This window comes from Diaphorina citri, unplaced genomic scaffold, assembly GCF_000475195.1.
Source record: "Diaphorina citri unplaced genomic scaffold, Diaci psyllid genome assembly version 1.1 scaffold669, whole genome shotgun sequence".
Lineage (NCBI taxonomy): Eukaryota > Metazoa > Arthropoda > Insecta > Hemiptera > Psyllidae > Diaphorina > Diaphorina citri.
Window position 1 is genome coordinate 2,682 of NW_007378102.1, and position 101,296 is coordinate 103,977.

The 101,296-nt window shown below is 36.7% G+C and overlaps 1 protein-coding gene across 1 annotated transcript; it reads left to right on the forward strand.

Annotated features, from left to right (window-relative positions):
• The first annotated feature begins 20,973 nt into the window (after nt 1–20,973).
• On the forward strand, nt 20,974–95,822 carry LOC113468183. The gene is made up of 2 exons (XM_026824930.1): nt 20,974–22,621; nt 95,317–95,822. Exons 1-2 carry the CDS (start codon nt 22,364–22,366, stop codon nt 95,428–95,430), a joined length of 372 nt encoding a protein of 123 aa, XP_026680731.1. The 5' UTR covers nt 20,974–22,363; the 3' UTR covers nt 95,431–95,822.
• Nucleotides 95,823–101,296: the final 5,474 nt, after the last annotated feature.

Here is a 101,296-nt window from a genome sequence, read left to right on the forward strand (position 1 = left end):
TCCAAAGTAAGTATATCTACCTAGATTTCACCGTTGCTACTTGTATCTTGTATGATTGAATTCAATGCTATGGTCAATTATGTAGATTGTCCAATTAAGTATATCGTTAGAACGAGAAATAGAAAAGGATATTAATGAAGGAATTTGAGAAGCTAAGGTGCGTACACACTAATGATGTTTTCAGGTTCTATCCTTCTAGTACACTCACACTTATGTTCACCTACTAAGTATTTAACGTTTATGATTTTCTTTGAAATACCATAACTACCCCTATGTTCATGTGTTGAAAAATAGTCAAGGTAAAATTATCTTTTACAAGTTACCTAAGCCCCGAGTTACAAATTAATAATGTAATGATGTTGCTAGTAGTGTGCATGAGCCTGACCTCATTTACACATCGCATCAGGTAGTCTATGGTAATTAAGAAGGATTCCACTTCGGAAAATTCTAATTGGGTCCTCCGAACGATTTAATTATAATTAATTACTCGTTCCAAGTTCTAAAGAAGGGATAATTGAGAGGGTACTCCCTAGACAGACATTGTAGCAGTGGTATCTAGATCTACACATTTTGTAATGTGGAGTTGAAGAGAATCATCAAATCCTAATATAAAGGCAAAGACTTGTTGAGATAGCCACAACCGACAACCCTCTGTCGGATGTCTGTAGAGAATGCTGAATGTAAAATTGTGTGTAATCTTAATAAATAAAATTAGAGAACCTTATTAATTTTCAATGGAAACGTAGAAAAAGATATAACATTTTTTGAAAATAAACAGCGAGAAGTTATACTATGAAAATAACGCGAAATTAGACTAAATTGTTGCATATTGCATACACAGAAACATGTACATGTATGTCTGTCTGTTACGGCGCTGTTACTCTGATGGACCTTTTGTTGTCCTCTTTTCACGAAAAAACGGCTCGACCGATTTTGATGAAATTTTTTGTGGTTGTTGAGAAGAGTACTGAGGGTGACATAGGCTATTTAAATTTGTCATATTCCATCCCGATTCAAAATGGCAGCACCTCAAAGTTATGACTCTTATGCCACGCTGATCCCGTACAAAGGACGGGTCAACCACTAGTTACTACATATTATTGTGGTCAAATTCTCAAACAATGTTGAGTTTAAAACTCCATGCCTCGTCTGGAATTGAACCCAAACCTTCCTGTTCACCAGGCGAGCGTCTTAACCACTACGCCACCGAGATTTGCGACGCGACGTAGACATAATAAATAATGTTCTTCCTCATACTATTTAGGTTTTTAGGTAGTACGACCTACTATCTAAATAATTCATACCTAGCTACAGTCATTCTTATAATAGGTAGGTACCTAATCTTTCAACACAAAAACTTTCCAGATATACCTATGTATGTATTATGTACCTACCTAAATATTTTTCTATTTTTAAATATATCTACCTCTATGTACATATAATGGTTAGGTAATTATTCCAACCATTTCACAAAACAAAGTTGTCTCAGATTCTTCTTCTTACTCCTCTTCTCTTCTTTCATCCTCTCTTGTTAGCCTAGTTGGTTTGGAGAGTAGCAGGTCTGTAAGCACCAGATCGCGGGTTCAGTTCTGCCCGGGCAGATTTTATTCTAAACAGATAATGTTCGAAAGACCATTTCTACTCGGTTTTTCGCTTTCGGGACGATAATATCGTAGGTACCTAATTCTCTATGAAAACTCTTTGAAAAAAGTAAAAATCCTCCCATCCCTCTCCATCCCGCGACAACTAGGGTTGAAGGATTTGATGTTGTATACCTATGTTGCACATTGTATAGTTAATAAACTAACAGGCGTTCATACAATTCTTGTGAAGTAAACTTAGTGAACTTCCAAGAAGGTAACCGGGTATATAGATATTACGAGAACGGTCCTTATCTGTTTAGGATAAAATCCGCCCCGGTCGGGAATCGAACACACGACCTAGCGCTTACAAAAATTTTATCTCACAACTAGGGACATAGGTACCTACTAATAGTTAACTTACCGTGTGGCGGATATCTACTAGTAACTTACCTCGGTGGCGGAGGTTCATCATTGACTTCTGCATCAGCATTCTGAGACATCCGAGTAGATTCCTGAGTGGGGGGCAGTTTAGCGTCTGGATTTCCCCTGAGGAACAAAATGGAAAATAGAAACAAAGCACATCAATCATCAGATTGTCACAAACAGAAGTTCGGTCCCTGACGTAGTGCGGAATGGCATAACGAATAGTAAGAGTATAACGAATAGTAGAAGATATATCTTCTTATCTTCTTGATAAATAAAATCAAAGAACCTTTTCGATTTTCAATAGAAACGTGGAAAAAGATATAACATTTTTTGAAAATAAGAAACAGCGAGAAGTTATACTATGAAAATAACGTGAAATTCGACTAAATTGTTGCATATTGCATACACAGAAACATGTACATGTATGTCTGTCTGTTACGGCGCTGTTACTCTGATGGACCTTTTGTTGTCCTCTTTTCACGAAAAAAACGGCTTGACCGATTTTGATGAAATTTTTTGTTGTTGTTGTTGAGAAGAGTACTGAGGGTGACATATTTAAATTTGTCATATTCCATCCCGATTGAAAATGGCAGCACCTCAAAGTTATGACTCTTATGCCCCGCTGATCCCGTACAAAGGACGGGTCAACCACTAGTACATTGTCTATGGGTACTAATCTATTGTCTTGGAATCTCGGGAAATGTGAAAAGGAGACGGGCTTACTTACACAATAGTTGAGGGGACTTGAAAATTTTACCTAGGATTATGATGACTGGTAATAGTCATTGTGATGACATGGTAGTAATAATAATGTAATGATGATAACATCCCTTTCAAACACGATACCTAGGATTATGATGACTGGTAATAGTCATTGTGATGACATGGTAGTAATAATAATGTAATGATGATAACATCCCTTTCAAACACGGTTCATCTTTACAAGATACTTCAGTTTACTCAAAGCCTATTATTATCTTCCTTATGTCTAGAAAATTATATTGAAGTGTTGTTGAACATTTTAGCGGGTAACTCAAAGCCACAGGTCAAGCGCTACAAAGCTGCAAATCTTTTGAGGTGAGAAAATTCTCAATCTAATAGCTACACCTGAAGACTTGAGTGAGGATATGTTACTATGTATGTCTGGTCCAAGTGATTCAGGTCTCTGTTCAATAGATGTTGCCATGTAAAATAATAGCTCACTGTACGAGTAAACACTGTCGTCTCTGATTTTGACACTCTTGATTTCCTCTTTTGATAATCCATCATTATCTTTGATTCCATCACAAAATAAAAACTCACAACAGACGTTCGTCTTCGAAGTTATTTTGAATTGGGAATGAAATTCTCATGCTGATCCCGGTTACATATTCGGGTAATGATAATGATGTACGGCAGGCATCATGATTACCAAGAATGTTGTCTTGTCGGCGCAGCGGGTTAATGTACTTTGGCTGTGGATATGACTATGGCTTGACCTCCGAGGAGCTCTAATAGCATTGAAGAAGTTGTGATGGTGAATGGCAACTGTTGTGTATTATGTCTGATGCTTACGGAATGTATAATGGCATTGTGAGTTATTCAATCTCAATCTTAATTATCATATCACTCATTTCAATATCACTTGTCCGTGCATACCACCTGATAAATCCTATAAAGATCCGATGGTGAATAATGTGCTAATCATTTGAAAATGAAACAATAAGCTGTCTGTGCGCAACGATCTGACAACGGGTATCAAGGAAACCTTTTGAAGCGAAGTATAAAATACCACGGGTAATAAATGGGAGATTGGGAGAATAAAAGGTATTATGGTATTGGAGGAAAAAACGAGAGGTAATTTCACCTATGCTCCTGTCCTATAATAGCAGTAATAGCTATTGGAAATATTGAAGAATGAAAATTTAATATTTTCCTGCAAGGGGTATTCAAAGTGTAGTAATACAAAAGCTACATGCTGTTAGAAAATATTCCGTAGTTGTGTCAGGTCGGTCCTTCATCTTGACCTAATGGATGGAGCTTACTTCACTCCTGTCCTATAATAGCAGTAATAGCTATTGGAAATATTGAAGAATGAAAATTTAATGTTTTCCTGCAAGGGGTATTCAAAGTGTAGTAATACAAATTACAAAAGCTACATGCTGTTAGAAAATATTCCGTAGTTGTGTCAGGTCGGTCCTTCATCTTGACCTAATGGATGGAGCTTACTTCTTGAGGGACTGACAGACAGACACCGAAGCGAATACAATAGCCCGTCCACTATACCTTTTTTAGCCCGTCCTTCCTTTATTATTACGATAGTAATAAAAAGGTATAGTGGACGGGCTATTGTATTCGCTTCGGTGTCGTCGGTCTGTCTGTCTGTCCCCATAGAAGGACTTATCCAAACCTGGTCGACCTATATATCAAATTAAAGGTCTTTTTACCACTGTTCTCATTAATAGTTTTCTTATAATATGTAATCTTATACTTGCCTTATCCTACTTCTCTCTCTACTTAGAATATAATAAAAGTTCTGATATTGTTTTCATGAGATTACATACATGTGTTTGGTAGTGAGCTCAAGCTTGGTCACATGTTACGATTCAACTTGGCTCTTGAAGTTGCTATTACATAATTTATTTATTTGATACATCAAACGGGTTCTTGCCCTTTACTAACTATGTTACAATAATTCCCTATCTAGTACTAACTATGTTACAATAATTCCCTATCTAGACCTAGCAAACTTATACCTATCAACAAAAAAAAAACCTCAACAATACACGTACTTGCACAACCAACCCGTCAACTAACAAATCAGTTGAGCATGCCGATGCATCGCCAAGGAAGCAAAAAAAAACCTCAACAATACACGTACTTGCACAACCAACCCGTCAACTAACAAATCAGTTGAGCATGCCGATGCATCGCCAAGGAAGGAAGGAATCATAGGCGGTTGGAAAAAAAGATCTTAATTTGTTGAGAAGTTGTAAAGAATAAGTCAAGGTGTTCCCTGAGCATATTAGCAGAACGCTGATAATACAAAAGCTACATGCTGTTAGAAAATATTCCGTAGTTGTGTCAGGTCGGTCCTTCATCTTGACCTAATGGATGGAGCTTACTTCTTGGTATTATTTAAGAATTGAGCTTACTTCTAGTTTTCACCCCGAATAATATGGATTAGGTTGCTTCCCTTGATCCTGTAAATCCGTCAAGTTCCATTATCATTTATTGTTCCAATTCCAACATGAGTAATGGTATGACTGTCTGAATGATGATTGGTGTTTGGATGTGTATCCAGTGTACAATAGCATCTTCATCTTCGTCTATTGGAATTCTGTTGCCATTGCGCCTTGGAGGTTTCCTATAATTTGTTTTATTGTTACATCTATGCGAGCTAAGGCAACATCATATTATTCACGAGAAAGAGAAAAAAAGATAAGTGGACTCTGACTTTACACCGAGACGTGTTCAATCAAATGGAAATTTCAGCATCATCACCAATAAATAGTATTATTATTATCATTGTATTATGCTACTTTCATCATCTCCTTCTTTTTATACTCTCGTCTTCTTCGTTAACTTTTTCTTCATCTTGGATTTGGAATTGCAATACTCCTCATTAGAAATGGATCCCGTTATTTACTCTTCCATGATCAACACCCAAGTTCCTCACTATCTACTTCATTTGGTTATTTAGTATTTATTATGTATGTATTGTATTATTTATTAGTGTGATATGTTGTGATTGACTTCCATTTAATATGTATTGATTATTGTAAAATTGGTGAGAATTGTTATGTGTTATTATGTAATATTATTATTATTTAATTATTATCATTATTATCATTATTACATTTATTGATTAGGATAATACAAAAAAAAAAAAAAAAAAAAAAAAAAAAAAAATATTATTGTTGTAGGTAGGTATGTATGTACATTGGCATTTCATATTCCTCTGCTATGTAAATGGACAGTGTATGTTCATGATTGCATTTCGTCGGTCGTTTCAACTTGTGGTTTCTTGTTGCTGGATGCAGTTTTGTTTTCTTCTCGTCGTGATTTGTTGCTGATGGCAAAGTTCATCGCTATTGCTGGTTTGACTTTAGATATCGGGGGAGTTTCATATCTGAGGTTTTGATATTGATTGGTATAATAACTTCCTCATGATCAATATTCTCCTATTCCATGTTATGTCAGGTGAGAAAGGTGTATCGGTTCCAATCCAATCACTCTGGGATCTTGCATAAGACGTCATCATGATATTGATGTTGGTACTTTCCATGTCCACGCGTATCACCTTTTCTTTTTATTAGTCGGATTATGATGATTGTTAGTTGATTTTTAGATTGTTTCTCGAATTATCACTTTTAGACTGGCCCTTAGCTATAGAGGTGGGAAAAAAATCTTGGAAAAGTCTTGAATATCACTCGATTTCTAGTTCCATTCCACGCGTATCACCTTTTCTTTTTATTAGTCGGATTATGATGATTGTTAGTTGATTTTTAGATTGTTTCTCGAATTATCACTTTAGTTTGTTTCTAAAATATTTGTATTTTCATTGAAACCATGCCTCAAGCACTGTCGTGATGACACTAGCAGGTCTTCTTGTTGTCAGCACTGCATAAGTGACAATTGACAATAACGCGTTTCTGAGTTATGGATTTCACTGGAAAGGTGAAAACAAGCGGCATCTGATGGTGAAGTCAAAAGTTTGTTTCTAAAATATTTGTATTTTCATTGAAACCATGCCTCAAGCACTGTCGTGATGACACTAGCAGGTCTTCTTGTTGTCAGCATCCATAGGAAAGGGGAGAAAAAGAAGGAGGATATTTGTTTGTGGAGCTTTCAAGGTTTTTTTTTTATTCAAAAGTATATGGAGCAGCTTTTCATGGAGTGGTCATTGCACTCGAATTATAGGAGAGTTAGGTGGTAGAGAACGCATCCATAGGAAAGGGGAGAAAAAGAAGGAGGATATTTGTTTGTGGAGCTTTCAAGGTTTTTTTTTATTCAAAAGTATATGGAGCAGCTTTTCATGGAGTGGTCATTGCACTCGAATTATAGGAGAGTTAGGTGGTAGAGAACGCCCCCAGCGCGGCATTAACCTCGCCTAGTGGTTAATTTCCACTCAAAAGTCCATGATTATTATTGTCAGCCAAATAAACAGAGTACTTCCTGAACAATATGTATTTGTATAAAATGTGGTTAAAACAGTGACAAAAGTCACAGCAGCAACAACTCTGATAATAGTTCGGAATGCAGGGGATAAATTCTACCGCATTGAGCTAGCGGCAACATTGTATTTACAACTTCATCCGGTGCTTTCCATGACCATTGACCACATAACATATCGCTCATTTGCGAAAAGAGGGGCATAAGTGACAATTGACAATAACGCGTTTCTGAGTTATGGATTTCACTGGAAAGGTGAAAACAAGCGGCATCTGATGGTGAAGTCAAAAATTAGAAATTCTCAACCAAAAAAAAAAAAATAATAATAATAATAAATAAAAAACCAAAATTGCGCTATTTGCAAAACGGTCATTTTTGTATTTCAATAAAGATCCATCATCAGTTAATACGGTAAAACGCAAGTTAGGCACGGTTTTGTTTTTACAAAAACGTATTAATAATAATAATAAATAAAAAACCAAAATTGCGCTATTTGCAAAATGGTCATTTTTGTATTTCAATAAAGATCCATCATCAGTTAATACGGTAAAACGCAAGTTAGGCACGGTTTTGTTTTTACAAAAACGTATTATCTGTCTTTGGATCGTTGTGGTTGCAAAAATAAGAAATCAAACATTACGGTTTCTTAGTGCTAAAAATCTGGTGTGAACATCACACGACTTTCCTCATGCTATTGAATGATGCTTATTTTGGGTGTTCTTGTTCTTATAGCGAAACTTTTACAATATCTCTAACCGTTTAGTCGGTATAGCTGAAAACCTATTGAATGATGCTTATTTTGGGTGTTCTTGTTCTTATAGCGAAACTTTTACAATATCTCTAACCGTTTAGTCGGTATAGCTGAAAACCGCCAAAAAACGGTCAAAATACCGCCAACCACAGCACCTATCTCAACCAAACGTTTTGATTTGCATCCTTGTCACATTTGTGAACTACATACATAATTTCAAGTCTCTAGCTCATACCGTTCCCGATATATTGGTAAATTACACCGAAAACCGCCAAAAAGCGGTAAAATGCGGCCAACCGTTGCACCGATCTTAACCAAAAGTTTCGTGTCGCATCCTTGTCACGTTTGACATCTACAGACCAAATTTCAAGTCTCTAGCTCTTACCGTTCTCGAGATATTTTGTTTACAGACAGACACACACACGGATCAATGGCTGAATTCGGATTTCGGCTCTAGGGACCTCAAATCGTGTTTTGGCACTAAAAACTGACCATCGAAATTGTGACCCGATCACATTACTTTCCTTCCTATAGGGATATTTTGATAGGTCAAACTTTCTTGACTTGGCGGCCGCGCTCCTTAATTGTCAATAACGCGTCATCAGCAGATAATCTTGCTAAAGCTAAACGGACCAGATTTTGCTGCAAAAGAGCGTTATTTGAAACCCTTCCGTGGATTTTCTAAATTTCAAGGACCTTTAACGCGTCCTAAAAAAAATATAAAAAAAGTAAAAGAAAATTACCCATTTTCTGAACAAAAAAATCAGCATTTTCCGTCAAAGTAATCCATAATCATTCCAATTTAGACAAAAAAACAGAAAAATCGCTCTCCTGAAAAGTTGGAATTTTGCAGATATAGCGCTCTCTTTTCGCAAATGAGCGTATGTACATTGTACAATAACTCCCCCCTTGACTTTCCAAACTTTTCTTGCAGTTGACCACAATCACATTCACATCGTAATGTACTCCAACAATAAGAAAAGAATGAAGAAAATTTTCTCAACATCTCCCAGGTATGTATGTGTGTATGTTATAGTAGGTATTTGCTGCATTCCGTTGCTGCGAAAGCAATAGATGTATGAAGTTCCCAGGCAAGATAGATTTTCAAAAGACGTTCACCAGTATGAAGAGATTGAAGAGTCGCAATTTTCATGTTCCCAAGTATAGAGTTATAGGAACATGAGATGAGCTGTTCTCCTTGTCGCATAGACATAGACTGTGTCAACAATAATGGCGCGTAATTAGGACTTTATGAATATTCATACATATTTTATATTTCATGTTCATGCAGATGAGGAGGCCCGGCCATGACTGATGTAATACCTAGGGCCCGGGACTATAGGTTCGTGTTAACCTAGGAGACTGTTTGGATAAAGTTTATCTTGGGCCCGGGACTAAAGGTTTGTATTAAACTAGCAGCATACTAATACTAGGAGACTGTTTATGCTAGGAGACTGTTTGGATAAAGTTTATCTTGGGCCCGGGACTAAAGGTTTGTATTAAACTAGCAGCATACTAATACTAGGAGACTGTTCGGACATGGTACTTAAACATGAACCTGAAAACCCACCCGGGAGTCCTGGGGTTGCCAAGAAGGTAATGAACATCACTGAGAGTCCATAGGTACGAAAAATTGGTCTCATAAAACATAGAACACACGAATTTATTTTATTTTTATCAATCATCATAACAAGGGGGCAATTTTTGTGCAACGGGCTCAACTTCTTCTTTGGGGTTTCAAGCACTTCTTGAATTATAGCAAGAGGCTGAGAGCAACCTGCAGATTTAGGCCGGTCACACATCTCGGCACACACCATGGTTGAGTGTATCCACATTCAAATGGCTCATCTAATGATTAATACGGTCCATCACAATCTCCAGACTAGACTGAGAAAAATGAATGATGATGGAGAAGAAACATGACAAAAATGCGATTCACCATAGAGAATAGATAGGTATAGATGAAACAGAAGATGCGACCGACATGACGACTTCGACACAAAGAGATTCCATAGACAAAGAAGAAGCCGCTTAGCTTAAAAAAAAAAGCATCAAACCTGCCGAGGAAAGGACTGAAAAAATTGAGAGCAGAGAAAAAGAAAAAAAAACGATATAAGAGAGGGAGATGAATGCTTACAAGTACCTATCGCTAGATTAAAAGAAAAAAATAAAGAAATACTTGATGCTCCACAAAGAGATTCCATAGACAAAGAAGAAGCCGCTTAGCTTAAAAAAAAAGCATCAAACCTGCCGAGGAAACGACTGAAAAAATTGAGAGCAGAGAAAAAGAAAAAAAACGATATAAGAGAGGGAGATGAATGCTTACAAGTACCTATCGCTAGATTAAAAGAAAAAAATAAAGAAATACTTGATGCTCCCAGCACTCTTACCTGAAATCAAAAATAAAAACAAATCTTATATTATAAGAACGAGATCCATTCACTCATTCACATTTCACATTTCATAGTTCACACACTGATCGCTCTATCTCTAGAACCACAACACCTAGAAAGCTGAAATTTGGTAGGAATATTCCTTTTATGGTCTAGGTGTGCAATAAGAAAGGATTTTGCGAAAATCTAAACCGATCCTGAGATATGATCAATTTTTGATCGCTGAAATCTCCATAAGAAATACACAGAGTGCAGAGACTGCGGGATAGAAAACTTTTCCTCGCTCGCCTAATATTTGAGTTTCGTTTATGTTTTTAGTTTGATAACTACAAGTTCGGCCATGCCTTTTCCACAAGTTTGGCCATGCCTCGGGATGAACTAGCGGGATTCCGGAGCGAAGCGACGGAATTCAGCTATGTTGGAATAAGAACTGAGCACTTGATTAAAAGAAAATGACCAAGAAGACGAAAAGTAAGGAACAGGGAGAGAAGTAAGAGAGGCAGAGAGTTAAAACAGAAGCGTTGAAGTTTTTATCAGAGAACTTTCAGACTTAGACACGTACTAATAAAGATAGAAAAAGTTAAACAGAAAGTTGATCAGGAGTAAGTTTAATGTTGAAGAAAAAACAACCCGAGAATGTGACTATAAGGAATAGAAGAGAAGAGGGAAAAGGAAGAGTTGATCAGGAGTAAGTTTAATGTTGAAGAAAAAACAACCCGAGAATGTGACTATAAGGAATAGAAGAGAAGAGGGAAAAGGAAGAGAAAGATAAAGGGAATGAGGATGAGCAGAAGTAAGAGGAAAACGGGGAAGTGAGATAAAAAAATAGAAAGGAAGATTAGAAAAATGCACATATAGTGAAGAGAAGACTGAAAAAGAGAAGTCGAGAAGTGGATAAAGAGAAGACATAGAAAGGAAGATTAGAAAAATGCACATATAGTGAAGAGAAGACTGAAAAAGAGAAGTCGAGAAGTGGATAAAGAGAAGACAGATTAAACACAACATCACAAATCTGCCATACCTATATCATTCCCCTATCCTCTTAACCCTCTTTCCTCTCAGACCTATAGGTAAGTGTCACTATGCGTCACATATGTATAAAGTTTAACACACTGACAGATCCTTCCACCTCCTCCTACATACTCCCATCTACTGCTTTACTATTACTATAGCTCAACCTTCACAAACGAGAGAAGCAAGAATCCAAGTTTGGAAGTTCATCCCTGTTTGACAAGGAAACCACATTTTTCGTGGGAAAACTTTTGCAAGGAAAAAATAGAAAAGCTAATACACGATATATGACAGCGTGGCAGGTGAAAAGAAAACTATAAGAACAAGCTGGGCCCGTCCCTCCGGGAATTTTTTAGCTCGTAGTTTATTCGATCGTGATTAAAGAAAATCAGTACCTATGTACCTATCTCTGTGTATTTCTTATGGTGATTTTAGCGATCTCTGATAAAAACTTCAACGCTTCTGTTTTAACTCTCTGCCTCTCTTACTTCTCTCCCTGTTCCTTACTTTTCGTCTTCTTGGTCATTTTCTTTTAATCAAGTGCTCAGTTCTTATTCCAACATAGCTGAATTCCGTCGCTTCGCTCCGGAATCCCGCTAGTTCATCCCGATTCCCGAGGCATGGCCAAACTTGTGGAAAAGGCATGGCCGAACTTGTAGTTATCAAACTAAAAACATAAACGAAACTCAAATATTAGGCGAGCGAGGAAAAGTTTTCTCTCCCGCAGTCTCTGCACTCTGTGTATTTCTTATGGAGATTTCAGCGATCAAAAATTGATCATATCTCAGGATCGGTGTAGATTTTCGCAAAATCCTTTCTTATTGCACACCCAGACCATAAAAGGAATATTCCTACCAAATTTAAGCTTTCTAGGTGTTGTACACCACCACCACCACCCTCATACCGTAACACACTTATCAGAAATGTTACCGGACGAAATTTTCGGTATGTACTGACGACTCTAGTTTAGAGAAAATCGAAAACTCACACCACCCAGTACAGCAAATATCAATAAACAATAATCAAACACTCATTGATCCGGATAGTAATAATATCATAGTATCGACCCATCATAAAAATAATAAACAACCTCTTCAATCCCAAGTCATAAATAATCAATATATTAGGAATACACAGAAATCACCTAAAATAAACAAGTCAATTAGAATATTCTATCAGAATACAAATGGATTAAAAAGTAAAACCATTACGTTCTATTTGAATACCCTTAATGAAGATTATGACATCATAGCTATAACTGAGTCATGGCTGTCAGATGACGTCACAAATAATGAGCTGTTCGACAAAAGATATGATGTTTTCAGACAGGATAGGGATTTCAAAGCAACAAATAAAAAACGAGGTGGTGGCTTAATATTTGCAATTAAAAAATCATTCCAAGCCGCCCCACTCACTCACCTGAATAAACGTACCAATACAACAGAAACCCTGTGGGTTAAATGTAAAATATATGGACAGGACCTAACATTTTGTCATTGCGGCATATCTGAGACATGAACATGATGTAAGAGTGTTATACTTGATGAAGAGGAGAAGATTGTGAGGTTGTCAGTTGATGGCACGAGGACTATAGGGTCTCTTGACAGACGCATCATTGCGGCATATCTGAGACATGGAGTATTTCATTTATCCTGTGCCTCTTGTTCAGTTTTCACACAGTGTCATTCACATTTCCCAGAGAACTCCTCAGCGTACATGCTAGCTACTCTGTGACTGAGTGTGAGTTCGTTGAACCGACATCAACATGATGATTGTTTCTGGTAATGGTTATAACTCCTCTGTCTCTGGTTAAGTGGAAATTTTATATTAAGCAGCTAAGTAGGTACATAATCTTGCAATATTGCTCTAGATTTCTTTATTTTGTTTGATTTCATTTATTTCGATGGCATTTGCTTGAAAAAATTTTATATGCAGCTAAGTAGGTACATAATCTTGCAATATTGCTCTAGATTTCTTTATTTTGTTTGATTTCATTTATTTCGATGGCATTTGCTTTAACGAATTCTCCTTGTATATCATAATTTCATCTTGATGCCACTGAACGTTGATATAAGTCAGTTACCAAAAAATTCCATGTCTTGAACTTTAACGAATTCTCCTTGTATATCATAATTTCATCTTGATGCCACTGAACGTTGATATAAGTCAGTTACCAAAAAATTCCATGTCTTAGAGAGAGGAGGTTTGTGTGTTTTTCTAGTGAATAGAAAGAGCTCTCGCCTCTTCTTTTAAAGTTCCAAGGAAAAGTGGTAAGGTTTAATTGATTTCTTCAGTGCCTTTATGGGAAGCTGAAGTGATGAAATGTTAACCAATAGACCAATACTATAAAGTATGAGGTTTGTGTGTTTTTCTAGTGAATAGAAAGAGCTCTCGCCTCTTCTTTTAAAGTTCCAAGGAAAAGTGGTAAAGAAGGATTTGTCCCCCTGTCCTATGTTCTCCATTGAATCTAGAGAGAGGCTTTTTCTCTCCACACAGTGGATAGTTTGTTTACTTTGGCATCTTGTTGTTATGAAAGACGAGCCTTAGCCTTAGACTGCTGCTGGTTTACGGTTTCCTTCTATAACGAGCTTTTCGCCTTTGTCCTTTTCCTTCTCTTATCAGCTTCCGTACTCTCCTTACCAACTTCCGCTCTCTACATTATTTTTTTCTCTCCCTCTCCTCCCCCTCCCCCCTCCCCAGTTATTTCAAAGAAGATAGTGGTGCGCTCTCTTTGTCTTTATCTTTTCAACTCCTCCCTCTGCTCTTCTCTTTTTTCCCACCATTTTGTCCAAAGCAGAACAGCAGAACAGGGGACAAGAAAGCACTTGTGTATGCTTACATTACTACTAAACCCTATGCTATGTAGGAAGAAGTGCGGTTAATGTTTTCACAATTGAAAAGATGAAACCAAGGCAGAGAAGGAGGAAACAAAGAGAAGATGGGGAGGTAAACATAAGAGGAATAGGAGAGACGTAAATGTAAAGAAAAAATGAAAATCCCCTCCAATATCTCGTTGATGATTTTTTCCTCTTGAGAGGCACTCACTATAGTGCAAGTGCTGTACAGTCAGGCTGAAATATTTTCCTCTCTCGAAAGAATCTGAGCAGAGGGGAACGAGAAAACCTGTTGTGGGATATTTGATGAAAACTTGAATTATTAATCCTTTCATCAGGTCTCTCTTCCTCTCCTTTCCATCTGGCTTTTATCTTCGTTTATCTTTCCCTATGCTTTCAGTTTTCTCTATTTCACGAGAACTTAGTAGAGAACAGAAACAAGCTTTACAACAGTGCATCGGTTAACGGTTTACATAGAATTCTTCTTTCGAGTCTTTCCGTTTCATAAAATCATTTTCCTTTCTGTCTTTTTTCATAATTCCTTCTTCCTTAACTACCTACGAATATAAGCACATAGGCTTATATTTTAGTTGGAAAGTTGTTTGATTGAACTTTTCAATCTTCTCCCATATGCTGGTAACGAGGACTGTGAGATGTATTGTATTCCATTTGATTGTCGGAAAATACTTTAGGCTTTTGTTATTATGAGAATAGTTTGAGAAACTTTCTAATGAATTTTTCCTCTGAACTTTTTTCCTCTCAGAAATGTAGATTTTAAAGCGTCGAGTCGTCAGCAGATAGCTCTGTTTGCTTTTTAGTAATATTGTAGTAGATCGCTTTGTAACTCGGTACTCTGCTGCTGTATCATGGACAAATTCGACTTCTCTACTCTACTTGAAATCAACTTCGAATTTACACTCGTTTTATAATAAAATCTTCCATTATTCTGGATTTTCAATTTCCCTTGGTTAAATTTTAATAACTAGTTGTAAAATGATGCTTGGTGAAATTACTCGTGATGATGATATTATTTTATTACCCTGCCTGTATAATATTAATAAGAAATCTAATTATAATCAGTCAGGGCGTATTACCCTGTGTGTTGTGTTAGCAATATTAAGAAGAGAGTTCTGAGACCGGTATAGTTATTAAGTTATTGATATAATTGAATTTTTGGACCTACAACATAATATCGGAACTTTATTCCAGCTCTATGCTTTTGCCTGTTGTTTTATAAGTACACTTGTACAGAATAGTCTCTTGTCTACTGATGTAACCTCATTAAAGGGACATTTCAAAGCAAAATAGAAAATTACCCATGATTCCTCAAGGCTCCACAAATCGCAATTGTCAGGAAGATGAAATAGAGGGATTCTTCATACAGAATATTGCCAGGTTAACAACCCTTCTCAAATAACTGAGTGCACTCATTATAGCACAGCACACGCCTTGTATCTTGTATATCAGTATGAATTAAACATTGCTTGGTTTTTAATTAGAAAATCAGTCCTGAATGACTGAATGTATTGTGATTGCTGCCTCCTGAAGAAGAAGAGCTAATTGTGGGATGCTTTTGTTTTATTACTTGTTTAATTATCATTTGCTTTTAATTGCTTCACGTATCCGAGTATTGACGGTAATGATGTTGTCGTACGTTACTATTAAGTATTTAGACGTGGAAACTACCTAGGTACCTACTCGTATATGTTTTGTTATTGAGATGCCATGTTCAAAACATTTTGTTTTCATAATCTTTAGCAAAGATATGCAAGTGCGTTTACATGAAGTTTGTAAGTAAGATTAAGAACGGATTTTTCAAAACTCGCAGTGGTGCCCAAATTAGGGACGAAAACGAATAAAAGTATAATATGGTGCCAATAAGAACGGATTTTTCAAAACTCGCAGTGGTGCCCAAATTAGGGACGAAAACGAATAAAAGTATAATATGGTGCCAAAATAGTATTGTCAGGTAAAACGGTACAGTACGGTACGTTACGGTCAGGTAAGGTATTGTACGATACGGTACGATATGGTACGGTCAGGTACAGTCAAGTATGGTTAGATACGGTACGTTACGGTCAGATCCTGTACTGTATGGTACGATACGGTACGTTCAGGTACGGTACGATACGACATAGTCAGGTACGGTCAAGTACGATACGGTACGGTGAGCTACAGTACGATACGGTACGGAACAGTCAGATACGATTAGGTACAGTCAAGTATAGTCAGGTGCGGTATGATACGGTAAGTTACGCTACGGTCACCTACGGCCATGCCTCTTATGCATACGGCCATGCCTCAGCCACGCGCAAGCGGGCGGAGCCTGCTTGGGCTTATTATAAAACCGTTTGACAATCTCAGGTAGGTCCAAAAACTCTTTAGAAAATGGACTGGACTGGACTGGTCAGTGTTAGAAGAGATTGCATCCACTTTAAGCTTGAGCCCTGGAGCTGAAAGTTGAAGCTGTATTTTCTTTTCAATCGAGCATAATGGAACTCGGCCTGACACTTGAAACTCAACATCTTGCTGCTGCTATGTGCTAGCTAGGACATGGGACGAGTTGACCTCAATCAAAATCTTTGAATAGAAGAAGAAAAAAAGATGAGAGAAAACCAAGAGATAGACGTAAATAAATTTTAAAGGGGTTTTGGAGAAGGATTGAAGAGAGAGAGAGAGAGAGGAGGAGGTTTGTGTGTTTTTCTAGTGAATAGAAAGAGCTCTCGCCTCTTCTTTTAAAGTTCCAAGGAAAAGTGGTAAAGAAGGATTTGTCCCCCTGTCCTATGTTCTCCATTGAATCTAGAGAGAGGCTTTTTCTCTCCACACAGTGGATAGTTTGTTTACTTTGGCATCTTGTTGTTATGAAAGACGAGCCTTAGCCTTAGACTGCTGCTGGTTTACGGTTTCCTTCTATAACGAGCTTTTCGCCTTTGTCCTTTTCCTTCTCTTATCAGCTTCCGTACTCTCCTTACCAACTTCCGCTCTCTACATTATTTTTTTCTCTCCCTCTCCTCCCCCTCCCCCCTCCCCAGTTATTTCAAAGAAGATAGTGGTGCGCTCTCTTTGTCTTTATCTTTTCAACTCCTCCCTCTGCTCTTCTCTTTTTTCCCACCATTTTGTCCAAAGCAGAACAGCAGAACAGGGGACAAGAAAGCACTTGTGTATGCTTACATTACTACTAAACCCTATGCTATGTAGGAAGAAGTGCGGTTAATGTTTTCACAATTGAAAAGATGAAACCAAGGCAGAGAAGGAGGAAACAAAGAGAAGATGGGGAGGTAAACATAAGAGGAATAGGAGAGACGTAAATGTAAAGAAAAAATGAAAATCCCCTCCAATATCTCGTTGATGATTTTTTCCTCTTGAGAGGCACTCACTATAGTGCAAGTGCTGTACAGTCAGGCTGAAATATTTTCCTCTCTCGAAAGAATCTGAGCAGAGGGGAACGAGAAAACCTGTTGTGGGATATTTGATGAAAACTTGAATTATTAATCCTTTCATCAGGTCTCTCTTCCTCTCCTTTCCATCTGGCTTTTATCTTCGTTTATCTTTCCCTATGCTTTCAGTTTTCTCTATTTCACGAGAACTTAGTAGAGAACAGAAACAAGCTTTACAACAGTGCATCGGTTAACGGTTTACATAGAATTCTTCTTTCGAGTCTTTCCGTTTCATAAAATCATTTTCCTTTCTGTCTTTTTTCATAATTCCTTCTTCCTTAACTACCTACGAATATAAGCACATAGGCTTATATTTTAGTTGGAAAGTTGTTTGATTGAACTTTTCAATCTTCTCCCATATGCTGGTAACGAGGACTGTGAGATGTATTGTATTCCATTTGATTGTCGGAAAATACTTTAGGCTTTTGTTATTATGAGAATAGTTTGAGAAACTTTCTAATGAATTTTTCCTCTGAACTTTTTTCCTCTCATTGTCGGAAAATACTTTAGGCTTTTGTTATTATGAGAATAGTTTGAGAAACTTTCTAATGAATTTTTCCTCTGAACTTTTTTCCTCTCAGAAATGTAGATTTTAAAGCGTCGAGTCGTCAGCAGATAGCTCTGTTTGCTTTTTAGTAATATTGTAGTAGATCGCTTTGTAACTCGGTACTCTGCTGCTGTATCATGGACAAATTCGACTTCTCTACTCTACTTGAAATCAACTTCGAATTTACACTCGTTTTATAATAAAATCTTCCATTATTCTGGATTTTCAATTTCCCTTGGTTAAATTTTAATAACTAGTTGTAAAATGATGCTTGGTGAAATTACTCGTGATGATGATATTATTTTATTACCCTGCCTGTATAATATTAATAAGAAATCTAATTATAATCAGTCAGGGCGTATTACCCTGTGTGTTGTGTTAGCAATATTAAGAAGAGAGTTCTGAGACCGGTATAGTTATTAAGTTATTGATATAATTGAATTTTTGGACCTACAACATAATATCGGAACTTTATTCCAGCTCTATGCTTTTGCCTGTTGTTTTATAAGTACACTTGTACAGAATAGTCTCTTGTCTACTGATGTAACCTCATTAAAGGGACATTTCAAAGCAAAATAGAAAATTACCCATGATTCCTCAAGGCTCCACAAATCGCAATTGTCAGGAAGATGAAATAGAGGGATTCTTCATACAGAATATTGCCAGGTTAACAACCCTTCTCAAATAACTGAGTGCACTCATTATAGCACAGCACACGCCTTGTATCTTGTATATCAGTATGAATTAAACATTGCTTGGTTTTTAATTAGAAAATCAGTCCTGAATGACTGAATGTATTGTGATTGCTGCCTCCTGAAGAAGAAGAGCTAATTGTGGGATGCTTTTGTTTTATTACTTGTTTAATTATCATTTGCTTTTAATTGCTTCACGTATCCGAGTATTGACGTATGGTTTTTTAACAATGTTGGTTTGTTTGCTAGCAATCTGATGTTGAAGATTTCATTGTTATTGTTGTTCTGTGTGTTCTCTATGTACCTATACCTAATTTGTTTAATGTTCAGTTTATTATTATTCTTGATTTGATTTTTCGATTTTACTTTCATGTAATGATCTCCCTTTATTCCCAATATAATGTTTAAGTCACCCATCCATTTATTGGCCTTTCTCGGCGTAGCTTAACACAGGAGACGCTAAAACCGGTCTTAAATTATCGACTGAAGTGTTATCTAAAACTTTTTCTTTTTGAGTTCATAGGTCGTCGCGACAAATTTCAAGATCAGAGCTCATTTGTGTGAGAAAATGTGAAAAAATCCCCCCAATTGGCTTTATTAATTCGCTCAATTCTGCCCGAATGGAGATTGTAGGACGGATTCCAGATACAGGATGCGAATTCCAAGACACCACGGACTAAAGAACAGAGAGTCAAAAAGGAAGGAGGAAGCAAAGTGGAAGCGGTGCTGTGGTAGCGGTGACCTATAATTTATAATATGTATTGATAGAAAAGAAAATGAAGGAAGCAAACAAAGGTGAAGAAGAGGAGGCGCGGATAAGCTCAAGGAAGACTCTGAAATAAAAGCGAACCTATTCATCAACATTAACATCCACGCCACGGCCTGTATAATGATTTGTAAAAAAACGAAGTGGATAATATTAAACATGTTGCGAAGTAGCAAGAGAAATGAAAAGAAAGGTCTTCTCTTGTCCTCCTATTCATTTCCCTACGGTTTTGTACAATTTTGCTTTGGTTTTAAGGTCCACATTTTGTATCAAATGAACTGTGGTCTGCTTCTTGGCTGGCGTTAACTCTTACATATCCAGACTCTTAGGAAAAGGATTCGATTTTATTCTCCTTATCTTATAATTTGGGGAACAAAAACATGATATCCTTATCCCTTAGACTGGTTTTTTGGATTAAATGAATATTCGAGTAATCAAAATTTGTGTTTCGTTTTAAATACGGGATGTTACTTGTATCAATGTTGGATGGAATTCTGTCTGGCTGTGGACCTGTGAGAATTTCTCATCTGAGGACCCCGGCCGAGAGGATTATGATGTAACTTCACTTTGTCAGAAAGTAAAGCTGTTTATGACATTGTCCAAGGGATTTAAGCGTATATTGTTTGACGAAATACTTTTCAACTCGATTTGAAGTTAGATATCATCGGTACATAGGTATAATATTATACCTGGACTAAAGAAAAATACGAGACTATAATTATTTTATCTCGTTTCTAGAAGCTAGTCAATTGGTTCCTTTCTTATTATTGTGTGGTTAGGTAATGGGCTTTTTTTTCCGTTCTTTAGTCGGCCTTTCTTGGATATAGTGTGTCAATTTTATTTCGTTATCTCTTTAATACAGGCGATGTGATGTGAAGTTGTTTCTTTTTCGGCGCTTCTTAGTTCCCATATTGTTGACTTTTCTGTAACAGATTTGTACTTTTTTTTCGTTTTATCTGTTAAATTAAATTCGAGTCCGACTGATGAGGCTGTAGAGCCTAAATTTACATTAACATACCGTCACGACTTTGTTTGCTCCTGTGAATGTTCAGGAGATCAAGAGCATCAAGTATTTCTTTATTTTTTTCTTTTAATCTAGGGATAGGTACTTGTAAGCATTCATCTCCCTCTCTTATATCGTTTTTTTACTTTCCTTATCCTATAGGAAGGAAAGTAATGTAATCGGGTCAAATTTTTTCTTTTTCTCTGCTCTCAATTTTTTCAGTCGTTTCCTCGGCAGGTTTGATGCTTTTTTTTAAGCTAAGCGGCTTCTTCTTTGTCTATGGAATCTCTTTGTGTCGAAGTCGTCATGTCGGTCGCATCTTCTGTTTCATCTATCGGCTGAACTCGGCTAGCATCGTTTTGTAAATAATGAACTCTTTCTTTTTCGTCAGTCACAGTTATGTTTCGTCTGTTTCGGTCTTTCAGAAATAGTGAAGTATTTGCCGGAGGTCCGGCCGTGATCAATTTTCGCCAACGTCGAAGTTTATGACGATCGGGATTTTTCCTTTGGAAAATTTTCGCCTGAAAACGAGTAATAATTTGTGATGGATACCCAAAACGCTAGTGTGGATTTCGATCTCGACTTTTTGCATTACTTAATGTAAACAAATTAACCGATTTCTAATTAGAGCTTTTTCATCTCGTAAATCTACACATACTGTGCTAACTATACTACACCTTCACCGCACAAAATGAAGATTTAATTGAAATTTTAATGAAAAATACTGTTCAGCTTAAAATTCTAAACTTGGGAAAATTAAATTATTAAAGAAATTAAATTATTAAAGAAATAGTGTCTTGAAAAAAAAAAATTAGTCTTAGAATGTACCTAAGAAATTATTTACATTTGATGTTCATTTTGTATTTAAAAAGAAGTTAACAAATTATCCAAGTTTTATTTTTCTCTAGAGTGAGAAAACTTTTTTCTCCGGAATTTTAAAGATTATCATATTTGAGAAACATAAGGAACATCCATTTGCTTGATGAAGTAACTCACATTATTTATTTAAAACTTTTTATAACAATCATTACGTCCTCTGGATTAAACCTATAACTAAAACGTGTAATGTCATCAACACCGCGAAATACATAGTAATTTGTTTTTGTTATTTAATATTTTAGCTTAGCAAAATAGAAAATATTTCAAAACTTTTTATTCAATTTTAATCTAAAATAAAAAATTATCAATTTATTTCCAACAATAAATCAATGTGAATAATTAAAATTAGTAGTTGTGCCTTTATCTGTGATATAAATAAATTCTACTTTTATTTTTGTTAGAAATATATTTTCAAAAGAAAATAAAGTGAATCGTTGATAACCTAGTTTCCAAAAGCTTTTTCTTTAGTTCAATTGTTATAAAATATTCCAAAGTTTTGTCCTTCAAGTGCAATAATTTCTAAACGAAAAAATTCTAAGTCCTCTAGAATTTCAAATTAATTCCTGTCAAAGATTTTTTGTTAGCTCCGTCTGTTTTGTTAATTATTATTTTTTCTCATTGTGATCCGTGTATATATATATTTTTTTTATGTTTCGGTGTCTTTCTCAAAGAATGTGTGCTTTTTTATATTAGTTTCAAAGTTGACCGTTTTCTGTTGCATTCCAAATCTTTTTCGCAAGCCATTAGCTTTCTGCTTCAACAACCAACTGCTATCTCATCAACAATGCTTGTTACACTGGCCGCCAGAATGTGTGAGCACATTGCTTTTCACCTATAGATAGTTGGAGTTCCACTAGTCAGAGTCAGAGCTAATATCTCCCAGCATCATGGTTGTGCTGGAGTCGGCGTTTGATCACGCGTCCAGCATTGAATCCAGCTCGCTCCCACCAGCGATGCAACTATCGGTGGATACATCATCTGCCATGACGATACCTCACATGTCTTCCACGCCGGGAGCAGCGGATATGAACGCTGCGGTGGCTGCGTGCTCCATGAAGATGCTACCCAAGCGATTCATCAACCTGCACAACTACTTCAATCCGCTGTCTAGCTTGTCGCTCAAGAAACAAATCAAACAAGTCGCGGTAAGTGACCCATACACATTACACAACGTCTTCGACGGCGTATGGACCTTCGACGACGGGGCATTGTCCCATCGTTTCAGTGGTTTTGAATTCCACCCCATTTGAACCAAACTTTCTTGAAAATTCGATCATCCATAAACTAGGCAGTTACTAGCTTAGTAGACAATGTCCATAACACTTCAGTAGGACTTTCGTCATTGTAAAAGTAAAAGCCTTAAGATGAAGATATCAAGATTCCTATCATACACCCGGTACATGTCTATGTCTACATACACAATACATATACACAATGCTATGCTATGAAACAATGCTAATGGATAAGTAATATGTCAACTTGAACATTACACAGACTGCACTCACACACATCTTACAAGCCATGAAAAACGAGCACAGGAGAAGAGAGAGAGACAGAGAGAAATGGCAAAGAGTTGTTATATCTTCCATGGATGAATCAGTGACACTAATCTAAGCAAGCAGAGTAAAAGAGAAGCAACAAACTCATCCTAGCTAATGACTTTCTAGTGCAATAAGCAGCTCAGGAGAGAGAGAGGAGAAGGTACTGTTAGAACACATGACAAAATATCAGCACACATTCACGTAAACAGGGTGTTTCTGAAAGACAAATCCAATTGATTCCTAGGGATCCTACAATGTGAAATAAAGTTCGATTTTTAAAGAATGTTCTACAAGAAATGACACTGTACGGACTGCAGAATTAATCAGAATAATAAGATCACTCGAAAGATAATGGGAGGGGAATGATTCTCATGAAAGATGAGATGAGAGAATGTTGCCTGATTCATACCACCACACCATATGCATATGCACACGCTGTTTACCTACTTGTGATCTTGATTTGAAATTCCTCTTGTTAAAGAATCTGATTTACTTTCATCTTTCATATTTATCTTTAACTTGATAATGATAATCTTTTTTTACATCCTGTCAACAGTCCGACGTGTACCGCAAGTTCACAAGATTCAATTATGCACACGCTGTTTACCTACTTGTGATCTTGATTTGAAATTCCTCTTGTTAAAGAATCTGATTTACTTTCATATTTATCTTTAACTTGATAATGAAAATCTTTTTTTACATCCTGTCAACAGTCCGACGTGTACCGCAAGTTCACAAGATTCAAAACAACTCCATTAGAAAGATACGAAGAAGAGAAACAACATAACAGTAAAAATTCAGATTCGTGCCAATAGCCCGTCTCTCAAGAACAGCTGGTTCTGGGTTCTGGCATGACTGCTACAATCAGAAGATAATGTTATACCGTACCGTAAAACCGCAATACCCGTATGTATATTCTAACCATCATCATCAGTTTGCTACTGGGTCGAGTTTATTTATATGCAAATCCCTTTTTTTCACCATTGTTTTGACTTGACCATAGAAAGCCAGTGAGAGAAATATCGTTTGAATTTACATACAAAATAATTATGTTCAATGGAAGATGAATTTCTTTCGAGGAAGAAAAGAGCTGAAATGTAAGTGACATAATATCGTTTGAATTTACATACAAAATAATTATGTTCAATGGAAGATGAATTTCTTTCGAGGAAGAAAAGAGCTGAAATGTAAGTGACCTGGGCTGAAATGGCATAAGTGACCTGGTGTCTCTCTCTCTCTCTCTCTCTCTCTCTCTCTCTCTCTCTGACCGCGTGCACAGAGAGAGTTCCGTTATATTGAGAGCACGTCTGCACGAACAAGTGATTAGAATGTGTGTTGCTTACGAGTCAAGAGATCTAGCGCTGATTTTAAGATTTGACCACAGATTATAGATTAAGAAACTTGTTAGTGTTAGTTATTAGCGCAGCGGTAGAGAAGATCATTTATCATGAGATCACCTAGGCTTGATTAGGTTAATACATTAGGATATGACATTGAAATGTTTTGAACTTTATTAAAGACAAATCTTCCAAACCACGAGTATAGCATAAGACCACTCTACATTCAAAAAATTCCCACGTTGCCAACAAGCCATTAGGTACCTAGTCTAGAGAATCCTAAACTATCTTCTGATTTCGTTCATTTTGCATCAAAGTTTGCTTAAGAAGTGTTGTTACTCGATATATTTATGTATGTACTTTCAAATAATTTGTTCCAAGACACACATTCGCACAATAGAAAGATTTATAATTGCAGAATGAAGTGAAGTAACGAGGAAATGGTATTAAGAACTGTATTCACCTGTGAGGAACTTTGTTGTAGTTGTAGAAGGTAGAACTGAAATCTCGTACTTCACATCTCATGTTGTGTTGGTATAATTCTATAACGGAAAAACAAGCTTAGCGTGTCCAACTTGTCATGCCTGTATTCATGTTGTAGTTGTAGAAGGTAGAACTCAAATCTCGTACTTCACATCTCATGTTGTGTTGGTATAATTCTATAACGGAAAAACAAGCTTAGCGTGTCCAACTTGTCATGCCTGTATGCTTATGATGATTCAAGTGTAAGAGGGGATTGAACTCTCCGGGCCGAAGTATTCTTACGTGTCTAATGTCTTCGCGATTGTTCCTTTTCCGTGGATTTCTTTCATTTTCCTCCTCTGAATCGTAATCTTAATGGTGAGGTTAATTTAATACAGACCTAATTGAGAAGTCAAGTACCCTGGACCGAGCTGCGTCTGTTTTTTCTGAATCTTCAATAATCCCTACTTTTCATGGATTGATAAATACTTCGGTCCTGGTCAGTTTAGTTGCCTCGGTGGTGTAGTGGTCAAGTCGCTCGCCTGGTAAACAGGAGGGCGTGGGTTCAATCCCAGCCGAGGTATGGAATTTTATCCTATTCAATTCATCCTCTAGACACAACAGTTTGTCATGGTTTGAGTTGAGATCCTCATTGATAGAATTAGAATCTCACTCGGCTGCTTTAGTTTTTTTTTTCATAAAAGTTTCGGTGATGTGCGCTGATGACCACAAAAGTCGAGTTGAATTTAATTAAAAATAAAGCACCTACCTACTCGTGTCTGTAGACTCTCTAGTGTAAATCTGAGATCATGGCAATGTTTAGAACACCATGAGCTTGATTTAATTCACTGCGCTCGATCTCAAGCTAAGTTCTAATTCTAAAAGAGCATGATTGTTTTGAAAGTTACATTCATGGCATGCACTCACATCGAGCTACGAGCTACAAAGAAGTTGTAGCCATAAAATTGCTGCCATCAGTTTGTCCTTAGGTCCAAGTCTACACATTTGCGTTGTATTGCATAGGTAAAATGAGTACGATATCTATTGACTACGTTATTCACATATCGCTGAATGCACTTGAAATGTACGTATGACCTACAAGGTATGCTATGTAGCAATGACATGCTAGGCATAGTTAAAATGGTTCACTTGTCAAAAGATATTGGAGTATGAGCTAAATCGTTACCAACAAAGGTAACTACTGCGTACAAATCGGTAAACGATTTCCATCACGAATATATCACGTCAAGTGTGTTTCTACAATCAGAGAGAACATAAAATTCTATTGAATTTCAAATGGAACAAGAGGGCTCTTTGATACTTGATCTAAACAAATGAACTCTAAAACATCGGTTGTTTGCTAATTTGCTGCTCTTGCTCTGTTGGTATGGATGACTGGGCAATGTGGGGGTGTAAACCTGTAAACCTCCAACCTCTAATGTGAATAGCTATGTAAATATTATAAATACATCAGCCATCGGGTACATGGGATTGGTATGTACAACCCAGGTGACATTGTGAAATAGAGACTTTTAAACCATGTCGGTACATTGTATACTTGGAGGGAAAAAGTCTGGACTGGATAATGCTGTCGTCTGGTCAATAAATCCAGTGGGCCTTTGTGGTTACATATCTTCTCTTTGAGTACTTACTACCCTTGATCATATCGAAATACTGAAATATCCCTGTACTTCCTCAACTGCTTTCACTTTTTTCCGTTCTCTTCAGAAAATGATGTTACATTAAAATGAGGCTCAAAAAACAATTTTGAAAATGTTTCCCCGCATACCCCTTCCCCCAAGGGTTGGTATGTCAGTTTGTGATGAAAAAAATGGGAAGTCGAGAGAACGTAAGATAGGAATTCAAGCTCCTCTCTGAAGGCATGACAGACAGAGAATTCCTTTCATTCTGAAAATAATAAATCACGGAGTAACACGCAGAAGAAGAGGAGATTTCCAAGTGCTTTCTTATTTAAATGTAACAGTAACATTTCCCCTTCCCTTCAAGTTTAACCCTCACTGGAGCGAAGAATTTTCTTTTGAAAACAGAAATAACTCGTACTTCCAACTTGGTTGAAAATCACAAGGTACTCTCAGCTTCAAATGAAATCTTCAAATCCATAAACCTCTTGATAATTCAAGCCATTTTGTCGACAACAAGACTTCTTGTCAAAAAGGTTTCTTCTCTCTCCTTAGCACATGGATATACATAACATACATGGGTAGGTACAATCCTGACTGAGAGGATTTGAAAACGGCGCAAAACACAAGGTTAACGATAAGGATGGAAAACAGGGAGGCAATAAAAAAATGAAATAGCCCTCTCCCCCCTCATCACCCTACCTCACTGCCTGCTAAAAAAAAAACTTCTTCCTGTGCATAAATACGTCCAAAATAGAGAAGCACCATTGAGATAAGAAATGGCCGAGCATTCTACTAGCATTTACATACAACATAATGGATGTCCATTGCCGAGATACCAACACATGTATGTTTATATAGTTTTTTTTAATAAATTATTTTGTATACTCAATTAATAATAATGATTTATTATTTGATCGCCGCCACGGAGAGGTTCAGTTACCTCTCCTTAGTCGCCACGATGGAGGAGTTGCAAATGGGTAAAAATTATAATTAAATGGTCGATTCCTATGTAAAAAGTTGGGAAAAGAAAAATCCAAATCTGAGGTCAAAACTCCGAAAAAATAACTGTAAAAGGTCGAAAATTCAATTTTTATTTTCCGTTCTAGTGAAAGAGTTCAAAGATGTGTGACGTCAGACTTTACGCAGTTGCTTTTTTCGTCCGCTAGGTAGCGCCACTATGCAAGCGCGCTAGCGGAGGAGCAGAAAGAACTGCGCAGAAACGTATGCGCACAAACACATTAATGCGTTGCCTGCGAGGGTCGAGGGAGCTTTGCTCGGGACATTTGATGTCACGTCATCGTGTACGGTATGCCGTGACGTCAAAGTTCACGATTTACCGGTATTTTTAAAATCGATTTATCTCGGGATCTAGAAGTCGTAGAAGAAAAAAAAAATTCCGTTGGTCCTCATTTTTCCTGCTCTATGACTTTGAAACACCACCCAAGTAAACGCAACTGATCTATTGTAGACAACTATGTCTACCTACATTTTAGACAAGGAGTAAAATCTGCAATAGAGAGAGGAATTGTAAATGTTAAAAAATAAATAAAAATTGATTTTAAAAAAAAAAGATACTAAATGCTTGAAATCTGAACGTGATCAAGAAATCAAGCTATAATAGGTATGTAGAGACATCTAGGTAATATTTATTTCGTGTTAATAGTCAGAAGGGATGGGGGTAAATAATAATTTGCATCCATTACAAAGGACGGAGAGAATGTTGGGGGGAATTAAGGCGAGAGAGAAAAGGACAAAACATAATGTACAATTGCAGTGATCCATATTACATAAAACAGTTGAGTGTCGTACAGGTAACTTTCGATCTAGGTAATGTTTATTTCGTGTTAATAGTCAGAAGGGATGGGGTAAATAATAATTTGCATCCATTACAAAGGACGGAGAGAATGTTGGGGGGAATAAAGGCGAGAGAGAAAAGGACAAAACATAATGTACAATTGCAGTGATCCATATTACATAAAACAGTTGAGTGTCGTACAGGTAACTTTCATGGAATCTGTTTGATTCTGCATACACTTGCTACTGGCTAGTCCTCAAGGTTTTATCAAGTGTTGTGGTTAATATTGCTATGCAACTCGAGTCAAGTACATTCTATGCTTATGCTTAGTAATGTAAGCCACATGACTCCAACACAAGTACAGTAGCTGATTACCGATATGTACATTATTGAGTAATGCAGCGTCTGTTTCATGTCTAATAGGAAAATGTGACGTAAGTATGTAAAGATTCCCCGAGGTAAGATATGTTTTTCCCATAGGATAGGTCTAGTAGAGTATTGACTCTCCTTGGGGACTTGAGGAGGTATTAAATTGACGGTAGAGAAGATAGTTGGGGAAAACGGCAGAGTGAGAGAGAAGAAAAGGAGACGGGGAGAGACATTCTCAGTAAAGAAAAGACAAGCGAAAGCTCTCAATAATTAAAACCAAGAAGAATAATAATGTATTTAGAGAATAGGTAGAGAAACTCTCAAGCCTTTTGGTATTCGTTGAAAAAGAAAAGATTCGTTCCCTGAAAATGTGAGAGAATTCCTGAGAAGCATACGAAAGGGAAGCAGCAGAAAAAGAGTAAAAAACAAAACAAGGTGGGGGGGGGTTGTAAAGAAGGAAAAATCCAATTTCATACGACGGCCTAGAGGAGGAGAACTATCGATAGCACTATCGATAACTATCGATAGTTTTGACTATCGAACGCTATCGATAGTTGAGGCTTGACTATCGATAGCGTTTTCGATAGTTTTTTCTGCACATTTTTCGTTTGTTTTGGTCGTTTTAGAAGTGAAAAGTGTAAAAAAAATTGTAAAAAAACATAGATGTATACAAATCTATGAAAAAAAAATATATTTTGTAAAAAAAAAAAAAATAATAATAATAATAATAATAATAATAATAAATAAAATGTTGAAATAAAACCCTGTGACCTAAATTAATACGTGTACAGTTAATAATTTTCTTTAAATTAGGTTAGGTTAGGTCTTTTTGGGGGTTAAGACCTTTAAAAACAAGGAAAATATGTAATAAAAAAAAAATATCGATGGCGCCGACTATCGATAGTTCTTCCTCCTTCTAGTATAAGGGCTTTCAGTAACTCAGATATAATAGAAACGTTCTTTCCAATTCAAAGTATACCCACAAGAAGAACACCCTGTATGTGAAATATTATTTGAGTCAGGTAAGTAGGTATAGACTAAGAATTCTTTATTTCGCCCTGAAATAGCCCTCTCCCCCCTCATCACCCTACCTCACTGCCTGCTAAAAAAAAAACTTCTTCCTGTGCATAAATACGTCCAAAATAGAGAAGCACCATTGAGATAAGAAATGGCCGAGCATTCTACTAGCATTTACATACAACATAATGGATGTCCATTGCCGAGATACCAACACATGTATGTTTATATAGTTTTTTTTAATAAATTATTTTGTATACTCAATTAATAATAATGATTTATTATTTGATCGCCGCCACGGAGAGGTTCAGTTACCTCTCCTTAGTCGCCACGATGGAGGAGTTGCAAATGGGTAAAAATTATAATTAAATGGTCGATTCCTATGTAAAAAGTTGGGAAAAGAAAAATCCAAATCTGAGGTCAAAACTCCGAAAAAATAACTGTAAAAGGTCGAAAATTCAATTTTTATTTTCCGTTCTAGTGAAAGAGTTCAAAGATGTGTGACGTCAGACTTTACGCAGTTGCTTTTTTCGTCCGCTAGGTAGCGCCACTATGCAAGCGCGCTAGCGGAGGAGCAGAAAGAACTGCGCAGAAACGTATGCGCACAAACACATTAATGCGTTGCCTGCGAGGGTCGAGGGAGCTTTGCTCGGGACATTTGATGTCACGTCATCGTGTACGGTATGCCGTGACGTCAAAGTTCACGATTTACCGGTATTTTTAAAATCGATTTATCTCGGGATCTAGAAGTCGTAGAAGTTTTCATAATTGAGAATTAAACAAGACTCACCTACACTCCCAGTAGAACAATAAGCATACCCACTACCCAGTACCCGCATCAGATATTATAATCCCTGGCTTATAATATCATGACGTCGTGGCAAACTTACCTGAAACAACAAAACACACAGGTTATTATTAAACAACACAATGCATATGGAAATGAACAACAAACTTTCACAACTTACAAATTAATTAAATTCTCAACGTAGAAATAATAAAAACATTATTACTCCAGAGTTTATAACATTCAACTATTTCATAAAACTATGGGGATATACCTACAATTCAATCATGAAGTCAGAACATCTGCTTAGATATCTCGTAATAAAATTCAATAACATACACATTCTATCAAGCGGAATGTTTGTTTCTTCGTTGAGAATCTCATTTGATATCATATTATCATTTCTATCAGATTCGTCTATTTTGAAATTTAGCAAATTATTCGATTTGTTATTCCACCAAGGCAAGGTAGCGTTATTGCCTTTCATAGAAGCAAATCAACAAGAAACTCTGATAGTACGATAAATCTCTAACATTCAACATCTAACGCAAGACGGTATCAGGGATGGAACCGAGTATAGATACGTGATTTGAAAAACAAGCTGATAGCTGAATTAGTTGATACCAACCCTGAGTGAATGAGAAAACACGTCCTAAGACACAACATAATACATATTATAGGATTTGTGCTTTTCTTAAAATTTTCATTGCCTTTGTACGACCTACCTACCTACCTTGCTAAACTATATCAGATTAGTCAAAATGGTATTGAAATAGTAATAATGAAGACTGAGACATTAAAAACATAATTATGAACTAATAACTCAATTAACACTGCGGTTCATAATGGCTTTCTCTTAGAAGTTCAGTAATTAACGTGTGAGAAGTCCTGTATCTAATGATTAGAGATAGTAGGTAGCGATAAATCCATTTTCTCGTCAAAAATACAAGCAAGCTTGGGTCCAAGTGTTCCACAGTACCCCTTATCCAAGGCAACGCCGGTGTCATGTCTCTTGGTAGTTCATTTCACGTTTGCATTCACTCAGATTCAATCCTTTCATCATTATCAACGATAAATCCATTTTCTCGTCAAAAATACAAGCAAGCTTGGGTCCAAGTGTTCCACAGTACTCCTTATCCAAGGCAACGCCGGTGTCATGTCTCTTGGTAGTTCATTTCACGTTTGCATTCACTCAGATTCAATCCTTTCATCATTATCAGATGTAATTCAGTTGGATTCATAACAAACATTGCATAAGTAATACACTGGGATGATGAGAGTTCATTGTTCGATTTACACTCTCCCTCCCCAGTCTCCCACAATATTGACACGACTCTCTGGCCTGAGTCAACGTTGTCACAAATCGGAATACCTCCAGTGTAATAGGAAACATAATTCAATATTACTTAAATAAAACTAAACAATTCATTCTAATGTATCTCTGTATGATTTTTAATGCCAGTAACACGAACGGGTGACCAAACAACAAATTATGATATCTTGAAGTAACCGACGTAATTTTTTTTTTTCAGCTGAAAATAGTGCCTAGTATCAGTATCTAGTTGTCTTTCACAGTGTCCGATAATGTAAATGTAAATCCAGCCAATCCAAAGACAAGAAAGATGAAAGGAACAAAAACTGAATCGCACTGTGAACTACAATATTGACAACTTAGCTTACTTTTCTTTCCTTATTTATGACTCCCCATAAAGCGTGGTCAACTTTGTCGAGTAATTAAAACGACGACTAAAAACAAACAGAAATAGCCACAAGAACAAATGTTGAAAAACACACAAACACATTGTACAAAAGTCTATTGATATTGATGGATACTGGTAAAAAGGTCATAAAAAACTAGGGCATCATTTTCACTTTCATTCATTTCACTCTTTCTTCAGCGAAATGTGCTAATTTCCCGCCTCCTATTTTTCCAATAACTAGGGCATCATTTTCACTTTCATTCATTTCACTCTTTCTTCAGCGAAATGTGCTAATTTCCCGCCTCCTATTTTTCCAATACCCATCCGATATAAAATATTTTTGACAGCTTGAAAAAGGAGAACCAATTTTTCCCATGATTTTTACATTATTTTTTATCGGTCGGGTGAAAAACGAATTTTCAAGACGAATTTCGTTGAAAATTATGCAAACCTTATCCAGGACGGGTACATCTTCAAAGGTCTCGCTCTGGAGACAATGGGCCCGTTCCAGGGTTGCCAGATGAAGTTATTAAAAAAGCCCCAATTTGCTCTTAAAAAATCCCCATTTTCAAGAAAAAATCCCCATTTTTTCCATTGTCAATTATATGTTAATTGGGAACCGGCTCTGCGAAAAGACAGGTGACGTGAAGGCGAAATCCTTCCTCTACCAAAGGATTGGTTTGGCCGTCCAGCGCGGGAATGGGGCAAGTGTGGACGGGACCTTCCCAGCTGGAGACAGATTTGACGAGGTGTTTGGCTTGTAATCTTAAATTTTCATCATTCATCATTCATCATTCATCATTCATCATTCATCATTCATCATTCATCATTCATCATTCATCATTTATTTAATTTTTTCAGAGGGGAAAATGGAAAATTTTCGTATCCGGTTCAATCTTGAAAACTTGGGAAGACGCGAAGAATTAATGTAAGCTATAAAGCGTTTTATTATAATCATTATCATTCCTCATTCCTCAATCCTCAATCCTCAATCCTCATTCCTCATTCCTCATTCCTCATTCCTCATTCATCATTCATCATTCATCATTCATCATTCATCATTCATCATTCATCATTCATCATTCATCATTCATCATTATCAACATCATCATCATCATCATCATCATCATCATCAACATCATCATCATCATCATCATCATCATCATCAACATCATCATCATCATCATCATCATCATCATCAACATCATCATCATCATCATCATCATCATCATCAACATCATCATCATCATCATCATCATCATCATCAACATCATCATCATCATCATCATCATCATCATCAACATCATCATCATCATCATCATCATCATCATCAACATCATCATCATCATCATCATCATCATCATCAACATCATCATCATCATCATCATCATCATCATCAACATCATCATCATCATCATCATCATCATCATCAACATCATCATCATCATCATCATCATCATCATCAACATCATCATCATCATCATCATCATCATCATCAACATCATCATCATCATCATCATCATCATCATCAACATCATCATCATCATCATCATCATCATCATCAACATCATCATCATCATCATCATCATCATCATCAACATCATCATCATCATCATCATCATCATCATCAACATCATCATCATCATCATCATCATCATCATCAACATCATCATCATCATCATCATCATCATCATCAACATCATCGAGGAGAAATATGATGAGAAGAAAGAATGAAAGGTGTGGGACAAGTACAACAAGAATAAGAAGAAAACGGAAGAGAAGGAGAGTAATAGAAATAGAGATGAGATGGACGAAGAGGAAGAATGAGATTGAGAAGAGAAAAGAGGGGTAAAATTTAAAACTGAACGTTCGCCGCAATCATGTTGTTCAACTCTTCCAACTCCATTTATATTTATATCCTTCATGTTGTTGTGAACTGGATTCATAAATTCCACGGTGAAATATAAATCAACAAGTTGCTTGCTGGAAGCTCCTTAATAAATAATTATACGCGCGCATTCAACAAGTTCGTCCATTAGAATTCTTAAATTCCAACATCAATATGGGTGAGTGTTTTTTTAGAGGAATAGGCAGTAGGTACCTAAGTACCCTTGCGGTAAAGAGAACTGGATTTTCATGCATAAGCTCTTTTTCTTCATAGAGTAGTGCTCATCAAGACTTCATAGAATGCTTATCATGTGTTCCTTCACTTTTCTAGACTTCATTAGTAGTGTTCGTCGCATGAGATTTGACATACCTAATGTTTGCCGAGTGTGTTACTCTCACATCATTGCAATGAGAATTGCGACGCAAAGCAAGAAGAAGACGAGGAGAAATATGATGAGAAGAAAGAATGAAAGGTGTGGGACAAGTACAACAAAAATAAGAAGAAAACGGAAGAGAAGGAGAGTAATAGAAATAGAGATGAGATGGACGAAGAGGAAGAATGAGATTGAGAAGAGAAAAGAGGGGTAAAATTTAAAACTGAACGTTTATATCAAAGCTTGAGTAAGAACCAAACATATTTGTACTTTTCTCTTCTCTCATGCATTATTTCCCTTCCATACTTTCTCTCGTCTATTTCAGAAGGAAAATTTATTTGTGTTGTTAAAATATTTATTCATTGTTTGTTTGAAATATAAATTCAATATTTTTCCCTTTCTTCTTCATTCTCTTTCATTTCAGAAAGGAAAAACCGTCTGCTATGAGTGGGCAGCTCAGGGAGTTTCTGGTAGTAAATGAGCTGTTCAGCACAAGTAGGTAATACACGTCATGTTTGTAACTTACACACAGCAACTAGAGTTGATACCTGGACCGTAGTGAAAATGAAATGTCTATTGTTCTTATCTTTTCCTTTTATTTTTACATGTTACCAAAATCCTCTGATCTTCCGTACTTTAGCCAACACCTGAGAGCAGCCTAAGACGCGTTTCGTTCTTGTTGGAACTCATCAGTTAGACATAGCTCTCAGGTGCTGGCCAAGAATTTGGAAGTGTTATATACTTCATCGATGGAAATTGTGGAGAAACGAGAACCTGGGTTTCTATGTAAGATTTTATTTTAGTGTTGAGTGTTGTTGTGAGCGTCACAGTACTTTACCTGCTGGTAAGAGGTTCTCGTTAATGACTTGATGTTGATTGACTGTAGAGTAGATGTACCTTTAAGACAAACCGCCGATAACTCTTATTTCAGAGAAAGTGAAAAACCCCCACGACTTCTACATTCAGAGCCGCCATGTTTCTATTATAATGACGGTAATATTTTTCCTTATTTCCCTCTATTATTCATATTTCATATATTTACTGCTATGAATCTTTCTCTCCCTCCGTTTCTCCTATTCATTAAACTCCATGCTTAGCTTTCACATTATTCTCCTTTAGTAGAACAGCAAGGAATACGGTGGTTGTGGTTGAATGCAGTTTGAGTTACTATGTGTTTGGAGTTGACGGAGCCAATGATTTACGTAATTAGCAGATATAAAACTGATAAACAAACCAATCATTGCCCGATCAACTTGATCAGATACCAAAATTCAGTGCGTGCCTATTGCGTAGGACTTGCTTGACCGAGTTGTGGTTGAATGCAGTTTGAGTTACTATGTGTTTGGAGTTGACGGAGCCAATGATTTACGTAGGATTCATTAGCAGATATACAACTGATAAACAAACCAATCATTGCCCGATCAACTTGATCAGATACCAAAATTCAGTGCGTGCCTATTGCGTAGGACTTGCTTGACCGGGTCAAAATCCCGGCAGACTTTACATACTATGCAGATATGTATCTCAACATTACCTGTAGAGGTGTAATCAACTCCTGTTGGACCAAGTAATTTACACATGTACCTAGATACAGCAACCCCTAACTGATATAGCACGAGCATATACATAGTCTGTTCTGCTGGTGGTGGTGGTTTTCTAAAAATTCCAAATACACCACAAACCCGCATTTCCACGCGAGCACACAACAGAGCAGATAATAAAACCTACTCATCACGTCATGGTAGCAATGTAAACAATGTGAAATACCATGAACAAATACTACATAATAATATGCTGCACACATGATTAGAAAATCTAGAGTTAGGTAGACTACACATTACCAACAAATAGATATAAATACAAAATGCAAAAATTTCCATTGCAAAATCAATCAGAGGAGAGACAGCGGCCCCGTTTCCATAAAACAGTAATAGGGAACACATACCTACTCGTAATTTATGTACAAAATGGGATATAACATACCCTAGTTAACCTATCTATACACGACTTGTTCACTTTTCAAAATACACTTCAATCAATGCATAAATAATGAAAATTCTCATTCCACACAACGATAAATATCTGGTTCTATGCCTATACTGCATATAATGCAGGGTACGAGAAACAATATTTTCTCTTCTCAGTCAAATGAATCAAATCAAACCCAATCTATGCTATAAAAACCGTCTTCTCTCCTCTTTCTCAATAAAACTGAAAATTTAATAGCACTGAATCTCAACTGATATCACGTACATACTTGCATCTCTCACTCGATAAACCGATACTGCTCAGCAACACACATTGTAACTTTCACAAGATGAGAAAGATTTACTGTATGTGCAACCTGTGTGCTAATGCTAAGGATATTCCAATGGGAAGCTAGCAACATAACAAACTCAATAGAAACTGACTAGAAGAATAGAAAGCAGCCGAGTGAGATTCTAATTCTATCAATGAGGATCTCAACTCAAACCATGACAAACTGTTGTGTCTAGAGGATGAATTGAATATAGGTACTATGTCTTCACTTGACTTGGACTATTTATAATAGATACATAGGGTTACTATACAAAGATTACAAATTATACAATGGTTGACATGTTTCGCACATCTCCTGATAGTCCTGATGGCATTTTCAGAACAACTCTGTTATGTATTCAAATACACAGAGACAATTCACACTGAATTTTCAAGCAAGGATTCAATGATTTTTTTCGACAGTAATGATGGATTTAGATCTGTCAATAGTGAATATGCTTGCAATAAAGTTGGCGAGATGAGATCGGTGTATTAGTACAAATCAATTTCTCTGAATTACGTTGATTTGGAGAATAGCAATAGTAGAGACTAGACCACTTGGTTTTCATTATACATATCATAAATGAATTATTACTCAATAGAATAGAATAGAATAGAATAGAATATACCTTGTTTATACTACCAGCATAGGACTGAAAAGTCCCTTTACTCAGACTTCATTCGTAGTGTTCGTCGCATGAGATTTGACATACCTAATGTTTGCCGAGTGTGTTACTCTCACATCATTGCAATGAGAATTGCGACGCACTTGTTTGTATAGAGTTGTATAGAGTTTGTATAGAGTTAGTAGTGTTCGTCGCATGAGATTTGACATACCTAATGTTTGCCGAGTGTGTTACTCTCACATCATTGCAATGAGAATTGCGACGCACTTCAAACAGAGGAAACACAATGTCGAAATTTACATAAATGGGTTGCGTACATATTTGCTGAGACAATTTCTTTTGTACTTCGCTCTATCTTGCCTGCTTGTCTCGTTTTATAATCATCATTCCGTTGGAAACACACGGACGCAAGAGGATCACTTTTATCCGTATTTTCAATCATTCTAATTCAAAAAGCTTCTTTCTTCCTTTCTGTAGTCCCTCCAACCTTGTCGATTTATCTCAGTCACACACACATAGCAAGTGACTTTGTTAATTGAAATCTCCAATGTCAATAAACGATTTCATTACAGTAAAGTATAGAATCATAATCACTGGGGAACCTGGAGATCTCTTCATTTGTTTAGATCAAGTATCAAAGAGCCCTCTTGTTCCATTTGAAATTCAATAGAATTTTATGTTCTCTCTGATTGTAGAAACACTTTAATTGACGTGATATATTCGTGATGGAAATCGTTTACCGATTTGTACGCAGTAGTTACCTTTGTTGGTAACGATTTAGCTCATACTCCAATTACAAATCATTATACAGGCCGTGGCGTGGATGTTAATGTTGATGAATAGGTTCGCTTTTATTTCAGAGTCTTCCTTGAGCTTATCCGCGCCTCCTCTTCTTCACCTTTGTTTGCTTCCTTCATTTTCTTTTCTATACGAGTACATACATACATTTCAAGTGCATTCAGCGATATGTGAATAACGTAGTCAATAGATATCGTACTCATTTTACCTATGCAATACAACGCAAATGTGTTTTTACCAACAAATAGATATAAATACAAAATGCACAAATTTCCATTGCAAAATCAATCAGAGGAGAGACAGCGGCCCCGTTTCCATAAAACAGTAATAGGGAACACATACCTACTCGTAATTTGTGGGGTAAACTAATCTACTCGTGTCTATACAGCGAGAGCTGTCAGTATGATCATATGATGTAATTGGAAACAAACTACATAGTGTAAATTTGATATCACTGCTGAGAGGGTTTCCTCAGCTCCTATTCCAGTACTTCCTCAATTCCTCTGATATCTTTTAGCAGTTTCTACAATGTTTCGTACGTATTGATTTCTCATCCAGTAAAAGACATTTAAATGTTAGAAGGGTGTCTTGGATTTTGGTTGTTTGTACTCTGCACCTAGATACTTGAGAGAATTCATTGTCACACTAGCACTATTTCTAAAGTAGTTTCCAATAGATATTGAAGTAAACTGGAGAAATGGATTTCCTCTTCCAAAACTTTTGAATTTTGAAGCTGAGAGTTCCTGTATTGTGCAGTCCGTCTGCTCAATGAATGGTCCTTTGACATTTGACAAGCCTTGTGTCTCTTGTCCTCAGTTTAACACATCGTGAAGTACAACTGAAAGTGATATCAAATTTACACTATGTAGTTTGTTTCCAATTACATCATATGATCATACTGACAGCTCTCGCTGTATAGACACGAGTAGATTGTTCTACGAACAGATTGAATTCTCCGTCGCATCACATTGCACTGGTAGACACGTAGACAGATAGTTCTACGCTAATTAATTCCATACTTCTTGTAGTTCTTCTGTATTAATTAAACAAATCTAGCCATGGGTAATGACTATCACTGACTTGTGCTCTTCCAATGGAATGATTTCTCTCCAAGTGAAGAATGTAACAAATACATATACATAAATAAAACCCACAACAGGAAAAAGAAACAAAAACCAATAAAATTGTGAGAATTCTCCGTCGCATCACATTGCACTGGTAGACACGTAGACAGATAGTTCTACGCTAATTAATTCCATACTTGTAGTTCTTCTGTATTAATTAAACAAATCTAGCCATGGGTAATGACTATCACTGACTTGTGCTCTTCCAATGGAATGATTTCTCTTGAGGAGAAATATGATGAGAAGAAATAATGAAAGGTGTGGGACAAGTACAACAAGAATAAGAAGAAAACGGATGAGAAGGAGAGTAATAGAAATAGAGATGAGATGGACGAAGAGGAAGAATGAGATTGAGAAGAGAAAAGAGGGGTAAAATTTAAAACTGCGTATATTCGCCGCAATCATGTTGTTCAACTCTTCCAACTCCATTTATATTTATATCCTTCATGTTGTTGTGAACTGGATTCATAAATTCCAGAGAAAACCTTTTAGGTATACCCTTTTTTTTAATCAGCAGCATTCGTGTATTTTTTTTTTTTTTCTTTTCACTAGGTTGCTTGGGTTGTTTCATGAACGTTGAGGGTTTCTCTCTTTCTTTCGCAAATACTAATTTATCATTTTCTCCTTTATTTTCTCCTTCTGGTCTTCTTCCCCCTCTCATCCTCTTGGCCATAATTCTTTCATTGTTTATTTCTTTCACCTGTGCACATTTAAATCTTTCCTCCGGTTTTTTGTTTTATTTTCTTCATCCTCTTGGCCATAATTCTTTCATTGTTTATTTCTTTCACCTGTGCACATTTAAATCTTTCCTCCGGTTTTTTGTTTTATTTTCAGCGCTTGTTTTTAGCATCTTTTTTTTATATACTTTGTATTGTTTTTACTCTTTCCTCTCTTAAATTTTAAAATCGTGGGTTTTTTCAGCAAGTTTTTTTCCCCGAAGTTTGGTATAATAAATATTAAAACATACTTAATGAGATGTTAATGTCTGGCTTCGGAACTTTAAACAGAGGTAGGATACCAGCCTGAAATTTCCCTTGCTAAAGGTTGATTTGAGATATTAATCTATCACCCTTCCAACTCTCAACTGTCCTTCTCCTTCAAGAAGTGAATATCTGCCAAATTATTGAACTCAGTATCAGTAGAGTGCATTGACATGGACAAAAATATCAAAGTCTGGTTTTGTGTTTGTGGCATATTCAACTAAACCAAACCAACGTGATAAACAAAATAATTATCGTGTCTGATATTATTTACCAATTTGAAATTTGGAATAGGTACTTAATGTATACCTGTAAAACATTTACCTATCCAACCATTGAAGTGGAGTATCCTCATTACCAAATTACCAAACTTACCTACTATCTCTAATCATTAGATACAGGACTTCTCACACATTAATTACTGAACTTCTAAGAGAAAGCCATTATGAACCGCAGTGTTGAGTTATTTGTTCATAATTATGTTTTTAATGTCTCAGTCTTCATTATTACTATTTCAATACCATTTTGACTAATCTGATATAGTTTAGCAAGGTAGGCCCAACCATTGAAGTGGAGTATCCTCATTACCAAATTTACAATTTACCTACTATCTCTAATCATTAGATACAGGACTTCTCACACGTTAATTACTGAACTTCTAAGAGAAAGCCATTATGAACCGCAGTGTTGAGTTATTAGTTCATAATTATGTTTTTAATGTCTCAGTCTTCATTATTACTATTTCAATACCATTTTGACTAATCTGATATAGTTTAGCAAGGTAGGTAGGTAGGTAGGTAGGTAGGTAGGTAGGTAGTACAAAGGCAATGAAAATTTTAAGAAAAGCACAAATCCTATAATATGTATTATGTTGTGTCTTAGGACGTGTTTTCTCATTCACTCAGGGTTGGTATCAGCTATCAGCTTGTTTTCCAAATCACGTATCTATACTCGGTTCCATCCCTGATACCGTCTTGCGTTAGATGTTGAATGTTCGCACAATTTTCCCTTTCATTCTTCTCCAGTATACAGTACAGAGTTTTTATTATTTCTACGTTGAGAATTTAATTAATTTGTAAGTTGTGAAAGTTTGTTGTTCATTTCCATATGAATTGTGTTGTTTAATAATAACCCGTGTGTTTTGTTGTTTCAGGTAAGTTTGCCACGACGTCATGATATTATAAGCCAGGGATTATAATATCTGATGCGGGTACTGGGTATGCTTATTGTTCTGCTGGGAGTGTAGGTGAGTCTTGTTTAATTCTTATTATGAAAAAACAGTGAGTGAACCAGTATTGCACTGTAATATTGAAGGGATCTTTTCGGAAAGATAAAAATCCGTCCTGTTTATGATTTCAGCTTTTTTACTTTTTTCTTTCGCATCCAATAAGATGTAGGTTAGAAGAAGATGTGTGGGTGGGTAAATGAGGCAGGAGTATAATGAGGGTCGATAGTGCAGGGTCAAACTTTTTTCATTATTCTCTACAATACTCCCATTTCAATAGAATTGATTTGTACTAATACACCGATCTCATCTCGCCAACTTTATTGCAAGCATATTCATTATTGACAGATCTAAATCCATCATTACTGTGAAAAAAATCTTTGAATCCTTGCTTGAAAATTCAGTGTGAATTGTCTCTGTGTATTTGAATACATAACAGAGTTGTTCTGAAAATGCCATCAGGACTATCAGGAGATGTGCGAAACATGTCAACCATTGTATAATTTGTAATCTTTGTATAGTAACCCTATGTATCTATTATAAATAGTCCAAGTCATTTCAATACGTACATAATTTTGTTCTCCTCTTCCTTAATACCTGGCATTCTATGTCCTAGTTTCTTCCGTCCATTTATATTCCTACATCCCTCTCTCCCCAAGTCCCTACTAGCTTTTTCTGTTCTTTCCTCCGGGTGGGTAAATGAGGGTCGATAGTGCAGGGTCAAACTTTTTTCATTATTCTCTACAATACTCCCATTTCAATTACATAATTTTGTTCTCCTCTTCCTTAATACCTGGCATTCTATGTCCTAGTTTCTTCCGTCCATGTATATTCCTACATCCCTCTCTCCCCAAGTCCCTACTAGCTTTTTCTGTTCTTTCCTCCTCCTCCTCCTCCTCCTCCTCCTCCTCCTCCTCCAAGCATGAAGATGGTGTGTAAAGAAGGACTTTCCTCCTCCTCCTCCTCCTCCTCCTCCTCCAAGAATGAAGATGGTGTGTAAAGAAGGAAACTTAAAGTCTACGACATGGGAGGTGCAAGAAAAATAAATATAATAAGAAGATGGAATTAGAGGAAAATCTTTCGGTAAGAAAAGGAATCACAAAAAAAGCTCGAAAAAGAGGAAGAGAGATGGTGTGAGGAAGAGAAGTTGACATTTTAATTTAAATTAGAAAGAAGAAAGAAAAAAGCGTGAGAGAGGTTGTTCTTCCTCTTCCTTCTATAAATCTATGTATAACAACATAGCGCCATCGCCATTTCGTTATCTTCCTTGTGCGAATCTCTCTTGAATACCCCTCCCTTCATCCAATACAAATATATAAAATTTAATTAGATAATTTTGTTCTCCTCTTCCTTAATACCTGACATTCTATGTCCTAGTTTCTTCCGTCCATTTATATTCCTACATCCCTCTCTCCCCAAGTCCCTACTAGCTTTTTCTGTTCTGTCCTCCTCTTCCTCCTCCTCCTCCTCCTCCACCTCCTCCTCCACCTCCACCTCCAAGAATGAAGATGGTGTGTAAAGAAGGAAACTTAAAGTCTACGACATGGGAGGTGCAAGAAAAATAAATAAGAAGATGGAATTAGAGGAAAATCTTTCGGTAAGAAAAGGAATCACAAAAAAAAGCTCGAAAAAGAGGAAGAGAGATGGTGTGAGGAAGAGAGGTTGACATTTTAATTAAAATTAGAAAGAAGAAAGAAAAAAGCGTGAGAGAGGTTGTTCTTCCTCTTCCTTCTATAAATCTATGTTTAACAACATAGCGCCATCGCCATTTCGTTATCTTCCTTGTGCGAATCTCTCTTGAATACCCCTCCCTTCATCCAATACAAATATATAAAATCAGTATTCATGAATTATTCGTGGTGCATTCGCAGTAAGTAATACTGTGTAAAGTGCCACCTTCGCTACTCATTATTACACTGGTAATGTCGATGCCGCTAATAATCGCTGCCCATTTAAAGCACCACAGTTTCGAAGCATAGAACCATAAGGAAAAACGACTCCACGGGGGATTGAACCCTGAACCTCCCGTGTGCAAGCCCACTTGGCTATGGCGCCGGTGATTGTTACTAATCGCTGCCCATTTAAAGCACCACAGTTTCGAAGTATAGAACCATAAGGAAAAACGACTCCACGGGGGATTGAACCCTGAACCTCCCGTGTGCAAGCCCACTTGGCTATGGCGCCGGTGATTGCTAATCGCTGCCCATTTAAAGCACCACAGTTTCGAAGCATAGAATCATAAGGAAAAACGACTCCACGGGGGATTGAACCCTGAACCTCCCGCGTGCAAGCCCACTTGGCTATGGCGCCGGTGATTGCAGGGAAATAAAGAATTCTAGTCTATTCATGTAGGTAATATAACATCTTCTTTTTTTAAATAAATTCACACTTTTTTGTATCTCTGAAAAGCCAAGGCCGTCGTAGAGGAGGAGAACTATCGATAGTCGGCGCCATCGATAGTTTTCGATAGTTTTTTTTATTACATATTTTCCTTGTTTCTAAAGGTCCGTCGTATGAAATTGGATTTTTCCTTCTTTACAACCCCCCCCCACCTTGTTTTGTTTTTTACTCTTTTTCTGCTGCTTCCCTTTCGTATGCTTCTCAGGAATTCTCTCACATTTTCAGGGAACGAATCTTTTCTTTTTCAACGAATACCAAAAGGCTGGAGAGTTTCTCTACCTATTCTCTAAATACATTATTATTCTTCTTGGTTTTAATTGAGAGCTTTCGCTTGTCTTTTCTTTACTAAGAATGTCTCTCCCCGTCTCCTTTTCTTTTCTTCTCTCTCACTCTGCCGTTTTCCCCAACTATCTTCTCTACCGTCAATTTAATACCTCCTCAAGTCCCCAAGGAGAGTCAATACTCTACTAGACCTATCCTATGGGAAAAACATATCTTACCTCGGGGAATCTTTACATACTTACGTCACATTTTCCTATTAGACATGAAACAGACGCTGCATTACTCAATAATGTACATATCGGTAATTAGCTACTGTACTTGTGTTGGAGTCATGTGGCTTACATTACTAAGCATAAGCATAGAATGTACTTGACTCGAGTTGCATAGCAATATTAACCACAACACTTAATAAAACCTTGAGGACTAGCCAGTAGCAAGTGTATGCAGAATCAAACAGATTCCATGAAAGTTACCTGTACGACACTCAACTGTTTTATGTAATATGGATCACTGCAATTGTACATTATGTTTTGTCCTTTTCTCTCTCGCCTTACCGTTTTTTAGCGGTTTTCAGCTATACCGACTAAACGGTTAGAGATATTGTAAAAGTTAATATAGAACATAAAAACAAGCATCATTCAATAGGACACCAGATTTTTTCTCCTATTGTGTCCTGAATATCAATGCAAAATACATATTCCAAATGACGTTTGTTTTCATTTGTTTTATGGGCTTGAGGCAGGCAGTCCCAAGCCCGCTAGAAATGCTAAGTTTCTGCTTTTTTCTATGTAGATTAATCAATAATCATATTGGCAACTGCCCCTTAAGTTCGGTGCTAATAGAGAGTTGATAGTGAACTGTCACTTGATCACGTGTCTCTGGTCAAGCTCGACTTGTTTACATTACAAACACACCAAACGCTACAATCAGAGTCCAGACACCACTGGATAGGTTTTGTTTACATTTTCAACTCTGATTTATTGAGGTCACACCACAGTTAGGACTGGTCAGCCATTGTTGATTCTCTTGATATGAAAGACAATATTGGATGGTGGGATTATTGCTATGGAGTAATTGTTGATTTTATTATGCGCAACTGCGTAAAGTCTGACGTCACACATCTTTGAACTCTTTCACTAGAACGGAAAATAAAAATTGAATTTTCGACCTTTTACAGTTATTTTTTCGGAGTTTTGACCTCAGATTTGGATTTTTTTTCCCAACTTTTTACATAGGAATCGACCATTTAATTATAATTTTTACCCATTTGCAACTCCTCCATCGTGGCGACTAAGGAGAGGTAACTGAACCTCTCCGTGGCGGCGATCAAATAATAAATCATTATTATTAATTGAGTATACAAAATAATTTATTAAAAAAAACTATATAAACATACATGTGTTGGTATCTCGGCAATGGACATCCATTATGTTGTATGTAAATGCTAGTAGAATGCTCGGCCATTTCTTATCTCAATGGTGCTTCTCTATTTTGGACGTATTTATGCACAGGAAGAAGTTTTTTTTTTAGCAGGCAGTGAGGTAGGGTGATGAGGGGGGAGAGGGCTATTTCATTTTTTTATTGCCTCCCTGTTTTCCATCCTTATCGTTAACCTTGTGTTTTGCGCCGTTTTCAAATCTCTGAATATAGTCTTGACTTGGAATATTACATTGATAATGTTACTATGTTTAGTCGGTTCCACTGTCTCTTCACTTTTTCTTGTTTTACTGATCGCTCATTCCGTCATTTGATGATCCTTTTTACCTCATTCTTCTTTTCTTATCTTTCTATCCCTCTGCTTTCTCCACGTTGTATGTACGATTGTACGAGAGAACCAGTTTTTATCCTAACTGTGCATTTTATAACTGGAACAATTTATCATGACCCCAATTATTATTATTTGCTAGCAAGGAAGTTGTACGTACCTATATGTATGTACGATTGTACGAGAGAACCAGTTTTTATCCTAACTGTGCATTTTATAACTGGAACTTTGCTTTCACGATCTGGTGGCAATATTTATCATGACCCCAATTATTATTATTCGCTAGCAAGGAAGTTGTACGTACCTATGTATGTACGATTGTACGAGAGAACCAGTTTTTATCCTAACTGTGCATTTTATAACTGGAACTGGAACTTTGCTTTCACGATCTGGTGGCAAGTATCATGTAGCATGTACCTGCAGTGTATACTACGACATGGCCATAAGGATTGAGTTAGTTCAAGCTACGTATTTTGCTATGTATATGTGCACATTTGAACCTTTGTTCTTTTGTGTATCTGGAATTCCAGACATATTTTTCACTACCAGACGCTCTAAGAGAAGAGTGCATTGAACACGTACGGGTCCAGGGAAAATGTGTCACCATGCAAATATTAAATGAAACTAACGGCCGAGTATACAAGCTCATATTAATAAAGTTTTTGTACACCTCAGAGCATGGTGGCAGGCTGTGATTATTCCAGATAAATCCCGATTCCCTTTGTCTTTATAGGCGTTCCATTAAGAATTCGGGCTTAAAGTTCCACATAATTGAACCGGATATTGAACTTTATTTGATGAGGATATAGTAGTAGAATAGTTCCAATTCCCTTTGTCTTTATAGGCGTTCCATTAAGAATTCGGGCTTCAAGTTCCACATAATTGAACCGGATATTGAACTTTATTTGATGAGGATATAGTAGTAGAATAGTTCCTAGTGTAGAGAGAAAGAATTTCGGAAGGTCATCCACATCTCGAGAGAGATATAGTCCGTGCTAAAGTTGCGTTGGTTTAATTTTGGTTCAATGTACTCTGAGATGATTCTCTGTTTGTGTTTGAATAATGCCACTTCTCCTTGGAGTTCTGCTCTGTGAACTTTATAATCATTTGAATCCCGATGCTATTCATCTTACTTATTATTATAGTGTAGCACATACCACTTAGTATTTTCTTACATTACTACAACTACTATTACTATTACTACTAGTACCGAGAACTCAGTTTCAAGTTTATGTTCATAGCATTATCATCATTATTAATAACAGCAAGTAGTATGAATATCATGAGTTTTATATGCTGAAAGTTCCCGTTACCTGGATCTGGTTTGGAGTTGCTATTCCACTGACCTCACTATAATGATAACTACACCAGCCATACCGCTATACTGATGCCAGCACCAGTACAAGAATCCCCTCTTGAGCCAATATGAAGAGAAGAGTGTAGAAGGTGAGAGAAATTTTTGACCAATAAGATGAGTTGAAAAAATGGATCTGAGAATTTGAAAAAAAAAGTTGATTCTACTTTCAACTTGCTGAGAAGTAATTTTGTGAATTTGGATTCTTGGGAATTTTGAGAATGCATATATAATAATATCTTGGTGTTCTGATGGGCATATCTGTTTGTTTTATTTCGTCGAATATTTCTTTGATGGGGTTTTCGTATCTCTGTAGATATTTTGTGATTATTAGATGCTCGATGTTCGGTTTATCTCTTAACTGTTACCTACATGGAATGCCATGCTGATTTTGTTTAGTGTTCCCGTTATGGCTTGGACTTGTCGAGTGTTTTAGACCCAATTTTCAATTGCATATTTTTTGTTCTTATTTAGAGTTTGTTGGTGTTGCTTTTGTTCTGTTTGATAGTTCAGCACTTCATTTGAATGTGCAAGTTTCTCAGGTAATAGTTTTCATCAGTTCATCTTATATTATAAAATCATATTCTTCATAATGCAATGTCTCGCTTTTACTTTTTTACCTACATGATTTTAGGTATTTATTATTCAATCTGGACTTTGTGAAAGATTTAAATCTACCACAACATTTTTCATTCTCATTTTGTACTATTTATTTCTGTTGAAATTGTGATGTTATCAGTACTTTAATTCTGTGAGATTGTGCTCTGCCATAATTATATTCTTTAATTGTTTTGAGATTAGATTCTTCAGTGAGCTGTGCAATTTTGGAATTGATTTACCGAGTAGTGTTGGTCATGCTAACTTTAAGTCTCATGTTCTGTATCTCTAACTCTCTACTTATACTTGGCATTAAATTACTCACCAGTGTTGTATTGTTTGTAATATGTTTGAGATTGCTTTTGAACTTCCACCTTGGATTCCAGAATACATACCCAAGTAAAAAAGTGTATTCAGGATCATTTATTATTCTTTAATGTCATTGCATATAATGCTAGTGTGTTATAATGTTGAAAACTGTATTAGTACCTACGCGTACTATTGATGGAATTACATGAATGCAAGGTAGTGTAGTGTGGCGATTACAGTCAGGTACAATTATAGTAATCGGACTTTAGGTAGTGTGCGGATAAATTTTTTAGGAACACCCGTTCTAACCGTGAGGTCTACAATCATTTCATGTTAATTAACCTCTGCGTATGCTGGGAGACTACCCCTGTACAGTCTCTTAACATTCTCAGAGATTACCAAAACACTTTTCATATGAGATTCTAGACCCGGGCGTAAGATACGGATTGTCGATCAGTTTCTACATGTGTACATACTGCTGCTATTATGCCCGAGTCATGTGTTGGGCATAACAATAGTGATCCCATGGATTCGATAATGATATCTCTGTATAGCATAGTGTATTGTATGATTCATTGCTATTGTAAGTGTAATAGTGTATTGAATATGTTCCTTAGAGTAGCTTGGAGCGTCATAGCGGAGTTCTAATACATATAGACTAGACGTAGATATTGCGGGAATAGCGAAGGTGATTGTTGATATAGCATACATTCGCAGCATCCTGTGAACAATGATAGGCTAGTATTTCACACACGTGGTAATATGCTGGAAAATTCTCAGGGGACATTGGGAAAGTCATTGAAAAAGAAGGAAAGCATGGAAAGTGACAAGGATATAGGTATAAAGAGTATCTAAAAATGGAACTAGGGGCATCAAAGATCTCTGTTGGGATTTTCTACTGTTGAAAAAGAGTCGGTACTGGGCTGGTATGCTTCAAGATCTGATGATGGCAACATAACTAATGAATTTCCATACATCAAACATTTCAAGCACATAATGTAAGAAAGGAACTTTAGAAAGTGAATACCTACAATATGTGTCAAAGTCGAAGCAGATTTCCTGCTGAATGTATTGTGATTATTATTCTTTGTATGTAGGGTTGTAATCAAATTAATGAGAGTCATCATTTTACATTATTTCATTGAATGCCACCACAGTATATCTTTGTGTGGCTTGAATATAATATGTGTCAAAGTCGAAGCAGATTTCCTGCTGAATGTATTGTGATTATTATTCTTTGTACGTAGGGTTGTAATCAAATTAATGAGAGTCATCATTTTACATTATTTCATTGAATGCCACCACAGTATATCTTTGTGTGGCTTGAATATCATTTGTTTGCATTTGATAATGTGTTTACATATTTCTGATTGAAGTTCTCTGTTTCATCAAAAGAATACTCTCCTTTTTGCGGTGTGGTGGCCAGATCAATGGTAATATTGTATCAAGGTCATCAATAACAAGGATTAGTATGAATGCTGTGATAACCACTAAAAGTATCGAAGAGGCTCTTCGTTCACCACAAACGATGTGATTTGATTGATAATAATGAACTCAATATAAAGTTTGGGGCCACCAGGGTGTGGCTGGAGTTTTAAGAAGGAAGAGCATCCAGAAATTTCTCAAAACTTCCCCAGGTTACCTTCACTCCGTGGCTTGGAGGAAGAAACTCTTTATTTATGTTCATTGGGTGCATGGGATGAGGAAATTAAAATTCAGGCAGCATTTTCATTATTAGAAAATCCAGTTTTTTTTTTTTTCAACTTCTTATCAAAAGGAAAGGTGAAAAAGTTTGTTGTTTTATTTCCTCACTCCGTGTTCTTCGCGTGGCTCTCTTTCAACTTCTTATCAAAAGGAAAGGTGAAAAAGTTTGTTGTTTTATTTCCTCACTCCGTGTTCTTCGCGTGGCTCTATTTCTATTTCTTATCTTTTGCAGATTGTCTGACGGTTGGCTGGATCTTAGTCCGGGAGATTACTAAACTTTTCTCTATTCTGTGTTATAAATGTGACGTGTTTCCAACATCTTCTCTTTTTTATTCCCTCACTCCCTCCGGAAAAAACTTTATCAGTAGAGCTAGGTTTCACTAATCTACCTGTAAGCTATGTACCTACACGCATGTGCATGTAAATTGAAGCACCACTTTGGTCGCTACTCGATTAAAGCTATTATCCACACAAGGCTGAGTGCACTCCGAAGTACAGAATCCGGGACATCCAGAGGGAAAAGAACGTTCAGATCAGAAATATTTTCAAAATGTCCAGAAAGGTCAGAATAAAGTTTTAGAAATGCAAATGTGTCCCGAATTTGGTGCAGTCGAGTGTAGCTTGCAGTCAGAATAGAATATTTACCTTCCCTCCTACCGAAGTACCAGCACTCTAAATGGGGATTTTTTCTACCCCGCCATTTTCATTATTATTATTATTCTTTTTATCCGGGAATTTTGCTGGCTGGCTTCACATCGACTTACCCCCTCTTTCCCTCCCAATGCGTGCCTATGTTTACATTACAAACACACCAAACGCTACAATCAGAGTCCAGACACCACTGGATAGGTTTTGTTTACATTTTCAACTCTGATTTATATTTTCAAATCCTCTCAGTCAGGATTGTACCTACCCATGTATGTTATGTATATCCATGTGCTAAGGAGAGAGAAGAAACCTTTTTGACAGTTTTCAAATCCTCAGTCAGGAGGTTGTACCTACCCATGTATGTTATGTATATCCATGTGCTAAGGAGAGAGAAGAAACCTTTTTGACAAGAAGTCTTGTTGTCGACAAAATGGCTTGAATTATCAAGAGGTTTATGGATTTGAAGATTTCATTTGAAGCTGAGAGTACCTTGTGATTTTCAACCAAGTTGGAAGTACGAGTTATTTCTGTTTTCAAAAGAAAATTCTTCGCTCCAGTGAGGGTTAAACTTGAAGGGAAGGGGAAATGTTACTGTTACATTTAAATAAGAAAGCACTTGGAAATCTCCTCTTCTTCTGCGTGTTACTCCGTGATTTATTATTTTCAGAATGAAAGGAATTCTCTGTCTGTCATGCCTTCAGAGAGGAGCTTGAATTCCTATCTTACGTTCTCTCGACTTCCCATTTTTTTTCATCGCAAACTGACATACCAACCCTTGGGGGAAGGGGTATGCAGGGAAACATTTTCAAAATTGTTTTTTGAGCCTCATTTTAATGTAACATCATTTTCTGAAGAGAACGGAAAAAAGTGAAAGCAGTTGAGCATCACAAACTGACATACCAACCCTTGGGGGAAGGGGTATGCGGGGAAACATTTTCAAAATTGTTTTTTGAGCCTCATTTTAATGTAACATCATTTTCTGAAGAGAACGGAAAAAAGTGAAAGCAGTTGAGGAAGTACAGGGATATTTCAGTATTTCGATATGATCAAGGGTAGTACTCAAAGAGAAGATATTACTTATGTAACCCCAAAGGCCCACTGGATTTATTGACCAGACGACAGCATTATCCAGTCCAAGTATACAATGTACCGACATGGTTTAAAAGTCTCTATTTCACAATGTCACCTGGGTTGTACATACCAATCCCATGTACCCGATGGCTGATGTATTTATAATATTTACATAGAACCAGACGACAGCATTATCCAGTCCAAGTATACAATGTACCGACATGGATTAAAAGTCTCTATTTCACAATGTCACCTGGGTTGTACATACCAATCCCATGTACCCGATGGCTGATGTATTTATAATATTTACATAGCTATTCACATTAGAGGTTGGAGGTTTACACCCCCACATTGCCCAGTCATCCATACCAACAGAGCAAGGGCAGCAAATTAGCAAACAACCGATGTTTTAGAGTTTCCTTTCTCTCCTGTGTCGGAGCTTTTTCAATTAAGTATAAAATTGCCTTGAGTGTAAAACCAGAAAAGCTTTTCTCTTTAAACCACATTACAATTTTTCACTTGACTAAGCAATTTTGAGGGCAAAAGGTTCTCGTTTGCGGGAGGGGGGAGGGACTTGGCAAGATTTTGCTGGAAATTTTTCGTAGGAAAAGGTTAATGCTGTTGTCATCTCCTTGATAATGAGGTAGCAATAAAAAGAACGGCGTTGTCTCTTTTCCATTGCGGGAGGTTCCTTGCTTAAAGTTGAAGTGGACATTGGGGTAAATGGATAGGAGGGATTATCAATAGGGTTATCATGTGAATTTTATCAAGTAGAGAGAGGAAGAGGAAAAGATGCAGAGGGCCAATCTTTTCATGGAACTCTGGGTGAGTAGGTCCTGTATGTTTTTTTTTTTTCAAGAGGTTTGACAGAGGGAACTGTACCTGCTAGGGTCTTATCGCCCCGAAATCGAAGAGAGAAGGAAGACAGGATAGGAGAAACCCAGCCGTTCTGAGAACGAACATTAGCCCATCATGATAAAATCCGCCCCGGGCGGGAATCGAACCCGCGGCCTAGCGCTTACAAGGCAGACGCGCCATCAACCGAGCTAACTGTTGTGTATGATGGTGGTTTCGAACCAGTGTATTTCGGTTTTCCAATATCCAATATTGGCTAGAGTGAATTGATTCAATCTGATAAAATCCGCCCCGGGCGCGAATCGAACCCGCGGCCTAGCGCTTACAACGCGCCACCAACCGAGCTAACTAGGCTGGATAGGTATGTTTGATTCATCAAAATTTCTGAATTTAGAAGGGGGGAAGGGGGGTTGCTGATATCTTTTCCATTCTCGTCTCGCCTGATTGTGGTGTAACAAAATAATGCTGTTGTCTTGTTTTCCCATATTATCTAAACTCCCTTGAACACTCTGGCTGTGGCTATTGATCTTACATTGAATCGGGTTTGTTCATCAGCGGATTTCTGTCAGATTCTCGAATCTAATTACACATTTCACGCTTTCACCGAACCGAATCAACAACAGGAGCAACTAGTCTTTAATAACAATCATGGAGATGATATTCCTCCATTGTTACGCTGCTAGGCTAGATATTACTAATGGAATACTTTTTATATTCTGACGAATCATCATCATTCGCTTTGAATTCAGTGTTTATGTTTTCGGTCTGGTTTCGCTACTCTGAGGATTTCTTCCAAAGTTTTATTGTTTTCTTGTGCTCAATTCCTCCATTGTTACGCTGCTAGGCTAGATATTACTCATGGAATACTTTTTATATTCTGACGAATCATCATTATTCGCTTTGAATTCAGTGTTTATGTTTTCGGTCTGGTTTCGCTACTCTGAGGATTTCTTCCAAAGTTTTATTGTTTTCTTGTGCTCAGTCTTTGTGAAAAATTAAAATTCACAATCCAAGGCTTACAAGTTCGTCGAAGTAGTGTTCATCCAATAGTTATATCTCTTTTTGCGTTATTGAACAAGTAATGATATTTTGGCTACTCTGAGGATTTCTTCCAAAGTTTTATTGTTTTCTTGTGCTCAGTCTTTGTGAAAAATTGAAATTCACAATCCAAGGCTTACAAGTTCGTCGAAGTAGTGTTCATCCAATAGTTATATCTCTTTTTGCGTTATTGAACAAGTAATGATGGTTGAATATGATGACCTGTGCTAAGTTCTCATTTCAATTTCTAATTAGTCACTGTTTAATTCACCTTTACTTTCTCCAAAAATATTCTTCTGCTACCAGATAATAAATTATGTAGTATCTATCATGACATGTCATTCTCCCTGCCAGGTTGTGTTCTCTCTCTTAACGTTCCTGTAAGAGAATGACTGCATTATTCTCGACGTCATTTTATTAATGTATGATCCAGATATTATGTACCTTAAGAGTACTTTTACCTTAAATATCCGTACGTTGCGCTGGCTTACATTACATTCTGTTTTTAATATGAATATCCATGAGAACTTGAGAACAGAACAAGTTTTAGGTTTTAGAACTATTTTTTTTTTTTTAGATTTTTCGTCGTGTAGAGAATACAAGACTAAGCCGTGGCCGTGGCTGTAGACAATGTGAATGATAGTCCGTGCTAAAGTTGCGTTGGTTTAATTTTGGTTCAATGTACTCTGAGATGATTCTCTGTTTATGTTTGAATAATGCCACTTCTCCTTGGAGTTCTGCTCTGTGAACTTTATAATCATTTGAATCCCGATGCTATTCATCTTACTTATTATTAGCTGTTGTGCAATATAATCAATCTCCTGTACGCTGCGTTGGGTTTGATAAAGATTGTAACTAGAGAGTGTATAGTGTGTATGTTGAAAGTTCCCGATATGGATTTATCGTCTCCTAGTATTTTCTTACATTACTACAACTACTATTACTATTACTATTACTACTAGTACCTAGAACTCAGTTTCAAGTTTATGTTCATAGCATTATCATCATTATTAATAACAGCAAGTAGTATGAATATCATGAGTTTTATATGCTGAAAGTTCCCGTTACCTGGATCTGGTTTGGAGTTGCTATTCCACTGACCTCACTATAATGATAACTACACCAGCCATACCGCTATACTGATGCCAGCACCAGTACAAGAATCCCCTCTTGATAGCGTGGATTGAAAAAGAGGTAAGTTGAAATTTTGGGAAAAACTTGTCCGGAACTTCACCGCATGATTAATGAACTTTCAAATCTATAAGTTGAAATTTTGGGAAAAACTTGTCCGGAACTTCACCGCATGATTAATGAACTTTCAAATCTAGGCCAAAAATCAATCGGGCTTTGAGTGTTCCGTGTAGAGGGGGGCAGGTACGATAATAATAATTGATGATTGGAAGACAAAGATGGATCTTTTCAGGAATATGTTCGTCAAATCTCTATGATTTGCTCCAACAGAAATAAAACCAATAAAAACATACCTACCTAATGTATGCTTGGGGAGGTTTGATTGTCTGTGAAGTAGGAAGGAAGGATAGCGTGGATTGAAAAAGAGGCAAGTTGAAATTTTGGGAAAAACTTGTCCGGATTTTCACCGCATGATAAATGAACTTTCAAATCTAGGCCAAAAATCAATCGGGCTTTGAGTGTTCCGTGTAGAGGGGGGCAGGTACGATAATAATAATCCGAACTCAGTATTTTCTTACATTACTACAACTACTATTACTATTACTACTAGTACCGAGAACTCAGTTTCAAGTTTATGTTCATAGCATTATCATCATTATTAATAACAGCAAGTAGTATGAATATCATGAGTTTTATATGCTGAATTATTATTAATGATATTGTGTTTCCTCCCCCCTCCTTCCTAATAGTTCAATCACGCCACACCAGTGTACAAAAGATATAACAAACGATCCTTGGAGGAGGGGTCTGTGTATTGCGTGTTGCGTGCTAGATGATAAGCGTTGGATACAATGCAGGGGCTTTACGCAAGGGGTGAAAATGAATTAATGAGTTTTCTATTGGGGGGGCTCTTCCTCCTTGTCTCTTTTGACACAAAGGTAATTTTTAATTATCTTCCCTGACCCCTTCCTGTCTCCCCTCCTCTTCTTCTCGTCCTTGGCATTATCGACTGCATTATCGGGGAATGTAAAAATCATTAATTTTATCTTTTCCTCTTCGAAACAGGCGTGAAAGACAGAGAGGGATGGAAGGGTGAAGTGTTTCAAATAAATACACACTTGATAGAGTACCTGCGTAATGTGTGGAGGTGTGGACAAGTTAGTGGAGGTGACATGGTGTTGTATATCTAGTTCCTTGCAGGTGACAGTAAAATATTGTATAGAGCTACAGTGCTACACATTATTAATGATATTGTGTTTCCTCCCCCCTCCTTCCAAATAGTTCAATCACGCCACACCAGTGTACAAAAGATATAACAAACGATCCTCCCCTCTTGAGCCAATATGAAGAGAAGAGTGTAGAAGGTGAGAGAAATTTTTGACCAATAAGATGAGTTGAAAAAAAAAAAAAAATGGATCTGAGAATTTGAAAAAAAAGTTGATTCTACTTTTAACTTGCTGAGAAGTAATTTTGTGAATTTGGATTCTTGGGAATTTTGAGAATGCATATATAATAATATCTTGGTGTTCTGATGGGCATATCTGTTTGTTTTATTTCGTCGAATATTTCTTTGATGGGGTTTTCGTATCTCTGTAGATATTTTGTGATTTTTAGATGCTCGATGTTCGGTTTATCTCTTACTGTTACCTACATGGAATGTCATGCAGATTTCGTTTAGTGTTCCCGTTATGGCTTGGACTTGTCGAGTGTTTTAGACCCAATTTTCAATTGCATATTTTTTGTTCTTATTTAGAGTTTGTACCCTCTTTAGCCAATATGAAGAGAAGAGTGTAGAAGGTGAGAGAAATTTTTGACCAATAAGATGAGTTGAAAAAATGGATCTGAGAATTTGAAAAAAAAAGTTGATTCTACTTTCAACTTGCTGAGAAGTAATTTTGTGAATTTGGATTCTTGGGAATTTTGAGAATGCATATTTACTGAACAGAAAAAATATAATAGTATCTTGGTGTTCTGATGGGTATATCTGTTTGTTTTATTTCGTCGAATATTTCTTTGATGGGGTTTTCGTATCTCTGTAGATATTTTGTGATTATTAGATGCTCGATGTTCGGTTTATCTCTTAACTGTTACCTACATGGAATGCCATGCTGATTTTGTTTAGTGTTCCCGTTATGGCTTGGACTTGTCGAGTGTTTTAGACCCAATTTTCAATTGCATATTTTTTGTTCTTATTTAGAGTTTGTTGGTATTGCTTATGTTCTGTTTGATAGTTCAGCACTTCATTTGAATGTGCAAGTTTCTCAGGTAATAGTTTTCATCAGTTCATCTTATATTATAAAATCATATTCTTCATAATGCAATGTCTCGCTTTTACTTTTTTACCTACATGATTTGTTGCTTTTGTTCTGTTTGATAGTTCAGCACTTCATTTGAATGTGCAAGTTTGTTAATAGTTTTCATCAGTTCATCTTATATTATAAAATCATATTCTTCATAATGCAATGTCTCGCTTTTACTTTTTTACCTACATGATTTGTTTTTGTTCATGGGCTTTGGTTTGGTGTTAGAGAAACAGCCTCCCCACTCTTGGTGAAATTCTTCAGAGACCAGAACCTGAAAAGGAACGACCTGAAAGAACTATGTCTAACAGTTTTAAGGGATACTCTCCATATTAACCACAGGCACCTCTATACTTAGGTTCACCAATGTACATCTATCTGTAAATATTGTATTTTATGTTTCCTGACTTGCCCATTGATACATTATAGGTATTTACTAGTGGTTCTATTCACCAATGTACATCTATCTGTAAATATTGTATTTTATGTTTCCTGACTTGCCCATTGATACATTATAGGTATTTACTAGTGGTTCTGTGAACTGTAGACCTCACTCAGATTCCTTTGCCTAAGCTAAGACTTTAACAATAACGTCCTCTCATATCGACAATATGTCAGGAATATTGTGTGACAAGAGAATGAAACTGAGTATAAAGGGAAAGATTTACAGATCAGTCGTCAGACCAGCCATGCTGTACGGCGCGGAAACATGGCCTGTGAAGAAGGTACAAGAAAAGAGGATGGAAGTAGCCGAGATGAGAATGCTGAGGTGGAGTTGTGGAGTGACGCGGATGGATAGGATAAGGAATGAAGTGATAAGGAACAAGATCAAAGTGACAGAGATAACAAACAAGATACAAGAGAGAAGACTTCAGTGGTTTGGTCATATTGAGAGAAGAGACCAAGACTACATAGGAAAGAAAATAAACCTACGTAATATATAATTATGTATTAAAACAGAAATAAAACTATCTACACGTCTTATGTAGGTACCTATAATCTGAAAAAAAGAGGTGACACTATTATAAAACCTGTCAATCACTATAAAAAATAAAATTAAAGAATTTTTGATTTTGAACCTTTTAAACGAAACAAAAAATTTACCTTTAATCCTACGTATGAATGGGTAAAACCTACGTAATACATAATTATGTATTAAAACAGAAATAAAACTATCTACACGTCTTATGTAGGTACCTATATCTGAAAAAAAGAGGTGACATTATTATAAAACCTGTCAATCACTATAAAAAATAAAATTAAAGAATTTTTGATTTTGAACCTTTTAAACGAAACAAAAAATTTACCTTTGGTTCATTTTGAACCTTTGACAGAACAATAGATTGTCAGGGGTTTACCATCTTGACTTCCCACGCATATGAATATGTATTGATATGCGTGGCAACTGTATTGGGGGATCGTAAAGCTTTGAAAGATCGTAACGGGGGCCCCGTTCAACGGCAACTGTATTGGGGGATCCTAAAGCTTTGAAAGATCGTAACGGGGGCCCCGTTCAACTTTGGGCCCCAAATTTCAATCAGCGACGTGCCTTGATTCAAGGAACATATGTACCAAATTTCATCAAAATCAGACCAGGCAATCGCGAGTTATAGCGGAGCATACAGACATTAGTTAGGGTTAATTGTGTATTGTATAGCAAAGGGTCCGCCCGTTCAAGTGTTTAAATAAATAAATAAATAAACATCCAAACCAAATGCAAAACGGTCGAGTTAAAACATAGACCTCACTGTCGTTCGGTCAATAATACCTTCCCTCATTTGATTTTATTCTTCCCCCATTAACATTCTCAATTCCTTACACATCATATATTTTCAATAATATAGCAAAGGGTCCGCCCGTTCAAGTGTTTAAATGAATAAACATCCAAACCAAATGCAAAACGGTCGAGTTAAAACATAGACCTCACTATCGTTCGGTCAATAATACCTTCCCTCATTTGATTTTATTCTTCCCCCATTAACATTCTCAATTCCTTACACATCATATATTTTCAATATCATTTCTTTTAAAATCTTATAATATCTAATCTCCCAATAACTTCCAGTCTGATAGGTATACTGTGTCAATGGACAACTCAAAATATTATTTGAGCAGTTTTAAATATATTACAACTACATGAGCTAGTAATTAGAACTAGGAATTAATTACATCAAGTAATCATTACTTCACAACTCTGTACCTAGGTTGATGTGTTCCATTACTACTAATGGTTCTGTGAACTGTAGACCTCACTCAGATTCCTTTGCCTAAGCTAAGACTTTAACAATAACGTCCTCTCATATCGACAATTGTTGTTATGTAGTATCTATCATGACATGTCATTCTCCCTGCCAGGTTGTGTTCTCACTCTTAACGTTCCTGTAAGAGAATGACTGCATTATTTTCGACGTCATTTTATTAATGTATGATCCAGATATTATGTACCTTAAGAGTACTTTTACCTTAAATATCCGTATGTTGCGCTGGCTTACATTACATTGTGTTTTTAATATGAATATCCATGAGAACAGAACAAGTTTTAGGTTTTAGAACTTTTTTTTTTTTTTTAGATTTTAGATTTTTCGTCGTGTAGAGAATACAAGACTAAGCCGTGGCTGTGGCTGTAGACAATGTGAATTGGTATTCTGTATTATCATTGTTATCAACATTGTTGTTGGTTTTGTTAAAGAATTTTTTCAAGTCAATTCCGACGGACATAGATATTACTGTATGCTTTAGAAGTTTGTTGTTCGTCTGTGTGTTTGTAACAATGTAACATAAGTATTTCTACTTTACTGTTTAGTTCGGCTTTTTATTTTATCCTTACTTTGTGTTTTCGCATCTTCATGTACGTACAACCGGCATGTGTTGTATTATAATAATATTATTTTTCTTTCGTTTGTTTGTTTTGCTAAACCTAACCGGTGATTGCAGGGAAATAAAGAATTCTAGTCTATTCATGTAGGTAATATAACATCTTCTTTTTTTATTTTATCCTTACTTTGTATTTTCGCATCTTCATGTACGTACAACCGGCATGTGTTGTATTATAATAATATTATTTTTCTTTCGTTTGTTTGTTTTGCTAAACCTAATTGTTGCATCAACATACTGTATATCACCTCATTGCTTACAATGTTGTTATTCATTATCTTATCTCGGGTTGTCTTTCTGTTATATTTTGCCAAACATCAGCTGGTTATTGCTTTTAGATAATTATTAGAAAGATGGTTGGTTTTATATCATTTTGTTAATGCGGTTTTGTGGTGTCCTGAATACCAACGGTTCTGAATATTGAGGATATAGAGTCGAGTTTTATGTTAAACACTACAAAGAAGATCGAAATAACTCACCTCACGAGAGTTTCTGTGTGTTTGTAATTGTGCGTACATATACATACCTATAATTTCACAAATCTACCTACATGGTCTGTGTTTGCAGTTCCTATACATAATTATTGTCATGATGCGATTATCTTTATCTCAAATCCCTTAAATATTCCTCTGTTGGGTTACCTCCCCCATTTTTTCTTATCATAAATATGTCAAGTTCTTATCAGCAAAATAGCAACACCAACACAGATCCCAGTTTCCTCTCTACGTTGTCTACTCTTGTATGTATTGAATTCTTAATAAAAATTGGCTTATCAAAACAATGGTAAATTCAGATGTCAACATACTGTATATCACCTCATTGCTTACAATGTTGTCATTCATTATCTTATCTCGGGTTGTCTTTCTGTTATGTTTTGTCAAACATCAGGTGGTTATTGCTTTTACATAGATAATTATTAGAAAGATGGTTGGTTTTATATCATTTTGTTAATGCGGTTTTGTGTGGTGTCCTGAATACCAACGGTTCTGAATATTGAGGATATAGAGTCGAGTTTTATGTTAAACACCACGAAGAAGATCGAAATAACTCACCTCACGAGAGTTTCTGTGTGTTTGTAATTGTGCGTAGGTACATATACATACCTATAATTTCACAAATCTACCTACATGGTCTGTGTTTGCAGTTCCTATATTGTCATGATGCGATTATCTTTATCTCAAGTCCCTTAAATATTCCTCTGTTGGGTTACCTCCCCCATTTTTTCTTATCATATGTCAAGTTCTTATCAGCAAAATAGCAACACCAACACCAACACGGATCATCCCAGTTTCCTCTCTACGTTGTCTACTCTTGTATGTATTGAATTCTTAATAAAAATTGGCTTATCAAAACAATGGTAAATTCAGATTGCAGACCAACGCCAAGGGATTTAAATTTTAGGTTTATGCAGTATGGTTTTATTACTTTCTATTTTGTTGGTATGTACCTATTTTCCAGCAGCATATTCTAGTGTGAGAGACCTTGTATCTATCTGTCGGTACCTCGGTACATTGGTAGATGGAAAGTTTCATCATCAGGAAGACAGGAGAGGGACAGAAAAATTATCAACAAAATGTGTTGTGTCGTGATTTATTCATAATATTTCCCACAAGTTTTTTCTCCTATTGTGTAGATGAAAAGTTTCATCATCAGGAAGACAGGAGAGGGACAGAAAAATTATCAACAAAATGTGTTGTGTCTTGATTTATTCATAATATTTCCCACAAGTTTTTTCTCCTATTGTGTCCTGAATATTAATGCAAAATACATATTCCAAATGACGTTTGTTTTCATTTGTTTTATGGGCTTGAGGCAGTTTGTGTGGTCATATTGAATGTACATGTGTGTATGCTTATCCCGTATTCATGTTGTCCTTCACACTACAACTACACCGGCACCGAAGTGTAATTGAATAATTCAAGAACATGATGCTTGCTGATGGCTCCATCTACTCGTATCATTCATAATATTATGCTTGGGTAGATGACCCAGGTTCATACATAGCTATCTTATTGTTTATGTTCTAACAGAGTTACCTGTGAAGTTTATCCATTTAATCAATAATCATATTGGCAACTGCCCCTTGAGTTCGGTGCTAACAGAGAGTTGATAGTAAACTGTCACTTGATCACGTGTCTCTGGTCAAGCTCGACTTGTTGTTTACATTACAAACACACCAAACTCTACAATCAGAGTCCATACACCACTGGATAGGTTTTGTTTACATTTTCAACTCTGGTTTATTGAGGTCACACCACAGTTAGGATTGGTCAGCCATTGTTGATTCTCTTGATATGAAAGACAATATTGGATGGTGGGATTATTGCTATGGAGTAATTGTTGATTTTATTATGCTATCATGAAGCAGGTGATTCAATCATTTGTTATCAAAAATCATATGCGAATTACTTTTCTTGAAAAACAACTGGCTTCGACAAAACAAAAAACTTGTTAAGATCAACCGAAAGTCCAGAACAGCAAGTTTTCACTGGTACTTTGCCAATGATTGACGCTTTGACTGAGAGTTCGGTACCTATATTCCAAGAAGAAAATGAAGTTTCTGTTCACAATTTCTTCTTCGTGGTGTGTGTATAGCTGTATAGTTGTATACTCGTGTACATATTCTGAAGATAGTCTTGACTTGGAATATTACATTGATAATGTTACTATGTTTAGTCGGTTCCACTGTCTCTTCACTTTTTCTTGCTTTACTGATCGCTCATTCCGTCATTTGATGATCCTTTTTACCTCATTCTTCTTTTCTTATCTTTCTATCCCTCTGCTTTCTCCACGTTATCTCCCTCTTCTCTAATTTTATCTCTTCATCCGTGTTTTCTCACCTGACCTGTATATTTCTGCAAATCGTTTCAATCTTCTCCTCTCCTTATCTTGTTCATCCGCAAGACCACTGGTGGATCTACTAGACATCTTATCTACTAGACCAAGTCTAGGATTGCTAGTGTTGGAATCTGATCAGCTGTTGTGCAATATAATCAATCTCGTGTACGCTGCGTTGGGTTTGATAAAGATTGTAACTAGAGAGTGTATAGTGTGTATGTTGAAAGTTCCCGATATGGATTTATCGTCTCCTTTTTTTTTTTAAATATAATATCTAATCTCCCAATAACTTCCAGTGGACAACTCAAAATATTATTTTAGCAGTTCTAAATAAAGATTTATTTTGTTTCTCTCTTGATTTTTCCCTACTGTATTGGTTTGCAATATTGGTTATCTTGTTCTGTATTCTGTTTGAGGCAAAATTTTAGATAGCTGGGTACAACTTGAACTTCGACCCCTTAAGCCCGAAGATAAAAGGAAATGTTGTAGAAGATTTATTTTGTTTCTCTCTTGATTTTTCCCTACTGTATTGATTTGCAATATTGGTTATCTTGTTTTGTATTCTGTTTGAGGCAAAATTTTAGATAGCTGGGTACAACTTGAACTTCGACCCCTTAAGCCCGAAGATAAAAGGAAATGTTGTAGAGATTTATTTTGTTTCTCTCTTGATTTTTCCCTACTGTATTGATTTGCAATATTGGTTATCTTGTTTTGTATTCTGTTTGAGGCAAAATTTTAGATAGCTGGGTACAACTTGAACTTCGACCCCTTAAGCCCGAAGATAAAAGGAAATGTTGTAGACAGATGTAAGAAAGATCGTGACCCAATCATAAATCATTTCTTCTCTCGACATTGTGTCCTCGTTTTCCTTTCCATCCTCCTCTCTCGGATCTCTTTCCGTTTTGCTTTGAGCTCTTTCGCCTCCTTCATAGTTACACTTACCTTGATCTCGCATCCTTTTTTTGTTTGCTTTTGGGCTTCTTCTCATGTCGCGTCGTATTCCTATCTCTGAGTATTTTTTTTTTCCATTCTATTTATGCCGGGTCAGTATTCTTCTCTGAAATAAATCCCTCAACTGCCTTTCTGAACTTTCCTGTCTTGCTCGTTCCCATTCTATTTATGCCGGGTCAGTATTCTTCTCTGAAATAAATCCCCCAACTGCCTTTCTGAACTTTCCTGTCTTGCTCGTACTACCTAGTTGAGATAATTTTGTCAAAAGCTCTCCCAGAGCCAGTCTATGTCTAATGTTGTAGACAGATGTAAGAAAGATCGTGACCCAATCATAAATCATTTCTTCTCTCGACATTGTGTCCTCGTTTTCCTTTTCATCCTCCTCTCTCGGATCTCTTTTCGTTTTGCTTTGAGCTCTTTCGCCTCCTTCATAGTTATGCTTACCTTGATCTCGCATCCTTTTTTGTTTGCTTTTGGGCTTCTTCTCATGTCGCGTCATATTCCTATCTCTGAGTATTTTTTTCCATTCTATTTATGCCGGGTCAGTATTCTTCTCTGAAATAAATCCCTCAACTGCCTTTCTGAACTTTCCTGTCTTGCTCGTACTACCTAGTTGAGATAATTTTGTCAAAAGCTCTCCCAGAGCCAGTCTATGTCTCGTTTTCTACTTATCTTCTTTCCCATCTCTTCATCCATTTCATTTCTTCGTCTTATCTGTTGCTGTCAAAGTTCTATGTTCTCTATCTAGTCTTTCCACAATATTTCTGCTCACGTCATTTCCAAGGATTTCTTCTTGTCTCGTCTTGTTAAGAGTTTTGTTATGCTTGTAGGGAATTTTCTCTTTACGGTGGATTATCTCGTCTAAACTCTCCCGGCTATGGAAGAGGTGAGTTTTATTGCTTCTGACTCGGGTTCTAGTATAAAGTATGACCTCCGTGTTTCTTGGGATTTGTTCTTCTATTTTGTCTCTCAGATTTATATCCTTCTGGGGGTACGGTCCAGTGTCTGGTGAAATTTTATGATTCTCTATGTGATTTCTTCTTTGTACTTTGTTCATCAGACGAGGACGATTCCCATTTCCCGAATGTAATCACTTTGAGATTTTACTCATGACCCACGATGATTTGTTTTATTTGTAGAATGCGTTCATTGAAATGCAATAGAAATTCTGTTAATGTTGTTCCTTGTCGTCATGATGACGTCTGATATCTTCTTGTGTGGTCAAATGCAATAGAAAGTCTGTTAGTGTTGTTCCTTGTCGTCATGATGACGTCTGATATCTTCTTGTGTGGTCATATTGAATGTACATGTGTGTATGCTTATCCCGTATTCATGTTGTCCTTCACACTACACCGGCACCCGGCATCGAAGTGTAATTGAATAATTCAAGGACATGATGCTTGCTGATGGCTCCATCTACTCGTATCATTCACAATATTATGCTTGGGTAGATGACCCAGGTTCATACATAGCTATCTTATTGTTTATGTTCTAACAGAGTTACCTGTGAAGTTTATCCATCATCAGTGAGATAGCACCATGAAGCAGGTGATTCAATCATTTGTTATCAAAAATCATATGCGAATTACTTTTCTTGAAAAACAACTGTCTTCGACAAAACAAAAAACTTGTTAAGATCAACCGAAAGTCCAGAACAGCAAGTTTTCACTGGTACTCTGCCAATGATTGACGCTTTGACTGAGAGTTCGGTATATTCCAAGAAGAAAATGAAGTTTCTGTTCACAATTTCTTCTTCGTGGTGTGTGTATAGCTGTATAGTTGTATACTCGTGTACATACTTCAAAACTGTGCGGGAAATGTTGGAGACTTTTTCTTTTCTTCTTTTTCATATTTCGCCTGTGCTTTATGAGAGGGATTCTTAGAAAGTTGCGTTTCAATTCCAAGGGAGAGGAGAAACCTGGGGAGAAATATTTTCTAATGGAAACTTCTCAGCAGGGAAACCTTTTGGTTTTTCGTTTCTTCATTTAGAAGTTTCTCACAGTAGGCTCTCTCGGTTTTGACAAAAGCAGCAAGAGGGTGTTTCAAGATAATAAAGCTTTCTCTTAAGCTTAATCCAAACCATTCCTTAGCCTGCCTACCCGCCTGACATTTCCTCAAATTTTATCTCACCTACATCTTGTACTTGTAACTACTGTAAATCTTGATTTTAATTTCTCTGTTTCCTTTATGTTCACAGGTAAGTTGTTGCATTGAGATGTAGAGGGATAAAGAACTTAGTTGTATCTTGTGATGACTAAACAGTGTGGTAAGTTCAGTTTTTGCCCTCGTCTGACCCAATGCTCACGTGATCTCAAGACACGAAGTCTCTATGATAATGTATGTGAGTACCTATATGAGGAAATACTTACTACACTCAGTCACACAAGTAGATTGTGAAGCAAAGTAATTTTCGAAACACCTCTATTTAAGGTCCTTAATAGAACTATTGGAGTAGCCATAATGTAAGGTTGGTTTCTTCACTAGAACACATTTATGACACAAGTAGATTGTGAAGCAAAATAATTTTCGAAACACCTCTATTTAAGGTCCTTAATAGAACTATTGGAGTAGCCATAATGTAAGGTTGGTTTCTTCACTAGAACACATTCAAACTTGGCTTCTTCAGTATTTAATGTTAATAGTTGTAGTAATGTTAGTGAGACCTTTGATCGCAAACTCGAAATTACACCAAATCACCCTAGTTCTTGGGCAATATCATATTGCACCGAAATAAATGAATAAATGTCAATTTAGGAGAGGATGGGAGGGGGTTCGAACACCATTCCTGGTGTCAAATCCACTCTACCTTTTGACAGACTATAATATTTGATATACCTACCCAAGTATCTATAGTTGATGAGAGGCAAATACTTACTTTTTACAATTTATCATCAGTTCAAGCTACGTACTTTGCCATGTATATGTGCACACTTGAACCTTTGTTCTTTTGTGTATCTGGAATTCCAGACATATTTTTCACTACCAGACGCTCTAAGAGTACATTGTACACCTCAGAGCATGGTGGCAGGCTGTGATTATTCTAGATAAATCCCGATTCCCTTTGTCTTTATAGGCATTCCATTAAGAATTCGGGCTTAAAGTTCCACATAATTGAACCGGATATTGAACTTTATTTGATGAGGATATAGTAGTAGAATAGTTCCCTTGTGTAGGTTTTATTATACCTACCTCGGTCGAGTCAATCATTTTCTTGCCTTTACATTGTCCCTCCCCTTCACTCAGGCATACTTACTTTGTTCGCAAAACCATCAATATGTTCCCCCTTTCCCTCTTGAGCCAGCACACCACTCCTAGTTTAGTTATTTCCAGGTGAAATTGGTCCTGGCTAGGATTAAAGTGCTCCCAGGAAGCAAAACTGACGCTATATTATACAATTATACATTCTAGAATTTCACACTCGCGCAGAAAATATTGATTTGATTTAAAGTATATCTAGTCTATCTAGGTTTTCTCTCTGCGTGGACTGTGCGATGTTTTTCGTGGAATAGAGGTCTGGTTTGGAATCCGAGGCTTAAGTGTAGGGGCAAACAACCCTAATAAAAGTCGGATTAAGCTTCTACGAATCATTTGGTTGAAATCCCTTAATCCCAGCAAAAGAAGCTAGGTGACCCTACAGCTACTCGAAATGGTTACCGTGTTGTCTTTCGTAGTTATTGATTACAAATATTTTCGGTGTGCAGTATTTAATGATTTTAATGTGCAAATGCTTGAAATATTACTTTGTTCTATACTTGTAAAGTCTCTTTTGTACACGGAGATACATAATAGAGGAATGGAAGAGGTAAAACAAAGCAGATTGAAATAGCATTTACCTCGCGTCTATTCTCAGGCCGGAATAGGGCAAATCCCTTTACATACAACCTCATCATAATGCCAGCAGATATTATGCAGGTAGAGGATTTATACAAATAGACTCTCCAAAGAACAGAGTGATATTTCATAATACGATTAACGCGGAGAATATATTTCAACTATCTGCCTCACTTGAAATAAGTTCGCTCTTCAAAGTGTTACCACAACAAAGTTTTTTACTCTCCTTCCTCTTAGATACCTATTGATTACAAATATTTTCGGTGTGCAGTATTTAATGTGCAAATGCTTGAAATTTTACTTTGTTCTATACTTGTGAAGTCTCTTTTGTACACGGAGATACATAATAGAGGAATGGAAGAGGTAAAACAAAGCAGATTGAAATAGCATTTACCTCGAGTCTATTCTCAGGCAGGAATAGGGCAAATCCCTTTACATACAACCTCATCATAATGCCAGCAGATATGATGCAGGTAGAGAATTTATACAAATAGACTCTCCAAAGAACAGAGTGATATTTCATAATACGAATAATACGATTAACGTGGAGAATATATTTCAACTATCTGCCTCACTTGAAATAAGTTCGCTCTTCAAAGTGTTACCACAACAAAGTTTGATTTATACAAATAGACTCTCCAAAGAACAGAGTGATATTTCATAATACGATTAACGTGGAGAATATATTTCAACTATCTGCCTCACTTGAAATAAGTTCGCTCTTCAAAGTGTTACCACAACAAAGTTTTTTATTCTCCTTCCTCCTAAAAGGAGAAATTCCAGAGATTTGTAGAGAGAATTTAACCGCGGCTTTACTAGAGTATTCTGTACGAGTCCCTAGGGTGAAATTAAGCTCTTCCAGTGAGCTATGGGCAAATATATGTATGATGTATATGAACTGGAATATCCACTGAGTTTAAAGAGTGAAAACAGCAGCTCCTAATTCCTTTCAAATTCTTGTTCAAAATAATCACAATTGACTTTTATTCCATAAAGCTTTACAATGAATAGATATTTTAAGCCTAATTATTATTATGAAAATATTTTGTTTATCATATTCTACCTACATGGGTACCTATAATATGTCTTGTTGATTGAATAGAATAGTAAAAATGTTTATATATGTATGATGTATATGAACTGGAATATCCACTGAGTTTAAAGAGAGAAAACACTGAAAACAGCAGCTCCTAATTCCTTTCAAATTCTTGTTCAAAATAATCACAATAATTGACTTTTATTCCATAAAGCTTTACAATGAATAGATATTTTAAGCCTAATTATTATGATGAAAATATTTTGTTCATCATATTCTACCTACATGGGTACCTATATTATGTCTTGTTGAATAAATCTTATATTATAAAATCAAGATCCATTCACTCATTCATATTTCACACACTGGTCGCTCTATCTCCAGAACCACAACACCTAGAAAGCTGAAATTTGGTAGGAATATTCCTTTTATGGTCTACATTTCATATTTCACACACTGGTCGCTCTATCTCCAGAACCACAACACCTAGAAAGCTGAAATTTGGTAGGAATATTCCTTTTATGGTCTAGGTGTGCAATAAGAAGGATTTTTGCGAAAATCTAAATCGATTCCTGAGATATGATCAATTTTACAATACTGAAGGATATCGAACTAGATTGGAAAGACCGACGCCTACTACGAGAACTCTACAAAGGACAGAAAGTTGTGGTTAGAATTGAAAAACAATTTTTGATCGATAAAATCTCCATAAGAAATACACAGAGTGCAAAGACTGCGGGAGAGAAATGTTCCGCTCTCGACCAACATTTTGAGTTTCGTTTATGTTTTTAGTTTGATAACTATGTAGTTGCAAGTTCGGCCATGCCTCGGAATGAACTAGCGGGATTCCGGGGCGAAGCGACGGAATTCAGCTAGTAGAATAGTAAAAACGTATCTATTCTAAATAAATAATTACGAAAAAAACATTCCACAGAATAAAAGTGGCCATGCCTCGGGATGAACTAGCGGGATTCCGGAGCGAAGCGACGGAATTCAGCTAGTAGAATAGTAAAAACGTATCTATTCTAAATAAATAATTACGAAAAAAACATTCCACAGAATAAAAACGAACCATTATACGTATATGAGATAACTTGATATTCACATTAGAAGGAAGAAGAAGGAAAGAGCTCTGAATTCTAAACAATTTCTCCCTCCCTCCTTGTCTCTCTCCTGTGTACATAGATGTTTGATATATGTTGTTGAAAATTATTCAAATTCCATGCACAGTCCTGAATATGTTAGATACTCCTGTGAGATGAGATGAGGAGGAGAAGATTTGTGCATGACATACATACAGAAGACAGAACTTGTACATAGTAGAGATAACATGGCTAGTACGACCATAAGAAATACACAGAGTGCAGAGACTGCGGGAGAGAAAACTTTTCCTCGCTCGCCTAATATTTGAGTATATATAAAATCTCCATAAGAAATACACAGAGTGCAAAGACTGCGGGAGAGAAATGTTCTGCTCTCGACCAACATTTTGAGTTTCGTTTATGTTTTTAGTTTGATAACTATGCAGTTGCAAGTTCGGCCATGGCCATGCCTTTTCTACAAGTTTGGCCATGCCTCGGAATGAACTAGCGGGATTCCGGAGCGAAGCGACGGAATTCAGCTAGTAGAATAGTAAAAACGTATCTATTCTAAATAAATAATTACGAAAAAAACATTCCACAGAATAAAAACGAACCATTATACGTATATGAGATAAAAACTTGATATTCACATTAGAAGGAAGAAGAAGGAAAGAGCTCTGAATTCTAATTCTAAACAATTTCTCCCTCCCTCCTTGTCTCTCTCCTGTGTACATAGATGTTTGATATATGTTGTTGAAAATTATTCAAATTCCAAAACTTGATATTCACATTAGAAGGAAGAAGAAGGAAAGAGCTCTGAATTCTAATTCTAAACAATTTCTCTCCTTGTCTGGACTTAATTGTTTTGAGATTAGATTCTTCAGTGAGCTGTGCAATTTTGGAATTGATTTACCGAGTAGTGTTGGTCATGCTAACTTTAAGTCGAGGAGAAGATTTGTGCATGACATACATACAGAAGACAGAACTTGTACATAGTAGAGATAACATGGCTAGTACGATGAGATGAGATGAGGAGGAGAAGATTTGTGCATGACATACATACAGGAGACAGAACTTGTACATAGTAGAGATAACATGGCTAGTACGAGATAGAAGGAATACATACACACATAGATAACGTAATATGGGAGTACAAGACTAAGATGGAAAAAGAAATTAGGGGTAGAAAAAACCTATAGAAGAAGTGGAGGGAGAGAGAAAAAGGTAGTATTTATTGAAAACAGAGGAAAGGATAGAGCAAGAAGATATCTGTCGGAAAAGGAAGGAGGGAGGGAATTCCGAAAATTCTGTGGAACGGAGAAAAATATGTTAGATTTTCTTTCTGTATTTCTCACTGGGGAGTTTCTCCTCTGGAGAAATAACTTTTCCAAATTGAGGAAGAGACACAACTTTCACTTTCTCCAAATATCTCTCTATCTCATCTCTCCCCTCTTCACACTCATTTACATTTATCTATTTATCTAAAGTGTATTTTTTCTCTTCGGATTTTTTACAACCTTGAGATTGGGAAATGTAAATGGGCGAGAAAGAGATTTTGTTTCCAAAACGTTAGAATTGTCTTGTGTTTTAGCACTCTGGTATATCTACATGATTTTAGGTATTTATTATTCAATCTGGACTTTGTGAAAGATTTAAATCTACCACAACATTTTTCATTCTCATTTTGTACTATTTATTTCTGTTGAAATTGTGATGTTATCAGTACTTTAATTCTGTGAGATTGTGCTCTGCCATAATTATATTCTTTAATTGTTTTGAGATTAGATTCTTCAGTGAGCTGTGCAATTTTGGAATTGATTTACCGAGTAGTGTTGGTCATGCTAACTTTAAGTCTCATGTTCTGTATCTCTAACTCTCTACTTATACTTGGCATTAAATTACTCACCTGTGTTGTATTGTTTGTAATATGTTTGAGATTGCTTTTGAACTTCCACCTTGGATTCCAGAATACATACCCAAGACCCAAGTAAAGGAGTGTATTCAGGATCGTTTATTATTCTTTAATGTCATTGCATATAATGCTAGTGTGTTATAATGTTGAAAACTGTATTAGTACCTACGCGTACTATTGATGGAAAGTGTTGTATTGTTTGTAATATGTTTGAGATTGCTTTTGAACTTCCACCTTGGATTCCAGAATACATACCCAAGTAAAAAAGTGTATTCAGGATCATTTATTATTCTTTAATGTCATTGCATATAATGCTAGTGTGTTATAATGTTGAAAACTGTATTAGTACCTACGCGTACTATTGATGGAACTGGTATATCTGTGAATCCTTTGAAAATCGATATCCTGTGAGAAGGTCCTCCTTCCTAAACACCTCAGCAGATATATATTATAATTATATAATTGATGGAATTACATGAATGCAAGGTAGTGTAGTGTGGCGATTACAGTCAGGTACAATTATAGTAATCGGACTTTAGGTAGTGTGCGGATAAATTTTTTAGGAACACCCGTTCTAACCGTGAGGTCTACAATCATTTCATGTTAATTAACCTCTGCGTATGCTGGGAGACTACCCCTGTACAGTCTCTTAACATTCTCAGAGATTACCAAAACACTTTTCATATGAGATTCTAGACCCGGGCGTAAGATACGGATTGTCGATCAGTTTCTACATGTGTACATACTGCTGCTATTATGCCCGAGTCATGTGTTGGGCATAACAATAGTGATCCCATGGATTCGATAATGATATCTCTGTATAGCATAGTGTATTGTATGATTCATTGCTATTGTAAGTGTGCATTCTCAGAGATTACCAAAACACTTTTCATTTGAGATTCTAGACCCGGGCGTAAGATACGGATTGTCGATCAGTTTCTACATGTGTACATACTGCTGCTATTATGCCCGAGTCATGTGTTGGTGGGCATAACAATAGTGATCCCATGGATTCGATAATGATATCTCTGTATAGCATAGTGTATTGTATGATTCATTGCTATTGTAAGTGTAATAGTGTATTGAATATGTTCCTTAGAGTAGCTTGGAGCGTCATAGCGGAGTTCTAATACATATAGACTAGACGTAGATATTGCGGGAATAGCGAAGGTGATTGTTGATATAGCATACATTCGCAGCATCCTGTGAACAATGATAGGCTAGTATTTCACACACGTGGTAATATGCTGGAAAATTCTCAGGGGACATTGGGAAAGTCATTGAAACACTGATTCACTCATCAAAATTATGAGGCACTTCCCGATGTCCTAGAAACTTGAAATTTGGCAGGATGGTAGGTCTTGATGAGTAAATAAAGGGAAAAATCTGAAAATCGGCAAAAGTTGCACTGGGCGCCGCCCACGGGCGGAATTAACCGCTTTTTGGCGGTTTTCACAAAACGGTTAGAGATATCGAAAAAGTTATGAGAGTAGGCCCCCCCAACACCATACCTAAAACCCCCCAATTAGTAATTTTTATGAACATCGGAACAACGGTTAGCGGTATTTTCCTGTATTTTCACAGTTAACAGTACTAGCGGTTTTAATTACTAAACTACTAAAGCCTTAGTTAGGGATCAAAAAGATATCCCCCACAAAAACACAAATGTGAAAAAAAAGGCCAAGCTCCTATCCAAAAATGTCGGCCCTTAAAAGTGGTATCAGAAAATTAAGGCCAAGTCTGCATTCCCAATTTTTCGTGTTTGCTGAAAATGACAAAAAGATATCCCCCACAAAAACACAAATGTGAAAAAAAAGGCCAAGTTCCTATCCAAAAATGTCGGCCCTTAAAAGTGGTATCAGAAAATTAAGGCCAAGTCTGCATTCCCAATTTTTCGTGTTTGCTGAAAATGCAAATCAGCGTTCATAAAAGTCCAAAATCTACTTAAAGCGAGAAGAATCCCCATTAAACTTGGAAAGCGCTTTGCGAAATGCTATATCTGAAGTGTAGTGCTATATGGCTCAGAGACGTGGACCATGAGGAAGAAAGAGGAAAAATACCTGGAAAGTTTCGAGATGTGGCTTTGGAGAAGAATGGAAAAGATCAAGTGGTCGGACAAAATACGTAATGAGGAAGTGCTGAGAAGAGTAGGAGAAGAAAGAAGCATATTGAAAACCATCAAGAAGAGAAAGGCAAACTGGTTGGGGCATATTCTACGCCGAGACTGCATACAAAGAAGAATCATGGAAGACAAAATCGAAGGAAAAAGAGGTAGAGGTAGAAGAAAATTTGGTATGTTATCGGATATCCTGAAGGGCAAATCATATGCAGAGTTAAGAGAGGATGAACAAGATAGAGAAAAGTGGAGAAAGTTGTACTGATACCTGTCCTTGGACAGATTTACAAGTATATAAGACCATCGTTGCTACTGTTACCTACAAAGAGACATGTTGCGAAAAAGTACACAAAAACGTGCATAAGTAAATAAACAGATAAATACATGAATAAGTAAATAAATAAAAACCGTCTATGTCTCTAAATCCGATTATGTCTCTATTCGTTCACAAAGAAGGAGAGAAAGTGAATAGGGAAACCAAAATAGGAAAACTAAAATACCTAAATGGCAGTTTTCCTCGTCCGAGATAAAAGTGGTGAAACCCAAGCCTCTGATCCTTTAAGAAGGAAATTTATGTCTTTTATGGTACATCTAGTTATTCAGTCTGCCGTCTTTATTTTCACTTGGCCTGCAGTTCTGGACAACTGGCATATAGAATAGGTAGAGCTTCTTCTTCCTTGCCGTTTGTTACTGAATTACCTAGGGTTGGCGTTTCTTGCCAGACCCTTTTATCTCTTCGATAATTGTGTATCTCTTCGAGGCAGCCTTATTATAGAGTAGATACCGACTTAATATAGGTAAAATATTTGTTAAGGTTAGTCCACTTCTTCACACTCATTTACATTTATCTATTTATCTAAAGTGTATTTTTTCTCTTCGGATTTTTTACAAGCTTGAGATTGGGAAATGTAAATGGGCGAGAAAGAGATTTTGTTTCCAAAACGTTAGAATTGTGTATATCTGTGAATCCTTTGAAAATCGATATCCTGTGAGAAGGTCCTCCTTCCTAAACACCTCAGCAGATATATATTATAATTATATATTCTCTTATCTGAGGAGCTTCATGTTGTAATGGGTATAGAGTAGGGGGTAGGTGAGTATTATTTTACTGTTGATATTGTGTGGTTGCTATTACTCCTCCCTCATGTGGTAAAATCTCTTGAACACAATGGAAATTTGTTTCCACACATGAGTTTGTGAGATTAAATTCCCTTCCCACATGCTAAACGAATTCCCTCCACTGTGTTATATCTCTCTTCTTTGGATTGGAAAGTGTTTCTCCTAGGGTATCTGGGGTAATCTCTTCTTTCTTGGTTGGAACAAGCTGGGCCCGTCCCTCCGGGAATTATTTAGCCCGTAGTTTATTCGATCAGTACCTATGTACCTACCTAATTTGTTTAATATCTGTTCTCTTTTCTTGGGTTCCATGAAAATCCTTTTTCTTGGGTTCTATGAAAATCTTTGTTGTTTGTATGAGCATTGAGCAAGTATCAACTTCTTATCAAAAGGAAAGGTGAAAAAGTTTGTTGTTTTATTTCCTCACTCCGTGTTCTTCGCGTGGCTCTCTTTCTATTTCTTATCTTTTGCAGATTGTCTGACGGTTGACTGGATCTTAGTCCGGGAGATTACTCAGATTACTAAACTTTTCTCTATTCTGTGTTATAAATGTGACGTGTTTCCAACATCTCTTTTTTATTCCCTCACTCCCTCCGGAAACAACTTTATCAGTAGAGCTAGGTTTCACTAATCTACATTCTACCTGTAAGCTATGTACTTGTACCTACACGCATGTGCATCCAAATTGAAGCACCACTTTGGTTGCTACTCGATTAAAGCTATTATCCACACAAGGCTGAGTGCACTCCGAAGTACAGAATCCGGGACATCCAGAGGGAAAAGAACGTTCAGAAAGCTCTGTTCTCTTTTCTTGGGTTCCATGAAAATCCTTTTTCTTGGGTTCTATGAAAATCTTTGTTGTTTGTATGAGCATTGAGCAAGTATGCGTATTGAGTGAGTGTAGGTACAAGTATTCGTCCGGTGCCAAATACATATCTTGTTCGTAATCACCACCAACTCTGGGAGCAAGAGGGAAGAAAATATGTAGAAGCAGGGTAAAGAGGAGGATATTATGAAATAGAGAGGGAGAACTGGAAGAGAGAATGCAGTCAGAATAGTAGGTACTAGTAGAGATATTTTTCATTACTTTTCTGTCAAACGTCTCGTTTCAAAAGGAAAACCACAACAGGGCCTCCCCCTCCCTTTCCTTCTCATTTTAATCATCAGCCACAGCCTTGAAATAGATAGAAGCTTTAGAGTTAGAGCTTTGGCGGGGGGAAAGATAATAATATGGGTGGATACATGAGGATGAAGGCTTTCAAACTAATGAAATGTTGACAAATTTCAGGAGATATTTTTGGTTTGCGGCCGGAGGGGTGGGTATACTGAATGACAGATGAGAGAGAGTGAGGTATTTGACGGTGGAGGAGATTGCTAAGAAAACCCCTGACTAATATAAAAGTGAGGGCTATAGTTTCCCTTTCATCTAGGCGCACGGCAGTGCGCCAGGCCAAGTTCCGGCCTGAGCACGCCAGTGTGTATATTACACGAAACATTTCGACGCATTTTTCAAAAGTGAGGGCTATAGTTTCCCTTTCATCTAGGCGCACGGCAGTGCGCCAGGCCAAGTTCCGGCATGAGCACGCCAGTGTGTATATTACACGAAACATTTCGACGCATTTTTACCCCTATCATAACTCCGTCAATTTTCAATGTAATCTCACGAAATTTGGACCATATGTTAACCTATACTTCCTTATTATACCTGCGAAATTCCGAAGTTCTAGCTTTACCGGAAGGGGTAGAAAAAACGGTTTGAAAATCGCTAATTTTACGACTGACTGACTCACTCACTCACTCACTCATCAAAATGTTGAGGCACTAAGCGTTTGAAAAGCGCCTATTTTACCACTGATTCACTCATCAAAATTATGAGGCACTTCCCGATGTCCTAGAAACTTGAAATTTGGCAGGATGGTAGGTCTTGATAATATTTTCAAAATGTCCAGAAAGGTCAGAATAAAGTTTTAGAAATGCAAATGTGTCCCGAATTTGGTGCAGTCGAGTGTAGCTTGCAGTCAGAATAGAATATTTACCTTCCCTCCTCCCTCACTCTAAATGGGGATTTTTTCTACCCCGCCATTTTCATTATTATTATTATTATTCTTTTTATCCGGGAATTTTGCTGGCTGGCTTCACATCGACTTACCCCCTCTTTCCCTCCCAATGCGTGCCTATTTTATTATGCTTGTTGTGTGAGTTGGTGTTGTGGGTTCATTAGTCTTGATGACAGGTTTAGTTCGTGCAATGACATAAACGTCATATAATACCTTCTTCTCACTGTTTCTGAATATAGTCTTGACTTGGAATATTACATTGATAATGTTACTATGTTTAGTCGGTTCCACTGTCTCTTCACTTTTTCTTGTTTTATCTCTCTCTCTCTCGTCAATCCGATTATAAAGGCTGTGGTATAGGATAGGGTAATAGAAACTGTGGTATTTATTCCCCTTGTGTAGGGTAGTAATGTTAGTGAGACCTTTGATCGCAAACTCGAAATTACACCAAATCACCCTAGTTCTTGGGCAATATCATATTGCACCGACACCAGATTTTTTCTCCTATTGTGTCCTGAATATTAATGCAAAATACATATTCCAAATGACGTTTGTTTTCATTTGTTTTATGGGAAGAGTGTAGCTGGTGGCAAGTATCATGTAGCATGTACCTGCAGTGTATACTACGACATGGCCATAAGGATTGAGAACCCAGCATTTTCAGCAGACACGAAAAATTGGGAATGCAGACTTGGCCTTAATTTTCTGATCTCACCACTTTTAAGGGCCGGCATTTTTGGATAGGAACTTGGCCTTTTTTTCACATTTGTGTTTTTGTGGGGATATTATTATTCACACACTCAGTCCATGTTGTCAAGTTGTCATTTGATTTGTTGTTACTGCGGTTTAAAGCTCAGCTGATGAAGCATATTCGTCAATATTGTTCCCCTATTATACACTAACTCGAGATATCTATCGTGAAAGATGTATATCTACCTATTTTTTTTTTTTTTTTACTTTCTATTACCGTTGTTTTAACATAGTTCTTCCTGCTAGAATGAGGTTGAAACTAGTTTTCTACTTGATCCACAGCTAGGTTATTATCAATCATAATGAGAACTCACACACCAAATCAACCTTGCTGATTGATAGGCATGTCTCACATTGGTGTACCTAGAAAATAGAAACGAGTTGGTTACAGTAAGGTTTGGATTATTTAGTTTTAGAAAGCTCATACAATTTTGCATATTTTAAACATGACCACAATCCACAGTGCATGAAAAGTGTACAAGGTATAAACGTACCTACTTGTTTGTAATTATTGCAATTTTTACTTTCTATTACTACACTAGTAATGAAAGTATTGCAATCGGTCCAAATTTTCAAAAATATGTACCTACTTGTTTGTAATTATTGCAATTTTTACTTTCTATTACTACACTAGTAGTTCCGTGTAAACAACCATACGATACGGACGTCGAGTCCTCGCTCTGCTCCGTGTGTGTGTTTATAGTTTATAGTAAACGTGTTACTCGACCTGATGAAATTAATTGCCTTTTTTTCCTTCCTATACCTAATATGTATTTTCCTTATTACGTTTCTTGTTGATACATTACATTGTGTAGGTACATCATGCATGATGTGACTGTCAGCCATATGTCAATACCCCTCCATTTCCCTTCACTCTAGTCTCTTTATGTCTTTCACTTTACCTCCCTCTCCCTGTTTCCTCTTTCCTCTTTCTATTCTTACTTCGCAATCGGAATCGATATTTTTCAATTCAATTGAACTTTTTTATTTCTTGCTTTATTTTCCTTTGACATAGTTGGCACATTAAACTGTCAGGACGTTGCCTCCCCTCTCCTCCTCAGTGATGTGGGAATTTTTTCAAGAGGTTTGACAGAGGGAACTGTAACTTCTATGGTCTTATCGTCCCGAAATCGAAGAGAGAAGGAAGACAGGATAGGAAAAAGCCAGCCGTTCCGAGAACGAACATTATCCCATCAGGATAAAATCCGCCCCGGGCGGAATTTTTTGAAATCAACCCCAATCAGATTGCTTGATCCGAAGTTAATCCAAATACGCTCACTTGTGGCCTCGGCCATCAATGATCTACTAGTGTGGTTGCTTGTCCAAAGATAGTCTATTCGTACTCAATCTACAAGCATCCCCCTATTTGGGTTCTGGGGCACTCTATTCGGGTTTTGGGGCACTCTATTCGGGTTCTGGGCCGATTTCTATTTCACTTCGGGGGGGCGGCTTTTGTACTACAGGGTTGGGGTCGTTCCAGGGTTGTATTTCGGCCGAGCCGAACACGAGATAGAATAGATTGGTGACCGCCAGAATTATGAACGTGAGCCAAAACACGAGCCTCCATTCCGACATTGTACTCTGAAATGAAAATTGGAGTTAAATATAATGGAGCAACCTCCGTGGCCGAGTGGGTATCACACTAGGCTTGCACGTAGGAGGCCCGGGTTCGATTCCGTAGTGGTTAGCGTGGGGACTTGTGTGTGATCCAAAGATAGTTGGTTTGAGTCCAAGGTGTCATGCAATTTAAATTTAGGAATGCTTTTGTTAGCGTGGGGACTTGTGTGTGATCCAAAGATAGTTGGTTTGAGTCCAAGGTGTCATGCAATTTAAATTTAGGAATGCTTTTGGAATGTTTGTGGCAAACATTCCTATAGGGTCTGTGTCTTTTCCTCTACAAATTTCACAGTCAGCATTTGGTTTGTTTTATTTCCAACATATATATAGTTTTCATTATTCGCTTCATTTCACTTCCTCATCTCCTCGGGAAAGTAAAGTGCCTAAGCATCTCATCCATCAATCCCTTCTCGTTTTCATTATTCGCTTCATTTCACTTCCTCATCTCCTCGGGAAAGTAAAGTGCCTAAGCATCTCATCCATCAATCCCTTCTCAATTTCTTAGGTGAGAGTTTTGAGACATGCGAGACAAGACAAGAGCTCTAGTATTAATATCTATAGACTTGTACGAATCTTATATTATAAGAACGAGATCCATTCACTCATTCACATTTCACAGTTCACATTTCATAGTTCACACACTGATCGCTCTATCTCATTCTAATAGATACAGTAGCTATCTATTAGGCTGTGAAGTAGGATAGGTTCTCACTACACTATACCTCGCCTCGCACGGAACTAATCGATACAGTAGCTATCTATTAGGCTGTGAAGTAGGATAGGTTCTCACTACACTATACCTCGCCTCGCACGGAACTAATCCAGAAACCTCTTGAGTTCTTATGAAGTTTCTCATGAAACTCTCTACTTTCTTCATGATGGTTCAGTGTACTGTGGAACTCACCCGGACCCTACAGAACTCCCCGCCCTGGAGCTCTGATTATAGAATTTCATGAAAAACTAAATTATAAATGTGTTGTTCATATCATTTATGTATTTTCATATAGATTTTTATTCCAACGATTTCCTATTGGTGGATATGCCTATTTCCCCGAAGACAAATTTAAACTGATCCTTCTCATATCATTTATGTATTTTCATATAGATTTTTATTCCAACGATTTCCTATTGGTGGATATGCCTATTTCCCCGAAGACAAATTTAAAGCTTTACTGTAGTAATAGAAAGTAAAAATACTCCACAGAAGCTGACATGAGGCTTGTTTTATGTTGGACATAAAAAAGCAGGAGACCTATGTTTTATTGGTTCTCTTTCCTCTCTCTCCCTCTCATTATGTTTAATTTATTTCCTCCCTTCCATTTCTCCTTCTCGTTTGTTCTCCTTTTACCCTCAATATCTGGTCCTTCCCCTCCCCTTTCCCCCTATCTCTTTCTTTCTTTCTCTCCCTCTCTCAAGTACATGGTTTAGTTTCTGTCTCAAGTCTGCTGCTTCTACTCTGATGATGATATTAAGTTTCCTTCCTACATCTCTTAGTTTTATCTTTGATGTTATTATTGACTTTAATGCTCTCTTGATATTGTTTCAATTTCAATATTCCTAGCAAATACCGCCGCCTGTGCTTGACGATAGTATGTAGGTATGTTCAGTCGATATAGTATTAGGTAAATATGTAGGTAGGTACTTACTTTGGCCTTTGTTAAATAAATAATTACACAAGTAAGATGCATATGTTCAGTCGATATAGTATTAGGTAAATATGTAGGTAGGTACTTTATTTGGCCTTTGTTAAATAAATAATTACACAAGTAAGATGCAATATTTTCATTTGCCAGATGCAGTCCAATACTTGCAGTTTCCCAGAGGTTCTAAATGTAGGTACCTACATAGCGCAAGTTTTATTCGTTTTTATTCAACTTTTTTACCGGGCTTCTGAGATTCTATTCTATTCCCAAACAACATTATTAGGAAATATTACAGTTCAGTTCTGGTACCTAATATAATAGTAAAGTTATTTCGTGCAATGTTTTTCACTCTCCTCTTCCTCATTCTCTACCCATTGTGTAAGATTATTTGTTATTATTAGGGAGCGGATTATATGCACGAAAAAAATGGCCGACTGAAGTGTTATCTAAAACTTTCTCGCTTTGAAGTTTTAGGTCGTCGCGACAAATCAGAGCTCATTTGTGTGAGAAAATGTGAAAAAAATCCCCCAAAAACCAGTTTTTTGTTTTTTGTTTTTTTTTTTTTTTTTTTTTTGTTTTTTTTTTTTTTTTGAAATATTTTTTCCTACCCCTTTGTGTTTCCTTTTTTTTTTTTGGATTTCAGGACTAAATTTGCACCACCACTTTCGTGTTCCTGGTAAAAAGACCTTTAATTCGATATATAGGTCGACCAGGTTTGGATAAGTCTTTCTATGGGGTCAGACACACAAAAAGACGACACCGAAGCGAATACAATAGTCCGTCCCTGTACCTTTTATTATTACTATTGTAATTTAATAAAGGAAGGACGGACAAAAAATTGAAAAAAAAAAAAAAATCTTGTAAAATTACCTGTGGCTGCTGTAATATTTGCTTTGTTTTTTTTCGTGAAAATTTTGGACTTTGAACCGATTTGAAAAAAATGGATTTTTAGAAAAAAATTTCGTCAAAAAAAAATTCAGCAAAATTTACTCGAACCGGGGCTAAGGACAAATTTAAACTTCCATATGCACAGTTGGGTAAAATAATGGTCTATTCTAGACCCATGTTGAGATCCAACATAATTTAATTTATCAACACTGATGAAAGAGGTTTGGACGTAAAAGCAGAAACAATTGAAAACTTTGTGTTCTCACTCCGTTCTTTTCTTTTTAATGGGAAAAAGAATGCTCGAGTAAAAAGAAAAAAGAAGAAGGAAGGCAAGTGGAAATTCCCATCCAAGTTTTTACTCAAGTTTTCTTCTTCCTACGAAAAATAGAAGTGCCGGGAAAAAAATCAAAACTTGAGTGAAACAAACTGCTTGTCGACAAAAAACTCATTGCGAATTCTCATGTTAGTCATATTCCTATAGTTCTTCTTTTTCGTTTATGTATTGTATCGTATGTATGTATGTATGTATGTATGTATGTATGTATGTATGTATGTATGTATGTATGTATGTATGTATGTATGTATGTAGTAGCAGATATTGAAATTACATTGCCTCGGTGGTGTAGTGGTCAAGGCGCTCGCCTGGTAAACAGGAGGGCGTGGGTTCAATCCCAGCCGAGGTATGGAATTTTACCACTTTTTGTTCTATATCTATCCTTTCTTTTACTTTGCTTAGTTTTCATTTTCCTCTTACATTCCTTGTCGTTGTTTTCTTACCTTCCTCTGGTTCACGCTATCTCGTCTGCAATTACATTAGTCAAATGCTGTTTTGATGCAGCATTAGAATGACATTACGTATAGCTTAGCATTTGTTAGAACAAGTATAATGCAGTACTTAATTTCCTACGACACCTGATGGAATCCTGAAATTTTGTATACAAGCCTATATTTACCTCTAGTTTCTTATAGGCTATGTAAAAATTCAGGGACTTTTTCAGGGTGGGCCCCAGGGGGGCCAACTTTAAAATCTTAAATAAGAACCCCCTACTTTTGACGCATCATATTGAAGATCTTAAAGAACGTAGTACATTGGTACAAGTTTTAACTCGATCCAACAACCAGGGCCGAGTTATGGCCTAATCAAATTTTCGTTTTTCCATGTTCTCCCACCAATAGGGGAAGCACCAAAAATGGGAAATTCATATCGATTGGTGATTTGTGCTTAGAATAGGTCCCACTAATGGTTGATATTGAAATTCAGCCCGAAAAATGAAATTTAGACTTCCGGCCCTGATGGGGTGAAAATGGATGTTTCCAAATTTAATTTTTGTGACCGGATTTCAATGTGAATCATTTCAAAGCACAAATCACCAATCGATATGAATTTCCCATTTTTGTTGCTTCCCCTATTGGCGGGAGAACGTGGAAAAATGAAAATTTGAATAGGCCATAACTCCGGCCCTGGTTGTTGGATCGATGTCAAAGTTGTACCAAAGTAGAATAGAATAGAATATACCTTGTTTATCCTGCTGGGATAGGACTGAAAAGTCCCTTTTCCCCCGCAGTCTAACCAAGGTCTTATACGAAACATGTAATAAGTTCTCGTCACTTTTTCCTTCTCTCCCATTTCCTCTCTCTCGTCCATCCCCCCTCTTCATCCTTATCCTAATATGTGACTCCTCCTCCTCATCCTCCTCCTACCCCTTGCTCATCCCCTCTCTTCTTCCTTACCCTATGTGACTCCTCCTGCTCTGGTGACTTGTATATGCACTTGCATATGCAAACATGCAAAATCCGCCCCCTAGTTATTATGACTGTCTGATATTTTAGCAAGAAAGGGTGTTAGTTGGAAAGTCTGTTTTAAAAGTTATCATATCTCCCCCTCCCTCTCTACTTTCTGACTATCTGTTGGAAAATAAAAAATACACGAACGAAGGAAAACAGCTTTTCCGTTTTGTAACTGGAAACATGTAATAAGTTCTCGTCACTTTTTCCTTCTCTCCCATTTCCTCTCTCTCGTCCATCCCCCCTCTTCATCCTTATCCTAATATCTTCTCGTCACTTTTTCCTTCTCTCCCATTTCCTCTCTCTCGTCCATCCCCCCTCTTCATCCTTATCCTAATATGTGACGACTCCTCCTCCTCATCCTCCTCCTACCCCTTGCTCATCCCCTCTCTTCTTCCTTACCCTATGTGACTCCTCCTGCTCTGGTGACTTTTGCTTCTCCATCTTCATTTCATTTACATATCTCCAAAGTTCAGTGAACCTTCGCGTTTTAAGAAATAGATGAACTTCTTCAGCTTGAAGCTCAGGCTGACCGCCAGGAATTGAATTGTGACTAATTTTCTATTCATTCCTAATTTTCACCTCATAGTGGTAATTTCATCACAAAGTATAGGAGAAGGTGCGGATTGACTAGTCTGATTTCGTTTGGATGAACCTGGTGGTTAACTTGTCACCCAGTAGCATGACATAGCTCAGGTGTAACATATAGGAAGTTCTATCTGTGTGTGACATGCAATAGCAAGCTGTGTTTACTACTGTGCTGCTTATTACAGAAGAAAATATGCAATCCATATCAACCCATGTATAGACTATATCTCTACTGCCCATCTCTCCCTCCCCTCTATATTCTATCCTCCCCTTTTATTATATCGTTCACATGCAAGCATGCAACTCTCCCAATACAATATAGGAACACTCGGAACTTGTGAAACATGCAAGATATGTATAACTGCAGTGTCTCTCCCAATACGACATAGGATGACCCAGAAGCTTGGATCTTGTAGCGCGTCCCAAAATAACAAACTGCAATGTTGCCTGAATTCCATGAGAATTTACCCAAACAGGAACTGTTTCCCTCTGGTTTCAAGATGGAGAAATTTACTCTAGTGCACACGGGGGAAAAAGCCAGGGTTCATACTTCATAGGTTGGGGTATTTCCTATCTAGAATGTAGAGCACCTCCCAGCATGCTGGCTAGACGTCAACACACGCTTATGACGCTACTACCTCCTCCCCCCCACACTTCCAGATATTTTTCCTTCATAAATACAAGTGATTTTTAAATATTCTTTTGTCATCCAACATACCTACACCTACATATTTGAATATATCTACCGAGTTTCAATTAAGTTGGACTGGTAAAAGAAGTTGCTCCTATAGTTACAAAATTTGACCCAAACACATGTACAAGAATCTCGTGAAAAATATAAGGCTTTTTTTCCATACTGACGAAGCAAGGTATTCAATCCTCTTAGATGAACTATAAAAGAAAATAGAGAGAACATTTAGAAGAAGGCCCGGTACAGTACTTGTTTTTCCAGTGGGTTTTAAAAGATGATGGTTTTGTCATAGAGACTTCACGAAAATAACAAAATGAATAATTGAACGAGTACTTGTTTTTCCAGTGGGTTTTAAAAGATGATGGTTTTGTCATAGAGACTTCACGAAAATAACAAAATGAATAATTGAACGAAATTATAAGCACAATTCAGAAGCAAACTCTTGAAAATAACGAAATTAAAAAAGTGTAAGAGATTTTCCAAAAGGTTTTTTTTTCTATGACAGAGTTGTGTGGGCATGTTATATCCCTACCTATACCTAGGTATTGATTGGATTACCATTGTAGCAACATCATACACAATTCAGAAGCAAACTCTTGAAAATAACGAAATTAAAAAAGTGTAAGAGATTTTCCAAAAGGTTTTTTTTTTCTATGACAGAGTTGTGTGGGCATGTTATATCCCTACCTATACCTAGGTATTGATTGGATTACCATTGTAGCAACATCATTGTCTACCATTTTATTCTACGTGTTCAGGGTGGTACAGTGGATCTGAAGTTTAATTATGATAGACCCACTGATGTTGTGTTCTACATAGGACAGATAGGACACCTTGTATAGTGTATTGTCCTAGGTATTTGTATGTAGAGGCCACCCCGATAGCTTTTAAGCCACACAGAGTCCTATCCGTATAAATTAGATTTATTGAACTAATTTGTAATTTAATAATAATAATAATAATAATAATAATAATAATAATAATAAAAAAATATCTGGTGTGAACATCACACAACTTTCTATTACATTTTGTATTTCCTATCTAGAATGTAGGGCACCTCCCAGCATGCTGGCTAGACGTCAACACACGCTTATGACGCTACTACCTCCTCCCCCCCACACTTCCAGATATTTTTCCTTCAGGTATTTCCTATCTAGAATGTAGAGCACCTCCCAGCATGCTGGCTAGACGTCAACACACGCTTATGACGCTACTACCTCCTCCCCCCCACACTTCCAGATATTTTTCCTTCATAAATACAAGTGATTTTTAAATATTCTTTTGTCATCCAACATACCTACACCTACATATTTGAATATATCTACCGAGTTTCAATTAAGTTGGACTGGTAAAAGAAGTTGCTCCTATAGTTACAAAATTTGACCCAAACACATGTACAAGAATCTCGTGAAAAATATAAGGCTTTTTTTCCATACTGACGAAGCAAGGTATTCAATCCTCTTAGATGAACTATAAAAGAAAATAGAGAGAACATTTAGAAGAAGGCCCGGTAGGAAGGAATATAGATGGGATAGGAATAGGAAGTGTTCCTGATAAGATGATGTTTCTATTCTATTCTGTAAGGAGAAAATCTCAACACCTCCCCCCATCTCTATTAGTAGCGTACTCAGTGCCTGTGCAGAATATTAATTTCCTGCCCCCTCCCTCGTGTGTTACGCCTCCAGGACCTAAGTACATTGTGGTAGCAACAGTTGTGAGAGTTCAGCATTTGTATAGCACTTCATGTCACAACTCTTAGGTGAGACGAGTATGAAGGATAAATAACTAGGCACATCATATGAGAACAATAACGTGCTAATTCATACTTCATGTCACAACTCTTAGGTGAGACGAGTATGAAGGATAAATAACTAGGCACATCATATGAGAACAATAACGTGCTAATTACTTCCAATGTTATACTCGCATCATCAGCTCTCTCATTCATTCATATTTTACGTAAAAACAAACACATCATCATAATACCGTGTCTAGTCAAGTGAACTCTTATTATTATACTCCATACTCTATTAGCTGATGCTTGTGATGGAAACAGCAACAGGTTTATAAATCATCACATAGAAGTAGGTACATGAAAGAAGTGAGTCGGAAGGAAAATGCACTGTTGTTGCTATATTATACTTTAGCATTTCATCCGCCATAACATGGCCACACTTTAACAGATGGTTCCAAGAGACTGCTATATTATACTTTAGCATTTCATCCGCCATAACATGGCCACACTTTAACAGATGGTTCTAAGAGACCCCGCGATTTAGAAATATTTGTACCCGAACTGATTTCTTTTGAAAATTGTATTATAGCGGCAATAGTGCATTAAATACTACTTAGTCACCCGGAAGATTCCCCTTGTCTTGGGAGGCTCTGCTCTGAATTTCATGTTACATACCAGATATATTTTACTATTAGCTTCAGTATTGTTCATTATAATGAGGGAAGTCTAAGCTAAGTTATACAATCCCCATTCATTCAATCATGCATGCAATAGTAAATTAACAATGAATATAGGTCGGATTTTCAAAGTTTGTACAATAATCATAATCATAAAACATACTCGTATACAATCCGGTCATTATGTTTTGCCTAAATTTCTAATGAGTCTACCCCAGTGTCCCCAGTGCGAGAGAGTAACTAGAAATAATGAATTAATTACCTGAAAAAATTGTCGATTGCCGAATGTCGAATTGTGTTCTTGGCTTTCAACCAATTAGATATGAGGTCCTTCATTATTAAAAAATGTTTTTTAAACCAGACAAAATAATAATGACTTTGTCTACCCCCTCCCCGCAGCCCAGTCTCTGTGTCTGCTGGGGTTTTGATTTTCCGACAGACATAATGCAAAGTTAATGTATGTATAACGAACTGTTTGTGTAATTCGGTGTATTGATATAAATAAATAATTAAAATGAAATATTCTCTCATTCCTATACTATGCTGTGTTATCTTATATTATAAGAACGAGATCCATTCACTCATTCACATTTCACACACTGATCGCTCTATCTCTAGAACCACAACACCTAGAAAATAATGCAAAGTTAATGTATGTATAACGGACTGTTTGTGTAATTCGTAATAATACCTACCTATACTATGATGTATTGATATAAATAAATAATTAAATTGAAATATGAAGGTACTGGTAGGTATTAACTGGAAATGTAAATATGTATCAACTACAATTACACAAACATAACGATTTCAATAATTATGTTAATTGAAATCATCATTATATGCTTTATCTATACATACCTATTCATGAATGACAATTGACCACGTTACAATGTCTATGACTATGACTTAACTAATGTAATGTTCTAAGTTCTATTTTCCTCTCTTTTACTTTCTTCCTTCCTCCCTTCTCTCCCTTGTGCTGCGGCTGCGAGGACTGTATTTAATGTGTACTTATTTCAGTTTCAGTTGTGAATGTTTGGCAGTGTGGCTCCTTGTTTTATCAAGATTCAGTGTCCCTAGTCATACTATTCTGTGACTAGGATGATATTCCCAATGCAGTACAGCGTAATGTTATCCATATTCTTATTCCCATCCGCATCATATCTCATGCAGACAGTTGCTATATTATTTACAAGACAATGAAATCAGACTTGTGTATGAATGAAATGGCTTCTGCTGCTTCTCAAATGAGACTTCCCTGCATTGTTGTGGCGTATTTCTCCTTCTTTCTCTTTTGATTCTGAGAAATAATACAGGGTGCGCCAGAAAAACACTGACAACGGCTCAGGGTAGGTAGATCTCATCATATCCAACAAGGTTTTGTGGGTCATTTCCCTAACTTCGGCTTCGTTTCCGAGAAATGTTGAAAAAACCACCTTTTAAAAAAATGCTGACCTTGTGTCAGCTTTTTGGTCATAACTTTTTCATTTTAGTCGATAAACTGTTTTTGTTAAAACCACGAGCCAGAGCACAAAATTTTGATCCGAATAAACCTGATCTCCGATTTCCAAAGTTCAGGTTTGATATGTTTTTTCAAGCTCGAAAAAGATCTAACTTTGTATGTCCGATTTTTACGTTACGAAACACGCGGTTTTTGTCCGAAGAAATTTTGGAGCACAGGTCTCCATCTTTCAGGAAAACTTGCGCTTTATTCAGAATTTTCGGGGGTGACCGCAGATCGGACATTTTGACCGCAGTGCGGAAACTCCGTTTTACCTCACGTCCTTCCCAGCGAAATAACCACTTGACTACCTGAAAAACAGACATGACGGTAGAAAACTACTGACCGTGTGTGGGTGCCTTTGCAATGTTGTAGAATGGTTTAAAGAGGTTTGACAGAGGGAACTGTAACTGCTATGGTCTTATTGTCCCGAAATCGAAGAGAGAAGGAAGACAGGATAGGAGAAAGCCAGCCGTTCCGAGAACGAACATTATCCCATCAGGAAATGTTGTAGAAGACGCGAGGGCTGTGAAAAACAAAATTCAATTTTTCCGCCAGAAAAAGATTTATTTCAACCAATCAGAGGAAAACTTTTTCCAAAGAAAATGTAAACAGCCGAAACATTTTTTTTTCATTTCCCTCAATACAATTACAATATGGCGAAACCTGAAGCTACTCGAGACTCGCATCAGGGATTTAAGACGCAGCGTTGAAAATTACAATATGGCGAAACCTGAAGCTACTCGAGTCTCGCATCAGGGATTTAAGACGCAGCGTTGACGCTAAAGTAGGGGAAGTGGAATGAAAAACACGCGTCGGTTTGAGTTTACCATGGTGTCACCCAGGGCCTATTGTACTGACTGGAACCTATTCATTATTATTATTTATTTATTTTTTTTTCGTCATTGTTATGGATAAAACATTACTGATATAATCTAATATACTGAGTATTCAAAAGTATATATTTTTGAAAGGATTTTGACTTTTTAGTCTCTTCATTTTATCTCAATAAAATGGGCTTTACCCAAATACCCATTCTAACTTGTTTACTTAAATGGTGGTTTTTTGGACATTTATCGGAAACGAAGCCGAAGTTAGGAAAATGACCCACAAAACCTTGTTGGAAATGATGAGGTCTACCTACCCTGAGCCGTTGTCAGTGTTTTTCTGGCGCACCCTGTATAACGGGGACAGAGGGAAGAGGATAGAAATAGAAAGAAATTCCAAAAGAAGAGGAGGAAGATGAAATACAAAAGAGAGAGAGAGACACAGGTTTGCAAACATGAAGGAATAGTAAACAAAAGTACAAAGAGAAAATAATGCATAGAAATATGAAAAATCACTGTTGACTAGCATGAAAATGCCTTGAAGCACAACTCTGCCTATGATAGAGATAGATATTATGATAGACTTTCCATTCAGACCAGCCGGTCAAAGTTTATTCAACTCGATGTTGTTGTTATTGTGAATGGCCTTGGTACTCCACTTAGTTGGTAGTGCGTCTGCCTTATAAGCGCTAGGCCGCGGGTTCGATTCCCGCCCGGGGCGGATTTTATCCTGAATATTAATTTCCTGCCCCCTCCCTCGTGTGTTACGCCTCCAGGACCTAAGTACATTGTGGTAGCAACAGTTGTGAGAGTTCAGCATTTGTATAGCAACAGATACTATAGTTTAGCATATGTTATAGTAGTAGCTGCTGTACAGTGGTTTAGCGGTTGGTATTGGGCTGATGTGAGATTACTTAGCAAGTTCTGAGTTCTAGGAATCTAGGCAGCATTTATAACCGTAGAGTGTTGAAGGTTGAAAGTCCGTTTTGCAAAACGTGTACTCTCTTGAATAAATAATTTATTCTCTTTAACAGAAGACGCATTTTACCACCAGTTGTAAGAGATTCTGATGAAAATAGAGGTATTGTTGTGGCTTTTTGAAAATATGAGTATTAAGTATGAATCTGAAGCAAGGTAAAACCGAATGTTCAAGTTTTGTGGAAGCCATTCACTGTGTTAATCCTATCTATCTGTTGCATGATACTTCAGATCCACTGTTGCATAAAACTTGAGTTCCACGAGTCAGATGTGATTCTTCAGTGTGCAGTGCACCTCAGACTCAGATTCTATTGAAGTAGTAACGAAAACATTGTGCTACAGACCCATAGACTAGAAGTGTAGACCTCTCTATAGTTCTAATCTCAGCACTATCTGACTTGGACCCATAGATAAGAAGTGTAAACCTCTCTATTGTTCTAATCTCAGGAATGACTGGCGGAAATGATAGAAGGCAAAAAAGATAGGAGAAAAAGGAAAGTATAAAGGAATATAGGATGATAAAATGTTGAATGTGATTCAAAAGAAAAAATTTCAGTCTGATGTGGGGTTTGTGTTGATGCTCTCGGGATGTAAAACTATATAAAAGGAACAACTTAGCAACTCCTGTCCAGAGTAGTGTACAAGCAGACTGTAACTTAGCCGAGGCAACGAAACTTGATACAAAACGTCTCACGTCAGTTAGTGGAGGTGGAAATATTTCACGTGGATTATGAAATGAATGGTAATTTATGAGAAAGCACATATTCGGTTAATAAATTAAGACAAACAAGCTGGGCCCGTCCCTCCGGGAATTTTTTAGCCCGTAGTTTATTCGATCGTGATTAGAGAAAATCAGTACCTATGTACCTATCTAATTTGTTTAATATTCAGTTTATTATCATTCTTCTTGTTTTGATTTTACTTTCATGTAATGATTTAAAATCAAGACTAGAGCCGGTTCTCCCTTTCTTCCCAGTATAATGTTTAAGTCACTCATCCATTTATTGGCATTCCTCGGCGTAGCTTAACATAGGTAACGCTAAAACCGGTCTTAAATTAACGACTGAAGTGTTATCTAAAACTTTCTCGCTTTGAGTTCATAGGTCGTGGAGACAAATTTCAAGATCAGAGCTCATTTGTGTGAGAAAATGTAAAAAAAATCCCCTAAAAACCATTTTTTTTTTCCTTTATGGTTCTCTGGACAAAATTTGCACCAATATTTTCGTGATCCTGCTAAAAAGACCTTTAATTTGATATACATAGGTCGACCAAGAAAATCCCCTAAAAACCATTTTTTTTTCTTTATGGTTCTCTGGACAAAATTTGCACCAATATTTTCGTGATCCTGCTAAAAAGACCTTTAATTTGATATACATAGGTCGACCAAGTTTGGATAAGTCCTTCTATGGGGACAGACAGACAGAGTGACAGACGACACCGAAGCGAATACAATAGCCCGTCCCTTATACCTTTTTAGTCCGTCCTTCCTTTATTAAATTACAATAGTAATAATAAAAGGTATAGTGGACGGACTATTGTATTCGCTTCGGTGTCGTCTGTCGGTCGGTCGGTCTGTCTGTCTGTCCCCATAGAATCCAAACCTGGTCGACCTATATATCAAATTAAAGGTCTTTTTACCAGGAACACGAAAATGGTGGTGCAAATTTTGTCCAGAAAACCATAAAGCCAAAAAACCAAAAAAACTAGTTTTTGGGGGATTTTTTTCACATTTTCTCACACAAATGAGCTCTGATCTTGAAATTTGTCGCGACGACCTATGAACTCAAAGCGAGAAAGTTTTAGATAACACTTCAGTCGTTAATTTAAGACCGGTTTTAGCGTCATCTATGTTAAGCTACGCCGAGCAAAGGTCATTCAGATAACACTTCAGTCGATCATTTAAGACCGGTTTTAGCGTCACCTATGTTAAGCTACGCCGAGCAAAGCCAATAAATTGATAACACTTCAGTCGATCATTTAAGACCGGTTTTAGCGTTACCTATGTTAAGCTACGCCGAGGAAGGCCAATAAATGCATGGGTGACTTGAACATTATATTGGGAATAAAGGGAGAACGGGCTCTAGTCTTGATTTTAAATCATTACATAAAAGTAAAATCAAAAAATCAAATCAAGAATAATAATAAACTGAATATTAAACAAATTAGGTAGGTACATAGAACAGAGGTATATTGATTTTCTCTAATCACTACGGGCTAAAAAATTCCCGGAGGGACGGACCCTGCTTGTTATTAGTATTGTAATAATAAAGGAAGGACGGACTAAAAAGTAATGATTGGTAGGTATGGGTAGTGGGTACATAAGGTACATTAGAAAAAGTAACTTCAGTCAGAGCATAATCTATGAATTTCCCGTGTATATGTACGAGATGAAAAGATTCCCTGTATTTTCAAATATTTTCAGTAGCTAATACCTACTAGGTACCACGAGCCACGAGTACCAAACTAATAAAGTGTGTCCTTAATTTTTTTATTCCCCTTTCATAAAAGCCACTGGGAAAGGGACACAGCTCATTGAAATTCCACCCAAGTAGAAGTAGTCTCCTCTTCCCTTGTTCATACTGTCCGACTAGAATTCAGTTGCTAATACCTACTAGGTACCACGAGCCACGAGTACCAAACTAATAAAGTCTGTCCTTAATTTTTTTATTCCCCCTTCATAAAAGCCACTGGGAAAGGGACACAGCTCATTGAAATTCCACCCAAGTAGAAGTAGTCTCCTCTTCCCTTGTTCATACTGTCCGTTTCATAGGAAGGTTGGAGGTGTAAGGTTCAAGAGTTGTACTAACACAGCAGGTTTTCCAGATATTAACACAATGTAGCTAGAATGCTGGATACTGGGGATATAATAGGGGATCGAAAGACGTGGCATCACGTGCAGGTTTTCCAGATATTAACACAATGTAGCTAGAATGCTGGATACTGGGGATATAATAGGGGATCGAAAGACGTGGCATCACGTGTAGTCCTGAATATTCGTGCAGAGCTGAGAGGAAGGGGAAAGGTTGTCTTAGAGAAAAGATACTAACAGCAGGTTTTCCAGATATTAACACAATGTAGCTAGAATGCTGGATACTGGGGATATAATAGGATAGGGGATCGAAAGACGTGGCATCACGTGTAGTCCTGAATATTCGTGCAGAGCTGAGAGGAAGGGGAAAGGTTGTCTTAGAGAAAAGTGGCATTATTGTACTTTCGTCTGGTGATTAGGAGAGAATTTAGGCAAAGGTCATTACGCACTAGTTCCGGTTTAGGGTGTTGAATGAGTAAAGATTTTTTTTTAAGGATACACATCGGGATCGGTACTTGCCCTCATTTTTTTTTTAAGGATACACATCGGGATCGTTACTTGCCCTCCCCTACCTTATACAGGCTGCGGCGCGGTAATTTACTTTTTTAAAACGTAGGCAAAGGTCATTACGCACTAGTTCCGGTTTAGGGTGTTGAAAGAGTAAAGATTTTTTTTTAAGGATACACATCGGGATCGGTACTTGCCCTCATTTTTTTTTTTAAGGATACACATCGGGATCGTTACTTGCCCTCCCCTACCTTATACAGGCTGCGGCGCGGTAATTTACTTTTTTAAAACGCTTCTCCATCTTCATTTCATTTACATATCTCCAAAGTTCAAGTGGTATAATCATTCGTAGTTAAGATTTACAACCAGGAACCTTTGAACCTTCGCGTTTTAAGAAATAGATGAACTTCTTCAGCTTGAAGCTCAGGCTGACCGCCAGGAATTGAATTGTGACTAATTTTCTAAGGCTGTTATTCTTAACTGATGATTAATGCTGAATTATTATCAAGAAATGTTGGAAATTTGATTTTATGAAGGTTTGAAGATAATTTTCTATTCATTCCTAATTTTCACCTCATAGTGGTAATTTCATCACAAAGTATAGGAGAAGGTGCGGATTGACTAGTCTGATTTCGTTTGGATGAACCTGGTGGTTAACTTGTCACCCAGTAGCATGACATAGCTCAGGTGTAACATATAGGAAGTTCTATCTGTGTGTGACATGCAATAGCAAGCTGTGTTTACTACTGTGCTGCTTATTACAGAAGAAAATATGCAATCCATATCAACCCATGTATAGACTATATCTCTACTGCCCATCTCTCCCTCCCCTCTATATTCTATCCTCCCCTTTTATTATATCGTTCACATGCAAGCATGCAACTCTCCCATATCTCTACTGCCCATCTCTCCCTCCCCTCTATATTCTATCCTCCCCTTTTATTATATCGTTCACATGCAAGCATGCAACTCTCCCGGCTGTTATTCTTAACTGATGATTAATGCTGAATTATTATCAAGAAATGTTGGAAATTTGATTTTATGAAGGTTTGAAGAGTCCATTCAAATGACGACCGCCATTGACGATACACTCTGGAGGAGATTTCTGATATTTCGCTCTACTTTTCCAACATTGCAACAGGTATGCGGTCTATTTCGATATAAATATTGTGCTTGAACTCTTCAATTGTTCTTAGAATATTATTGTAAATTTTGGATTTGAGGAAACCTAACGGGGTTATTAACATTCGCCGCGAAATAGGCAGCATACCTGTTGCAATGTTAGAAAAGTAGAGCGAAATATCAGAAATCGCCTCCAGAGTGTATCGTCAATGGCTGTCTTCATTTGAGTGGTGGACTCTTCAAACCTTCATAAAATCAAATTTCCAACATTTCTTGATAATAATTCAGCATTAAACATCAGTTAAGAATAACAGCCTTTTTTTAATCGAAGTTTCAAAAAAGTAAATTACCGCGCCGCACCCTGTACCTCCTAATACTGAGGTATGGACAATTGCATATGTTGCTTCAGTTTCTTCTCGCTTGGACAATATTCATTGTTATTATGTAGCTTGTTCTAATGTACTTTGTTGGTTTTGCTTTTGATTTCAGGTAAGTGTCCAAAGTCTTGTAACTCGCAGTGGTACCATAGAACGTAAGTCAACTCTGGGTAAGCGTTTTCTTCCCTGGGTGTTGTTTGTCTTGCAGGAAGAAGTAGAATATTGAAAGAAGGTATCTACTTGGTGTTTATTGGTAATATCTAGTTTGAGTTTACCATGGTGTCACCCAGGGCCTATTGTACTGACTGGAACCTATTCATTATTATTATTTATTTATTTTTTTTCCTCATTGTTATGGATAAAACATTACTGATATAATCTAATATACTGAGTATTCAAAAGTATATCTTTTTGAAAGGATTTTGACTTTTTAGTCTCTTCATTTTATCTCAATAAAATGGGCTTTACCCAAATACCCATTCTAACTTGTTTACTTCAAGACTGCATTAGGAAGGACCCTTTTCATTCTGGTGAGAACAAATTTCTCTATCAGTAAATAAAGATATAAGTAAGTAAGTAAGAGAAGTAAAAAGTAATTGAAAGAGGGGAAGGAATGTATCTGCTATCTATATCTCACAACACAACTTGGCATTAGGAAGGACCCTTTTCATTCTGGTGAGAACAAATTTCTCTATCAGTAAATTAAGATATAAGTAAGTAAGTAAGAGAAGTAAAAAGTAATTGAAAGAGGGGAAGGAATGTATCTGCTATCTATATCTCACAACACAACTTGGTAATGATGAGTTCTAGGAATTTCTCATCTCAGCACTCAGCATAGTGTAGTGTGAGCTTGAGATGTAGAAATGTAAATAGGAGGGGGCACATTGGAAGTGAGTACTACAATGGGAGATCGTGGAGAGAAGGGAGGAGGATAGGAACTGTCTTTATTATTATCATCTGAGCTCAGGAAGAAGAGATATAAAAAAAATATATATAAAAATTGAGAAGAAATGAATAAAATAATTGAATCTTGAAACGCTGGCTCCGGTCCAGAATTCAATTAAAATCTCATTTGTTGATGAACTTGTAGAAAAATTCAATTTGCAATCAAGTCCAGCTGTTATTATTCTTCAAATAGTTCAATTCATATAATCTACCTAGTTATGAGATAATGAGATCAAAATAATTAGGGGTGTATGTAGTCAGAAATGGATGTTGGATGAAACACTGGTAGGGTAGAATAAATGCCGTGGAAATTATTATTCTTCAAATAGTTCAATTCATATAATCTACCTAGTTATGATATAATGAGATCAAAATAATTAGGGGTGTATGTAGTCAGAAATGGATGTTGGATGAAACACTGGTAGGGTAGAATAAATGCCGTGGAAATGGACTATCTAGGACGTAGGTGAATTGGCACGAAATACTTCAATCATTAAGTCTTTGGAATCCTTATTAATACTTTATTACCATACTTCATGTTACAACTCTTAGGTGAGACGAGTATGAAGGATAAATAACTAGGCACATCATATGAGAACAATAACGTGCTAATTACTTCCAATGTTATACACAGGTTTGCAAACATGAAGGAATAGTAAACAAAAGTACAAAGAGAAAATAATGCATAGAAATATGAAAAATCAACGAGAGACACAGGTTTGCAAACATGAAGGAATAGTAAACAAAAGTACAAAGAGAAAATAATGCATAGAAATATGAAAAATCAACAGCAGGAATGCAGCGCCAAACAAAACACAATGACAGATTTCCAGTACAGCTTTTCCACCTCGTTGCTCATCAATGATTCACGGAATAATCTTGGCGTTGTATTTCATCCGAGTTTTGTGTTTTACGCGACAGACAAGGGGGGAGACACCGACTGTAATTGACAACACAAAGTAGCGATGAAATTTCCAAGCTTTCTGCAATACAAGCGCAGAGCTGTGTGAATTAGTAACTAAATAACTGTATGTTAATGTTGAGAAATGTTTGCTGTCCTCACACAACAGTCAACAGGTTAGTTAAACTTTGTCATACATACTGTCGAGTGAACTGTTACGTGAATTCTCTGCTGCTGTAGAAAAGTCCATCTCAATGGTAGGTACCTACAGTATGAACAATAGTACAAAGTATTTGGATTTAATTGATTTATAGCGTTCATAATTAATATAAGGTATTGTTCAATATAATATGTAGTACAAAGTATTCTCTACGAGTCTGAATATGTATTTACTGTTTAGCCAGAAGAATATGGTGTGATGTCTTTATTTAGGCTGACAGAATAATTGCAGAGGCTGCATGTGATGTGGAGGCCAAGGTGTAGGTAAGGTGCGTGAGTATGTTAATGTTGAGAAGTGTTTGCTGTCCTCACACAACAGTCAACAGGTTAGTTAAACTTTGTCATACATACTGTCGAGTGAACTGTTACGTGTATTCCCTGCTGCTGTAGAAAAGTCCATCTCAATGGTAGGTACCTACAGTATGAACAATAGTACAAAGTATTTGGATTTAGTTGGTTTATAGCGTTCATAATTAATATAAGGTATTGTTCAATATAACATGTAGTACAAAGTATTCTCTACGAGTCTGAATATGTATTTACTGTTTAGTCAGAATAATATGGTGTGATGTCTTTATTTAGGCTGACAGAATAATTGCAGAGGCTGCATGTGATGTGGAGGCCAAGGTGTAGGTAAGGTGCGTGTGTGTGGTGAATTTATTCTTTCCAAATATTAATTCATACTTACATAGGTACTGCTACTCACCAACTCTTTCAAAACTTCCGCTGGGTCTGTCAGTTTACTTTAAATAGCTCAGTATATACCCTCAATCTCAAGTCTGGTAACTAAATAACTGATGTTACATTGTTTACCCATAAATTTCTCTGGCTGGAGCTGAATTTACTGTCAACTCCTGACTTAAATAAATAATTTAGACAGCAAAATATAATATGACTTCATAGGGCAATATCTTACTTAGGTATAGCCTGTACCATAGTACCTTTAATTATAATAAGGTAGTCAGTCACCTTTTTCAAAAAGTACATAATTACATATCATTATCCGAAATCCAGGACTGCTTTTTTTCACAAGTTGTGACCTCAAAAATATTCAATTACTCCGGCCATTTTTAATTTGCAGAAATTTTTCGAATGTAAAAAATAAAAAATAAAATAAAATGCAATAATTATGAGTTTTTCGTTTCATGTTTGACGAAGAAAGGAAGGGTTGGTTGTGTTGCATGGTTGCAAATTGTCCTGAATCTTACGTATTCTTGAGAGTTCATTGCAACGGTCAATACATTAATTAGACTTACTTTATCATGGACACTCGTTGCTCTCTCTCCTGGGCTCTCCTGGGCTTTCAAGATAGCAACGAGTGTCCATGATAAAGTAAGTCTAATTTATTAAGGTAGTCAGTCACTTTTTTCAAAAAGTACATAATTACCTACATATCATTATCCGAAATCCAGGACTGCTTTTTTTCACAAGTTGTGACCTCAAAAATATTCAATTACTCCGGCCATTTTTAATTTGCAGAAATTTTTCGAATGTAAAAAAAAAAAATAATAAAAAATAAAATGCAATAATTATGAGTTTTTCGTTTCATGTTTGACGAAGAAAGGAAGGGTTGGTTGTGTTGCATGGTTGCAAATTGTCTCTCAAGTCTATGTTAAACCGAGCCTTCTACAATATAAAATCTGAAACGGGAAGGTTTGAATCCTGACTAAAAGAATTTATGAAAAGAATTTAAAAAAAATGGTTGTTGTGTAAAATCTAACCCATTTATTTGGTATCAAAAAAGGTTTTGGGACCGAATTGATTTCCTCCCAATCTAACATCAAGTTCTTGCTCAATAGAAGGGTATTGGAATGTATTCAACCCTTTATGCAACTCCTAATAAATTACCTCAAATTGTCCGAAACGCTCCACTTTTCTCTCGAAGCGGGGCTAATTGGTGAATTTTATTGACATGATGAGATGACCTTAGATCCTGTTCTCTGTCTAATATGGGGTGATGGGAAAAATTTCAAATTTTCATTTAATTGCGTGGATACTTCCGTCTACATGCCTCTATATTTCAGAGAAATAAAGGAGCTAAAAGGAATGCCAAGATTATATTATAAATATTTATTCTAGAGACATTAGATTTGATTGTACCTCTACTTGTTTAAATGTCTTCACAATGAAACGGATTCGTTACTATATGACTTGTTACCTACCTAGTTCGTTTCGAATTAATTTCAGATATTTGAAATGCGACGAAGAAAGAAATGCATTCTAATTCGAATTAAAACAAGCAGAGTCTTTTTTCGTATAAATAATGATTTTCTCACCTCTACCTGTTTAAATGTCTTCACAATGAAACGGATTCGTTACTATATGACTTGTTACCTACCTAGTTCGTTTCGAATTAATTTTAGATATTTGAAATGCGACGAAGAAAGAAATGCATTCTAATTCTAATTAAAACAAGCAGAGTCTTTTTTCGTATAAATAATGATTTTCTTCTCAATGAAGTTCTCTTCATTCCGCCGGGGCAGATTAATTAGAATTCATTTGGCAGACAGAATACCTGACGGTCTCCCGGTCCTCTCTGGAATTTATAATCTCAATCATGATAATTGTCATGAATAGGTAAATAATTTTATATATTATTGAAGACATATTTACTGGGTATACCTACTCATAATGTCAATAATGAAATCATACATAAATGTATATGTTACCGGCATTGTATATAAATCCGGCCTTCTATAGAATACCAGGGTGTTCTATAGAATACCTAGCGTTTTTGGGTAATGTGTATAATGAAATCGATAGCAATATATTATATGAGTTCTCTAGGCTTTTTGTTTTTATAAAGTACCTAGTAGGTATTATTTAAGTCTTTGTTTAAAATGCCCAAGTCCGTACCAGGCAGAGTATGTAAAGCTTTATATTACTCTATGTCCTCTATGATGTTAGAGTGAAAGGGCTCCTGACACTCAACCTCTAGTTGAACATTATATTGGGAATAAAGGGAGAACGGGCTCTAGTCTTGATTTTAAATCATTACATAAAAGTAAAATCAAAATTTAAACATTATATTGGGAATAAAGGGAGAACGGGCTCTAGTCTTGATTTTAAATCATTACATGAAAGTAAAATCAAAAAATATGAAGAATAATAATAAACTGAATATTAAACAAATTAGGTAGGTACATAGGTACTGATTTCTCTAATCACTACGGGCTAAAAAATTCCCGGAGGGACGGAAGGGGGAGGAGATAAAGGGGTTGGGGGGGGTAGGGGATAGTTGAAACTTTTGTTTGAATTAACAATAGGTAATACCTACGTAGGTACCTTTCTAGCAACTTTTTACTTTCCTCGTTGCTGTAGAAGTTTGTTTGATAGGAGAGGCACGGGTTCAGTCCCAGGGCAAGGCAAGAAATTTTGTTCTCTTCACACCCTCTCCTCTCTCTGCCTTCTCCTTCTCCTTACTCCAATCCTCTTTCTTTCCCAATCCTTCATCCCCTCCCATCCTTCTTTTTCCTTCTTTCCTTTCATACGATATTTGGTCAATTTCCTTTCCTTACATACGATATTTGACCAATCTCTCCTCTTCCATTCTACTTACCAAACTTTCTCCCTCTTCCAATTTCATCGCCTCTCCTTCTTCCCTTTTTCTCCTTTCTCATTCTTCTTTCCCTCCTTCCCTCCATCTTTTTCCTCCTTCCCCTTTCCTTTCATACGATATTTGACCAACCTCTCCTCTTCTATTCTATTTAACAACCTTTTCTCCCTCTTACTCCGTCTCCCCTCTCCTTCTTCCCTCTTCTTCTTTCTCCCCTGTCCTTCTTTCCTTTTCCTCATTTCTCCTTCCTCTTATTCGCTCCCTTCCCTATCCTTCTCCCCTTATTTTCCCCTCCCTCGTCTATATTTTTCTGTCCGAAGCAATTGTGAAAGCCGCTGTCTTGTGTGAATATTGGCTTCATTATTTGATTATTCAAGACACTTGAGTTCTAAAGTGTGTGTGTATGAGAGAGAGAGAGAGAGAGAGAGAGAGAGAGAGAGAGAGAGAGAGAGAGAGAGAGAGAGAGAGAGA

What these genes read in the sequence shown, in the direction of transcription:
- LOC113468183 (XM_026824930.1), top strand. Translation starts at nt 22,364, where the DNA reads ATGGTTGTGCTGGAGTCGGCGTTTGATCACGCGTCCAGCATTGAATCC. An exon ending in AACAAATCAAACAAGTCGCG is followed by an intron (nt 22,622 to 95,316) that starts GTAAGTGACCCA and finishes TTTTGATTTCAG; the next exon opens with GTAAGTGTCCAAAGTCTTGT.